At 43.8% G+C, this 124,731-nt stretch overlaps 1 protein-coding gene across 1 annotated transcript; it reads right to left on the bottom strand.

The window, feature by feature from the left end:
* Nucleotides 1-7,565: 7,565 nt before the first annotated feature.
* ELOVL6 (ELOVL fatty acid elongase 6) lies at nucleotides 7,566-79,944 on the bottom strand. The gene is made up of 4 exons (XM_035111833.3): nucleotides 79,591-79,944; nucleotides 24,717-24,848; nucleotides 20,722-20,873; nucleotides 7,566-16,941 (listed from the first exon to the last, which is right to left on the bottom strand). Exons 1-4 carry the CDS (start codon nucleotides 79,677-79,679, stop codon nucleotides 16,517-16,519), a joined length of 798 nt encoding a protein of 265 aa, XP_034967724.1. The 5' UTR covers nucleotides 79,680-79,944; the 3' UTR covers nucleotides 7,566-16,516.
* Nucleotides 79,945-124,731: the final 44,787 nt, after the last annotated feature.

The raw sequence follows: 124,731 nt of genomic DNA, 5'->3' as shown, positions 1-124,731 counted from the left end.
TGTTTTTTGAAGCCACGTGGATCAAATGTTGGGCCCAATGAAGCTGCATTCGGACAGCAATTTATTCTGTTTCCCTGACATTTCCTTCCCTGATAATCTCATCATGTTATATTATCTTTCACTACTGCTTTATTTTACTAGTTTTCCAGAAGTTTGGTACACATTTTCATGTTACTTGCTTCCAGAAAATAATCGGTTTCCAACCCCACTAATCTGGAAAAGTGTGGGAATTTCTGCTCAATAGCAGGTATTTTCTGCTATTCTTTCTGTGCTATTCAATGTCATTTCCTCTCCCATTTGTAAAACCAACAGTGGCTTCAGGTGCATAGCTGCCAAGTTATCCCTTTTTTACAGGGATTTTCCCTTATGCTGAATAGGCTTCCTCACGAGAAAAGCGAAAACTTGGCAGCTATGTTCAGGTGTCTTCTTTTTGCAAAAACTGACCCTTAATATCAGATCCTGATTTATGTTTTTGAAGTCCTCAAATTCCTGTTTAATTTCTTTTTTCAAAGTTCTATACTATAGTTTTATGCTATTTTTTATTTTCATTGTATTGTTTTTTATATTGTACAGTATTTAGGGATTTTTACAAAGATGCTAAGCAGCTTATACATGCTTTTAAGTAAACAAATAAAAAAAATAAGAGTGACTATTTCAGCAAATGAGAACAGCATTCTTCTGCTCCTTGTGGTACATTGAATGGTCACATCCACGACATAGATTTAAAGCACTCGTATGCCATTTCAATAGTTATGGAGAATCTATGAACTACATTTTGTCAAGGGTGCTGGGCATTGCAGATCTGTGAGATTTGCACTCTTAACAAACTATAGTTCCCAGGTGTCTTCCGGGGAAGCCATGACTGTAAAATCAGTACAGTGAAGATAATCCATTCTGAAGGTGCCTTCGTAGGTCAAAAATTTCGGAAGTCGAAAAAGCAGCTTCCCCTTAAAGAAACCCCAAACAAATGGAAACGGAAACATTCACAAGTCGAGTAAACCGCATTTAAAAACGCCGCGGTTTCCCTTCGGAGGTTGAAAAAATCGTAAGCGTGCAACCGTTTTTGCCGCTCGTAACTCGAACAATACAGAAGTCGAGTACTTCGTAAGTTGAGGTACCACTTAATATGACTGCTTTAAATCTATGGTGTTGATGTCATCCAAGTTCCATCATACTGGGAAATAGCTTCTCCTTACATGAACCAACCTGGACCCCGTGGTCATCATCCGAGCTCCTTCTTTGTGTGCCCCCTCCACAAGAGGTCTGGAGGCTGGCAACATGAGACCAGGCCTTTTCTGTGGTGGCTCCTTGTTTGCAGAATGGTTTCCCCAGAGAGGCTCGCCTGGTGCCCTCTTTACATATATTTAGATGCCAGGCAAAAGCATTCCTCATCTCCCAGGGCTTTGGCTGATTGAACAACCTGTGGCCGTTTCAATGTTTTTGGGGTGGTTTTTTTTTGTCATGATGTTATGTATCTTGTGATTTTATTTTCTGGTTTCATGTTGTAAACTGCCCTGTGATCTTCAGGTGGAGGGTGGTATATAAATTTAATCAAATAAAAATGAAGAATTGAAAGGGGAAAGCATGCACAGGTCCTAGTATAAAACCTAAATATTTCTTGCTGGCAAGTGGCCAACTACCAGATCTGACTGCAGCAAATGTGATGAATTGGGAAGAACCCCAGCACCAAGTGTAAAGTTATTTTCTCTCTCCAGGCGTATTATTACTTTCACCCATTTTAAATTTATCCAGTTGAAATGATCAGCATAAAGCTATGGACAGAATGAGGAAGTATATGCAGTTCTGCAGTTAAGTAATAACAGACTGTGGGCTGATGGTGCTAACATCTCTACCCTTTTAAAATGGTAGTATGTATTACTCCACCTACTTCACTATTTGGTAACCCAGCCTTGCTGCATTTCAGGATCCCCCCTGCTCATTCTCCCCCAAAGTTGTACTTTGACAGCACCATTGGGTATATGTCTAATCTTCACATAAGAGTAATTTGTCTTTCCATTTGTCATTAAAAAGGTAAAGGTAAAGCACCCCTGACAGTTAAATCCAGTCGCAGACGACTCTGGGGTTGCGGCGCTCATCTTGCTTACAGGCTGAGGGAGCCGGCATTTGTCTGCAGACAGTTTTTCTGGGTCATGTCGCCAGCATGACTGAGCCGCTTCTGGCGCAACGGAACACCGACACCAGAGCAGCACACGGAAACACTGTCTACCTTCCCACCGGAGTGGTACCTACGGTATTTATCTACTTGCACTTTGGGGCGTGCTTTCGAACTGCTAGGTTGGCAGGAGCTGGGACAAAGCGACGGGAGCTCACCGGCGACCTTCTGATCGGCAAGCCCAAGAGGCTCAGTGGTTTAGACCACAGCACCACCCGCGTCCCTTCCATTTGTCATTAGAGATAAATAAATGGCAAAGGAAGCAGTGAACTGAATGAGAGCACCCTGCGCATCCCCAGGAGGACTGTCATCTTAGATGAATATTACAGTAAATGTTGCAGCAAAAGAAATCTTGGTGGAAGATTTCTGTATCTCTTATGCTGACCTCAAAATAAAGGCTGTGAGGCACTTAATGTGACTTTGAGATTCTTCACTTGGAACATTCATGACAGAGAATACTCGGGGCCAAGTTAAGCATGCAGAAAGAGCACTTTGTTCAGGTCTTCTTTGACACTCTGTTTATTTTTTATAACATTTTATTAAATTCTCCAAAAATAGCAGCTAAAGCATCACCAACAAATTTTTAAAACCATAATTTTGATTGACTTCCCTCCCCTTCTTGGTTTCATTGTTTAATACTCATTCACACACGACCTTAAAACCTTATAACTTAATATTTCAATTTTAACCTTCTTCACCTTATTACAAGTGACTTTTAGGTCTTCTTTGACACACTAGACCCCACATGAGAGTTCATGCATCTGAATGCCCCCTCTTTTACGAACATCAGAGAATCCTGACAAAAATGGAAAAGCTAGCAGAAATTGCTAGCTGATCATCTGATCACTGCAGATGGTGACAGCAGCCACGAAATTAAAAGACGCCTGCTTCTTGGGAGAAAAGCAATGACAAACCTAGACAGCATCTTAAAAAGCAGAGACATCACTTTGCCGACAAAGGTCCGTATAGTTAAAGCTATGGTTTTCCCAGTAGTGATGTATGGAAGTGAGAGCTGGACCATCAAGAAGGCTGATCGCCGAAGAATTGATGCTTTTGAATTATGGTGCTGGAGGAGACTCTTGAGAGTCCCATGGACTGCAAGAAGATCAATCCTATCCATTCTTGAGGAAGCAAAATAAAAAAATTCCTTCAGTAGCACCTTAAAGACCAACTAAGTTTATATTTTGGTATGAGCTTTCGTGTGCATGCACACTTCTTCAGATACACTAGAAACAGAAGTGTCAGACCCTATATATATACAGAGGGTGGTGGGGGTGGGTGGGAATGGGTGGTGGGCTGATGGGAGTGGTAAACCTGGAGATGGCTGTTAATGGCTGCTAATGGCTGTTAATGGCATTCTTGAGGAAATCAGCCCTGAGTGCTCCCTGGAAGGACAGATCGTGAAGCTGAGGCTCCAATACTTTGGCCACCTCATGAGAAGAGAAGAACCCTTGGAAAAGACCCTGATGTTGGGAAAGATTGAGGGCACAAGGAGAAGGGGATGACAGAGGACAAGATGGTTGGACAGTGTTCTCGAAGCTACGAACATGAGTTTGACCAAACTGCGGGAGGCAGTGGAAGACAGGAGTGCCTGGCGTGCTATGGTCCATGGGGTCACGAAGAGTCGGACACAACTAATCGACTAAACAACAACAGCAGAAATTGCTGCAGTTCAATTGTTTGTCTGCAATCAGGAATGGAAATCAGTCAACAAAATGCAATCAGTATTCATGTTCACATTGGGTTTTTTTAAAGTCTGCAAAGGATAACCAACAAATTGCTCTTTTAAATAGTTTTAATGTTTCCTTTACATTGAAATGAAGTTACATTACCGACAGAGTTATGTAGCTTAAGAAACTTACGAGAAATAACAGACAGTGAGATGAATATCATAGAATTTGATGGAATGTGAACTGTAGTGGAATAGAAACAGGGCTGATTATGACAAAAAGTGGCGGGAACAGAAATTGTTGCTTACTTACACCCCTACCTTGTGTAAAACACTAACCAAAATCATCCCTGCATGTGGGAAACTAGAATGTCAGGGAAATACTTCGTGGATTGTATGACATTTATGTCTTAAAACAAGAGAGACCTTCAAGAAAGTGTCTCTTTCTCAGCCTAACCAACCTCGCAGGTTTTTTGCTTGGGTAAAAAAATAAGTGGAAAGGAACTGCACATGTCACCTTGAGCTCCTGGGAAGAAGGGTGAGATGTAAGTGTATTACATAAAAATGCATATATTTGGAGAATCACAAAACTTTTGACAATGCCAATGCACAAATTTATGACCTGAGGGCATGAAAAGCTGTGAATTCCTGGTTACAGGAAAATGTGCATTTTGAAGTTATGATTTCAGACATTTTTTGGCAGGGCACACTGCCAGGCCCTATGGAAGTGGCTCCCTCATTTGGCTTGCTCTTTGTCATTCTTTAAATCCCTCATACACTTAATGTAAAATGTAAAGAGTGTATCCATTTCCCTCTGTCAAAGACGATTGGAGGGTACACACTTGATGTGTTAGCCAAATGGAGATCTTTTCAACATGATTTCCATTTTTCTTATATGAATAATGTAACTGTTAAATGCTGTCAAAAAGCAGCATTCATAAGCTTTTAAAGTATATTCATATGCTTGTTCACCTGCATTTCGATAATGGTTGTAGGGATCTGGAAAAGGTTGTGTGGTCTATAGGCCTGTTTGATTTTTCATGGTTCCATCAGCCTAGAATCTAGGGTCCAGATCATGGAGACCAGGAACAGATTAATTATTGGATAATGAAGGGGCAATTCACCTGTAATTCTGCCTGACTCTGAACAGAAAGCAATTGAAGGCAGAGGAAAGTATTCTTTCTGAAGGAGAAAGCTGCTTATTAAAGGTACAGTAGCCCTGAAACACCTTGTTAATGTTTTTCCTGTCCACATTTGAATTGTTTTTTAAGTGGAAAGGAAATCCACAAGTTGGATCTGAGAAAGGAAGAGTGAACAACACAGAAAACAGTGGAACTCAATGTGTTGGATAGAGTGCTGGATTTATGTATAAGCTAAACAAGCTTAGGGCCCCACTCTCTTGGGGGGCCCCAAAAAAATTAAAGGAAAAAATTGCAATTACTTTGATAAAATACAATTTGTTGTTGACAAAGGATAGCTGGACATATAAAGGGCCCCATTACCTTCCTCCTCATCAAACCTAAATCCAGCCCTGGTTGGATAGCATCTAGGCTCCCTGTATAAATGTGAGTGATTGAAGGTGTCAGTTTCAAGACAAAATAGCTAGTGTGCAAGCAACCATCAACAGGGAGAGCAGATGAGGAATGGGAAGCTGTGGGGAAAAGGTCCAGGATGCAGGGGGTCTAAAAGGAAATGGACAGGGCCGTCTTAAACGCCCCTGCCGCTGTGGTGTGCCGGATCTCTCCGGCGCCCTCCCGCCCCGTTTCCCAGCGTGGTGGGCGGGTGGGCGCAGCGGCGGGCGGGCGGGCAGGCACAGCGCTATCTCTCTGGCGCCCTCCCGCCCATTTCCCAGCACGGTGGGTGGGTGGGCGCCGCACGCAGCGCGGCGGACCGGCGGATTGGCCGGCCAGCGGGCGGGCGCAGCTCGCGACGCCTTTCTGGCGGGCCGGCGCCATGGTGCCCTGCGCCACCGGGGGTCTACCTAGAGCCGGGCCTGGAAATGGAGCTCACCTGGGATAGCAGAGTAGAAAACAGATTGAGCAGTTGTGAAGATGAGTGGAAGATGCAGGACCAGAGGGAAAGGCTGACAAAGGAGTTGGGGAAGGGGGACAATAGGAAGGTTGGAAATAAAATGACATGCAGAAGGGACAGAAAGGAAGAAAAATGAGAGGAACTTGTACACTGGAAACTCCAGATCAGGAAACACATTGCAACATAGTTAACATACATGCTGTGTGAGAGTATAAACTAGCCCAATGAGATAGCTAGCCAGTCACTTATTTACAGAACATCAGAGCATGAATAGAGCACATGGAGCTGCAGAATGCAATGTGCTGAACATGCTGACCCAACCATGGTCCTCTGCTGCTGTTGCAGGGACTGGGAGTGAACCAGTATGAGCTCAGCTCAGCTCAAGGCTTTTTGATTTGTAGAAATCCCCCAAAGGCCCTATTTGTATGCACACAGGATGCAAGAGGACTCAGTAATCTTTCCTTTCTTAAGAATACTTCTATGAAAATTCACATCCAACTTTGCTCTCTTACTGTCATAGTATGCTACAGATGTAGCCCCATAAAAGCAGCTATGAATCACCAAATGAGATAGAGCTGCCTGCCACACACCTTTTGCTTTCATAACAAACACATCCAGCTGGAGAGACTTGCTGGCTGCAAATGAATAGGGATAATAAATGCTCAGTTCTCTTCCAACCCATAAAAAGAAAATCTTTCAGCAGAGGGCAGCACAGCTATTAATCTTTATTTATTTATCAAATATGCTGCTCAGCTCTAGCAATTAGTCCAATTTCCTCAGTTAATGGGGTAAACATCATTGACTGGTGATCTCAGTTTATCAAAAAGGTTGGCGAGTAGAGGGAATAGCTAGCGGGACACTGAGCAATGAAAGGCTTTAAGTGTTCCCCCTGTTTATGCATAACATGCCCTGTTTCCAGCATTCAGTGTCTGTGACAACATTAATAACCATTTTATCAAAAGCAAAAAAAGTGCTGTGCTTTGTATATATAAAATGCAATTAAAAGATACCCTGAATACTCAAGTTGGATCAATATTTTGCAGAAAACTGCAAGGTTTTTAGCTGGGGCAATTAGAATAAGATCTATTATTTGATTATTGATGTAAACCTCCAAAATGTATTTTGTATAGTTATGTTTTTGCCTCTATCTTCAGTAAATTTTATTTTATTGCTCTGGCTAGTGGCTAATGCAAATAAAGATGGTTGAAAGATATGAAGGCCTCCAGAGTTTCGTATCACTCCCTCAGCTCCCATTGAACGCACAAATCATGAAGGGGCACAGGAAAGGATGTATTTAGTGTCCAAGCCATGAGCCTACATGAGAGTAAAAGCATCAGGGCACCAGTGTCCATTGCTATAAACAGCAGAAAAAGTCCAAGACAATTGAGACCAGGGGAAGTTAATGATGCTCTCCAATTTATTTATTTGCACTCTTAGCAACCATATGCATAAACACATCCATTCTTACACGATGGAATATCGATAGATAGGCAATGTTGCTTTTTTCCAGGGACCGTCTCAGGTTTACAGGAACCGTCCCGGTTTCTGATTTGTTCCCAGAATGTCCTGCTTTTCCATAGGACGTCCCTATTTTCATCGGAGGAATGTTGGGATGTCACTAGTTTCACTGGAGAAATGTTGGAGGGTATGGGATAGATAGGTGGATATCATAAGAAGACGCAGAAACGTGTGCTATTTTAAACCAAAAATCAACATTTTATTTAGAATATCCATATACCAAAAATAAAATTAAAATCAAAAATTTCCTTTGTGTAGTGAAATATCAATATTTTGAAAATGGTAAAATAAAGCTGTTCCTAGTCATTATCTCATAGATATTTTACAGAACTACTTGAATCTGAATGTACATCTAGCTCAAGCGTTAAGACACTTAAGAGCCTAAAGCACTGAACGGCTTTGGAGAAAGCAGACGAGTGAGTGAGAACAAGAAGGCTTACATGTGGCAACCCACATAACAAATAGAACAGCCTTTGCCAGCCCTGCACGCTCCTGATGTTTTGGATGACATCAACAGTGCAAAACATGTGGATGGCACCAGGTTGGCAAAGGCTGATGTAGAGCATTGCAGGGAGGACAAGGTGTCAATGGCTCCATATTTGATACATGGGAAGAACGACTCCAGACAAAATTAAACACTTGGGATACTGGTGGCATCTCATGCCTGGAAATGGGACAGAATGTCTCAGTCCAGTCATCAGCAGAACTATGGTGGTGCTCCATACAGCACCTCAACAGCTCAGCTGCAGCTCAGAGAGACTCTGTGGCCCAAGTTTGGGAAGCGGCAAATGTTGCTGTATGGAATCACAAGTGAGAGGAGATCCTTTCATCTCTTCCCAGTTGCCCATGGATAACTTTAGTTTGCTTTGGTACAAAATATTATCTGTGCTGCAATAGCTAAAGCTGATCCAAAGGGCTGGTAGGAAGTAGCCTCCCTCAGCAGAGCTGATGGAATTAAGCTGAGACATAGAGCTTTTGCCGATTCTGCTAGGTGATTTAAATTGCTTTAGCAAGGAACACAACATACTACTGTTTTGACAACAGAATCAAATATACATACATGGACTTTGCAACTTTGAGAGTTGGTCTGCAAAAGCAAAGCGTTCAACAACATGACTTGGCTTCCTGTAAATCTCTCAGATGGATTTAATTGTGGAATTGGAAATCAAAAAACAATTACTAGCGTTTTTATTTTAATGCCCTGGGTGTTGTTGCTTTTTTGAACCTTTGAAATGCAATGTGTCTATTTTTTTAAAACATCACAGCAACCTATTACAGCACAACCAAGCATGTCTACTCAGAAGTATATCCCATTGAATTCAATGGGACTTCCTCCTAGGTGTGCATATAGCATTGCAGCCTGCTGCTGAGTTTGCTGGACTTTGTACTGACTATTTCATGCACCCATAACTAGACTCAGGGATACTGTTTTATCTGGTTGTGCTTTATCACCTGTGACACCTATGGCCCTGGCTGAAGAGACACCCCCAAGATTATTGGGCATGTTGATCAAGTTCAAGGGGGCACTGGTAAGAACTGTGCAGCATATCAGCATCCAGATGTGCTTCAACATCAGCTTCCTGTGCGGAAGTGGATAGCCCTTGATAGATTGGGGCAACCTTCTATAACAAAAAGGGGTGGGGAGAAATGGAGCTGCAGTCTTAATTATGCTATGAAAACAAGCAGCAAATTGCCTTAAAAGGTCTACCTCTAATGCTTCTTTTTCATGACTGGGTCACACCTTTTACCCCAAATTTCCAAATGGTGAATACTTCTAATAATTGCACCCAGTAGACAGAAAGGTCTGAGGTTGCTTACGAACTAGAGCACCAGGCTTGAGCATTCTTTATGACGTGGCTACTACTCATGGTGAGAGAAGAAATGTGCATCAAATGAAAATAATGGGTAAAATTGGCATTAGTGGACATTCACTGAGGTAAGACTGTGACTCAATGGTAGAGGGCATAGATTCAATGTCAGCAAGTCAGCTTTTTCGTACATGGCCAAGGGCCTTTACAAGCCAGAGGTCTTTTCATTTTAAAGGAATGAATAGAAGGTGCTAGGAATGACCTCTGTCCAAGACTCTGGAGAGATATTGACAGAGTAGACAACATCGACAACCAGACCTTGTAAAAATGAAGAGAAACTTGGCTTGTTTACAGATCCGTAGCCTTATCCATCTGAGTGTTAGCGCTTTTCCAAGGGTCAAACTAAGTGTGATGGCTGTATTGTTTAAACTGGGACTGCTCCAATTTTGTTAAAAATGACTGGTTTTAACAGCAAAAGGGGCAAGTAAGTGAAGCGCTTACTCCCTGAATCCATCTCCCTGAGCTCTTTTTGCCCAGCTGAGTTTTGGTATCGGAGCTAGAAGAAAGGTAAGTCTCACACAGAGTTTGCTCTTCCCATCCACGTGTCCCCATTGCTACTAAAATCAGACAGCACCACATCCTTCTAATTGCAGTAAATGGAACTGATGCCATCTCATCTAGTTTTCCCCTAAAGCAGTCTTGCTAACAGAAAGAACAACTGGACATTTCTTCTTAGGGTCGCTGGCTCACAATTCAGGGATGCATTTATTTTAGAGGGCATGTATCCATTGCTACAAGTAATCCCCCTGGTACAAGGGGCTGAGCACCTTCACAACTCACTCAACCCAATGAGATTTGAGCAGTAGCACAAGTAGCGCTGGGCATAAGAAACTCTTCCCCAGGCCACAGCGAAGTAAAGTGCGCAGCTGAAATATTACTGTTTCTATACACTAATAATAAACTCCCCTTCTCTGAGCATGGAGCCTTATGCAGCCAAGGTGGCACCATCCATGCACATGAGTGAGTTATCAGCACATTTTGAGAAAGCCCATGATTTGCAGGATGAGAGAGAGCGGGTGGGGGAATGAAGGAAAGGAAAAAACAGCCCAATGTGGGCTGAGCATGCCCAGAGGCCATAGAATGCTGGCTGGAATGTTGAACAGGAGCACTCTACACTTCTGTTGTAGGTCACATTGGTACCTCCTATGACCAAAAGCTAGGGAAATAGTCTCTAAATATGTTTTTCCCCATTGTATGTTTTTGAGTCTTCATTTGGTTTTCTGCGCCTGATTTAAGTGTGATGATATAGGCGTGTGAAACACTTATGTCCCCAGGATGCCATAAAACCTGCAGTCACGGTTAAAGAGTTCCAAGCCACAATCAGTCACAGCTTTCCTCCAGTTAATAGCTCACGGATGCAGGTGTCATGCGTATAGAGACTGCTGCACTAGTTTAAAGAACCCTTTAAATGTAACACCAGGCAGAATGGAATCCTGTGCAGCTAAATGCTTTATACATACCAAAAGTGGCTTATGTAAATTGGGTTCCAGCCACAAGAGATGGGAAGGAAGGACCCAGATTCTGGATTTCTGACCAAAGTAAAGCAAAGAGAAGTGTCAGCCATAGCTTCAAGCCATTTACTACTTTGGAGATTTTGGCTTGAACCAAGTCTCTTTACTGAAATCAGTATTTGAGATATCTATTTCAATATCAGTTATAAAAATACTGCTTCATACATACTTGTGTTGCATAACATTAAAAAAAATAGCTGGGAAGTTTATTTTACTTGCATTCAGCTACAATTTCTTACTTTCAAAATATATGGAAAATTTTAAGAAATGCTTCACGTCCTTTGGCATTCCAGATGTTGGTGAACTACAACTCCCATTAGCCCTAGTAAGGATGACCGCAGGCCAGGGATGATGGGAGTTGTAGTTCAGCATCTTCTGGAAGATATCTGCACTAAATCAATGGAATGGTCCTCAAATTATTCTAAAGTGGGAAAACAAGTGGAGGCAGGCACACCTAAGTAACCATCATTCATGACAAAGTGTCACAGATGTCAGGACTGACTGACTCATGAGTAGGTGTGCTGGAGCCTTTTGCAGTTTTGTCTTGCGAGCTATGTATGCCATGCTACAGAAAAGAACACTTCACACATGCTTTGTTCCACCACCCACCATATTGCTGAGTCTGAGAGACAAATCCTACCCACTTTTAAACATGCATTTTAAATGGAAATTTCCAGTTAAAGAGCCTGACTATTGTTCACTTGTGCCACAATTTCCATACTTAAGAGGTACCTATTTGTATAAGCAATGACCAAAAACTCAAGATGAATGGAAATAATGAGAGCATATGCTGTGCATATGTTGCTCCAGATGTTGCATTGGCTGGCAGTGTTTTCAGGTAATTTGGGTTCTTAAGGTGCAGAGATCATTCACTTTTACATTGCATATCTGAATCAAGAGATAAACATGTGGGAAAGCTCTCCTATTCATAATGTTGTGCAGTCCCAGAACAGTTAAAACAATAGGCACTACACATTAGAAGCTGGTTAATGAATCTATCCTAGAGTATACTAATTAAGATCAATGGAAAAGTCCCTTGTTTCAGTAGGTCTTCTCTGAGCATTTCTTAGTTGGTTAGCGAAGACCCTTTCCCCTTATGGAGATTCAATGATTGAGGTACCATTGGTTTCTGAAGGGCTTTTCAGAATTACTTTGAGTCTCATCATTCAAACTCATGACTGAGTAATCCTTCTGAATTCAATGCAATACTGACCCAAAAGTGGTGGACAGGATGGACCTATTAATAATTGTTTTCATAGATTTTGAGAAGAAAACTAAAGGAGGTGTAAAGTGTCCATTTGTCTCAAAATACTACACATATCACCATAAGAAAATGGGCACAATCAAGTTAAAATTAAGCATTTTTTAAGAACCATTGGTTTCAATGGGAAAGTTAGCTTATCTTTACATTTTCACATTTCAAATAATGGGATATAACAGTGCAATCCTAATGGGACATAACAGTACAATATACACATCTACTCAGAAGCAAGCACCGTTAAATTCAATGGCACTTACATCCAAGTAATAATTTCTTAGAATTATTTCCTCTGTAAACATCCTATACTCTTTTTTTTGTCAATAGCTTGCTTGTTTCTTGTGATGTTTATTTGGGTTTTCAATCACAAAAAGTCTGAATAACTAAATGCAATAGCAACAAGAAGAATAGTTATCACTGTTTAATCATGGTAGAAGAATTGAAGCATTTTTCACAAGTGATATTAAGAATATCTTTCTTCACCTCTAAACTTTTAAAGTCTAAAGTGTCATTGCCATTAATGCAAGAGTGTAAGTGGAAGAAAAACACATTGCAGAGCAATCCTATATCTGCCCACTCAGAAGTAAGCCCCACTCATTTCAATAGGACTTACTCCCAGGTGAACATGTCCAGGATTTTAACCTCCGTGTATGCTGCGATTACTGTTGTTTGTTCCTTTGCTTTATAGAGAAAAGAAACTATAATGCAGTATTGGCTTCCCTTGTGAAATACCTTTTCATTTATTTCAAGATAAGATCTGTGGGAGCGTTGATTCACTGGATCAGTCAGCACAACAGGAGGAACAAGAGTCACAAAAAATGAATGGCACCATTGAAAGTTACTACTGCTGTCCAATAATTTTGTTATTCTATAATAACTGGTTTTGGTTTACTTCAAATATTGGAAACTGGGGATAAATACTTAAGCAGAAAAGGCTCATTGTGGAATAGAATCTATTCCCAAAACTGTAAAATAACATTATTAATTTTTTATACATTTTAATTGATATTTCCATTTATACAGGAGTCTATAATTTAAGATCATGTCATATGTTTCACTGAACATAACAATTTGCTTAAGGAGGGGGGTTTGTACCATATAACAATGTCAGAACATTAATAACTTAAATGACACAGACAGAAACTTCCCCCGCCATTTTTCACAGTTATGATTAAACTCCAGAGAGCTTTCCAATTTCCTTGTCTTAAAACACTGTTCATATAATATAGAATGCAGCAGTTTTTCTACACAAGGTGAAACACTAAAAGCCCTTGTTATGTCTAACAGAATATTACATCGGCTTTTTGTCATGAATGGTGGACAGCACAGTTGAAGCAAAAATAAGGGAAAATATTACTTGGTATTGTACAGTCTCAAATTAAAGCAGGGAAGTTGAGAATATTTTGCATTAGCTGGGGAGGGTGGAGATTCAGCCCCCACCCAGGTTTTTATTTTTGGACAGCTCACATATGTGTTATGGTTGTAGTTATAGGCATGTATGATTTTTCTATGTAGAACAGCAGTTCTTAATTGGTTCTGCTAGTTCTTCTAATTGTTGAGTTAAAACTACCAAACTGATACAATTGAGAATACTATGTTAACACAGTTATAACATCAAGTTTACACACTTGTTTCTTTGAAGTACTAGGAACGTTTACACATTTTATTTGGCTTTGTAAGGACTGAAATCTTACAGATAATACAATCTACTTTTCCTTGTAGAAAATATGGCTCTTTTCAGCTAATTCTCTGAGGTTGTCCTTTTATCTGCAGCTGACTGAAGAACCAGATGTCTTTTTAAGCGACCAAAGATGCTACAGTATATTTTTCTACAGATTTCATTTTTTTTAAAAAAATTAAGAATAGTTGTCTCTGGACATTAGAGTTAATTTGTTGCAGCACAATTACTGCATTTAGGCTTTCAATCCTTTCCCATTTAAAACTTGCCGTGTGATGACGCCAAGCGTATGCCTTTTACTGTAGTATCTCCAAGTGACCAGATGAGGGCACTTTAAACATCTTTGCATTGCTTGTGAGGCAAATGCAGAAGCACAGTGTTACCTAAATTCACATATAATCCTGTAGAACACTATTAAGGTTGCAGATATCTATTCTTCAAAGTTCATAAAAATATAAAATATGTACCATACCACAGGGTTGTTTCCCCCCCCCTGAAGTTTCCATCCAGCACTAACAACACCCCCTCTAAAGATATTTAGTTTTTCATTTGTCTTTGCACCTGTCACTCCAACTGCATTTACCGACTGCTGTAATTTCAGGGCTGTTCTGTGTTTATAGCAGCTGCTGTTCTCATCTGCCCATGATGGCTCATTGCTTGCTCATGGTTCTTGGGTTTTTTGATTTATTTGCAAGGAGCAGAACCGGATGTTTTGCATGTGTCTCCTCAAAAAAAAAAAAATTAAAAAAAAAATCACAATTTTTCTTTTATGAAAACGACTTTGCAGATCATGTGGTGGGAACCACCATGGGCAGCAGTAGAATCAAAATGGAAGCTGCCACGATCAGGATATTTTAAAGTACCATTTCCTGTTCCAAAGACCAGTCCCACCATAATGTTTTGCATTCGCAAGATGGCTTTTGGAACAATTCCTGTGGGTGGGTGCACACAGGACCAGCTCAATATACTCTGCTGCCTGAGGTGAACCAGAAAATGGCACCCTCAGGAATTAGAGTTTGTTAAGGGTCCTGGGATAGGCAATGTTAGGTTGATGGAGGCAGGATCAGCTGCCCCCCCCCCCCCCGAGCCTGCTGTCCTGAAGCAATTGCCTCACCTCGCCTCATGGGCCCTGTGTGCTTAGGGAAGCGTCCCATCAGAATCTATTCGGCTTCTCGAAAGAGACTGCATGGAATAGGTCTGTCTTTAGGGTGGCCGTTTACACAGCACCAAAAAGAAAAAGAAAAGAAATCACCCCCCCACCCCACCCCAACCCAAAAGGCAAACAAGAGGGCACAGTTAGCATAAAATCTGCATGTTCTTTTTATAAAAATAGGTGCCAATTTGGAAATGATGGCTGCAATTTAAAGAGAAATATAATACTTCTCACTCTAGTGAGAATGGCAATCCGTGCTGGCTGTGGACGGGCAACCTCAAAACTCCTTCTTTCCCTTGTTATGGTTCTTAATCTTTAACCTGTGCCTGAGGAGTCCCTGGAATCAACTTTGGGCAAGTGGCATTGGTGATGTATTCCCAACAAAATGCACCCACAGCAACCACACTCAGAGCCATCCTGTGTTGAGAACTGGACTTCAGAAAAATAAATTATATACTGTACTATGACTCTCAAACCCTTCTCAGCAGTATTTTGTAGGGCACGTTGCGGACTGGCCAACTCTGCCTTTTCTTAGCTCCTTGATTCCTTTTCCCTGCTCTCCTTTATTACTAGCCCCAAGCATATTTAATTATAACTGACTGTATATTAAACTGCTCTTCTGTACGCATTGCTTTTGACCAGACAATGCACTGGAACACATTCTCTCTGATACTGCATCTCAACAGTATTTAATTCTCAAATCAATATCTCATACCAGGTCTTCTCACAGCATAATACACAGTATTAAAAACAAAACAGAAACCCAACCAATTCCTCTCCATTTATTACTTCAATTGAGCTTAAATGGCTGTCTATAGCAGGCACTCAAGATTAACCTTTCATTTTCACATTGAAGCTTTTAGGGTTCAACTCTTTCGAGGAGAAAACTTTTAACTTTGCAAAAATCTGGTATTGTTGGGGGTCAGAGCTCAGTGGGAGAGAAGATACTTTGCATGCAGATAATGGCAGGTTTGGTCCTGGGACTCTTTTGAGTTTTTGTTTTTATTTTTTAAATGGCTGTCAGGTTGCAGAACATCTGCCTGAGACCTTGCAAAGCAGCTGCCAGTCAGAGGTGACACAATGGGGCTAGATGCAGCTCTGACAGGTCAAAGTCCTATGTTCATATGACACAGAATTGTGTGTTTCCTCTGCTCAAATCTTGTTCAAGTTTTGTATTTTAAAAACAACAAGTTAGAAAGTATATATAAATAATTAGTTTGCTTTTTTAAAAAATAAAAGTCATCTATGGTCAGGGAAACCATTTATTTTTACCATTTTATTTTGCAAAATCATTATCTTCTTTTGCTTCCCCCCCCCCCTTCTTAAAAAAAAAGTGTGGTTGGTTTGTTTGTTTTTTAAGAGCAGTAAGATGCAAGAAGGAAGATGCCTTACAGCAGCCTTTTGAGATGCAAGATCATCCAGTGAGTCCTCACCGTGACAGGATCATAAACTTACTGGTTTTGAACAAACTTAGCTGTCCCTTAGCTGCTGGGTTTTAGTTGCACCATATATAAATGTTTCCTTCTTGTGCCATTTCTGTCCCCCACCCCACTCTCTCTTTCTCTCTCCCCCTCTTTGTGTTTGCCATTTTGCGGATGACCTGAGCAGCTGCTGCTTTCTCTCTCTCTCTCTCTCTCTCTCTCTCTCCTTTCTAGCTTTACTCGGCCTTCCTTGTTTTTCTGGTGTTGCTAACATATGCGTCAAAGAAGAAATGGCAGAAGAGCACAAAGTAGCTGAGGTACATAAGAGAACACCAGACGATGTTGGAAAGGTGTGAGTGGCACTGGCCTTGCTGCATCCAGGCGAAGACCAGGTAGTTGATGATGCAGCCCACAAACATCTGCGTGATCTGCGATAGGGTGATGAACATGGCAAACTTCCGGGACACTCTGAAGCCAGCAGCCCGCAAGGCGTAGTAAGTGTACATGAGCGCATGCACTCCATAGTTCATGGTCATAAACCAGCCGCCACCAGCTACCATGTCCTTGTAAGAGTACCAAGAGTAAAGCAGTACAGTAATATGGTGGTACCAATGGAGGAAGATGAGCTTCTGTTTCCTAAGAACAATAAATATTGTATCTCCTAGGGGGGGAGGAAAAAAAAGAAACAGAAGAAAAATGTTAGATCCCTGAAGCGCACTTGTGAATTAGCTGGCGCTCCTAGCCACGGAGGTCACCTGGCCCTCTAATAACAAAGATGCAACCAGGACTATGTACCTGCCCATTTAGACATTTACCTGCCCATCCAAAAGAGGTATGGAAACCACAAAGCTTCAATCTTCCCACCAGGATTCAAGCTCGGTTTATTGGCCCTTATCCAGTCCATTAATGATTCTGCAAAGTTTTTTTTGCAGGTAAAGTCGCTCAGATTTGGGAAGAGGTAGACTCCACCGTGGGAGCAGGGCCAGGGCAAGGGAATGCTAAAGTCCTGTCTAGTCAAACTGAGTGGGATCAATTTCAATCTGTTACCCCCGAGGATGTGGACAGGCTGCTTGGACGAGTGAAACCGACCACCTGTCTCCTTGCCCATCCTGGCTTATAAAAGCTAGCCGGGAAGGGCTGGGCAATGGACTTTGCAGGGTGGTGAATGCTTCTCTCTGTGAGGGAGCCTTCCCACACCTGCTGAAAGAGGTGGTTATTAAACCGCTTCTTAAAAAAACCATATTTAGATGCGGCCAACATGGCCAACTATCGCCCAGTCTCAAATCTTCCATTCTTGGGCAAGGTGATTGAGCGAGTGGTTGCTGAACAACTCCAGGCATGCCTGGAAGAAGCGGACCATTTGGATCCCTTCCAGTTGGGATTCAGGCCTCATCATGGGACTGAAACTGCCTTGGTTGCACTGGTCGATGATCTCTGGTGGGCTAGGGACAAAGGTGAGAGCTGTTTCCTAGTTCTGCTGGAACTCTCAGCGGCTATTGACACCATCCTTCTGGACCGTCTAGAGGGGTTGGGAGCTGGGGGCACTGTCATACAGTGGTTCCGCTCCTTCCTCCTGGGCCGTGTTCAGAAAGTGGTGGTGGGGGGAAATGAGTGCTCAGACCCCTGGGCTCTCACTTGTGGGGTGCCTCAGGGTTCTGTCCTCTCCCCGTGCTTTTTAACATCTATATGCAGCCGCTAGGAGAGATCATCAGGGGGTTTGGGCTGGGTGTTCATCAGTATGCGGATGATACCCAGCTCTACCTCTCTTTCAAATCAGAACCAGTGAAAGCGGTGAAGGTCCTGTGTGAGTGTCTGGAGGTGGTTGGAGGTTGGATGGCAGCTAATAGATTGAGGTTGAATCCTGACAAGACAGAAGTACTGTTTGTGGGGGACAGGAGGCGGGCAGGTGTGGGGGACTCCCTGGTCCTGAATGGGGTAACTGTGCCCCTGAAGGACCAGGTACGCAGCCTGGGAGTCATTTTGGACTCACAGCTGTCCATGGAGGCGCAGGTTAATTCTGTATCCAGGGCAGCTGTTTATCAGCTCCATCTGATACACAGGCTGAGACCCTGCCTGCCTGCGGACTGTCTCGCCAGAGTGGTGCATGCTCTAGTTATCTCTTGCTTGGACTACTGCAATGCACAATATTTAGGGCTACCTTTGAAGGTGACCCAGAAACTACAATTAATCCAGAATGTGGCACTAGACTGGTGACTGGGAGCAACCACCAAGACCACATAACACCGGTCTTGAAAGACCTGCATTGGCTCCCAGTACGTTTCCGAGCACAATTCAAAGTGTTGGTGCTGACCTTTAAAGCCCTAAATGGCCTCGGTCCAGTATACCTGAAGGAGCGTCTCCACCTCCATCGCTCTGCCTGGACACTGAGGTCCAGTGCCGAGGGCCTTCTGGCAGTTCCCTCGCTGCGAGAAGCCAAGTTACAGGGAACCAGGCAGAGGGCCTTCTCGGTAGTGGCACCCGCCCTGTGGAACACCCTCCCACCAGATGTCAAAAAGAAAAATAACTACCAGACTTTTAGAGAACATCTGAAACCCTGTTTAGGGAAGCTTTTAATCTTTAAGAAATTAGTGTATTCTAAATATTTCTGTTGGAAGCTGTCCAGAGTGGCTGGGGAAACTTAATAAATAAATAAATTATTATTATTATTATTATTATTATTATTATTATTATTATTATGGCCCTGGTCCAGAATTTGCACCGCCTCTTCTGATTCAGATGTTATAGAGCAGGGATGTCCAACTTCCAAGAGACTGTGATCTACTCCCACTAAAAAAAACTTGCAGTGATCTACCCATTGTATTGACCAAAGTCGTTGAGCTTTTTGACGATCAACCAGGATCAACCAGGGATGCCCCGCGATCGACCTGTCATATTGAAAAAATACAACTTTCGAGCGGCCTGGCCCCCAAATGGCAACTAGACATTCCATTTTGGCAACTGTAATTCTGGTTTAAGGAAACATTTGGTGCCTAGCTTATATATACGAGTTTCTAACACTGCCCCATTTCCATAAGCAACTGCAGGACGAGTATAGATAACTCACAATAGGTTTTCACACATTCCCAGTGCTTTTTTTCTGGGGGGACGCAGGGGTACGCATACCCCTAAACATTTTGTGAATCTAAGTTTGGCCTCATTGAGGGGCAGTATTTCAATATGAGTAGGGAAATGAGAGTACCCCATAAGGTTTTTTAAGAAAAAAGCGCTGCACATTCCCAACAGCAGTCTGAAGGGTACAAAGTGGTACCATTCTAAATGATGTGAAGCAGGTCTGGCTCTGGCCAGTGCTTAGATCAAAGACCACTTGGGAAACACAAGAGGAAAGTAAGGCAGGATACACAATAAAATTAATATGAAGGATATCTCCTTCTGGCTGATGCTGAAAACCAGCAATGCACTGAAACAGCATATTCTTAATAGTCATCATTACCGGTATTTTGTTGGGTCGGAAGCCCTGTGAGGTTTCCTGAGAAACAAGCTGTGGAATGTCTGCCAAATCACTGCTTCCTATTTCCAATTAGAATCTGCCTAAGAAGCTTCAGGATAAGCAAACATAGATGTGTAAATGCTGGTGAGGAAACTGCTTAGACACATCATCATAAACTAAGTGAAGAAGGGAGACTAGGTCTGGCCATTATTTCTAGGTGAGGAATTTGTTAGACCATCCTGTTGCCGGGCATACGAGCAGGCAGTCATATATATATCACTGATTTCCGTTTATTGTTTTTTCCTGTTCTGTTGGCCCTTGAGAAATTTGAACCTTGAGAAGATTGTGTTGGTTATATACAATATTTTGATAGGAGTAGTAGTACTGCAGAATGAACAATATAAGACCGTATCTGTGTTAGGTAGCCTCTGTGCCACCAATGGGTTAAGTTTTTTTGGCTGCATTGGCCATTCACTGGGTTGATGAATGGTCACTTTGTGTGGTTGCTAAAATGCTACTTTCTTGCTCTTGGAAGATAGTTGAGGAACAGCAGCAGATATAGAACCCATGAGCCTTAATAATCCAAACAGTATGAGTTAAGGACAACTATTGCATCTGGAATTTTGAGAGTTTTTTTTGTTTGTCGTGAACATGTTCTTCATCTTCATCTTATTTGTATTTGTTATTTTTTTCACAAATGTGAACCAGAATGACTTAACTATATTCCAATTTTGCTCCACTGAAGAAAACTCATTTGAGACCACAAATACAAGTGGTTGTACGGTGATTAATATATTGACTGAATGCGAAAATTTAAAGGCATTTTTCGAGCACTATTATTAAGCAATCAAACAAGCACCTTTTTCAAGCACATCAAGGGGACTTACAAATATACCATAAAACAAGAGAACTGCTAAGGAGCAATTCTGTCACACCTTTGTCCTTTTGTTCCAAATGTAGCCCATGAAGTGAAAAAGGAGAGAAGGCACTCACCTAGTTCTGGTGCCTTGCTTAGCACAAATGCATAAGCCCAGAATTTGCTGACAGGTCCATTGTAAAAACTCTGGTCACAAACTGACTGCTTCAGTCCTTTGGTCATCAAAATGTACACCATATAAGCACCCGTTCGAACAGCACCAAATATACTTCATGACCATAAAGAGAAAACAAAGAGCAGTCGGTTATCATCAGAAAGTAGAAGACAAAATCCTTAGAGAGACCAGATATAGTTATTGAGTGCAAGAAGCAGGAAGTACCTTCATTGCCCCAATCCTGCCCATCTACTCCAGCAACTTGTTCTTAGAGCAGCCAACCAGATGCTCATGTGAAGATTGCACCCTTTCTGAATACTCGAATAAAATGTTCCCACAGAAGAATTTAGTTAAGGATGCTGCTATTAAACACATTTATTGGAAACATCTTCCTTTGATTTTGTTGGACTCCAACTTCCATCAGTCCCAGCCAGCATGGACAGTGGTTATTCTCCAACATAGAGTTTATCATACAGTTAGCTCAGCTGGTAAAGCATGGGACTCTTAATCTCAGGGTCCTGGGTGAAAGATTCCTGCATTGCAGGGGGTTGGACGATGATGACCATTGTGACCCCTTCCAACTTTATGATTCTATGTTGGAGTTCAAGGCTACTCCTTTACAGACAGTGGATACTTCCTCCGTGTCTCCTGTGTGAGAGACACTGCATCTAGTTGGGAGGATGATTGGTGAGTCAATACAGTTTAGCCCAGGGACCTCCCAGATGTTGCTGGACTCTTAACTCCCATCAGTGCCAGTCAACAATGGCCAGTGGTCCAAGATGATGGAAGTTGGAGTCTAACAACATCTGGATGTCCATAGGCTCCCTATCCCTGCCTTAGAGCAACAGAACTCTTGAAATAAATAAGAAACACCATATCATCTCCATAGCATTTCACATCTAGTTTCCAAGTAACGCCCTAGAATTAATCAATGCATTGCTACAGAAGACAGAGTGTCCTTGCTTTTGCAAGATTCCTTTATTTTGAAATTACTCATCCGCTCAAATGCATTTGTGGGTAAATCCAGCACTTACAAATAAATACTGTATATCAAAGCTTCTATAATTATGCCAAAGTCTGCCGAAGGCCTTGCAGAGACTGGGGCATAACCAATAAATTATTTTATTAAGAAAATATCTTAGTTCCGCCACATTCACAGTTAACAAGACTGGACAGCTTTCGGGTTTTATATGCAAAGGCAATACTCACTTTTTAGCTACTGTAAAACTCTGTTTGGCAAGAGATCTCATTGGAATTAAGGAAGCCACTTAATAATCTTTAGGATGGCACAGGAGGGATTCATAAGCATGGTATAACACTGAAATAATCCTTAATGAATACTTCAGGGATGTAGCCCTGTGAAGTTACTGGGGTCGGTGGGAGAGGGCTAGGCTCCAAACAGAATCTGAAAATACTGCAGTAATCTGGAGATTTGAACAGTAATCCGAAAAGGCAGAATACCCGTTTCTAGAGGATACTCTTTAAGGTTCTTACAAGATCAAAGGTATCCAGTTGTTATAGCAACTAGAATACTTAGCCCTGAAAAGTATGTATCTATGTGCCTGTTGAAAATTATCTTGAGCAAACAATGAAAAAAGTAAGAAAGCCGTGAGGCAAATAAATGAACTCAATAAGGCTAAACTATAAAATAGTTTAAGTAGATTATAAAATGGCACGGAAAGTTTCAGATGGCTGGAAGGAAAAGCTGAGTTATAATAAATCGGTGAAAAGAAATTATAATAAATCAGTGAAAAGAAAAGGTTTTCAATTCTAAGCTGTTTTAAACTAGTTTTTTTAATTTTGTATTTCAAATTGTGGCTAAATAAATAAATAAATAAATAAATAAAGGGAGGGCATTTCAAAGTGCCACTACATTAAATCTCTGATTCTTGTACCCTGCACAGCATAGCAATCCATTGGGTGTATACGTTATATATATGATTTTTTTGGTATCCTGGTCCCAAGATGTGTAGGGTTTTGCATACCAGTGCTATCACCCTGAATTTAGCCTACAGCTAACTGGCACACCAGGGCACTGGGAGAAATTAAAATGGCAGACTATTATTATTATTATTATTATTATTATTATTATTATTATTTAAATTTGTCAGTTGCCTTTATCACAAGGCAACCCAAAGCAATTTGTAACAAACAAATCCCACATACCGTGTTTCTCCAAAAATAAGACACAGTCTTATTTTTATTTTTCCTAAAAAACACCCACACTATGGCTTATTTTCAGGGGATGTCTTATTTTTTCCTCCTCCTCCTGCCGCGGCTGGCATTGCTGCTGTGCCTATCACTATGTCTTATTTTCGGGGTATGGCTTATATTCCTTGAATGCTTTAAAATCCCGCTATGGCTTATTTTATGACTACGTCTTAAAATAGGGGAAACAGGGTAAAGGTAAAGGTAAAGGTAAAGGGACCCCTGACCATTAGGTCCAGTCGTGACCGACTCTGGGGTTGCGCGCTCATCTCGCATTATTGGCCGAGGGAGCCGGCGTATAGCTTCCAGGTCATGTGGCCAGCATGACAAAGCCGCTTCTGGCAAACCAGAGCAGCACATGGAAACGCTGTTTACCTTCCCGCTGTAGCGGTTCCTATTTATCTACTTGCATTTTGACGTGCTTTCGAACTGCTAGGTTGGCAGGAGCTGGGACCAAGCAACGGGAGCTCACCCCGTCACAGGGATTCGAACCGCTGACCTTCTGATCAGCAAGCCCTAGGCTCAGTGGTTTAGCCCACAGCGCCACGAGGAAAGAGAAATACATGAAAAACATCCCACCCACTTCTAAAAGGCCACATATAATTAAAGGTCGACAGCCTGGCTATAGAGGAATGCTTTAGCTTATATTAAAGGCGGGGGGGGGGGCTAGATCAGGCATCAGCGGTGGTAACAACTATGGCTGCATGCTGATGTCAGGCCTGCTTGAAAGTTACACTGTTCTTTTAAATCATACTTTATTGCAACAGCCATCATTAGGTTCCATGCAGAAAGAATGCTTCTTCAGGATGTGAAATCTAGACTCTTGCCACATGGGGGTGCTTTCACCATGTGGGAAACATATTTGCATGCCTTTCATTTATTTCAATCCAGCCTTTGCAACGCCTGTTCCCGGTGTAGGTACCAACTGAATGCCGACGTTTGCAATATTAGGGCAGCTGGCAGTAGCACGGTGCAATTTTCTCGTTCATACACTTCGCCTAGCCTTGTGGTTGTTGTCTTCCTTCCTGTCGCAATGCTTGTAGTGTGTTGGAGAAAGCGGTTAAGAAACCAGAAGTAATTAAAGCAGCTTCCCCTCCCCTGCCCCCCAAGGCCAGATTCAGGGCTGTTAAGGTGGCTCCTTCACACAGGCCGCTGAACTGAGGGGGCGCAGAATGGAAGGCGAGGGGGAGTGAGCTCACTGCCTGGACCTCCTCCCTCCTGTCAAAATTCCCAACCGCAGAGGCTGCTGGGTTACAGATTTAGCTTTTCTAAGAACTGACAGCTTCTAGAGCTATCATAGTACCTGGTTTGTGTTGCCTGCTACTAAGGACTAACTCAGCAGAAGTCAAGTGGGAGTGCATCATGACTAAACTCATGTCAAGTAGGTCTGTGACCTGGGTCCAAGTCACAGGAAGGCATGAATAAAAGGGAGGGGGGAGAAAAAAATGGGGGTGGAGGTGGTAAATTTTATCCTTGCTCAGGGTGCCATATGACCAAAGTCCACCCTGGCCCCAACCTGGTGCCCTTTACCTTGTGAAATGCCTTGAGACCTGTGGGTATAGGGTGGTATATAAATTTAATAAATAATAATAATGTAGTTAAACTGCATCTCTCACCATCACTGACCATTGGGCCATGGTGTCCAGGGGAGTGGTCAGCTAAAACATATGGAGGATATCAGTTTGGGGAATGCTGCATTATAGGATATTGATTAAGTAAGGAGCATTCTTGTCACATTCCTCAACTTACCTGAAGACTGCCAGGCACAGAGACCAGAGCACAAGTGGTTTCCTCAGTTCAAATTTTGCTCTTTTGTTCATTAGATGTCGACCACCAAATATAAAGGCAGCATAAAGAGCTGAAAACAGGAAAGATTTTTTCCTGGAGGGGGAAACACAAAACCAAAAGATATTCAGTGAGCATTTTAGCTGCAGACAGTAATTGTCCCACATTTACAGATCATCAAGGTTGAAACTACAGTATCTTACAGTTTCTATAAGACCTATTAAACTCAATCAGAGTTACTAATGATTAGACCTGCATAGGACTGCCCTGTTGGTTGGGGAAATGCTGATAAACTTTGAGCAGTTTGCCACCAGAGCATTCGCCACAGATTTCCTGTGTAGACTTAAGAAGCATTCACAATGTTCTCAGTTTGAAAAACAAACAAACCCCATAGTTTCTTGGTCTGACTTAGTTATGTATTTATTTCAACAATTTATATGCTGCTTCACATCACAATCTGTTGAATAAGGGTACAAAAAGATACAACAGAGATCTCTACATCTTAATCTGACCAATATTTCTCATACACAATAGAAATACACATATAGATAAATCTGCCTGTTTTAGTTGCAGAAGGGTTTTTCTTTTCCTTTTAAATTTTTTTAAAAACAACTACAATCCAGATCACACAGGCTGTACAAGTGTGCCTCAAGAGCTGCATGTAACCAACAGGCCATATGTTGTCCAAATCTGCTCTCCTGAGTTATTTTCCATCAAAGACTTGCAGTCATCATACACAGCCTGAACCAAAATCTAGTGAAAGCAATTCACTAACACAAAGGCCAACCCACAACCTGAAATTTAATGGATTTAAGTTTATTTATAATATATTGCACTTATATGCCACCCTTCTGCCAAGTCAACCGAAGGCAGTTTACAATTTAAAATACATTAGAATAAAAATATATTCTCTCACAAGCTTCAGGAGCTGGTGGCTATTAGCTCCCTCCTGCCTTGCTGTTCTTCACTCCTGCCTTCCCTCAGGGCACTGCAGCTAGCAGAGTCACATCTCAAAAGTTCCCTTCACATGTTTCTAAAGCAACATATATCATGCAGATTCAGGACGAAAAGCCAAGCCCAGCTTTGTTTTCCCTCCAGGAAAACAGGTTTGTATCCTGAACACAGCTAGACACAGTGTTTTGTGAACTGCCCTGAGACCTCCAGGTATAGGGAGGTATATAAATTCTAATAATAATAATAATAATAATAATAATAATAATAATAATAATAGCAGCTAGGGCTGGAGGAAAGGAGTAAGGTAACTTCTGCCTGAAACCCAGGAAAGCTACTGCTAGTCAGTGTAGGCTAGGGATAAAAAACCCTTTTCAGCCCAAGGGTCAATCTTCTAGGGACGACATACCAGTGGTGGGCAGGACCAGAGCAAAAACAGGTGAAGCAATGAATGTTGATTTTACCTTTCTATAGCAGATTAGTTTCTGCACAGACATCCCTCTCTATCCTCCATCCAGGCAAGCTAGCAAGGGGCATTAGTAGAGTTCAAGAACACATTTCAGCCAGGCAAAAACTCTCAAGGAGGGCATGAAGCAGAGCAGCAGATGTGCCTAAAGAGGGAGGGTGGCCTGGAGAAAGCATCAAGGGCCAGATAGACAGGATTGAAGGGCCACTGACCCTGAGATTCTCCTCCTCTAGTGTGGGTAATACTGATTAAAATGGGCCAACAGTCTGGCTCGGCATAACACAGCTCCCTGTGTTCAAATGCTTTATCGCTGAGCTGCCATCCTTCCCCAGCTGCTTTTCCACCAGTGGGATGTGGGAGGTACAAGCGTAGCTGTCAAGTTTTCCCTTTTCTCGTGAGGAAGCCTATTCAGCATAACGGAATTTCCCTTTAAAAAAGGGAAAACTTGACAGCTATGGGTACAAGTCCCTCCCCCATATTCTCCTCTCCACAGCTGAGACAAAACACCATCTTGTCCAGCATAGTCCACAGAGCTACATTTCCCAGAGTGCCCTGGGAAGAGGGATTGATTGTTAAGCTACTCTAGGAACTGGGGTTGGGGGCATAGCTGCCAAGTTTTCCCTTTTCTCGCGAGGAAGCCTATTCAGCATAAGGGAAAATCCCTTTAAAAAAGGGATAACTTGGCAGCTATGGTTGGGGGACGGGGTGCAAAGTTGGGGAGGCTTGTTCCGGATCCCACTTTCCTCTCAACCTGCTATCAACCTGCAGTTCATTCTCCCTTCCCATTCCGGTCGAGCCACTGAATAATAATAAAAAAATCACCTTGTTGGAATCTTTGCCACAAATTCCAATTTTTTCCCCAATTCCCACCCCCCCCCAAATTTCTTAATTTACTGTAGTATCACCATAAAAAAGCCACTCTAGGAGCTGTAGCTCTGCAAGAGGAATAAGGATCTTCTAACAACTCTTGGTACCCTTGATAAACTACAGTTCCCAGAATTCCTTGGGGGAAGCCAGGGCTATCTAAGTGCTATAAGGGTGCTTCAGACATATGGTAAGGCCATGGCCAAGGGCTAATTTGTAGTTCAAACTCAAAGCAAAGAATTGGGAGGGTTGGCAGGGGGTGACAAGATGGGATGGAGTATGACGTTCCAGGCTGCTGCCTTTCTCTTTTGACTGCACCCAGGGAATGATTGCTTCCCACACAGTTGGCTCTCTGCTGGTCTGTTTTCTTTTAGCCTCACAAGGTATCTCTTGTGTCTGCCATTGCAAGATGGTAGGCTGTTGGTGGGTGCCACAATGCTGAGGTTTAGTTGATGCTTACATTTCTCCAGGGAAGCCAATTAAAAGCAGTCAGATTTGTTTATAGCCAATCAGTGGCATCCTCTGGGCCCGTGGGCAGAGTAAAACTACCTACAGGTCATATTTAAATTTAAAATTACAGGACAGACTCAAATCCTTTCATGTAGCTAAATAGCTCTTTGACTCTTTATCTCTGTTGTGAATGTATATCAAGCAGAATAAAATTACAAAACCATTTCTACCCTGTTGCAATAGAACTTACATCAGTGCAATATAATAGACTGGAGAAACCTGACCTTTCTCCCAGTTCTTTGATTTTTTTCTATAGGCACAATGTAGTTATTTAACAGAAAATGGCACCCAAATTACCCCTATTACTTTGTGTTCAAGCTGTATTAAGTAGGTCAGCATCTATAATTATATCTTAGGTCACTTCACAACTTTTTAATTAGCTCCTTATTTCTGACTTTTAAAGGTCATACATTCTACATTATCTGCCTGTCTACATTATCTACAGAAGGCGTTATTGCTGGGGATCAGTAAAATGAATGTTTTGCTTCCCTGGCAAGATATCTAAACAGCAGACCCTACAAATGGGCCACTGAGGCCTAAAATCTGTGGGGAAATGACATTATGGAACAAAGGAGCGATGGCGTTCAAAGAGCAAAAGAAACACAAACAGTTATGGTGAATACAGAAGACCACATCGAAGTGTGGATGTCTAGTGGTCGGTAATCCAGTCATCCACAATGTCATTCACAGGTGAGGAGAGCAGGGAAAGAATAGCAGCCAATAGAATTCATGGGGTAGCAGAGCCTGAAATCCCATTTGGCTCAGGTGTAAACCCTGCACGCGAGTTGGGCAGGCTGGGAGGAGCATGCAAAACTCTACCCTGGCATCATCCTCAATGGGCAGTGGGAGCTTGCAGATGCTCCCACATACCTGGATAGCTCAGCTGGTTACAGCATGGTGCTGATATCTCAAAGGTTATAGGTTTGATCCCTGTATGAGACAACTGCATATCCCTGCATTGTACGATTTAGAACCCCAATTATGCAGGGCATTAAATCATGCAGGGAACTTCTATGAGTAGAGGAGACTCCTCACTCCCTGCAGGGAACGTCTCCGCTTGTCTCTACTCACCCTTCTTGTGTGTAAGGATTATGTGCAAACAACACCCAAGTAGAGTTGAAGAACAATAGGGAAATGTGGTAAAAATCAACCCATCAGGAAGACTGCTTTTTCTGAGTCATGAACCACAGAAAAGCAAAAAAGCAAGAGGGAAAAGAATGGCCTAAAATGAAAGAGGAGGACTAAAAGCAGGAAAAATGAAAAGAAAACAAGAAAAGAGTGATACTACAGTACAGATAAACACAGGGTCTTTATGCTTTATGCTGTGCCATCAGTGTGCATTCATGGAGTACAAAACCACAGATCCCCGCCCTCTTACAAACTAACACGTGAGACAGGCGAAACAACAGATGGAAGGGAGGGATACAGCCATAATGTCTCATTTATAGTCTTCATAAAATACTGAGAAAATTTATGGGCCCACCACTCTACTAATCTCATAGAACAGTCTTCCCCAAAACCCCACCAACTGATGTTGGATTCCAGCTCCCATCAGCCCCAACCAATACAGTCAATGGTAAGGGAAGATGGGAGTTGTAGTCCAGTTATTATCTAGAGGCCACCAGCTTGGAGAAGGATGCCGTAACATATAGCACTGGTACCAAAAACCACTAGACCAGGCACTGGCTGTGGTCAGTGTCATGCTAAACCATTGTTTAGCATTACATGCATAAGCATGAGTGAGCCATGTGCTCCTCCTCCCCTCTCTTCTCCTCCCACTCTGAAGCCAGGATGAGGCCTTCAAAGATATTTATTTCCATTTTGTCTGAATCTTGGTTTCTTCTGTTATCCAGACCGGGGATTGCAGTTTATAACAAAATCTGATTAGTTTAAGAAGCCAGGCTCATCGCTGATACTGACCTTAAAGAGCAAATTAATGGAAAGCAAAAATTTATGGAAATGTGTCAACATTTATGGGAATTTGCCAGAGATGTACCATTTTCTTCCCTGAAATAAAATATTTGGCTACCACGTGCTAAATAATGCGTTTCAGTGGACTACCAACATTGGTTTATATTTTCTATTCAAGTATATTTTGTTTGAATGAACAGATGGTCCCAGCCACATAACAGAAACATAGAAATATTTTTACATTATATTTGGAAGATTGTGGGTTGCTTCAAATATAAGCATCCAATAGTTGATGTGAATCTCCATTGAACTCAAGTAAGGGAATTCCAGGCTCAGCCCATCTGAGCTGTATATATTAGAAACCACACAACATCCATTGTGATGGCTTCCCTTTGAAATCCCTTCTGTGCCTTTCTCCACAGTGGACTGACAACACAGCAACAGATTGTAACAGACAGCAAAGCCATCTCATTTACCTCCCTGCTCCATCCACAGATTGATTAGCTCATAGTGAGCTGGACAACATCAGACAAATGCTTGGAGCTGGCTGTACTCCAGCAGTCTTGCATCAAAGTCCTGTCTTCTCTGTAACAGGGGGGAATCCAGCTGTGCATATTTTCTATGGTCAAAATGGGACCTTGTGTATTTTGGTTCTGTGGTCCTTGAGAGGTGGACACCTACAGAAAAGGACTGCAGAGCCAGAAGGAGGGCACCTATGGTCCACCAGAACAAACATTGGGGGAAGGCTCCCAGGAAGGCAGGGAAGGATTAAACAGGCAAAGAGGGTTGGGGGATCTTGGGGGGGGGGTTCCAGTCAGCTGGCTTTAAAAGCTCTGACCCCACCCAGGGAGAGAGAGGGGGAAGAGGAGAAAAGAGAATTGAAAAGAGGCAGCAGAGGAATAAGAGAAACAGGAATTCCAGATCTGGGGGAGGTGTTGAAGGCAGAGGCCCTGCTAGCAAAGTCCACATTTGGAGCCCCAAAGTCCTCCACTATCCAGAGGGCTGCTGAAAATTCCTACTATGGATTTCTTACATTTATGTCTCCTCCTTTCCCCCAAAGAACTCAAGTGTCAGGGACTGGCTGGATGAGGAGTTGTGGAAGTTGCTTGACCAAGAGACCCCCCCAGGGAAAGCACAGAAGGTTAGGGTTTGGATCCTGACTCCTGATGGTAGGAAACCAGCCACACCCCAGAGGAGGGGAAGAGCTGGGAAGTACTGGAGGCTGGGAGATTGAAGGATGATGAAGACAATCTGCAAGCCACCTCCCCCCTGCTCCCAGAACAAGGTGTCTATTGCATGTTAAAGAGCAGAGAGCCAGGCAGAAAAAGGGAGGGTCTCTTGGGGCTCGCCGTAGGCAGAGGGAGAGGCATAGGAATAGGAAGTGAACACAGAGGAATAGGAAGTGAAGGGGCAGTTACAAGCAGCCCGAGCAACTGCTTCATCTAGACAGGAGCAACCCTTAGAAGTCTTTGTGTGTTCTCTGTTCTGCTTTCTTAATAAAGAAACTAACTGTAAGTTAGCCCGTGTTTCTTTGTCTTTCTCTGATCTGTGAACGCCCTGTTCTCCTTGCCGGCTCCCTGACATCAAGTGATGTACATGGTTTTCTCCCTCCCCATTTAAATTCACAACAGCCCTGTAAGATAGGTTAGGCAAAGAGACAGTGTCTGTCTCTAGAGCACTGAACACTATATCTCTCTGTGTGTGGTGCGAACTCTCTTTCTGCCCTCAGAAAGGATGGTTCAATGCTTGCTATGGTCCTGGGAGAAGGTAAAATGTAAGATGAAATTCACCCAACCAGAACACAGCAGAAAATTTTACTAACCATGGTCAAAGATGTACAGAATTTAAATGTGAGTTTCCTATTCATCATCTTCCCTAACCAAAAACATTCAAACTTCCTGGCTGAGATTCATTGCCCACTTCTACCCTAAATCATGCACATATTCCAGGTAGATCTCAAGTTGACCAGATTTATTTTAATACTGTGTTTAAACTGGGTGAAGGGGGTATTGGGGAGAAAGGAGAAATATACTTGTTGTTGTTTAATTGCAATCTCATCAACCAGCCACCACCAGCTATTACCAAATGTTGAATTATCCTTGCAGACATAAGCAAAACCAAAGGTATAAAAGTATGACATTTCCCATTTTATCATTGTTGTTGTTTTGTAGCTACATCAGAAGCAATGTATTTTCAGTGGGAGTTTCTACCTCACCTACCACTGTTCCAGCAATACAGCAAACATTAAGTTATGTTGCTACTCGAATCTCCTAACACCACAAACATGTCAAAAACTGTAATTCCATAAATGTAATAGCTTTCAGTACAACAGGGAGCTACATTAATCCATGCCTAGATGAATTAGTTAGGAAACATATAACATATTTTGTACAAACATCGTGCTAAAGTCAGCAATTGTCAAGGCAAGTCAATTTTTTATGTCTGTCTATAAGGATTTCTGAACTTTGTTGACCAAGGGAAAATTATGGGCAAAGACTAAGATGATAAAATTAGAAATTAACAAGACATCCTCCATACAGTCATGTGAACTGTAGTCCGCCTCCTGGAACCATTAATTTTCATTGAACAGAAAGCATAGCTGTTCATGGGGGAAGGGAAGGGGGTAGTTGCCCCAGATGAACCATAAACTCCAGATTCTCAGCTTTCATTTAAAAAGAAAGTAAGGGTAAAGTTACACTAGAACAGGCATAGGCAAACTCGGCCCTCCAGAAGTTTTGGGACTACAATTTCCACCATCCCTGACCACTGGTCCTGTTAGCTAGGGATGATGGGAGTTGTAGTCCCAAAACATCTGGAGGGCCGAGTTTGCCTATGCCTGCACTAAGGTAAAGGTAAAGGGACCCCTGACCATTAGGTCCAGTCGTGACTCTGGGGTTGCGCGCTCATCTCGCATTATTGGCCGAGGGAGCCGGCGTACAGCTTCCAGGTCATGTGGCCAGCATGACAAAGCTGCTTCTGGCAAACCAGAGCAGCACATGGAAACGCTGTTTACCTTCCCGCTGTATCGGTTCCTATTTATCTACATGCACTTTGACATGCTTTCGAACTGCTAGGTTGGCAGGAGCTGGGACCAAGCAACGGGAGATCACCCCGTCACAGGGATTCGAACCGCCGACCTTCTGATCGGCAAACCCTAGGCTCTGTGGTTTAACCCACAGCGCCACCTGCACTAGAAGCTTAAAATGCAGCAAAGTCACTCCCCCTGATAAATTGCACGCAACATTTGCAAGGGGTTGTTCACATTGGAGAGTGACTATATTCACCTGATGCATGACCTTCTTGCCCATGGTACCTCCCTGAAACTCCTAATCATTAGGAAATTCTCCAAAATATGGACTGATGGGCCTCCACACATCCAGAATTTCGTGGACATAGCTGGAATGTCCAGAAAAAGTCAGACGTATGGCGACTCATAATACACTTTTGAGTCTGGATTTTCACTTTCTGAAATATGGCAACCCTGTATTAAACTGTAATCTGCTCTTGTATGTCCATCTGCACCTGCACAATCAATCATTTTATTTGCATGTCACGTTTCCAAAATAAAACCATGCTCAAGGCAGCTTACAACATTTTAAAAAAATAGGTAAAGGTAAAGGGACCTCTGACCATTAGGTCCAGTCGTGACTGACTCTGGGGTTGTGGCACTCATCTTGCTTTATTGGCCAAGGGAGCTGGCATACAGTTTCCAGGTCATGTGGCCAGCATGACAAAGCTGCTTCCTCAACCCAATATTCTGTTCATCAGCCTCAGCTTGTGTAGCTGGAGTCAATCAGGCCTAAATATACAAAATGAGGACAAGCTAGGTCTATAACAAGCTGGATAAGTTCTGATCTTTCTTCTAAGGCCCACAAAGAGCTTGATAAAACTTCTTTCTCTTCTCTTCTTCTTTTATTCTGCCTGCCAATGTGGGGAACCCAAAACTTTGGGGTTTAGCTGAAACCTTTTGCCAGGCCAGAAGATATTGCTCGTGAGCAGCAATTGGTTCAGTAGCACGTTGCACAGGTCCAGGCAAAAGGGAGCAAATGGGAAGCCAAAATGGCCTACAACATACTGCTTCAGAAATAAGACAGTAATGTTGTAAGACAAGCCTTGAAACAGAAGCCTCTGGGGAATACGGTTAAGGCGGAACTTACAAAAAAAAAAAAACCCTGCAGAAAAGAGCAATGTTGGAGGGGAAGACAATGTCACCTAGAATGAGGTCAGTGAAGGTGCCTAAGGCAAGACTAATAAATATCTTTGCTTCTCGACTCTTCTTAATAGAGACTTTCACCAAGATGGCTTTATCTTGTTAAGAAAGATTAATAGCAGTAGAAGACTCTTCCATAGGGGGCTAAACCCACCTATAACTTCTCACCCCATAGTTAAATTGGTAGAGCATGAGACTCTTAATGTCTGGGTTGTAAGTTAAATAAGAAGAGTCTCTATATCTTAAATAATAGCCAACATAAACATTGCAGCCTGTGCAAAACAGCCTGTGCTTCAAAAGTAGATGAATTCCGGCACTGAAAATAATGCATTATATTTTCAGAAGCATTTTATCATTTTTCCTACTTTTCTTTGTCAGATAAGGCCCTGGGTTCAAATCTCCATTCAGCCATGAAGCTCACTGGGTGATTTTGAGCGAGTCACCAACTCTCTGCCTTACCTAACTCACAGGGTTCTTGTGAGGACAAAATGGGGAGGAGAACTAGGTATGCCATCTCGAGCTCCTTGGAGGAAATATAGGTTATAAATGTAATAAAACAGACAGTCGGACAGACAGAAAGACAAACAATAAAAATTGTGATTGTTTGAATTGTTTATACTTTTGTGTTGTTAGCTGCATTGAATTCTACTGTAGAAGAAAAGGAAGATGTAACAAAAATTAAATAAATAGCTATGTAGCACAGAAACCTGAGCATAAATGTAAGACGTTATTTTGGATCTCAGAAATCCACTATGGTAAAAAAGAAAAAAACGAAACCAACCAGCTTCAGGAGCAGAAGTTATGAGAAAAATTACCTTTAATTATCCTGCACAAAGTTACAACTTCCAACACCCTTAACAAATTATAGTTTCTGGGATTCTTTGGGGGAAGTCATGTGCTTTAAATGTATGGTGTGAATACAGCCATGGTTGTAAATTTTGCAGTGCAAATGGATTGCAATGCAATGCATTCTGCAATGCAGAAAAACAGGACAAAAACAAATAGACAGGTCAATGTCTTTTTAATTATTGATCCTACATTATAAATATCTTAAGTATGTAGATAAATAAATAAATATATAAACTGGTGAATGTGCAAATGATGTAAACATAATATTTTCCTTTAAACAACCAGTAAAATTTATATTTATAAATATCAAGTGCATAAATAGTTGATTAGAGAGTCAAAAACTTAGTTATAACCGCTAAAAGAGGGCTTAACAGTAACCAAGTTACTAATTAATTCGCTTTACTTAAAAATCAGTTTATTCCAATGCCTGATACTCATAATTCTTTATTGATATATTGTGGGACAAAATTCCATCTGTTCATAAAGTTCATAAAGTATTGACATGTCATATACATCAATGTTACTTTTTAATGTTACCCAAAATTGGCCCATAATTATCCTGCCTTAGAATAAAAGTTTTCATCATTTTGTTAGGCCCTAATCCTGATTACCCTGTCAGAGGAGTTCTATTCACACAAGGCTTCCTTGCCCCTTCTCCAACTGTGGCCTTCTGAAATCCTGTTTTTAATGGTCAGGCTTAGGGGCCTCTAGAATGGATTGCCAGGGCTGCAACAGGAGAAAAATTGTAGATTTGGGGGTGGGAGAAACCCAACTTGTATGGAATTGGCTTTCTACTCACAGAACAAGCCACTTGCATTGGCAACACTATATTTTGTTAATGGTGGACTTCTATTTATTTCTTTAAAAGAATGTTGTTTACTGTGTTTGAATATATTTTAGCAACGTTTGTATTTTCTGGTTCTCTTCCAATGAATTAATAATGTTAATATTTTGTACTGGGAACTGGGCCTTGTGCATTTTAGTGCTGACCTTTGGTTTTAAGTAAATAAATGACTGACTGAATTAACAGTTCATTTTTATTGTTCAATCAATACTAAAAATTTTTAAGGGAAAGTAAGCATATAACTAGTTATTAGCTTCAGAGAAGAGCTTGTGAGGTCAAATGCCCCTGCTGTACTAATTGTATCACATAATATGCCTTAAAAAGGAAGATATTGATGAATCTGTACATTTTACTTAGGCATGTAATTTCATGGGCATTGTGACAAGATGCCATTATTGCATGATTCCCAGCTGCAATGATTATTTAAAAACAATTCCTTGACCTTTAAAGAGTGTTACATTTTTAAAATTGTTTTTATTTCTTTGTAGCTATCCTGGAAATAAGCTTTTGAATTCTCCAAAAATTTTCATCAGGCTAAATCAGGTGTGAGGAACCTTTGGCTCTTCAAATGTTGCTGTATATCTGACATCATCCCTGGGCATTGACTACGCTTACTCAGGCTGATGGGAGTTGTAGCTCAACATCTGGAGGGCCACAGGTTGTCCACACCTGGGCTAGATGAACAGAGTAAGGGAGGCATGGGAAAAGCCTCATTTGAATGTTTGCTAGCTCCTTCCATATTCCATCTTGGAATGCAACTATTATAAATGAACAAATGCTGTTGTCATGGCTCCAACATTTAACCAACACCCCCCCCCAACCTCGGCCCCCGGTCCTATCCCTTTATCATCAAGCCTGGTGACATTTTGGTTAATCTAATTAAAGTATTGTCCAAATATGGATTCTGGAATTTTCTTCATGGGGAAGCAATGCTACCGTTTACATTTTGTGTATAAATACAGCAATACTAAAATAATGTAATTTCTAGTGTGGCTGTTGTGAAGTTAGGAAGGAATGAAGTAAATTCATTACACCACATTATTCTTTAGTCCTTTTTGGGTGTAAACCCAAATCTCTTCACGTGTAAACAAAAACATGAGGGGGATCTGAGGCACACTGCCATACCACAACCCATCACTTTCACACCATTTACAGTTCTCCACAAGTTTTTAGGGTGAAAGTCTGAAGTGTGTGTGGGGGGACCCTGCACTTAGCAAGTCTCCCAGAGAGATCTATAACCAGGGGCATATGAAGGGGTGGGGGTGGGGGTGCGGCCCACACCGGGTGCCATCCTTGAGGGGGGATGACAAAGTGGCACACCGTGGGGGGGGGGCGGCGCTTACTGCAGGGCCTGGCCTGCAGCGTGCCAAAGCCACGCAACTCTGCCGATGCTGTGGCTTGGGGCCCTGTGCTGCGCTGCCTGAAATGGCAGCATGGGGCTTGGGTCCGCCAGGCGGACTCCGTGGGCAGCTTGCCGCGCCACCCTCCCTGGTCGGATCGCCCCCCGGGTGCCGGAGCAGCTAGCTACGCCCTTGTCTGTAACCTTGTTTGTACTCATTATCTCCATTTCAAAACCAGTGGCAAAATGTGAATACAGTGGTACCTTGAGTTAACAAACGCCTCAGGTTACAAACACTTCAGGTTACAAACTCTGCTAACCTGGAAGAGTTACCTCGAGTTGAGAACTTTGCCCCAGGATGAGAATGGAAATCGTGTGCCGGTGGCGCAGTGGCAGCAAGAGGCCCTATTAGCGAAAGCACGCCTCTAGTTAAGAACAGTTTCAGGTTAAGAACGGACCTCTGTAATGAATTAAGTTCGTAACTAGAGGTACCACTGTACCTTGTCAGCTACTCAGTTACCAGTTCTAATTAATGGTACTAGCCTTTAAAAAAATGTCCAAGAAACTGCCAAATGGCATGATGACCAAGAACAATGATTGTGGAAGACAACCAGAAGAACAATGCTGGGATAGTGTGTGCAACCACTGGCCCACAAGCTTCAAACAGCATAAAATGTCAGCGTAACCCTTGGTGAACTCTGCAGCATGTACTCCTTCACACTCAGAAAGCTTGTGATGAGTAGAGCAGCCTCTTAAAAACTATTTTAAAAAAAGCATGTTTAATTTATTTCAAGAAAAACTGGAAAGGGGTGCAATGATTCTGGAACCCACAAATCCCCAGGATCTGAAAACATGGTTCTAAGCATAAATGACCATGTAGAACTCTGGAGATGGGGAAATCCTATGAGGTATGATGGCCTGCTTTCTGCATGCTGGACTGCAGGTATGATGTTGCAGCAAGTTAAGTTAAATTCGTGGTTAAACTATCAAAGGTGCAGTGTCCATTCTCATAGCACCCCTCTGCAGGAAACACCTGAGTTAACTTGGATGCTTTAGCTAATGCATGAATGAATGCCTGTAGTAGAAAAGTACATATGGAAAGTACAAAGAAGGCGCATGTCTTGGACAACCAGGATGGCAAAAACTACCCAGTCACTGCTCAGTCTCAACTGTGAAACCTGTTGCAAGGGGAAATCGCTGCTGATTTTTGTACACGTTTACATTGGACTATATGAGATTTTTCTTTGGTTGTCTACACGAACTCACCAAGCCTGGAGCCCAGGACAGAGAGCCAAAGACACGCGGAGGAAGAAGCAAGGATGGCTCTGCTGTGTTGTCTCCACCACTGTGAACATGAAGAGCAAAGAGGACCTTGGATGTCTGAGAAGACCTGATCCATGAATGTTCTCTGCTCCTGGAGTAAAAAAATCCAATCTGCCTAACCCAGAGAGACAGTGATCTACATGAGAGGTAGTATAGTTTGCTTTGTATGTGCTTTTATTAGCTTCTCATTGCTAAATGCGTTATGCTAATGTGCTTAAACAAACTGATTAATTCGTGAACTCTTGACCTAGTCTGTTCAGCTGAACCTAAAGGAGGCTGTGGCTACTGTAATTGGCTTACAGACAGCAACACAGATCTACAGAACTGGAGTAGCCTGTAGGGTTCCAGGACACTGTTGAAACAACAAAAACAACACAGAGTGGGCCCATCTAGGGCAGAGTTAAGCCCCCCAGGATAGTTGCAGACAGTCTGAGCCAATAGGCAATTTGAGTCATGGGAACTGAAAAACAACAAGCACATTTGCACTAATAGGAGAAGGCAGTGATTGGTTGTTGCTTGCTATATTATTTGTTGCATATAAAATCTAAACCTTTAGACCTTGAACTTGCTTTCTGACCTGTCAAAATCCACCTCTCATTCGGAATGAAAGGAACAAAAAAGGGCAATTATCCCAAACTAGGGAAGGTGTAGTCAAGGTATGCCCTCTGGATGTTGTTGACCTACAACTGCCATCATCCCTTGCTCATCCAACAACATCTGTAGGGCATGACGTTGGCTACTGATGCACTAGGCTAACTTAAACTTTTCTGATTATGTTTGTGGTGCACCTTCCCCAAGCTGGTGTCCTCCAGCTGTTTGGGAATACAACTCCCACCAGCTCCTCCAGCACTGGCTAATGGGAATTGAAGTTCAAAACAGCTGGAGGGCACTAGGCTGAGGAAGAGTGACCTAAACGGAAAACAAGAAAGGAAAGGCTGCAAAAAGAAAGGTGTTGTAGCAACATGGAATGTAGCAACAATCCTACGCACCAAGCTACAAGATTTGGCAGAAAAGAAAAAGCCAGCTTCAGATGGCAGAAAGCCAACTCATTCAAGTTCATAATATAGACACCAACATTTTGGCATGCTTCTAAAAAAATGGAAGGAAGTGGTGTAAGGGTTATAGTTCAAAGACAGAGTGTCTTGTTAACATGCAAAAAGTTCCAGATACAATCTTCAGCAACTCCCATGTAGGTCTGGGAATGGCCCTATTTCAAATTCCAGAGTACTGCTGCCAGTCAGTGTAGACAGTACAGTGGTACCTTGGTTCTCAAACTTAATCTGTTCCGGATGTCCGTTCCAAACCAAAGCGTTCCAAAACCAAGGCATGTTTTCCCATAGAAAGTAATGCAAAATGGATTAATCCATTCCAAACTTTTAAAAACAACCCCTAAAACAGCAATTTAACATGAATTTTACTATCTAACGAGACCATTGATCCATAAAATGAAAGCAATAAACAATGTACTGCAGTCACACAATCAATCAATCAGTAGCTGAACTGAGTTCTACACAGTCACAAAAACCAAACAAAAAAGCCACAAAAACAAAAATGCAAAATAAATAGCAAAAACAGACAGACCTCGGTGTAACACTCAAAACAGAAGTGTGGCACTCAAATCAGAAGTGTAACACTCAAAACAGAGCACATTCAACTTCAGAAAAAAAAAGTTTACAAATCAGAACACTTACTTCCGGGTTTGCAGTGTTTGGGTTCCAAGTTGTTTGAGTACCAAGGCATTTAAGAACCAAGGTACCACTTTACTGAACTATGTGGGCCAATGGTATGATTTAGTGCAAGGCAGCTTCCTATGTAAACATTTACACATGGGGGGGGGGGGAGTCAAGCACTTCCTTGAACCCTGGAGCAATGAGAATATATAATAGGGGAAAACCCTGTACAACTACATAGCACAAATGACCTCCTTAATCACATCCTGTGCTGCAAAGTCCAGGAAGGGCATGTCCAGGAAGGCCTACGAAAGCTTGTGTTGTGGTAAAATCATTAGTCTTTCAGGTGCCACAGGGCTCTCTGTTGTTTCTGAAGCAACAGACCAGCACAGCTACGTTGTCATGTGCGGTTATTACCACAAGTCCCCAAATCACCTTGAAATGAGCCACAACTGGAGGACAAAATCAGGACTCATGCAGACTTGTACTGAACCTGTTTCGCCTCTGCAAGTCCAAAATCCCTCCAAGGCCTTGACACAGGATTCATCCGAATATGACACACACCCCTGCATTTTAGTTTCCACTCCAAAATAAGTATTCAACTGCATTTGAATAGCAAGTTTAATGACAAACAGTTTACAAGAACTACTTCCACCTTCCCCAACTTGGTGCTCTCCAGATATTTCAAACGTAAATAAGAATGGCCAGAATTCAATAGTTCTTGCCCTGACAGTTAGGTGTGGCTTATCCTTCAGGGTGAAGCATTGATGCAACTCATTGCTTCCCTCATCCCACTTACAATTTCTTCCCAGCAACAGAAAGTTTCCTAAGTCATGTTCCCACAGCTGTGAAGGATTAACATGCCCTTGTGCCTAGATGAAGAAAGGTAAAAGCGAGTAAGGTGATATTTAAGCTCCATTTTTTAAATAAATAAAAAAACGCAGAAAAATTGCCACTCTTTAACAAAGACTGCAATTTATACCCTAGAAGTGAAGCTGAAATGTTTGTGGCTGTGCAGAGATGCAATTAAGCAGAGGTGCAATTGAGGTACAAAATATAAAGCTGTTTGAATTATTATGATGTAACTCAGGTGGCACTGTGGGTTAAACCACAGAGCCTAGGGTTTGCCGATCAGAAGGTTGGCGGTTCGAATCCCTGCGACGGAGTGAGCTCCCATTGCTCGGTCCCAGCTCCTGCCAACTTAGCAGTTCGAAAGCACGTCAAAGTGCAAGAAGATAAATGCGTACCGCTACAGCGGGAAGGTAAACAGCGTTTCCGTGTGTTGCTCTGGTTCGCCAGAAGCGGCTTTGTCATGCTGGCCACATGACCTGGAAGCTGTACACTGGCTCCCTTGGCCAATAGCGCGTGATGAGCGCCGCAACCCCAGAGTTGGTCATGACTGGACCTAATGGTCAGGGGTCTCTTTACCTTTACCTTTTTAACTCAGCTCACAGACAATTATTTTCAACTGAGGGCAAGAGTGCTGTTAGATGAGAGTAGTGGCCCTTATAGTGGCAACTCTGGTGGTACTGGGCTGCAGTGGCTGGGCATTTCTCTGGTGCAGATCCTCCCTCTTTATAGGCATTATTGCCCTTGATCTCAAGGCTGAGAGAAGGTTGGTGCACCTGGTTGCTCCTGGCAGCCTCAAGCTCATGATAAAAAGGTTGTCTGCAATGTGTTTTACAAAGAAGCTTAAGTAGCATCTGTAAGTGAATTATCCAGAGAACTTGTTTAGCTGATGTGAGGGGCAAGGGGTATCGCGAAGCCCCTCCCCTCCTGAGTTCCAGCCCAGCCCAGAGCACGACTGAGAGCAGGGAGAGCTCCAGCTCCAGTGGGGAAACAGGAAGTGGGATCCAAGGCTCTGGCAGGGTAGAAGAGCCAGCGTCCCAGGTGGGACAGGAAGGAGGAAAGAGGGGGGCAGACCCATCCCCCCAACTCCGGAACTTCGCAGAAAGCGTCGGGGGAAGAGGATGGGGCTCCCCAAGTTGTTATGCTGGCGCAAGACGCGCCAAAAGCCATTCGGAGGTTCTGATGAAAGCTGAAAAGATGTGTCTCTGTAAATAGCTCTACTTTTAGCACTGTAAATACGCAGCACCAATAAAAAGATAAAATGCAGAGCGGTGGAGAGTCGTTACTCTGAAGTAGTCCCATCCGACCACTGTGACAGCTGAGCATGAAGAACCCTAACCATATGCTCAAATGGGCTGCAGTGGATAAAGTATATGACCCGGCCACAGATTTGTTCAGTTCATGATTTTCATGTTTGCTTTATTTTGAATATGTCCCATTTTTTCCCCATGGGAATGGGTTAGGTCTGCACAATTTATTTCAAGACTTGGGTGTTAACTACAGGTTGGAAGGTTTGGAGGCTGGCTATGTAATCTCTCTCATCTGATGTCCCCAGTTACTCTTAGTATAAAAATGTGTCCTCTAGTAAGGTATAATATTCTATCTGAATGTAGCAGGGAAGTCTCTGGGCAATGTACCGTTCAGTAATCACAAAAGTCTACAGAAAGAAAATTAAAGGAACTATTCATTCACCCTTAGGTCAGGTCACTCTAGGTCATGACTGCATGTACATACACATGGCTTTACATATACAGTTCACATTCGTCTCCAAATATATTTAGCTGCAACCCAACCTCACAGAGCTTTTTCTGTATGTTTGTGTATTTACACGCATCGAGGTGAGGTGGAAAATGTGCAAGTTAACAGTCCAAACCTAGAGGGTTGCTACAGGAACACAGAAACTTGGATGACTGAACAATTAGTTGTCAGCCCTGCAGGCAATGTAGAATGAGTTTTTGGAGTTATCGCATCAATGAGCTCTTCATACTGCAGCAGAGCTGTGTCATACTCAGTTCTGCCCTATCCTGACTTAGCTTACTTCCTATCTCCTTAGCATCACTTGGGCCACTTCAATGAGCTTGGAGGATCTGGCCAAGAAAACTGGGGTGGTTCCACTGCTTCCTGAGAAGTTTATCTACCCCGCTTATGCATACACATGGGGCTGGCTGCTGCAGAGGTGGCCTCGAATTTCTGAAACACATTTTGTGGAGGCCTGCAGAGCAGTGGTGGAGTATTTGCTTTGCATAAAGAAGATCTCGGTTCCAGTCCCTGGCAGCTCCAGGTAGGGCTGGGTGAGACCCCTGCCTGAATCTCTGCAAAGCTACTGCTACTCAGTGTAGACAATACTGAGCTGGGTGGACTGAGAGTCTGATTTGGTATGAGGCAGCTTCCTATATGCACATGTTTGTAGATATGATAGGGGCCAAAAAGAGTGATGGCAATTTCTTCTCGTTATCTGTCTGTCCAACCACCTTCCCCTGCGACCATTTCCCCCTTCAACAAGCCACCCAGAAATGATCCTACAGATGACTCTCAACTTATGTGGGGGCTACATTCAAGGGATAGTGCATAAAGACAAAATTGCATAAAGACAAAACACATTGGGTGCAATGGCAGGTGGGGTTGCCAAAGCCTTCCCCGCCCCGGACGCCAACCCCCTTTCCATTTATTTTTGCCAAGCATATAAATTTGAATGCACACAAGTTATATGTGTTTGAGTTGTGTGTTATAGGCAACAACTGACTTACACATGTCTGATGTGTGATTGCACATGTGCTGAACCCAGAAGTGACCAAAAACGTCACTAAAATGTCGCTAAAAGGGAGGAATGCTTTATGTGGGCCCCGCTGATGCACCTGGGGGTCCAGAACATAACCCCCATAGAAGGGGATTCATAGAAGGCATGATTGTTGTTCTGGTGGAGTGCTGCCACCTGGCACTCAACAGCCTCATTCTAGTGTGAATGTGACACCACACACACACACACATCTTAGCTCTTTGCCATGCAGTTAATCCCAAATTGTCTTTTGCTCTCTTATACACTGTAAAATTGCATTTGTTTGATTGTCATTTAGTGCCTGATCTGTGATTGTAACAACAAAGATTGATTGAATTAAAAAACCTCACACACACATTTTTAAAAAACAGAAACAGTAGCTTTTCAAGTAAAGCTGTTGCAAAAAATCCATAACTTCCTCCATCTCTGAGGATGTATTGCTTTTTCAGAGCCCCATCCCAAAGACTACTCAAAGTTCCATGAAAAATTTAACAGTGGATCTTCTGGGCAGGTTCTAGTTTATATACCACTATATCAAAGAATATTATGTTACAGACAGGGGAACCCTGCATTTCCAATTCTGTTCTGCTTAAACTACCGGTATGCAACAAGTAAAATGGTGCTAGCCAAACAGCATTAAGGGATATCTCCAAAGTATTGAGTATGCTCTCAGGGGAGACTGATGCTCATTTTGTTCATTGGAAATCACAGCGACTCAGCTCCTATTACCTGTGTAGGCCAAGTGCCAGGGATGTGCCTAGTTGTAAAAGAGATACTATTCAGTTTCTCTCTAAATAGTCTCCAGAAGGGACCAATCCATTGAGGGATTACCTCAATGGATTGGTATTCATGCATCTTTTGAGATTGCGAGGTTATAAAAAGTTTGCACCATCATAACTGCTTCAGTGTTCCAGCAGTTTGATTTTTCCTACGTCAGAACTGGCTCACCCAAGTCAGATATTGAACAGAATCTGCATTCAGATGATATGGTAAGCCACAAACTATGGTTTGTTGCGAAGGAGCAGCATGCCCAGTGCATACTGATGATTCACTCCTGCTGCCCCCCCCCTCTTCTAGCGTGAGCAGAAGCAGCACACCACAAACCCTATCTCATCAGTGCAATCAAATCAGAGCTTAAAGTTTGTGGTTTGTTCAGGGATGTAAACCACGAGTCATGGTTCAGACACCTCGGTAAGCAGGAATAAGCACACACTAAAGGTAAAGGTAAAGGTACCCCTGACCGTTGGTCCAGTCGCAGACAACCCTGGAGCACACTGCTTATTCATGGCAAGCCATGGTTTATGGCCTACCAGATGGATAGCAAACATGGTACCCTTCAGATATTGATGGATAACAACTGCAACCAGCCCCAACCAGACTTGCCAAAGGACAGGTATGATGAGAGTTGGAGTCTAACAACAGCCACATTGGCCACCTCTGGCTTACTGTGTCATCCAAATCCAGCCTAAGAGTGATTCACATTATCATAGTGGATCTTTCATCTGCGCTGGCGTAGATTTCACTCGAGGAAGTGCAAATGATGAAAAATCTCTTAACTCACGTCTCCTGTTTTAATTGCTGTACCCCCCATTTTTTAATTATGGGTATTTGTATTTTATTTTTTAAATGGGTTATTTTACTGTTTTAATTATAGGTGTTTATTTCTTATCTCCAATGCTCTTTGCTGTGATGAGGCATTTTGGGGTGAGGTGCCACCAGCATGCTGATGATACTCAGCTCTATTTCTCCATAACCTCTGAATCTGGAGAGGCTTTGGAAACCCTCATCCTGACCCCCCACCTACCCACAAACTGCTTCAGGAACAGATCCAGGAGGGGTTAAGTGGGCCTTGGCCCTCAAGCAGTACAGGGCAAATCAGTATAATTGGTTGGGCGTCATAGGATGGATAGGGGATCCATGAACAGCCTTAGTCGCAAATATTTGGTTACAGTAACTACTTTCCCCACACCCTTAGTTTTCTGAGGGACCGAATGGTGTGTCAAACAAAACAAAACCTATCTTTTTATGGATACAGTAGCAAATGGACCAGGATGTAATGTTACTGTCCCGTTTCTGATACAGTTATCCCATTTGCAACAGTGTCATTTCCCATCCTACCCAAATTAAATTTGCTCTCTCAGCGAACAGCAGCTTTGTTATTAGTAAAAGGCAAGCGAGACACAACGCAGTCAGTGTGCACATCAGTCTGCATTAACCCTTGCCAACCTGGTACCCTCCAGATGTTTCAAAATACAAGTTCAATCAAACCCAGCCAGTATGTGGATTGATGCCTGCAAACCTTCCTCCTCCAATTTACTGGAAAAAGCAAAAATCAGGCTGTCTTGTATAAAATGTATACCCCTGCCATCAAGCATTGGCCTACTACACTTTCTCAGGCCCTCATGATTAACCTTTCCCTCTCTCACTCTTTCTTTAAATTAAGCTGTGAGTAAAATAAAAAAATTTTTTATTGTGACTTTGGACCAGAAGCTGCTCCTCATTACATTTCAGCAAAGTGTCCAGCAAAATGAGTTGATTTTGTGTGGGCCACCCTGGTGTTACTACTGAATCGTGGTGCTTCCAATTTTCCGGGGTGCTTTTTTTATAAAAGGAGGAAGCTTCATCTAATGACACCAACTGGAAGGAGTGCTGAACACATGGGAGAGATAGACTCCTCTACCACCTTGCAAGGGTGGGGTGTCTGGGTGGTCTTGGAATCATGACTCAGCATCTGTTTCCTGTCCATCACATTTCTGATTCAGTCCTGCTTAAGGCTTGCAAGAAGTATTGACAGATCTAGAATAATGCTATGCAGCTTCAGATATTATAATAAATTGGTGAAAGGGGAAGCAGAAGCAATTTGGCCTTATGTTTAAGTCTCCGATGTTAAAGGAGGGATTTCAGAGCTGCCCTGGGGGCCGGATCCGGCCCAATCGCCTTCTCAATCTGGCCTGCGGGTGGTCCGGGAATCAGCGTGTTTTTACATGAGTTAGAATGTGTCCTTTTATTTAAAATGCACCTCTGGGTTATTTGTGGGGCCTGCCTGGTGTTTTTACATGAGTAGAAGATGTGCTTTTATTTAAAATCCATCTCTGGGTTATTTGTGGGGCATAGGAATTTCTTCATTTTTTCCCCTTCAAAATATAGTCTGACCCTCCACAAGGTTTGAGGGACAGTGGACTGGCCCCCTGCTGAAAAAGTTTGCTGGCCCCTGCATAATACAGTCCATGCATCTTACTGTGCGGAAAACACACACACACTCATTTTTCTCTGCTCCAGAGAAGCGGACACGGAGCAATGGATTCAAGCTACAAGAAAGAAGATTCCACCTAAACATTAGGAAGAACTTCCTGACAGTAAGAGCTGTTTGACAGTGGAACTTGCTGCCAAGGAGTGTGGTGGAGTCTCCTTCTTTGGAGGTCTTTAAGTGGAGGCTTGACAGCCATCTGTCAGGAATGCTTTGATGGTGTTTCCTGCTTGGCAGGGGGTTGGACTGGATGGCCCTTGTGGTCTCTTCCAACTCTATGATTCTATATGTTCCACAGACAATATGACATAAATTTAATTTGTGCTTTCTCTCCTGCATCTATAGAACATCTGAAAATGCCCTTTGCTGTGAACAACAGTAAGGATAATGTGATATGGACTCTGTAATATGTTGCAAATGCTAACATGGGGTGAAATGAAGCAAGGTCTAGCTGTGTTATATCTGCACACACATTTCTGATGATTTCTTTAAATGATTGCATTAAAAGCAATTCAAATCTGGCACTCTATATTTAAAACACACTTCCAGCCCAATGTTTAAATGAGTCTTGTCTCTTTCATGAACTACAATGAGCTTTTGTTTTTGAAATTAGTCGCTCTTTGCTTTTTAAAAAAGGTAACATTTACCCAATGAGAGAGAATTTATTTTGCAGGACAAAATCAGCCTCTTCTGCTACTAACAGATGCACTTCAGTGTAATTAGTTTCATGACTATTAATGAAATAAATCATTTGAGCTTCTGCCACTCAAATGTTAATGAGGGGGACTGAACAGTGGCTTTGTAATGGGATCTAGATCCATTTACCTCTGGTTCATTAGTTCAAATCTGTCCACTGTCTACAGTGACCATGGGTCACTTTTGCCCGAAGGATATTTAAGCTGTGCAATTCAGCTATTGTTGTCAGCACTCCAAGCATCATGATCTTGGCCAAATCAATGTCCTCCTCTAAAGACGCCATGCCAAGTCCACTGCACACTTTATTATTTCATTTAACATTTTGTTGTGGCAGCTAACAGGGCTCTCCCATTCATTTGCTGACCGGGCCCAAACCTGCTAAGCTTCAGCAAGGTGGCTGTATCATGTGTGTCTCCAGACCATGCACAAATTATTCAAGCACAGCAATTCACAGCAAGTAAACTTAAAGTAATTTACATGAAACAGTAGGCCTACTGTACTTTCAATATAATGTATATCCCTTCTAGTCTTTTGTACAATTCATCTAAGATTCCCCAGTGTGCTTTCCCGCTCCTCCAGTGTAGACATCCCATTGTAGGGATACTGCTTTTGCCAATCACTTGATCTGCAAAACTTTGTACCTCGGAAAATACTATTCATGGTTGCACTTTTGAAACTTGGCCCACAATTCCTACTCGTGTAGAACAATCTTGTGCATGTTTATTTGGGAGTAATTCCCTCTAGGTTCAAGCAGAGCTTCTTCCAAAGTAAATGCATAAAGAATTACAGACTGAGAAATATGCATTTCATTTAAAAATAAAAGGAAATGGCCTTCTTTTAAAAAATGCTATATTCATAGCATTTGGGAGTGTTGCACTGGAGGCTGACAAGTGATCTCAAAGCAACCAGTTTATACCAACTTGAATGACAATTGTCATCTAAAATTGCAGTCGCCCCTTGGCTAGCTGCTCTTTCAAACATTAAATCAACTGTGCTTCTTGATACTTCTCACAGGTCTCGGAACATTCTCACTCACTAGTTATAACAGATGGATATGTTCCGGTCATTCCTAAGACAGGGATACCCAATGGATGCCCTTCAGATATTGTATGAACTCCAACTCCCATCATCTTTGAATATTGGTCATTGTGACAGGGGCTGATGGAGTCAAATAACATCTAGAGGGCACAATGTTGGTGACCCCTGTCCTAGAATGAACAAAGATCTATGCTAATCGATGCATCTTCCTCTTTACACAGGTGATGCCATCTATTAATCATTTATCTATTATGTAAATCTGTGGCCCTTTCATCTTTGCATGCCAACAATTTTCTTCTGAAAGTTGAGAAGGAAGCACAATAGAAGCCAGAACTTGAGAATACCTTCCAATAGCATTCCTGAAATAACCGTGGAGAGAGAGAATAATGAGTCTTCTCTTGACTATAGCTTCTCTAATACAAAGTAAGCAGCTTAAGAAGGCTTAGCTCATCTCTGCTTACCTAACTGCATATTTTCCTTCCATGACAAGGTAACATAAACTATTCTTCCCAAGACAATACAGTCAAACACACATCCATCCTGTGCAAGAAGAGCACGCACCTGCTCTGCCCCTTCATATCATAGCAAGGCATGCTGCCAATCATTACCACTGTGGCGCTCTCATCCAAAGAGAGAGTCTTCATTCTGAGAAACAGCAAAGCATGTTGGTGGTTTGAGTGCTGGCAGTATTTTTACAACTGTTTCTCTATTTTGCCTGCCTTTCGGTGAAAAATCATCAAGCACAGATGCTGCGTCCAACTTCCTGGAGGCTGGCACCACTTCAGGAAGTGGCAATTGGCACTGCTGTGTTTACACAGGATCAGCGTGGATTGGAGAAGCACCCCCTCTACAAAGAGCATGAGGTCACTTTGCTGAGCAGAGCAATCTGAATGTGGGTGAGCTAGAAAGGAGACTGAAATAGAGCAGCACTTTGACGTCCTCCTGCACAAAGTATTCCCTGGAAAATGTTAGGAATAATAATGTTGTCAGCTTAGCTACCCATTGCCTGCTAAATTATGTATTCGGACTAGTTAACCTCATGAACAGGACATCTGTTGTTTTAAGACTAGTTGTGTGTGCGCACACACACACAAACACAAAATGCACACACCCGTAAACAGACATAGCCCTACAGATCAGATGCTGTGTATATTTCAGTGATTCTGGCTCTCTGAGGCCTGCAACACAGTAAAATGCTACAGATCTTCCTTAACTGCCTGGAAGGAATGATCCGATTCTTCAAAAGAGGGGTGTGCTGGCAGTTAGCAGAGGAGGTTAGTTGAGACAGAACTGGAACAGCAGAAGCAATTTTGAAGTGCTTGTGAATAAGTATCCCATATTTCTAATGTAAAGAGTTCCCTTTGCTCTTGAAATCCACACCCAGATTGCCAACACACTACAACCTGATTCATCTGAACAGCTTGGGAGAGATGCAAAGTATACAGATAATGAGAAGTTTGAATAACTAGGAGTGTCATTTGTTTTAAATTCTACCTAGCCTTTTTCACCCACAGTATTTTGTGTGTTTGTTCATTCCCACAGAGCTGTATGGGACACTGCCTACCTTGAGGAATTACTGTACTGACATTTTTTTAATCAGTGCTATATATTATGCTGGGTATCATGAATAAAAATAAAAATTATAGTTGACAGGATTTGTTTTGCTTCTCTCGTTCACCAAAATAAGTGTCAGATTATCTTCTAGACACAAAAGATGATGCTTGGGGAAAGTGTTTGGTAGCTATGTAAATATGCACAATCTGATTTTAGAATCATAAAATCATAGCATAGCAGAGTTGGAAGGGGCCACAAGGGGCATCTAGTCCAACCCCAGCAATGCAGGAATCTGTGGTCCAACATGGGGCTCAAAACCATGACCCTGAGATTAAGAGTCTCATGCTCTACCAAATAGTGTTGCTGTGTAAACCAACACAGTTGTGCAAGTCATGCATTTAATTAAAATTTCTGTTGTTGTTGGGTGTTGCTTTTTTTTTTAAGTCACAAATGAGTGGGGAGAGATGAAACTCACATATTAACTCTGGGGACCAGTGCATCAGAGATCCAGTTTCTTTAATTTACATCCTCATGTGGACAGCTGTATATGTGTGCAAAGTTATTATTACGACTGATTATAAATGTATGCCATACCTTTATCCAAAAGTGTATAAAGAGGCTTACACAAAACCAACATGGCACAAAATGCAACCTAAAAACAGAACAAACTGAACACACATAAAAAGCAGCAGTTTTAAAAGCGATGGCTCACATAATCCAAACATTGGAAGCCATGAGATAGCACTTGCCTCCACTCCTTTTGCTCAAATCCTCTTGCTAGTCTGAATCAGTGTTCCCCCTGAAACAAGCTAGCATCTGAGGCTGTGCTCACAGTCAGCCTCACTGGCATTACCTGTGGTTGTCACCAGTACCATTGTTCTTCCCTGCTCCACTAACAGGTTGCATCAATTCCTCCACAGTTGCAAACAAGAAGGGAGCTTAGCAGCTGCAGTCAACATGCTTTTGCATAGCTGCTGGCCCAGTGGATCCCCCACCTCTTCCACAAAAAGACAATCCAATCCCCAAACAACAAAAATTTAGATTGTAAATATGTGCAGAGCTCTAGGCATTACTTGGCCTTTCCTCCCCTAGTATATATTACTGTTCAGACTGCTTTTCATTCAGCCATCCTTTTAGGCACTGGCATGAATGTGAAAACAACACTGACCTTTATCTAAAGAGCATCCGTTGGTTGCATAGATAGGTAGCCATGTTCATCGAAATAAGTAAAAAAATTAAACAATTGTCCATTAGCACCTGAGAGACCAACTAAGTTTGTTCTAAAGGGACGCAGGTGGCACTGTGGGTTTAAACCACAGAGCCTAGGGCTTGCTGATCAGAAGGTCGGTGGTTCGAATCCCCGCAATGGGGTGAGCTCCCGTTGCTCGGTCCCAGCTCCTGCCAACCTAGCAGTTCGAAAGCACGTCAAAGTGCAAGTAGATAAATAGGGACTGCTCCGGCGGGAAGATAAACAGTGTTTCCGTGTGCTGCTCTGGTTCGGCAGAAGCGGCTTAGTCATGCTGGCCACATGACCTGGAAGCTTTATGCCGGCTCCCTCAGCCAGTAAAGCAAGATGAGCGCCACAACCCCAGAGTCGGTCACGACTGGACCTAATGTTCAGGGGCCCCTTTACCTTAAGTTTGTTCTGGGTATAAGCTTTCGTGTGCATGCACATGTTCATGATACAGCAAGTTTTAGCGCATATGCAGCTTACATACACACATCACTTCACAGGGGAAACCGTGAAGCCAGCCAATGCTCCCCTTTGCAGATTATGGTGAGCGGGGGAAGGTTTTCCACCCCAATATGTGGACCATAATCAGAAGGATGAGGCATGAACCAGAAACTAATTCCAGGGCCAGCCCAACCAGTAAGCAAGGGGAGGCAGTTGTCTCAGGCAGCAGATATTGGAGCTTGGGGAGCGGTGATGGGGTGTTTGGAGGACTGAGTGGCAGGTGCCATATGATCTGCCCTGCACCTCCTACCTTAACTTGCTGCCCTGCCCTCAGATGTGGTGGCCATTGGTGTTTCATTTTGATCACTGTACGTGTCATGCAGCCAATACTTTAAAGTAAAAGCCCACAACCTTATGAGTCACACAGTTCTCAACTGTGCAGGCTGCAGTGCCAGCAATTTCCATACTTATCAGCTATGTTGCTGACTATCACCACCTGCAAACAGAAAACTCCCAGCCCTTCCCCATCCAGGCAGATCCAGGCATGCTATATAGCTCAGTAGTCCACACGCACTGTATGCAGAAGATTCTGGCTTTAATTCCCTGCATCTCCAGGTAGGGCTAAGAAATTCTAGAGAGCTGCTGTCAGCCAGTGTCAAAATCATTGAGCTTGATGGGCCAGTGGTCCCTGACTCTGCATAAAGCAGTTGGTTACATTCCTATCTGCATACTTGTGCAAGGCAGCCCTGGGCGCTCCTGTGCAATCGGAATGTGGCGTGTTATTTGTGCATTTCCTTTTCTTCTTTCATTTGTTTTTACCACCTGCCATCTTCTCCCCCTTTATTTACCTTTTTAACTTAAGTCGAGAAAAGTAACATCCAGTTCAAATGGAGAAGCTGCCACAGGAAGGCTGTTTTAATTGCTTTCCCCGGGGCAGTTCTCTTCGTGTGGCACATTTGACCAGAGGCACCAATTACAGAAAGGTGGGGGACCTCAGGCCTCTTGCTTGCCTGGATGGAGGTTAAATAGGGTTATAGGGGTGTAGAGAGACAAAGGTAACATTTCTATTCACTGTTCCACCCCATGTTCAAAATTCACCTGGCACATTTTGTACCTGGATAACGGCCATGTGCCACAAAGAGAGAGTGCCTGATGTCTCCACCATCTGGAGGTGCATGCCTGGGGATCCTTGGATCTTGACTGTTTTCACACACTAGTAACACAACCCAAGGGTTCTGGCTATAGGGGGCAGAAGGGGCTTAGGCCCCCTCAATATTTTGAGGCAGGGGGCTAAGCCCCCACCAGAATTGAGGGGGCCACCATCCCCTGCTGCCCCTGGGCATGCACCAAGCAAAAGTGGGAGGCTTGGAGGACAATTTTTGCCCTCTGCGTCCCCCGCCATGGTTGCCAGAGGTGCCCACACGTCCAGACAGACGTGGCCCAACGGGGGGTGGGACGTAGCACATTTGATGTCATGCATGTGCGACAGCTCCCCTCCAGGGTTGGGCCCAACTTGGCACACCTGACATATCCTGTAGAATTCAATTTTATCTGCACAATCAGAAAGCATTTCAGGAACCAAAACATTGTATTGAAAAATACAATGTTTGAGCTGTCTGGCCCCCAAATGGCAACTAGGCATTCCATTTTGGTGACCATAAGCCTGGTTAAAGGAGCCATTTGGCACCTGGCTTATATCTGATCTTGCTGTTCAAGGTCCAATATACTTTTCTCTACTCATGCCAGTATCTGTACCATAGGCATACATATTGAGCAACAGCTATTATTCGCTAGTATGTAACAACAATTATATAGCCCAGCGAGCTACCCTTGAAACACCACAGGGTGGAACTGGCAACCATTCCTGCAGTTGACTTCCCCTTCTTCCTATGCAACAAGTTGGCCGGTGGACTGCGGTGTTCCTTCTCATTAAAAGATTTTGTTGTGTACATTGTGTACATTGAAGTACACCATGGACAAAATAATTCCTACTATAATGCTGCTGAGTTGGATTCCAAGAACTGATGATGCAGTAAGTAATGTTATGAATTTCTATATGAATTCTGTTAATCAGTAAAGACATTCATTACTGATGAAGACTCTGCTGTGATTTCAGTAATTACATTTACCCAATCTTGTGTAGATTGAGATCACGATGTAGATCAAGATGTAGCTCTTAACATGCATTAACATGTACAATTCTTCTAGCATGGGTGTGATGCTTCTTTCCTCCTGTGGAAACAAGAGCACATGTGCAGAGAGATCCTTACAAACTCAACCGTTTCTACCTGCCCTGCTCAGTGTATACACTTGGGCAGGTGTGTAGCCACCGTAGTAAGGCAATTTTTGGAAATAAGGAATCTGTGTAACATTTTGGAAATAAGAAATACTCCTCTAGCTCTCTCCTTCTAGCACAATCAAATTGTGTGAGTCCCAGAGTAGGGAAGGATCATATCCAAAGTGGGCTTGTTGCTGTTATTTTGCAACAAACAATAGAAAGTCCAAAGAAATCATATTTCTGCTTCATGCAGGGGACATATTGAGATCCTGTTTGGAAGAAGAGAATGCCTTAGTGCAGACAATTCATCACACAATACAAGAAGCAATATATTTCTCCCTAGGGATGCCACAAAACACATCTTTCAAGTCTCTTGGCCAATCACACAGTTCAAAACTGACACCACAGCATCCTTGGATGCTTCTTCAGCATCACAAATTTTCAAACTATTTTATTCTTTAAATGCTGTAACCTCAGACTAAACTCTGCTCTCCCAGCAAAAAGCAAACAGAAAATTGCAACTCATTCTGGTCAGGCAAGCCAAATAGATTTGCCTTGTTTGGGTGCAGTAATTTTTATTTTTTACATCAGTTAGTTTCTAATTTAATTCTTGAATTACAAATCATATACACATTCCTCAAATGTTCCATTATGTAGTGGGGCAAATGATACCGGTAGCAGTTAGTTGTAGGAAGCACAGCCCCTCAAATCATTATTCCTTATCAGTTGTTGTTGTTTAGTCGTTTAGTCGTGTCCGACTCTTCGTGACCCCATGGACCATAGCACGCCAGGCACTCCTGTCTTGCACTGCCTCCCGTAGTTTGGTCAAACTCATGTTCGTAGCTTCGAGGACACTGTCCAACCATCTTGTCCTCTGTCGTCCCCTTCTCCTAGTGCCCTCAATCTTTCCCAACATCAGAGTCTTTTCCAAGGATTCTTCTCTTCTCATGAGGTGGCCAAAGTATTCCTTATCAGTATTTGAGGTGAAATACAGCTGCAACCAGGGTGCAGCTGTATGGGACCCAGGTGGTGCTGTGGGTTAAACCACTGAGCCTAGGGCTTGCTGATCAGAAGGTCGGCGGTTCGAATCCCTGTGACGGGGTGAGCTCCCGTTGCTTGGTCCCAGCTTCTGCCAACCTAGCAGTTCGAAAGCACGTCAAAATGCAAGTAGATAAATAGGAACCGCTACAGCGGGAAGGTAAACGGCGTTTCCATGTGCTGCTCTGGTTTGACGGAAGCGGCTTTGTCATGCTGGCCACATGACCTGGAAGCTATACGCTGGCTCCCTCGGCCAATAATGCGAGATGAGCGCCCAACCCCAGAGTCGGTCACGACTGGACCTAATGGTCAGGGGTCCCTTTAACTTTAACTTTACAGCTGCAAAAACCCTGTCTTGTTGCAGCCCTCTCTCCAGCTACCCCTTCCATGTTTGTGCCAATAGGACATTATAGTACTGAGAAATCTCATGTGACTCTGCCACACCATAGGGTGCTAATGTAGTTCTTTGATCACTCATCATCGGATGCCGAAGGAGTCAGACAACACTACCTGAGATGCGTTCCTGCCTCTCACCCAGGGGGAAGTTTTAAAAGACATTCAAGGCCTTAATGCTTTTTATAGGCAACCACCTGCTCAAGAACATTCTCCAAGAAGCGGAGATTGGCAACACCCCAGGAATTACTTAAGATTTTCTGAATCTAGGGAGGATTTCTTTAGGAGCAGTTTTACCACTGCCTCCTTCAAGCAGACAGGGACCAGCCCCTCTCACAATGAGGCATCACCTCCATGGCCCAGCTAGCTGTCCCGTACCTTCTACTTTTCATTAGCCAAGATGGGCAAGGGTCCTAAGAGCAAGTGGTCAAAATGAGCACACTAAGCATCTTGTCTATGTCCTCCAGCCTTACCAATTGTATTCTTGATCACACAGAAGAAGGGAATGGATCTTGGCCACTGCAACTGAATGCTGTTCGGCACCCGCTTATGAAAGATTCCTTTCCTTTGCATTGTGCTAGACAGCTACATTCTGAATAATTCATTCTGCCACAGCAGCAAAGCCTACACTGTATAAGCAAAATACAAGTGTAGGGGAGCTCATTTGCCTAAGAACTCAAAGTTTCATCTTACCTTATGGCACAGTGCCAGGTATATACCCAGAACATTTGTTTTGCTTTTTTATGATAGAACTAGGATGCAAAAATGTGCTCTCGTCCAGTTTACAGTTCCTAGAACAATTTAAGTTCCTCCCCCTTTCAATTTCTGGATGACATCTGATGTAGAAAATAAATGGAAGTGATGTCAACTGATGTTCTCCCTGCCTTAAAATAGGTGGCATGGAATATGTTTTTCTCACAACAAAAATGCAAATCCAGAAAATGGGGCAGGTCTATTTTCTTGTAAGAAACTCTCTTTTTTCTTTTGCCTTTTCCATGACTAATTGCATGCCATGCTTTACATCTGAAGCCAGTGCAAGTGTGTAGGATGGTTGGAAGTTAGAAGTGTGTACAAGAACTTCCAGGAAAGTGCCCCCACAAACCAGGTGCTGCTCAGAAACAGTCCTATATCAAATAGTGCCAAAGTGAGAAGCATGACTTCTTCCCATATCAGAAGGGATCATAACTCAGGGAGCCCATGCCTTCAATTGCAAAAGGTCCTAATTTCAATCTCAGGTGATATGGAAGATCTGAACTATGAGCTGCCAGCCAGGGTAGACAAAACTTGCGTTGTCCTGCTTTTGCTAATCTATAGTGTAGGAGTGCTCCTCCTCATGGCAATATTGCAGCAGCATTAGGAAAGTATCACAAAACAACTAGTAAAGCAGAATAATGTGTCTGTTATAAATCTACCGCTAATCCTCTACTATTGCATCAATGACATGTTGCAGAATACACCTGCAGAACAACAACATCTGGAGCAGCTCAAGGAGTGAAACATGACTTAGTTGCAATTTAAATGGGGGGGGAATCTACACTGGTTGTGCCAATCTTCTGTCCCCTAAAATCTGTGGGTGTGGGTGTGTTAGGAGGAGCTACAAGTGTCATTGCACTTTTCACTCATTATCTGCTTCCTATTCACAGCTGATTTATTACAGTACTTCAGTTCCAGATGGGCACCATCGAGCTGTAATCTTACCCAGTCAGGGATCCATTGTAAAACCATGTTTTACAACCTTTCTCCAGCCTTTAGAAGGTTCTACTCTACTCTACCCAGGAGTGCCTGGCATGCTATGGTCCATGGGGTCACGAAGAGTCGGACACGACTAAATGACTAAACAACAACAACAACTCTACCCACCAAAGGAGGGGCAGTGAAGCAGTTGCTTCAAGCTTGGATTTGGTCACAGACAGATGGAAAGAGATAATAGTTTGTAGGTGTTAGCTGGGATGGTAGAGGAGCTCTGGCAGAGTTATGCGGTTCATCCAGGGACACTGATGCAAGATCCGTACTGTAGGAGTTATTTGGTTACCAAGTTGCTCTCCCATATTTGTAATTAAACAATGAACATTTTAATTAAACATTACACATATGCCATTAATCTCAAGTGCTCTCTTACCCAAATAAAAGTTACAGAATTATTATTATTATTATTATTATTATTATTATTATTATTATTGCTATTATTATTATTATTATTATTATTATTATTATTATTATTATCTATTTGATTTACAGGTAGGTGGCCGTGTTGGTCTGCCATAGTCAAAACAAAATAAAAAAATTCATTCCAGTAGCACCTTAGAGACCAACTAAGTTTTTCATTGGTATGAGCTTTCGTGTGCATGCACACTTCTTCAGATACATTTGATTTCTTTACCACCCTTCATCATAAAGTCTCAGGGCAGTTCACAGACTAAAATATAGGATTAAAACAAGTAAATAATTAAACAAAACAGCAAAACAATAGCCCCTCGTTCCTACAGACACATATTTGAAAGGCTGTAGAATATTAATGGGACATGGGTGGCGCTGTGGGTCATGGAAGGCCTTCTTCCCAGATTTTCTAGTTGCTTCCATTTCTATGAGACAAATGAAAATTCTATTTTCATAACATGCTGTGATGTGGCTGTGGTTAGCATCAACTTTGTATTTATGAAGCACATCCCCAGTATTATTAATTGATTAATTGCATACAGCTAACCACTGGTGAGGGACACGGGTGGAGCTGTGGGTTGAACCACAGAGCCTAGGGCTTGCCAATCAGAAGTTCGGCGGTTCGAATCCCCGCGACGGGGCGAGCTCCTCTTGCTCGGTCCCAGCTCCTGCCAACCTAGCAGTTCCAAAGCACGTCAAAGTGCAAGTAGATAAATAGGTACAGCGGGAAGGTAAACGGCGTTTCCGTGTGCTGCTCTGGTTCGCCAGAAGCGGCTTTGTCATGCTGGCCACATGACCTGGAAGCTGTACACTGGCTCCGTCGGCCTATAGAGTGAGATGAGCGCCGCAACCCCAGAGTCGGTCAAGACTGGACCTAATGGTCAGGGGTCCCTTTACCTTTACCTTAGAATATTAATCAGCCAAAAGCCTGGTTGAAAAGGAATGTTTTTGGCTGGTGCCTAAAAATATATAATGAAGGTGGGGAGAGCATTCCACAAACAAGAAGCAACCACAGAGAAGGCCCGTTTTCATGTTGCCACCCTCACATGGAGGTAGAGGAGGCACACAAAGAAGGGCACCAGATGATAAACAGAGTCTGGGACAGTTTATATGGGTAGAGGCAGTCTTTGAGGTATTGTGGTCTTGAGCCATTTAAGGCTTTATAGGTCAGAAACTGCACTTTGAATTGAGCCTGGAGGCTAACTAGCAGCCAGTGCAGTCCGGCCAGGATATGCTCAAATATTGCACTCGTGTCTTGCTTGTGGGCTTCTGATAGGTCTCTGGCTGACTATGGAGGGAACAGAATGCTGGACTAAATGGGTCTTAGTCTGGTCCATCAGGGATCTCGTGTTCTCAACCTGTAGCACAACCCTGAACTTCTTGGGACCGTAGGGTATGTGTAGCAAAGGCCTTGATAGTAGTTCCCCATTTATGGAATTCCCTCCAGCCTGAGGTGTCTCCCTCCTTCATCATTAACATTCAGGAAGAATTTTAAAACATTCCAATTCTCCCTGGCATTTGCCATCTGAAATATACTGCCCTGGCAATCTTGGAATTATTAGCTGTGACTGTTTTTAAGCACTTTAAAAATTGTATTGTTTTGCTGTTGAGTTGTTTTCTGCTCTGGGCTACTTTGAGAGAAAAGGCAGACTAGAAATTTAAAAATAAACAAATAGCAGTGCTCTAAGTCTCCCATCTCTCTTGCACCCTGTTAGCTAATATCGTCAGGCAACTCACAGGAAACACCTTATCTCTGCAACTCTACTAGGTCTTCCTAATGTAAATGAAATCAGTTTCACCTGGTTGGCTGAGGCAAGGAAGAACAGCTGTGTGCTCACATCTCTGTCTCACAGCCTGGTGTAAGAAAGATGAAAATGAATAAAGCTCCGTTCTTTTACATATCAAAGCCTACACTGTGCATTTCTACAGAAGAGTCTTCAGAGGAGGTGGGGGTTGGGGATGCCTTTCACAACCATCTCTTCAATGCACTGCAACGTGATTGCCTGGAGAATGGCACTGACAAGCAAAACTGCAGTTCTCTAAAAATGGAAGAACAAATTACCAGAATGTAACTTAAGCTCAAGGGGCCATAGTCGGAATGAATCAACCTAGTTGCTCAAAGGTTCGCCATGGGGACTGTGAGGTGTACTTCCTACACACTCACCAGAAAAGAGCTTAATGCCCATAGGGCCATTTTGTGGCTGGGACCCTCAGAAAAACTACAGACATCAACATCGCACCATTAACAGGCATCGAAACACTGGACTGATCTGCTGAACTGAGATCGATGCAGACTTAACAGCAAAAGTACACCCTGCCTTGTTTTTCCTATAATGCCCTCAAGCCTACTACTCCAGTAAACGAAGACCGATTAACACTTTGGAATCCCTATGCCAGAGCCAAAAAATGCTCAGTTTTTACTCAGGAATCTTATACAGGGATGGAGTTGAAGGAAGGGGGTGAACTGTAGTCATCACCTTACTCCTCATAGCAGCAGCAACACATCAGATGGCATTTAGCAGCATCTACAAAGCACCTCTCACGGAGGATCCCGAGACTGATATGGTGTTATAATAAAACCCTTTTAAATGAAGAAGTGATTTGCCCAAAGTTTTATATGAGCCCTGCGACATTAAGCCTATCAGATTCTCAGGAACAGCTGATTGCAAAGCAGGCTTGCACAACCTGTGACTAACCATTTATGGAAGCTCACCAGAAGCTTGCAAGATGTTCGGCCCCATGGAGCCTTCAAGATGGCATTTCTCAGGGTTTGATTTTATACCTCATGCTATTTACATGAAGCTGCTGGGTCTCATCTACAGTTTTTTTGGTGTACCTTGTCAGCAATATGCTGATGACACACAGCTCTACCTTTGGTTATCTATTGCTGTTGCCTGATGCTCACGTGGTCTGGGGGGGGGGAGTGGTGCAATGCCTCCCACCAGATTTGGTTGGTGGCACAGCTGCGCCCCTATATCTGGACAAGGATAGCCTAGCTTCTGTCATCTATGCTCTAGTAAAAAAAAATTATATGTAGGGCTGCCTCTGAAGATGGTTCAGAAACTTTAGCTGGTGCAGAATTGATTCAGTGGCCAGATTGCTGACTGGGGCAAGATGGTTTGAGCATATAAATGCCAATCCTGGCCCAACTGCACTGACTACCAGTTCATCTCTAGGCCCAAGTCAAAGTGCTGGTTTTGTCCTATAAATCCTTAAATGTCTCAGGACCACAATACCTCAAGGACCACCTCTCCCCATAGGAACTGACAATTGGACCTTATGATCCTCATCTGAGGCCCTTTTTCATGTGACCTTTCCACAATAGGTCTGGAGGGAGGTAACACACAAACTGGCATTTTCTGCAGTGGCTCCCCATTTGTGAAATGCTCTCCCCTGGGAGGATCACCTGGTGCCTTCATTGCATATCTTGAGGTGCTAGGCAAAAACATTCCTCTTCTGCACAGAAATGGAAGACGCAGGATATACCAACGGTGGAAGAGTGGCAGATGAAATTGTTAGACTATATGGACCTGGCTGATCTGACCGAGAGGCTTCACGACCAGGGAGAAAAGAAGGCGGAAGAAGATTGGAAGAGTTTTAAAGTTTATCTGAAAAATATAATATTGTGATTGATTAGTAAGATATGCAGTTTGAACTATAGTAGAAGTTGTAGCTTAGGAAAAGGTTTAGAGATAAAGGAAAAGATGAAACGATAATGAACAATGGTTAGTATAATTAAGAATTTGTGAATTATAAGATAAGACAATTGGTTTATGAAATAGAATTGCTAAATAGGATTAGTATTGAATCGCAGCAGTGAGGATTCGAGGAGGTCATAGCACAATAAGTAGAACAGATATCAAGACCAATGAAAGTTTTGTTTTTTGTTTTTTAAATTGTATGTTGTTATTGTTACACTTTGTTGTAATTGTGTTATATTTTGTTTTATGTTTTATAAAAATAATTAACAATTTTGAAGGGAAAAAAAACATTCCTCTTCTCCCATCCATGACCTTTTAAACTGTGGCTGGGTAGGGCTATTGTTTTGTTTTGTCATTAAGTTTTGTATTTCTCTATTTTTCTACTCTAAACAGCCCCATGATCCTTGGATGAAGGGCAGTGTATAAATTCAACATACCTCAAAAAACTGGGAAAACTTATTGACTTGAGTATAAGCCGAGGGTGGGAAATGCAGCAGCTACTGGTAAATTTCAAAAATAAAAACAAATACCTTCCTATGCCTTTCCCAGCTGTCAGCAGCGGGGTGGGGGGTGGGAGAAGCGGTGAGGAAGGGATTCTCCCTCCCTGCCGCCTCGCACAGAGCAGGCATAGGACGGGGGTTCGGAGAGTTGCAGCACAGTGCTTCTATGAACCCCCGGTCCTGTGCCTTTCGCCGCCGCCCGCCTCACTTGAGTGGGTGGCTTTTACAGCACATTTCTTTGTGCTGAAAATGTAGGCTTATACTCGAGTATATACAGTATTTGTCAAGAGCATTTATACGGCAAGCATAGTAACAATAAGTAGACGAAATCCTTCCGAGCATTTGGGGAGGGCAGTGTTTAGTAGGCAGAGGGTGAGGAACTTTAATATTTGAGGCCATTTGAGTCTGGCTTCAAGGAACACACAAAGCATTTTAATGGGCATATTGACAACTCTTACCAGAGTGTGCATGCAGGACAAACAGGAGCATCCTGGGATTCAATGCCTAGTGCACTGTCAGAGCTAATTGCGCTTTAAAATAGTAGCAGAGGCAGTAGTTAGATTACAGCTGCTGAGCACCACCACACAAGTAAAGATAACATCAAATTATGCCAGGGGTGGAGGAGCAGTGCAACCGTGCCTCAGCAGATTGCCTTAATCTGTTCGATTGACAAGCATTTCTGACGATTAAGATCAATGTGTGCAATCAGACTTCTATCCGGCTCTGCTGGATGAGACAATACATCAGCTTCCCTATTAAGACCTCCTCTTCTGCAGCAGGATCTATTTGTTTCAATAATACTTTAAGCAAGGCTGAACTGCAGTTTTCTTTGCAATCTCTGAGGCCAGAGCAAAATCTACATGCCATTTCAACAGAGCATTGCCGCAACTATAAGTTTATAGAGTGCATGTAGCTTCTGGGATGGGAAAGGGAGCTGTGTGGGACTTCTGGGAACCATTTGCCAATGACAAGCATTGGGAAACAGAGGCCTAGCACAATGACTTCATTAAAAGATTTGCAACAGCAGTCTAAGAACACATATGTAGGAGTACATTGATTATAATGGGTACCATGTCATGATTGTGAAACTGAATGCTAATTATTTGCCTGTCTCCACCTTTGCCATCTGCAGGCAATTTGAGCTGGCACAATGTATTGCCAGCTCAAAATGTATGAAACCGGTATCACGATCTGAACATCATACCAGTCTCAGAAAATTAAACAATATATCGCCCAGCTCTATTAGGAATGGCATACAAATGCATCATTTTGATTATCCTCTGTCTTAGGGTGTCCCGGTTTTTCTAGGAAGACTCCTGAGCTTTCACAAACTATCTGACAAACACAAGGGCAACAGGTGATGCTTTGCCTATCACTGCACCTTCGTGAGAAAATCCTGAAAAAATTCAGCTTATAAACACAGCTGGTGAAAGGCACAGGAGTCCAGGAATAAAAAAAAGGAGGTGGGGAAATGGAAGCAACAATCAAACTCTGTATTTACACAATCTTAAAACTCTGAAAACAATGGAATTTTTCCCTGTGGGAGTTTCACTGATATAGGTTTACTCCTCTTATGTAAATATAAGCAATGTATAACCAGATAAGCTATGGACACACCAAGTTAAAAAAATGCATAGTGGTGGGTGTGCCAGAAACCAACAACACAACCCTTTAATGATAGCAAAATGTCCTATACTGCAATGAGATGTTCTGTCCTAAGTACTTGGTGGCTCACAACCTTTGACCTGAGTTAGTTTATAGGCTGGAGCTTTTACTTTTCGATTCTGGGCCTTGCTATTTATTTTGGTGCTGGATACAGTACAGTATTTTGATTTTATTACTTGATCCATTTAACTTTCTGCATCTTGTTGCAAATTACAGAGTTCATGACCCTGTGGGATTTGTAGAATCTCAGAGTTGGAAGATTTCCTACTTCCTGCTCAATGCAGGAAACCCAGAGTTTGAGCATCACCAGTGGTTAAAGGTAAAGGTAAAGGGACCCCTGACCATTAGGTCCAGTCGTGACCGACTCTGGGGTTGTGGTGTTATTGGCCGAGGGAGCCAGTGTACAGCTTCCAGGTCATGTGGCCAGCATGACAAAGCCGCTTCTGGCGAACCAGAGCACATGGAAACACTGTTTACCTTCCCGCCAGAGCGGTACCTATTTATCTACTTGCACTTTGACGTGCTTTCGAACTTCTAGGTTGGCAGGAGGTGGGACCGAGGCAACGGGAGCTCACCCCGTCGCGGGGATTCGAACCGGCAACCTTCTGATTGGCAAGCCCTAGGCTCTGTGGTTTAACCCACAGCGCCGCCCGTGTCCCTCACCGGTGGTTAGCTGTATGCAATTAATCAATTAATAATACTGGGGATGTGCTTCATAAATACAAAGTTGATGCTAACCACAGCCACATCACAGCAAGTTATGAAAATAGAATTTTCATTTGTCTCATAGAAATGGAAGCAACTAGAAAATCTGGGCAGAAGGCCTTCCATGTCCCACTGGGATTCAACAAGTTGTAACAGCCATTGCTAACCCGGTGTCCTCCAAATGTTTTGGCCTATAACTCCCATCAACCCTAGCCAGCTGTGCTAGCTGGTTGAGCTGATGGGAGCTCAAAACATCTGGAGAGCGCCAAGGCTGACACAACATAAGGGAAAATTCATGATACGCAAATCATAACTATCACCTCTAAGCGTGTTCCCTATAGGAAAAGCATTTTGCTTGATTGACATATACAATAACACAAAAGCTAATTGGAAGTAGGTTCAAGGCAAGCCAAACCAAACCAAAAGTACTCCTTTGCTCAAAACGAGATTAGTTTATGAGATGCATTGCCACAAGCTGCAATAGCCATTGACTTCTAAACAATTAAGCAGATTCATGTATGCCCTCCTTCCCTCTCACAAGTCAATTTTCTCCACCATTTTCAGGCTTCTCTAACTATAATTTGTTGTGACATTTGTAAAAGGTTAAAATCTTTAGTTTTTAGATTATTTTTAGCTGGCTAGCTGTTTTTCTTCCTATTAATTTTACTGCATTACTGGTTATGTTTTATGTTGCACCTGGAGATTTTAAATTTTCTTATACACTGCCTTGAAATTCATTTTTGGATACAGGACAGTTTAGACATTGTTAAAATGTCTAAACTGTGCTATGGTCCATGGGGTCACGAAGAGTCGGACATGACTAAACGACTAAACAACAACAAAAAATAAATTGGACAGCTGTGGTTAGCACTTGCCTCCAAACTATGGTTTGGGTTTAGCACTCACCATAGATTGCTTGATTTGAATGTCATAGCAAAGTACTGATCTTCAACTGGTGGGTGAGGATCACTAGTAAGTCATGGCCTGATCCAAGGTGGGTCACAACAAGAGCACCGCCACCATGCAAATATATGGGGAAAGATTAAGAATGGGTCCCCAAATGCATGTTTGGGTTCAAAGTCAGTCCTGGGTCAGAAAAGGTTGAAGATACTGTACCTGGTTTAGAGGAAATCTGAAATTGGAAGAAATCAGTATGTGCAAGAAGAGAAGGGGAGGGGAGGGGAGGAAAAGCTCAAACAGACAACATATCCAACATATTTCCAGTCCTCTAAACAGTGATCTGAGCAGACAATTGAGCCACTTTTGTCCAAAAATAAGTGTCAGAAAATAGGCTAAGTGATGAATCTGAGTGAAGAGTTCTGTGGGTGTCCTGTTCCCTGCCTATCTCTACTCTTGTTCACCCTGTATGTTACAATAGTTCTACTCTGGAAGCAATAGTAAGTCTTCTGGTCCTGAGAATTGAGTTGCAATTACAAATGACTGTAAGCAGCTATTGCCATAAAATTGGCAAGTTACAGAAGGCAAGTCAACTGAATGTTACATGCTGCTCATCTTGCAGTGCTCTCCACTCTGGGGCAGGGTGGCAGCAGATGGTGACATGTTTCTTTTATAGATATTTAATTATTGTTTTAATTTTATATGTATTCCTTCCCAGGAACCTTTTGGGGAAGTGAAAGTAACAAATCTACAAATAAACAAGCACATTGAGCAAACCTTATTATAAAAGATGATGTAACTTAGGCTGGCATAATGGCGCTGTGGTCTAAACCAATGAGCCTAGGGCTTGCCGATCAGAAAGTTCACGGTTCAAATCCTTGTGACAGGGTGAGCTCCCGTTGTTCGGTCCCTGCTCCTGCCAACCTAGCAGTTCGAAAGCACATCAAAGTGCAAGTAGATAAGTAGGTACTGCTCCGGTGGGAAGGTAAACGGCATTTCCGTGTGCTGCTCTGGTTCGCCAGAAGCGGCTCAGTCATGCTGGCCACATGACCCGGAAGCTGTCTGCGGACAAATGCTAGCTCCCTCAGCCTATAGAGTAGGCATGTCAAACCTGCGGCCCTCCAGATGTTTTGGACTACAATTCCCATCTTCCCCAACCACTGGTCCTGCTAGCTAGGGATCATGGGAGTTGTAGGCCAAAACATCTGGAGGGCCGCAGGTTTGACATGCCTGCTATAGAGCGAGATGAGCACCACAACCTCAGAGTCGTCCGCGACTGGACCTAATGGTCAGGGGCACTTTTACCTTAAGTTAGCAAAACTCCATTCAGGAGCATTTGGGAGGAGCTACTGTTGACTGAGCATACAGGTGAGTGTGGGCCCAATTGTTGAGGATCAGGCCCTGGATCACATTGCTGAGCTGAATAGGATTTCGCCTTTGACACACCTCCAGAACACCTCTTTTTGGGATTAACCTCAACATAAGTTCCACTGGCTGAGGCCTGGCTGAACCAGGGTGAGGGAATTCCACTAACATAGCCCTGGCTGAGTTCAAGATCCATTGAATCCAAACTTTCTCATCCTGGAAGGGCTTGGGCTTGGATTTGGCTGATAATGATCAAAATTAGAGCCCCCTGGAAGTTGCCCTACTTTGTATCCAAGATTGGCTGTCACCAACTGCACAATCAAAGCAAAAATGGCTTTTTCACATAACATAAATTGTTGCAACTCTTTGTATGGAGAGTTGGAAAGATTTGACATTTCTGCTATTGATTCTAGTAAGCTGAGTAAAAGGGAGTAAAAAGAGAGAGATTGCTCTGTTGTACAGAGAAAAATAAATGCAAATAATATCTCTTTAGTTTCATTTTTTTCCATCTGCGCACATAAAAACAAGAACATTCCTTTTTAATGTTTCTATTTCTTTTTCATACACCATTTTCCTGTTACAATACTCAAAAAATTTAAGCCAGATTTTTTTCTTGCTAGGACTACTTGGTTTACAAACTGCTACAGGGGAAGAGCTTACATGCCTGTTTATAAAGAGCACTATAAACTTAGCCTAGGCTTTTGAATCAAATGTGTTTTGTTTTTGTTTTTAAAACACAGCCTCTTTTAAAACAAAATCTATTGGCTGTTGTTGTGGAACAAGCTTTCCTAGAAAACACATTTGTAGTACACTTATTTAAAGCAAGTTTTCACATCACTTTGTATAGAGAATTGTTCGTCACAATAACTCTAATCTTGTTAACAGTGTGTGTGTGTGTGTGTGTGTGTGAGAGAGAGAGAGAGAGAGAGAGAGAGAGAGAGAGAGAGAGAGAGAGAAAGAAGAGGAAACTGTAGACAGTTTCAAAGCTCTAACAAATATACCAATCCAAATACAATGGAGTCTTTAAAAATACAGCTTTACAGGGCAAAACTGTACTGAATGCTTCATGGATGTTCTGAGAAGAGAAGAGTCAAGTTTTGATGGCATTTCAAGCCAACCCCCTCCCCTTCTGATGACATAACCTCACTCAATTCTCTCTGAGCGGTCAGCACAGAATTCCTGAGTTCCTATTGGTGTGCCCTGCATCAGCAGACATCAGAAGACAAATATTACTGGATGGACCATTACAAGGGAGGTAACTGTCATTTACTGCTGATTGCCTAAAGCTGACAGTCTGTACAAATGAAAGAAAAAGTGGGGTGTTGTTGCTTGCTCAGTGGTTTGCTTGGTGTTTCTTTTTTTCAAAGAAAACAAACTAATTTTACAGTCACTGACCAATTTTTGATACTTCTACAGCTGTTTTGTCTGAATAGCAGCTTCAGAATCTATTTTACAGACCCTTTCAACTATGGTGGTGTTAAGTTTATTGCATGCAAACTCTGTGTAACTCATCTTTTGCAAGGAGTGCAATCGGATCAACTGCATGACTGAACTTTGGGGTATAATTATATACCTCCTTAGAGAAGATGGTTGTTCTGCACAGGAATTTGCTCTGCTGAATGTTTAATTAAAGACTGCAAAGGAAAAATCTGAGGTGTCCTGTGTACAGTGGTACCTCGGGTTAAGCACTTAATTCATTCCAGAGGTCTGTTCTTAACCTGAAACTGATCTTAACCTGAGGTACCACTTTAGCTAATGGGGCCTCCTGTTGCTGCCACGCCGCTGGAGCACCGTTTCTGTTCTCATCCTGAAGCAAAGTTCTTAACCCGAGGTACTATTTCTGGGTTAGCGGAGTTTGTAACCTGAAGCGTTTGTAACCCGAGGTACCACTGTACTTGTGCTAAAGGTAAAGGTAAAGGGCCCCTGACCATCAGGTCCAGTCGTGTCCGACTCTGGGGTTGCGGCGCTCATCTCGCTCTATAGGCCGAGGGAGCCAGCGTTTGTCCGCAGACAGCTTCCGGATCATGTGGCCAGCATGACAAAGCTGCTTCTGGCGAACCAGAGCAGCGCACGGAAACGCCGTTTACCTTCCCGCCGGAGCGGTCCCTATTTATCTACTTGCACTTTGATGTGCTTTCGAACTGCTAGGTGGGCAGGAGCTGGGACCGAGCAACGGGAGCTCACCCCGTTGCAGGGATTTGAACCGCCAACCTTCTGATCAGCAAGCCCTAGACTCTGTGGTTTAACCACAGCGCCACCTGGGTCCCTAACTTGTGCTAGCAATGTCAAAACATAATTCCAGTGTGCCTAAAGGACCTCTATTGAAGAAGCCCTTCTTGAATCCCACCATACTGGATAACTATCAAACCATCTCCAACATCCCATTTTTGGGCAAGGTACAGGAGCGTATGGTGGCATGTCAGCTCCAAGAGTTTCTGGAGCAGATGGATTATCTAGATCAGGGTTTCGCAAACTTGGGTCTTCAGGTCAAGTAAAGAGTGTCAAAAACATGGAGGAGGAAGTGTGAGGTAGTGATTGACCCTGCAATTCTAGCCAATTATATTTGTGCAGCAACCAGGTGTTGTGAAAAGAGAAAGTAGATAAGGTCGTTGGCTGCAGGTTTGGAATCTGGGAGGAAAGGAGGTGCTGCGGAAAGTGGGGAAAAGGACAGACCATGCAATAGCACTGAATACCAGCCTCCGCAAGTGGACAGATGCTCCTTTCCCCTTCTCACAACCAGTGCCATTCCACCTTTCTGAATTGATAGCAACAGATGCAACAGATGATAGATCAGGCCAATGGCCCATCTAGTCTAGCCTCCTGTTCTCACACTGGCTGCTAAGATGGCTGTGGGAAACCAGGGAGCAAAAACATGAGCACAAGAGCATTCTCCCCTCCCATGGTTTCCAGCAACTGGTATTTGGAAGCATTGCTGCCTCCAACTGTGGAGGGAGAGCATAGCCATCATGGCTAGTAGCCATTGAAAGCCCTCTCCTCCATGAATTTGTCTAGTCCTTTTCTAAAGCCATCCAAGTTGGTGGCCATCATTGCCACCTGGGGGAGCACGTTCCATAGATAATACAGTGGACCCTCCGTATACGAATTAAATTCGTTCCAGGGGTCCGTCCGCAACCTGAAAAGTGCGTAGGCAGAGGCGCCGCTTCTGCGCATGTGCATGGTGCGCAGAGCGCTTCTGCATATGTGCACATGGGGAGGGGGAGAATTGGAAGATTCTGGAAGAGGACATGGAACCCTAAACTTGAGCACTCCACACTGCAAAACTTTGTCTCAGGTCTCATGTGTATAAACCTCACTGGGATCACAAGCATGTTGCTTTCAGAAGGGAGCGTATAAACAAAATACTGGTAAATAGGATTATGTTCTGATGCTGTTGTTTTTCAAAATGCATCTGGGAAAGTTCCACATTTTTGAAAAGGCTGTGTGTTTGAGCTCATTTCTATCCTCTGACTCCACTGAACATCATCAACAGGAGCTACTTCCAATTGGTAAAATAAGATTAGTAATTTTTATGTATCTTTTTATTCTGGGGGGAACCAATTCTTACCTTCATCCTAAAGTCCCAGGGTGGACTGCAACAGAAAATTCTATTGTGAAAACAGATAACACCATTACAATTATAAAACAAGTATGGCCTCATTTCCATGGGAGGCAGTGATGGCCAGTAATGTGGGTGACTTTGATATAGGATCAGACAAATTCATAGGACCGGGATATCAATGGCCACTGGATACAATAGCTATGCTCTGCTGTCACAGTTGGAGACAGCAATACTTCTGAACCCCCGTTGCTGGAAATCATGGTAGAAGAGAGTGTTCTTGTGCTCCGGTCCTGCTTGCTGGTTTCCCTCAGGCAATGGGTTGTCCACTGAGAACAAGATGTTAGACTACAAGGGCCATTGACCTGGTCCAGCGGGCTCTTCTTATGCTATTATGAAGTCTACCTGAAACTTTGGCTTAATTTCAGCCAAGAACTGGAAATCCCATGTATTACCAACAGTTGATGACTGGCAGATGAAGATGATGGAGTTTATGGAACTGGCTGAGATGACCGGAAGAATCCGCAACCGGGGAGAAGAAGCGACAGAAGAAGAATGGAAAGATTTTAAGCTATATTTTAAAAAATATGCAAAAGTTACATATTAAGATCAGAAATAGGAAAAAAACTGTGGAATGTATGAATATGTTAAGTAGAAAGGAGTGAAATAAGTTTAGAAAATGTTATTAAAATGTATTAGAAATTGCTAAAATTTAATCTAGTAAAGAACCGCAGTAGATGGGAGCCCGAGGGGGTCCCCATATATAATGTGAAGGAAAAAGGAATAAGTAATTCGGATTTCTGTGTTTATTTTTTCTTTTTATTGTTGTTATTGTAGTGTCTGTTTTTATTCTTTGTTGTGTTACTCTTTGTTGTGATTATTTAAAAAAAAATATTTAAAAAAATATTTTTTTAAAAAAGAAACTTTGGCCTAATTTCAAAAGATGACCTCAATAAGATCAATAGTGTGTTATGGAATGTTTGGCTCCATCAAACATTTTGTAACACGCTATTGACCTTATTAAAGTCATCTTTTGAAATTAATCCAGAATCTGTTTGATCTTATTGAACCTCTACTTAAGCAGGATTAATGGCATGCTAACATATTTGTGTTGGTTATACAATGGCAATATGCAATCCACTGTGGCTTTAATGTGGTTTTCATTCCAGGTAGGGCTGGAAAAGACCCATCCAAAACCTGGGAGTAACCTTTCTGCAGTGCTCAGTGTAAACACCACTGAGGAAGATGGACCCGTTTCTTGTGCACCCTCCTCAATCTTTCCAGAATTTTCAATGAATTTAGTAAACATCTCCTGAGTCTCGGTTCCATTCCATTTTCTACCCCATCCTAAAGCATTATGAAATTAAGCTTAAGGGTTTGCTTCACTGGGGCCCTTTAACACAGTACACAGAGTCACACAGTTGATACAGACTTGCAGCTGATCTAATACCTGAAACTGGAAGGAATCAGTGTAAAAGCACTAAGTTCACCCATGAGGCAAAACAGTGAGAGCTTGCTATTATTGAGATCCCAGCAGGTAAACGTCTGCAGCGAATTAAGATACCCAAGGGATTTCGTAATGAGGGTTGTGGTTTCTTCTTTATTAATACACAACACCACATTCTGCATTTTCCCTGTTCGCAGAGAGTTCCAGAAACAATAAGAAATTAATCCTCTTCGAGGTAAATGTTATCCTCATCTTACAGCTGGAGAAACAGAGGCAGTTGTATGATCCCTTCAAGGTCACTCAAAAAAGATGCACATCAGAGCCTAGCTGAGAATACAGACTTATACAGTGGTACCATATGTGCATAGCTGCCAAGTTTTCCCTTTTCTCGTGAGGAAGCCTATTCAGCATAAGGGAAAATCCCTTAAAAAAGGGATAACTTGGCAGCTATGCATATGTGGCGATTAGCCCAGAGCCAGGTGATTAGCCCAGAGCCAAGTAAGAGTTAAATTTTGTGCCAGTTAGAACCCAAAGGGGCAGGCTCAGCCAGGGTATAAAAAGCCCCTCCCTGTGGAGTTGGCATTCCTATGGGATTCTACTTACTTTTTTTTTTTTACATACGAATGTGCGTTTGGAACGCATTAAATTCGTAAGTAGAGGTACCACTGTAGTTAGCAGACAGGATAACCAGTTATTGTGAAACTTGTTGTGTTCATTAATTAGCTGTTTTAGCGGTAGTAGGCTGGTAACTTTATAGCAGTAATAGGTCCTCTATTATAAGTTTGTTAAACACTGTTTATTATCCAGCAACCACAAGCCTTTGTACACAATAAAGCAACTTGTTTATTCACATCATCCTCGTCTGTGGTAAATAAAATGAGCAGGTACCAGTTAGCAGTCTGGTGAGCTGCAGCTGAGGTACCATTTGTCATTGGTGTAGTACTCATAGACCATGAAACGTCCGGGGGTGCTGCACAGGTCCGCAGGGACTGTGACACCTTGGTTCTCAAACAGCTTGGCTCCTGAACAAATCTGCTCCCGAACGCCACAAACGTGGAAGTAAGTGTTCCGGTTTGCAAACTTTTTTCGGAAGCCAAACGTCCGACGCAGCTTCCACTTGAGTGCAGGAAGCTCCTGCAGTCAAGTGGAAGCTGCACCTTGGTTTTCAAACCGTTTCGGGAGTCGAATGGACTCCCAGAACAGATTAAGTTCGACAAGCAAAGTACCACTGTAAATCAAAGTGTCCCTGTAGTTGGCTTATTTATTTCATAAAACCTATACATCACTTTATTATAAAAATACGGTAACCTCAAAGTGATTTACAAAAAGAGTTTACCTGCTGAGTCACTTTTGTACTGAGTAATAGTTCTACGTTAATAATCTTCGAATGCAACATGTATTGCCCAATCATTGTAATACTCTAAAGTAATCTACTTCATTTAGCTTAAAAAATATTTGGCTGTTAAATTTTTTTAATAGTGTAACCTAGCTATTAAAAATAATTGCTTAGTATTAGAACCAGAGGCATACCTAGGGTTCCTTGTGCCCTTGGCAAGGAACTGTATCAGAGTCGTGTCGTCCCCCCCCCCCAAACAAAAAATTCACTTTACCACAACAGCCACACCAGAAATTGCTACATGTTACAGAACCCAAGTACTGAAGAGTCCAAGGTGAGAACAAAGCGAGGAGGAGGAGGGAGGGGAAGCATGCCTTTGTGCTAATGCCTTTGTGCAAGAAGGACAAGAAGCTTCTCCTGCATTTTATCTCACCACAATGCCGCACACATATATCTCACACTCCATAGTATCCCACAGTCTACCTTCACACTCTCACTCGCTAGATCATCACCTTGTCGTGGTGAGTGGGCTTGCACGTTCCTATGACCCTTGTGAGCGAAGCTGCTGGGAGTCTTGTACTCCTAGCAGGGTCACCCAAGGCGGTAAGGTCAAAGGGGAGGAGCTAGACAAAGAATGACCCAAGAAGTCCTCAATGGCAGAATAGGCGGATGATAACAAGTGATATGTTGCAACAGCTGTGAAGGTGGCTGAAGGCTGCAGCAGAAAAGAATCTACTGGTCATTGTGATACCCATGCCATTGGAATAGAGCCTTACTGTGAAGACTGTGGGTTGGTCAGTGCGACTGATCTACACAAATAAAACCAATTCACACACAGGCGTCTTCCAAAAACCCATCCCAAATGGACTCACTGTTAAAACCATGTTTACTCGACTTACTCGACTACGAGTGATCGACAAAGAACAAGACAACACAAAGAAGAAGACACTGCCTTGCCATTTCTCCTACTGCTCAGCTATCAGCTCTTGCCTAAACTTACCACCTTACACAGGTAACTTAAAGACAGATTTCTGGCAGCTGGTTGTCCCTATCCTTAGGTATGCCTCTGATCAGAAGTAAGTACATACCATGTTGCAAATCAATATCAATAAGATTTACTATGAAACACACACCATAAGTAGTTGAAAGATACCTGGTGTAATTCTTTAACTGAACCTGCACACACCCTGAGTTTGACTGTAGTACACCTAAGGAAATGCCTAGGAAGCAAGCACAAGCTCATTACAATGTAAGCAATCACTAAAGATTAGCAGCAAACATCATCTGACAATAAGCATCAGTATCACATATAATTATTGCACAAGTCTGAAATGTTTCATTTTCCCTTTTAGTGAAGTTCAACATATATTGCTCCCAGCCCTACAAAGCTCCAAGAAACTTACTGGAGGCATCATAAACTATCTGTATCAAAACCAGACAATTTTCAACTTTTCAAGGCTACCCTTCCTCATAGGAGACAGAAGAAGCATCCACACATCTCTTCTTTTGTATTAAAGTTAAAGATAAAGGGACCCCTGACCATTAGGTCCAGTCATGGATGACTCTGGGGTTCCAGCGCGCTTCTCGCTTTACTGGCCGAGGGAGCCGGCGTACAGCTTCCGGGTCATGTGGCCAGCATGACAAAGCTGCTTCTGGAGAACCAGAGTAGCACACGGAAATGCTGTTTACCTATTTATCTACTTGCACTTTGACGTGCTTTCGAACTGCTAGGTTGGTAGGAGCAGGGACCGAGCAACGGGAGCTCACCCCGTCGCGGGGATTCAAACTGCCGACCTTCTCATTGGCAAGCCCTAGGCTCTGTGGTTTAACCCACAGTGCCACCCACATCCCAGTGGGTGCCTTCTCTGCACCAGCTATGGACTTGAGTCTATCAAGGGGTATACTGTTCCATCTAGAACATGATATACTCTATATCCTAATTCCCAGTTCAGCTCTCCTATTGACCAGAAATATGTTTTGACTGATAGTATCAAAAACCAGGACTACACTCCCCCTAATCCTGTTGGGATTTCAGTTCTCATCAGCCCCAGCCATCATGGTCAGAAATTATAGGAGTTGCAATCCAGCCACATCTGGAGAACCACAGCTTCCCCACCCCTGCCCTAGTCAATTCCCTGTGAAGGTCACCCACCAAGGTGACCAAGGCAGTTTCAGTTCTAAAACCAGGCCTCAACTCAGATTACAAATAATCCCAATAATCAGTTTTCACCAAGGAAGCCTGGAGATGAGTCATTGCCACTCATTGGAGCACTTTGCTATGAAATTAAAAAATGAGAGACTGGCTTAGAATTGTCTAAAGTGGCAAGGTCCACTGAGGTCTTACTACTGCTTACTTTAAAGTAGATGGTGCTGTACCTTCTGCAAAAGGTAAGATTTAACCAATCTTGCCATCTTGCTCCTCTAGTGGCTTTCACCAGCCAGGATGGACAAGGTCAACAGTAACATGTTTGGTCTCAAAGCTCCAACTTGTCCACATCCACAGGTTGAAGAAACTGAAATGTGCCCATCAGAATATGTCAAGCTGGTATCAAGGGTGCATACATTGCCTATGCTTTAAATGCAGAGTGGAGTTGGAGCAGATATGGGCAACTTTATCAGCAAAGTGTTGGGTTTTTAAAAATAATTGCTCACAGCGGGTTTTCAAAAGTTCGTTAGCTCCAGGTGAAATAAGGCTCTAACCACTGGAAAAAGCTCTGCTGGCTGGCACTGTACTGATGGTCACAAAATCTGGGCAAGACAATACATTTAGATAGGTGGGGGAAATTATGGAATGTTGACATAAATTTCACAGCTTATTTGATGAGAGAAAATAAAATGAAAGCGTGTTATCATTGGTACCTCACCCCAGTAAAATTGGCAAAGATCTATAAAGAATATTCAAACCTTTGTTGGAGATGTAATGGGGAGGTGGGAACAATGCACCATATGTAGTGGGGGTGTTAGGTGATTAAACAATTTTGGACCAAGATACATGAAGAGTTGAAAAGAATATTTAAGAGCACAATTCTCAAAAAGCCAGAAGCATATCTGTTAGGCTTAATAACCAACGATATCCCAAAAGCTTGTGTTTGATGTGTCAAAAATATTCATCCATTTATTTATTATTATTATTATTATTATTATTATTAATGCATTTATGTCCTCCTGCCTTTCTACAAAAGTACACAAGGCAGCATAGGCAAAAATCCATGTCATACCAGCACAATCCCAAAGATTACCTGAAATACAAATCAAACTACCATCACCCTAAGGCCTAAGCCCTCTTCAGTCACTTCAGTAAACCAAAGAGCAGGAGCACTTGCAGGCAGGAGAGGGTGCTTGAGGTACTGGGAATGAATCCCCAGCCACAACTTCATCCTCCAGAGCAGTCAGGAATCCATCAGTGTCTGCAGACAGACCATTTTAATTGGCCCTTCGCCCCTGCAGAGGTTAGGCATCTCAGGAAGCCTAGATGCTAACAGTTAAGGATCTGTCCATGACAATGGTGTAATTGTCATCCCCAGATCACCACCATCCTATCCCAGATGGACCACATCAAACATGTGTGACATCACATGATCAACTGTGACAGGCCCGTGGTGGAAGAACCCTCTAGCAACAGACAGTGGGAAAAAGAGATGTGTTTCCCCCTTTCTCAGCTTTTTTTTAGTGAGCGGTGCTGCTGAAGAAAAGTAATGGAGCAAAGAAATCTAAGGATCAGGTGTTTTTTTTCAGGGTTGGGGGTGAGAAGAGAACGTATAGAAGGGCCAAGCCTTACACCAACATTTATCATCCTAGTGCCCTCCAAATAGACTACAACTCCCATCATGTTGAAGCCACATTCATGCCATGCATTTAAAGCACTATGATAACATTTAAAGTATTTTAAGGCTTTCCCCAAAGAATTCTGGGAGCTGTAGTTTGTTAAGGGTGCTGAGGGTTGTTTGGAGACCCACATTCCCCTCCCACAGCTAGTTCCCAGAGTGGTTATTACAATAAGTCAATATTCACAGGGAGCACTGGGAACTCCTTGTGAGCAGAATAGGCAGTTTTGTAAGGGGAGAAGGCATCTCTTAACAATTGAGTACCGGTGACAAACTACAGCTCCCAGAAAATTTTGGGGGACCCATGCTTTTTTAGAGCAGTATTATAACACTTTAATTGTATGGAAAGCTCAGTTGGTTAGAGCAGGGTGCTGATAACACCAAAGTTGCATGTTCAATCCCTGTCAGGGACACCTGCATATTCCTGCATTGCAGGGGGTTGGAAGATGATCCTCAGGGTCCCTTCCAACTCTATGATTCTATGAATTTGGCCTGGGACTGATGGGAGCTGTAGTCCAAAACATATTGAGGGCACCAGGTTGCCACACTACTTGAAAGTGAGAGGGCCACAGCTCACACAACAAATGTTTGCTGGCTAAAAGAAGTAACGGTACAAAAGTTGACTAAAAGTCAAAAGTTTGCACAGAGGAGGACAGGGGGCGAGACAGGGAGAATATTTAAGCTGCCAGACAAAGAGTATCTCTTTTTTTGGCATGTCTCTTTGGCAGCGGTTTGACCTGCAGCAATCATCAGGTGATCAGGTCTGGCTCTATCCCCCCCCCCAAAGTCTCACCTGATGACTGCTGCAGGTCAAACCTCCGAGAAATGGGGCCAATAATGAAACATGCAAACAAACAAATCTAGACACTTGGCAACCTCGTCTGAGGAGAGTTTCAAATCGATCGTCTGGCAGATCTGTGCCAGGTGTGGAAAGGAGCATAGCATGCCAACCTGATCAGCACACAGACTGGCCACCTCACCCCACCAGGGATGACTACCTCGTGGCACCGTTATGCAACAGTGCCCTTGTTGGCTCTTGGAGGGCCCAGACACTTCACCCCACCGATCTGTTGACCTCCCTCATGTGGCTGCTTCTGCAGTTCAGGTGAGGACAGGCGAATGCTGCGTGGCGACCGAGAGAAAGGGAGAGGGGTGGAGAGATTTTGCACGCGGGGCACGCCAGGGCGAATCTGCTACCTGGCAAGCGCGCTCGCCGATCGCCAGCTTGCAGGCTTGCCAAAGCAGCAGGCCCGGCCTACTTAAGGGAGGAAGAAGGGGCGGAGCGGGATGGCAGATTTAAACCTGAGAGAGCGTGAACTGGCTAGGGGCAGAGGCACGTGTTTATGTCTGGAAGGATGGCGGCTCCCCGCAGGTCGCAGCGGCAGAAGCAGGCCGGGCGGACGAGAGGAGACACACACACACGATCAGCTCCATCCTTCTCCCTCCATGCAGGGAAAAGGGGCTGCCTTCTCCACCCATCTCCTTCCAACGCGAAATTTCTAAGACAACAGATGCCAGGGCCCAGGGCTCAACCTAACCCGGCCCCTCCCCTCCCTTCCCACGGTGTGCCGGCGGCCTGGGTCACTCCGTGGGAGCGCGCTCTGCTCATGCGCAGAGGAATTGGCCACTCTCCGCCTTGATTTGCATGGTCCTGGCGTTTCAAAAATAGGTTCAGGGACCGAGTCCGGGCTCAGAATTAAGCCCTGTCCGCGCAGCGGCTCCTATGGCGTCACCTCATTTCCCCTCTCTGTCTCCCCACTGATTCGCCCACAACGGCATGTGCTTGTTTGAGGAAAGGCGCGCGCGCATACAGACACAGTCTCGCTGCCCGGCTTAGGCTAGATCCGGGGGGGTGCTACGAGCGCCTCTGTCTGGAAAGATTCCCCCCTCCATTTTCCTCCCTCCGATGCGCACCATCATCCTCAAAATGGAAAAAAAAGGGGATGCATTTTTCAGTCCTCCTCTTGGGGTGGCACGTCAAAGTTTACTCTCCTTTGGAGAAGGCTGTCAGGATCAAAAGCACTTTTAAGTCAAGGGCATTCCATCCGAGATTTTTATTGTAGCAAGAGATCTCGATGGAGATCGGATTTGGGATCGCGGCAGCGGGGAGGGAGAAACCGCCATAAAATAAAAAAGCACCTGACGAGTCTAGCCTAAAGTCTAGCTGTGAGCAGAAACTCCCTCCTACGACAGAGTCAGAGAAGATGCAGGTCACTTCGTTAGCGGCAAATGTGTATAATTTAACATTTGCCCCTCTCCCCTTCTTACTATTGCTTTACCTGAATGCTGAATGTGACCAGCCTTACTACTTCTCGACTCCCAAGTTCCCAGCCCCTCCCTGCCTTCCAGGCAACCAGCGGCAGGAAGAGGAACCCCTCCTCTCATCCTCTCCAAACCCATCACAGAAATCTACCCCGGGCTTAGATGCACGGCTATAACGCGAAGGCAAAAGTGACCCCAGCCCCACCAGGAGATGCTGGGAGCGGTGGCTTCTTTATCAGCAACGAGGCGAGGAGGCTTTTTAAATGTTTGCATGGATCGAAACAACCCTGTATTCACCTCCTACACACATACAAAAGGGGGGGAGAGGAAACATGCATGGTGAGGGGTGGGGGGAGGTAAAGGACCCCGAGTAAAATTAGGAGTCACAACTGAAGAGAGGGTGCGAATTAAAGATGCATGGGGCGCAATGGGTGAAACAGAGCGAGGGCCTAATGCAAAACGGTGGTGCTGGAGAAGCAGATGGTTTCTAAGGACGAGGAACAATGTGGGAGATGTGCTCTATTATATAATATATATATATAGTAAAGGCATCCAAATAAACAACAAGGAGCCTGTCTCCCCCAGAAGACAGTGGTGTTCTTGTTCCAGCCCGGGAAGGTTCCCAACACTAGACCCATTCACGGAAAGCGTTACCTACACGCGATGCGCGCCGACCCACACGCCAATAATGCATTCTGTGGCGCGCGCGCGCCCCGGACGCACAGAGGCGTCTTGGGCACATTGGGCGATCTGCATTCTCTCCCCTCCGCCACCGCTCGCCCCGCTCCCTCCCTCCTTCGCTTGTAATCCTTGCCAAAGCAGGAGGGAGGGGGAGAGAGAGAGCATCTCCCGGAGACGCACACGCTTTGCTCCCAGCCAGAGAGCACCGGCTCGCCCGGAGCTCCCGCCGCCGCCGCCGCCGCCGCCACCACCACCACTCACCAGTTCTCTTGCATCCATTGAATCGCTTCATTCTCGTTGAACTGCTTCTCGAATTCGTATTCTTGCAGAGTCAACACTGACATGTTCATTGGAACGATCTTGGAGGGGAAGCTTCCTTACGCCTGGCTGACAATACAAGGTCTGCGAAAGGCCCCCCTTTCCCCCCCGCTCAGAGTCTCGTCAGGTATCACCACCACACGGCCTCATCCACCACCTTCTCCTTTTCTTCTTCGCCCCTCTTTCTTTCTCTCAGCTATATCCTTGTTGTAGCATTGCTTTTATCCTCTTCCTATAACCTCCTCTCGTGTCTGGAGATCTCTCCTCCTCTCTGCTTCTGCAATCCTCCCTGGGCGGAAAGGGAGCCGCGGCGGTCTTAGTGCCCAACACTCGATAAGAGCCTCCCCAAGTCCATTCATTCCTGTTGGCTTTCCTAACTAGGCAAGCTTCCAAGTGTGGGTAGAAAAGAAATGGGTGGGGGGAGGTGAGGCGGGGCTTGAGCAGTGCGAAGGTTTTGCTTTCCTAACCATGCTCTCCTGACACATGCCAGCGATTCCCACGCTTCCATACCGTGAAAGATCTTCTCTGCTCACTGTTTGCACATCAGAAAACACCTTCAACCTGGCCTTCAAACCTTGGCTGCAACACACTTTTTAGGGATATGTGTTAAACTTGTATTTCCTCTCCAAGCCTTCCTTGATTCCTATCATTCCATAACTTGATTAAAATGTTGCTTTGTCGCACTGCCTTGTGGGACACCTTCAGGAGAAGAAAAGGCTAAGGAGTAAACCCTACACAAATCCGGAGTGGAGTCCGTAAGACAGTTGGATGGCACCTTGGAAGGATGCCCTCCTTCCAGCAACTCCTGCAGCCAAGCTGGTGACAAACATATTACTCTGCTTCCGTTTGGACCACATCAGTGAGGCTGAGAGGGGAGTCTTGTTGTCTGGGCAGCCCAGGACCTCCACGCACACTGCTCAGGCTTGCAGCCCAGGGAGGTCACTTTGGTGCTGCTAACACAGCGGTTCAGCTTCACCCCTGGAGGTGCACTCCATTGTTTCTTGAGATGGAGGGATACCAACAAGTAAGAATGCACCAGTGCCAGGAAGAACCAAGTGAGCAAGATCTATTTGGGGAATAGACCTGAGTAAGAGTTTCTGTGGAATATCTTCCTTCGGTGTCACTGGCATTGTTACAGGTGCCACATAATACCCCTGGCCAGGGCAGGCCCACTCTTGAGGCAAGGTGAGGCAACTGCCTCAGGCGGCAGGATCCACAGGGGCAGCAGATCCAGCCTCCAGGTAATGGATTGCCCTCTGCTGCTACTGTAGTGGCAGTGACAGCAGTGGCACTCTCCTTAGAGGCCAGATCTGCCCCCTCCTCAGCAGCCCCCCTCTATAAGGGCCTCACAGCCAATAGGAGGCATTGCCAGTCTCCTCCCACACTTAGGGGTCTCCTGGGCTCTGCACCCATCCTTTCCCCTCCCTTTCCTTCTACCATCAGCTGGGGTTCATTTGATTCGCGCCCCCTTTGTTCCCAGTGTAGATCTTTATCCCTGGCTTGATCTTGCTGTGTAGATCTTTACTCAACCCTCCTTCCCTGGTGAGATTGGGGCATTTTGTGGTTTGCCTCACAAGTCAAAATAATAATAATAATAGCCCTGCTCATGGCATTCGTAAAGAAAATATTTTGGCGTGGCGGCACCCATACTTTGGAGAACCCTGCCTATTGACATCAGGCAGGTCCATCCACTTTACTCTTTCTGGTGACTGTTACAAAAAAAATCTGTTTATGCAAGTCTATCCAGACATGTGGTTATGCTGACATGTATTTTAATCTGGTTTTTAGCAAAAACAAAAACCACATTATTTTCGGAGGTTTTTAATCATTGTTTTTAACTATGTTTTACTGATAATTTCATTGTTTTATTCTTTTTGTTAACCACTTTGAGGGTTGTTGTTGCTTTTTAACAATCAATCAGTATCTAAATTTTGTGAAAAATAAATAAAATCCTTGTCATTTGTATTCTTCCTCACTGCCCTATACAAATGCAGTAGGGACTCATTTTATTTTGTCTTTTCTTTTCTTTTTTTAAAACGATGTAAGCATACAGCTTGGGTCAAGCCTACTCTGTTATGGGGAAAGGATGAAGGGGGAATACCCAGAATGAACAAAAAAAGACCCACAGTTTCCCCTTATTTCCTCCATATGTTCCGCACTGCATTCACAGCAAATAATGTCTAGGGAGCTACATAAGGAGATCCCAGCTGGATCAGACCAGTGGCATATCTAGTCCAGCATCCTGTTATCACAGCGGCCCACCAGCTGCCACTCTGCTCGCCTTTGATTCTTAGCAACTGGCATTCACAGTCGTAATGCCTCTGAAAGTGGAGGAGAACATAGATAGACATCATGCCTAGTAGATGCTGGTAGCCTTATGCTCCACAAATTTGCACTACACCACAGCCAGTGTGGTGCAGTGGTTAAGAGCGGTAGACTTGTAATCTGGTGAACCAGGTTTGTGTCTCTGCTCCTCCACATGCAGCTGCTGGGAGACCTTGGGCTAGTCACACTTCTTTGAAATCTCTCAGGCCCCACTCACCTCACAGAGTGTTTGTTGTGGGGGAGGAAGGGAAAGAAGAATGTTAGCCACTGTGAGACTACTTCGGGTAGTGATAAAGCCGGATATCAAATCCAAACTCTTCTTTCTCCTCCTCCTCCTCCTCCTCCTCCTCCTCCTCCTCCTCCTCCTCCTCCTCCTCCTCCTCCTCTCTTCTTCTTCTTCTTCTTCTTCTTCTTCTTCTTCTTCTTCTTCTTCTTCTTCTTCTTCTTCTTCTTCTTCTTCTTCTTCTTCTTCTTCAAGCCATCCAAGCAATGATTCTTCAACATCAACTTCGTTGGACTGGTCATGTTGTGCGAATGCCTGATGATCGTCTTCCAAAGCAACTACACTATTCCGAATTTAAAAATGGAAAGCGAAGTGCAGGTGGTCAGCAAAAGAGGGTTAAAGACTGTCCCAAGGCAAATCTTTAAAAAATGAAGTATAAACCCTGACAACTGGAAACACTGGCCTGCGAGCGCTCCAGTTGGAGAACAACCTTTACCAAAGGTGTCATACCAAAGGTGTCATGGGCTTTGAAGACACTCAAACTCAGGACACAAGGGAGAAACGCGCTAAGAGGAAGGCATGCTCGGCAAATCCACACCGTGATCAACTCCTGCCCGGAAACCAATGTCCCCACTGTGGAAGGACGTGTGGATCCAGAATTGGCCTCTACAGTCACTTACAAACTCATTGTTAAAACCGTGTTTATGGAAGACAATCTTACTCGGCTACAAGTGATCGCCAAAGAAGAAGACATCACTACATCTTGTTTAATCAGGTATCTGCACATTTTACTAGGGAACCACTGAACTCAAGTTTGCATCTGAGTAATCATGCTCAGTTTCCAAGCTGCACCAAGTGCCTACAATTGCATCTTTTCCTATCTAGAAAAAGATTGTGTCTTGTTAGTTTGTTTCCGTCATCAGTACTAGGTGAGAATCGCCAGTCCGCAGACACTAGCCAACCTTTAGAACATTTTAAGCAATGTTCTGTTAGCCATTTTTTTCAGAGCATGCTTATAACACTTATCAGGCATGGGCGTAGGCAGGGGGGCAGGGGGCAGCTGCCCCCCCAGAAGCAAAAAATTAACGTATTTTACAGACCATAACCAGCACTTTCCCCCTCCAAAAACTGAAGTGGAAAGGGCTTTGCTTTAGCGAGAGCAGCTCGGTCTCTGCTTGCTGGGGGCGGGGGTGGGAACACAGCTGTAACAAAAACACATCAAATAAATAAAGCAAAGTGGCTACCAGTAGTTAAGCAGTTAAGACAATGGAGCACATAATCCCTTTCAGGCAAGATTTGATAGCTCATCATTTCACCCTACTGTTCTTCAGTGGGAGTTGTTAATGAGCATTCAGGGATCACATTAAGAGTTCTATTGGCGATTTCATGAGGGTGCAGAGGATTCAGTTTGACTAAGGTGGCTCTGCAAGGCTAAAAGGAAGTGAATAAGAAAGGGGGGTCTGTAGCTTTGATAGACACAGTGATGTTTATAAAAAGCAGTGGTGTTCCAGTCTGCCCCTCCTCCAGCATCTGTATACTGTAAATCAGGGGTGGCCACCTCCCAAGAGACTCTGATCTACTCACAGAGTTAAAAACTGGGAGTGATCTACCCCCTTTTGGGGGGTTCAGGTCAAAGCTGTTGAGTTTTTTTAAGGAAGGGAAGCCCTGTTTTTTGGGGTTTAGGTCAAACTTGTTGAGCTTCTTTTAGGAGGCAGGGAGGCCCATTTTTGTTTAGGGCTTCAGGTCATAGCTCAGCTTTTTCTTAGAGAGGAGGAAAATTTTGGGTGAGCTTTTTTTGGGGGTGCCAGTGATCTAGCAGTAATCTACCACAGACATCCAGTGATCTACTGGTAGATCACAATCTACCTGTTGGACGTGCCTGCTGTAAATCAAGCAGAGAGAAAGCTGCTTACAAGGCTCCTGTACAGGCGTACCGGTATCTTCCTCTTGCTGCAGAGTTCCAGCATCACAGCGTCACCCAGAGGCACCCACAAATATGAATTATCCCTCTCTCTATTTCTTCCTTCCTTCCCTCCCTCTCCCATCCTTAATAAAATACTGGGGGGGGGCAGATAAGCCCCACACAAAAAGCCCATCAACATGGGGGGATGACTCTTTCAAATACGGTATTTACCAGTAATTGGGGGGGGGGAGGCACCTAGGCCTCTAGGGGTTGACTGCTATGCCTAGGAGTAGGACAATTCAAGAAAGCAGAATGATGCATATGTTATGGTAATATATCAATAGAGTCATAGAATTGTCGTCAGAAGGGACCACAAGGGTCATCTAGTCCAACCCCCTGCAATGCAGGAATTTTTTCCTAAGGTGGGGCTTGAACCCACGACATGGTTGAAATACGGTATTATGCTGATATGCAGCAATACCTTGGAGCCGTCGTGACTGCGGCCGTGCCTTGCCTCGCCCTCGCCCTCGCCCGCCCTGCCACCCCCTCACGCCTGCCCGACCCTCCCATCTTCTCCAGCCAAGCAGGGTAGCCGCCGCCGTTGCCAGCCCCAGAAGCACAAGGTGGCCACTGCCGCCGCTGCCACAATGTTGTCGGGCCCGCTGGCCCTGTAGCCCCACCCACGTTCCCACTTCGTGGCCCCTCCCCTCCCGTGCCTTGGCCCTGCCCCTGAACGACCATGGCTCCCCCCCCCAGTTTTGATCCTGGGTACGCCCCTGTTATCAGGAATCTGTTAATTGGTTCTCCAGTTCCAATCAGTCCGCCCGTTATTACACACACACACACAAAAAAAAGGTGGATTAGAAACATTGTTCCAACTTCACAAAGGCTAATCTAAAGAAAGTCTGTGCGTGGGATTCCATTTCAGTTACCTTAACTGTGTGAAATAAAGAGTTGGATCTGAATAACCCCAGGGAGGATCCTAGCATGGGGGGAGATGCAATTGGGACCCCAAGAAGCGTCTGAGCTCAGAGAGGGTGCAAGTATTTACAGGGAATAGAGATCTGGATCTAGGGAAGGGACCAAGCAGGTTGGCAGAGGAGTGTACTATGGCACTAGACACCCCATACCTCCTGTTGTGGAACTGCTCCTCAGTGCCTCCTGCCAATGAGGAGAGTAAATTGGATGCTGAGCTGGCACATGTCCTGCCTCCATCTCCAAAGACATGGGGACCCCAGCACCAATGCAAACAAACTTTGTAAGCTCAACTCACTTGAAGGAGTGTCCATCTGCTTGCCCAGTCCCAGGACTCTAGCTTCTTGCCACACTAAGTGCTCTCCGCCTGCCCTGCCCTTCAAAAAGGAAGGTACAGGGGGTATGTTGCTTGTTGGATAAATACGGTATCTTAGCTTGAGTTAGGGATTTGCCCAGCATGTGAAGACAGACTCTGGAGGATTGAGTGGATGAGACCAATAGCGGGCCCAGTTGTCAAGAAGGTGGTTGCTGCTGTAGAAGGAAGTGAAGGGTGGATGGGGCTCATCAATCTGGGAACGTAGTCTAGGAGAAGGAAAAATCTGACCCATAACCCCTGCTGCTTTGCAGGATATCTTTGGGAGAAGAAAAGGCTAAGGAGTAAAGCCTTCACAAGGGTGGAGTTCCTAAGGTGGTTGCATGGCATCTTGTACACCTCCTTCTGGCAACTCTTGTAGCCAAGCTGGTGCCAGATGTATTGTTCTGCTTTCCTTTGGACCACAATGTGGGTTGTAAATAGGTACAGTCAACTCACAACAGTTCCTAGAGTGTCTACAACATGGAGGACCACATGGAGGAACACCTGACCAGGTCCACACATGCAAATGAGATGGGAAAGGTGGCAGATAAATTCACTGGCCAGAATAGCTGCCAAGTTTTCCCTTTTCTCGCGAGGAAGCCTATTCAGCATAATGGAAAATCCCTGAAAAAAAGGGATAACTTGGCAGCTATGCTGGCCAGTAGCCATTTTCCCTCTCTTGGACCACACACTTCAAGCAAGCAACATCTTAGTGAGGAGAATCTCTCTAGGCCTCCAGCCAAGAGAGAGCGGAAATGGAGTCTCACTTCATATAAGTCAGGCATCCCCAAACTGTGGCCCTCCAGATGTTTTGGCCTACAACTCCCATGATCCCTAGCTAACAGGACCAGTGGTCAGGGATGATGGGAATTGTAGTCCAAAACATCTGGAGGGCCGAAGTTTGGGGATGCCTGATATAAGTGAACTTCACATGTATATACCGGTACTACTTTTATCTAAGCTAGTCTACCTCTTGAGTTGTGCTGTATCTCAAGAAGCTTGCAAGTAAACTCTTTTTATACTTTTAACAGAGCACTGTGTTGTGTCTTTTCTTTTAAGAGGGATAAAGGGGAAAATCCAGGAAATATATTTTATTCTAGAGGTTTAAGCAAACCTGTGCAAACCGTTTTCTGCTGTGCATTGAAAGGGAATGTTACTCTGCTAAGTTTGGAGCTTGTTAACACAAGCTGGGAGAGGATATATCTATATATATAAAAATGTAAAAATCGTGAAATTCCGTTCGACACTTTTCTCCGTAACCGCTTGACCGATCGTCCTGGAATTTTGACACAACGATCCAGGCCACTCCTAGAGCATTGTTGGGGGCAAAAATCCCTCAAATCGCACACCTGCCCAGGTGCAGACCTGCTTTTCCACCAAGTCAAACAGCGCCCTCAAGTGGCGTAGTACCCTCCTCCACCCCCTCCCTTCCCAAGAAATCTAAGCCACACCCACAAACCAAATGACATCATCATCAACCAAGCAACTGAAATACACCAAGGCAGCCATTTATTCTAGGCCTTTGTTTTAGGCCCCTGACAGGTTGCCAGGCCTCCACTAGGCCCAGGGAGGGGGATAACCCACAGCAACACACTTGGGGGCACGGCAAGGGGTTTTAATTTACCATTTAGCACCACTACCCCCCCAAAAAACCACCAAAGAACCAACATTGCCAAGTGGAGGTCGGGGCCTGCCTGGGGGGGGGGGGTTGCCACAGACCGCAGCATGGCCTTCGATTTATGTAGGCCCCTGCACAGCAAGGGGTTTTACTTTACCATTTAGCAACACTACCCCCACCCAAAAAAAAAACCCACCAAAGAACCAACATTGCCAAGTGGAAGTCGGGGCCTGCCTGGGGGGGGGGGGTTTGCCACAAACCGCAGCACGGCCTTCGATTTATGTAGGCCCCTGCACGGCAAGGGGTTTTACTTTACCATTTAGCAACACTACCCCACCCCAAAAAACCCCACCAAAGAACCAACATTGCCAAATGGAGGTCGGGGCCTGCCTGGGGGGGGGGTTGCCACAGACCGCAGCACGGCCTTCGATTTATGTAGACCCCTGTACGGCAAGGGGTTCTTACTTTACAATTTAGCACCACTACCCCCCAAAAATCCACAAGACAAAAATAAATATGACTTATTTTATGGGTATGTCTTATTTTAGGAGAAACAACTGATTGTAAGCCTCTGTGTCTTTTTTAAAAACAACAACAACAACCATTCACTTTCTCTCCCCAGTTTAAGCCCTCAGATATTTGCAGTGCACCCCCCCCCACCCCATTTACAATTCCCTACCTTCCCCTTGCCACTTCCTGGGTTTTTTTATGGAACTGAACAACTCGGGTACTTCATAACGCACCTTCTGTTGCCAGGCCCTTGCAGGGCCAGACAAAGGCCCGGCCCAGGTAGATAAGATAATGTGTCCCTATTTTTAACCCTTTTGTTACTTTTTTCATTTTACTGATTGTGAATATACTGACCAAGGCCCGCTTTGGATTCGGAGGCCCGCGCCAAGTGGCCCATATGATCCCCCTCCTTCTGTCTGGGCCTGTCTGTTGCTACAGGGCTGTGGGGCTTCGCTATTTCCCCCCACCTCCCCGGGTTGGGATTCTTTAAGTAGTTCTCTGGGTCCCAGGGCACATCATCACCCCAGATCCTTAATCTAAACATATAGAAATGTTCACGATGCTTGTGCAGGGGCCAATGTATGGAGATACAGGGGGGAGGGGACAACAGAGGGCTCAGACAAAAGTAAATACTGGGAAATGGAACCCAGAAACTGACAGCTCCTTCTCCAAGGATGGGGGCCAATGTAGGAAGATACCAGGGGTAGGGGCCAACACTCCCCAGGAACAACAGAGGGTTCAGACAAAAGTGCATGCTGGGAAATAGAACCCAGAACCTAACATTTCCTTTTCGAGGGTGGGGGCCAAGGTATGGAGATACAGGGGGGAGGGGCCAACACTCCCCAGGGACAACAGAGGGAAGGGTATCCTACGGAAAAACAGGGATGAGCCGGGGTGGAGGGAGGAGGGGCAGGATACGTCATGGATCGTGACAGGGTGGGTGGGTGGGTGGGAATCACAGGAAAGAACCACAGCAACGCGTGGCCGGGTCAGCTAGTTTAATAATATTTCCTCATCCACATTCCTGAACATTCCCACACACAACAGTGAGGCCGAGAGGAGGTTCTTGTCATCTGGGCAGCCCAGGACCTCCACCAGCACTGCCCCAGCTGCTACCCAGGGAGGTCACCATGGTGCTGCTAACACTGCAGTATGACCATTGTCTCTCAAGACAGATGGATGCCAACAACAGCAACATGTATCTTTACCTTTATGCACCTGCTGAATCTTGTCACCTGTCCCTTGCCTATGTACCCATCTGATTTTTGAATTAAAGACTTCAGCAGAAACCAAACAAGGCATTTTGAGTTCTTCATCCAGCAATGAGGGCTAAGACAGTGTGTGGGTGGTTCCCATGTGTACCTTATGTTCTGGCAGTTAGATGTATATCCAGTTTTGAGGGATAATACACTCCAACTGAAGAATCAGGTTCATAATCTGGGAGTACTCCTGGATTCCAACTTGTCAATGGAGTCTCAAATGACCTTTGTGGGTAGGAGTGCTTATCCCCAGCTTAGGCTGGTTTTCCAGTTATTGCCATTCTGGGTCAGGGATAGCTTGGCTCCAGTTGTTCATGCTCTCGTGACCTTCCACTTGGACTACTGCTACGTATGTAGCCTACGTGGGGCTGCCCTTGAAGATTGTCTGGAGGCTGCTGCTTGTGGGCAACCCTGTGACACCAGTTCTGAAAGCAATGCCCTGTCTTCCAGTGAACTACTGGGCCAATTCAAGGTGCTAGTACTAGCATATAAAACCCTAAATGGCTTAGGACCCAAGTACCCAAAAGAGCACCTTTCCCAACCACCTTGGGCCCTGTGTTTAGCAAGTGAGGCTCGTTGGTGCTGCTGCTACAAGGGGTTGCACAGTTGGCAGGGCCTCAGTTGAGAAGGCCTCAGTGGTGGATCCCTGGTTGTGGAACGTGTGAGTTGCCTAGTGAGGTGCACCTGTCTCCATCATTATTATCAGGATACATTTGAAAACATCCTGTTTATTCAGGCATTTGATGGCTGAATAGCACTGTTCCTAGCATAAATATTGGTGTTTTCTTCATATTTCTTTAAGTATGTTCAACGTAAACTGATTTGACATCTGACTCTTAGTGTGATAAACTTTTGTTCCTTCTGATTTGTTTTCACCACAAATGATAATAGGATTACTGTACTGGGTATAGCTGAAACATGTATTAAATATGTGTGGGCTGGGGCTGATGAGAATTGTCGCTCAAAACATCTGGACTACACCTAGTTGGGAAAGGCTCTAATCCACTTGTCCTGGTTTCATTTGTTGTTTTTTTCATGTTCTGTTCTGCCTTCCAGTTTCTGCAACCAGAGGACATGGACAAGATTCTTGTAGGGGTGAGAGCCACAACTACCGTAGCACTCTTGATCTTTATCCATTCCTGGATTAGATTTGCTAGAAGAAGACTAAGCAACTGGACCAGGAGTGTAGTAAATGCCTAACAACGGAGAATGTGGTTCACATAAACCTGGTGAGGACTATGGTCAGATAACATTGTTTCTCTTTAAAAAGCCCTCATATGATTTGACTAATCCTATTAACTTTAGACAAATGGTCTACTTCAGGAATATATTGGAACATATTGTGGCAACCCAGCTCCAGAGATTCTTGAAGGAGGATATTTTGATCCTTTTCTGTCACTTTTGATTTGGTTTCGAGACACAGATAACCTTGGTTGACTGGTTCTGTGCTGGGATATAGAGAAAGGACCGTGAACCTGGATCTCAAGTGACAATGCTGGCTCCAGGAATACCCCCAAATGATAAACCTGCCCCTTCCAGGGGAGTGCAACCCTGTCTACAACAGGCCATCTTCTCACCTCCTGGATTCAAGAACTTGGAACACATAACACCTCTGTCTATTGGGATTCAATTTCAATTTCCTGGTCCACATCCAGCCCATCACTGCCACCAAACACCTGTAAGCCAGATTCAGATGGAACAGAGGGGATAGATGGAGCTGGGTGTCATCTGCATATTGGTGACATTCCTGATGACTTCCCAGAGGCTTCATATACAAGTTAAATAGCATGTGGGAGAAGATGGAAAGCTCTTGTGGCTTTGAACAGTGACTTCTCATAACAACTTTATGGAAATGGCCCTGGAGCTAAGAGGAACCACTGAAATGCAGTGTCTACAAACTCCTTGAGCTGCACCAGAAGGATAATGGTTAATGTATTGAAAGCCACCAAGAGGTCAAGAAGAATGAGCGGGGCTGCACTGCCCCCATCTCTCTCCCAGTAAATATCATCAACCAGGGCAACCAAGGCAGTTCCAGTGCCATGACCAGGCCTGAAGCCAGACTGAAATGGATTTAGATATATTCAGTCTCTTCCAAGCATTCCTGAAGCTGGACTGCCACCAACCTCTTAAGCACCTTGGTTTCTGTATGTGGGTCCCCAATGCACATCTTGTAACAACTAGAAGACATGCATTCAGTGTTATAGGAACATGTCTGTGGAATTCCCTCCTGAGATCAGACAAGCACTCTGCTTGCTGAATTTCAGGCACATGGCACAGACATTTTAAGGTAATGCTCCAGCTTAGGTTTGGTTTTATGACGAACATTTATTGTTTTCTTCTCTACATGGTTTATTTTTATATACAATGCTTAGAAAGGCTAATGATTATGCAGTATAAATGCCTTAAATAAATAACAATGGACAGTGATTTAATTTTTACATGTCCATGTACACAAACAGTCTACCCTCCTTTTGGCCTTCCCTCTTTTGAAAGTTAGGTATTTTAATTGATGTCAATGGGAGAGCAAAAGAACAACCCCATGCCCAACTTCCTTGGAGTAAGCCCCATTGACCTCAATATGGGATTTGCCTTTGAATAGCTATGCAGAATACTCAGGTGTAAATTTACTCCCAGCTAATGGATTCAAATTGCACCCTAGTCACTTATTTTTTTTAAATTACATTTACATCCTATTTTTCGTCAAAGGAGCTTAAGGTGATGTGCATAGTTCTCTGACACTCTGACACTCTAACCACTACACCACACTGACTGTCAGCAATTCAGCGAGGCAACCAAGTTTATCGTTACAATTTCTTCCTTAGAGGTAACTGAGGAGAGCTTTCACAGCTAGGTTCGAGGAATGCATTTTCCTTCCCTAGATAAGACGAAATCTTAGCAAACTACACTTTGCGAGCTTTAAGACCCAGGAGTGCCCTCGTGGTCTGCAGTTGGCGAAGCCGACAGGTTTCCTAGAGGACTGTCACAATGGACTGCACCACCGAGAGCTGGCAAGGGGTGTGTGTGTGTGGGGGGGGGAGAGATAGAAACACAGAGAGACTTTTAAAACATTATCAAATATGAAGGATATGCGATGCACTGAACCGCAGTGCCGAAACATAAGTGTGGAAGAGATTTTTTTTTATTTTTTATTTTAAATAATCCGCTGCAGGGGGACCGATTTAGTTCAGGGGCGCGCGCCGAACTCAAGCAACCGGTTTCGAGGCATTTATAAACCGGCGAGAGAAGTTGGGCGGTCCAGCTTCCCCCTCACCTTTGTCTCACTTCGAACGAGCCCAGGGTCTAGATTGTTCTGCAAACTGGCGGTATGAATGAAATGACGTCACGCCCAGCCGAATGCCCGCGAAAGAGCCAGAGCGCGGAGCAGAGGGAGAGCAGCGCGGCGGAGGGGACGCTTCGCCATTACGCCGGACACGGGCTGTAGGCGTGTCCTTTGCCAATCATCCGATGTGCGGCGCGGCTTAAATTATATCTTTTTTTGCAGGTGAGCCGCGCTTGGTAACCACCAGCTGAACAACAACAACAACATTCCAGTGGGATAGATTCATAGCTATCAAGGTTTCCCTTTTCTCGCGAGGAAGCCTATTCAGCATAAGGGAATTTCCCTTATAAAAGGGAGAACTTGACAGCTATGGATAGATTTCCAAAAGCGTTTGCATTTTAGTCTTGCAGCTTTAACTACTTATCCTTACTAGCCACTCATCCACCCCCGAGGAAAATCGCTTTAAAGGACCCTGACACATGTACATCATACTTCTGCCAACCTAATCAGCTCATGGAGCTGACAAAGGGCCGGCAACTGTGGTCTGCCGCGATTAGCAGGCGATGGTGCTTTCCCTTCATGACATGCAAAGCTTCACCTGTTGATTTATGCATAGCAAATCCATGTCAAACTGAAAGAGCACAGACCTGGCTGGCTAGGTTTCTTTTCTGGCCGATAGCCAGCCCTGTCTCGCCCTATCATGGGCAAGATGTTTCAACTCACTTTGGTGATCAGCTAATGTTAGTACTGTATTGTGTGTTGTTTTTTGTGTGGGGTAGGCTATATGCATGAGCCCCCTTCAGGTTGGATTCAATTCTTGGAATAGAGAGGCTAGTTTCCTGGTGAGGTAATAGCCCTCTATGTACAGGCCATTAAGATAACAAAGGAAGTGGCTCTAAGACAGATAAGAAAGGGTGTCTCCCTCCCACCTTGCTGATAGAAAGACAAAGGACAGAGTGGAGTTATGTGAGCTAGAAGCTGGAAGCATGCAGGCTGGGCTGCTGGGAGACACAGCTATGCCCGATTTCTGTTGGAATCCAAGGCTGTGGCCATGGGAGAAGCAAGACCTTCTTGGGGTGTTAGTGCTGTGAAACGATCCATCATAGGCTCAGGTTGTATATATGTGTATATAGACCAAATACCATAAAGACACCACAGTCTCCGCTGTCCCTCATGCTGAAGGGTGCAAGCGCCTGGAACCTCTGGAATCTCACACTGCTTTGAGATTGGGCTGGCATGCAACAGTATTACTTTCTCATTACAAGTGTGCAGCTTCCATTGGCTAAGGCTGCAAATCCTCAAACCAGTTGAACGAGATTGCGTGGTTTTAAGCCAGTTTCCTAAGTGCAGCTGAACCACTGTAGATCCTATCATTCCAGTTTAACTAGTATGTTAAATGTAGTTTACTGTTGCATTTCAGTCACTTCAAGCTTTCTTTGGCACAATAACGGCCTGACCCAAAACATTATTATTAGTATTAGCATTATTAATTTATTTATATTGTATATTGCCTTTCCGCCTCATAGGACTTATGGTGGCTTACAGATAAAAACAAGAATCGCTTTAACCCCCGCCCCCCCAAAAAATCATTATTGTGTTTTTATCTTGCAAACCACTCTGTGATCTTTGGATGAAGGTCGGTATTGAAATTTTAATAATAATAATAATAATAATAATAATAATAATAATAATAATAATATAGTTTGATTTGCTGTAAGGCAAATCTAGACTGTTTTTGTGATGTTCCAGGCAACCAACACATCTGATCTGTGCATAAAGCATGCTTTGAACTGGTAGAACCTGCTTCCCCTTAAGCAAAATTTTCAGGCGTCATTTACAGCAGTGATGACAATATGGCAAGTGCAATTTCCAGAGCTAAGCATCTCCAGTTTTACATGTGTCTCTAGACTCTTACCTACATGCCTGAACAAGTAGTTAAGGAATATCAGACCAATCATAATGAAAACTGGGCCTTTGAGCATTCTCAGCGTCCTTTCTCTCTCTCCAACATTGGGTAAAGACAATCAGCTTTAGCTTGGGGGAGCTGCTCAAGATACAAAGCTTGGATGTCCAGGCAGAGTTAAAGTGTCATTCTCTCCTGTCCCGGGCTGGTCTCACTATGTTCACTATGCAGTCAAACTATGTTCTCAGCAACAGTGAATCAGCTTTCCTGAAATTTAGCTTGCCCACAGCTCTCAGCATCCTTAGCAAACCACAGTTCCCAGGATTCTTTAGGGGAAGACATGACAGTCAAAAGTGGCATGAGACTACTTTCAGTGTATAGTGCAGATAGGGCCTGAAACAGAAAATGCTTTAGGAATCTCTAGCATTTACAAGTACAGTGGTACCTTGGTTCTCGAACTTAATCCCATTCTGGAGTCTGTTAGACTCCCGAAACCATTCAAAAACCAAGGCACAACTTCCTATTGGCTGCAGGAGCTTCCTGCAGTCAAGTGGAAGCTGTGTCGGATGTTCGGCTTCCAAAAAACGTTTGCAAACCAGTCCACTTAGTTCTGGGTTTGCGGCATGCAGGAGCTACCAACATAAGTCTGACCAAACTGCGGGAGGCAGTGCAGTTTGAATGACCGACCTATGTTAACCTCCAGAATATGTGCACATCCTTTAAGATAAGATAAGATATAAGATATCTTTATTGTCATTGTCCCCTTGCGGGAACAACGAAATTACTCGGTTGCTACACTCAGTCCTCCGTGATTAGGTCTTGGGGTACCCCTATTAGTTGGCTTCTTAAAGACCCAGAAAAGGGAAGGCACACACAACAGTACACATCAAGGTTAGGAATCCCTACCCAAAGGCTGCACACTGCACCCCATTTGTACTACACACATATTCACTCCCCCTATGGTAGGGAAAAGGAAGTTCTACTAGAGTCCCTTGGACTGCAAGAAGATCAAACCTATCCACTCTTAAGGAAAACAGCCCTGAGTGCTCACTGGAAGGACAGATCCTGAAGCTGAGGCTCCAATACTTTGGCCACCTCATGAGAAGAGAAGACTCCCTGGAAAAGACCCTGATGTTGGGAAAGATGGAGGGCACTAGGAGAAGGGGATGACAGAGGACGAGATGGTTGGACAGTGTTTCTTGAAGCTATGAACATGAGTCTGACCATACTGCGGGAGGCAGTGGAAGACAGAAGTGCCTGGCGTGCTCTGGTCCATGGGGTCATGAAAAGTCAGACACGACTAAACAACAACAACAACTAAAGATAAAGGTAAAGGCCCCCTGGACGGTTAAGTCCAGTTAAAGGCGACTATGGGGTGCGGCACTCATCTTGCTTTCAGGTCGAGGGAGCACACGGAAACGCCCTTTACCTTCCCGCTGCAGCAGTACCTATTTATCTACTTGCACTGGCCTGCTTTCAAACTGCTAGGCTGGGACATAACAACAGGAACTCACCCCATCGTAGGGATTCAAACCGCCAACCTTCTGATTGGGAAGCCCAAGAGGCTCAGTGGTTTAGACCACAGCGCCAGCCGCATCATGGAAGTTCTACTAACATTTATCAATACCCATCCTCTCCATTATCCTATGTGGTGGGGCAGGGGCAGGACCCCCCCCATTCTCTCATTTTACAATTCTCTCTCTCTCTCTCTCTCTCTCTCTCTCTCTCTCTCTCTCTCTCTCTCTCATAATTCAAAGAGCATTGACATCTAATTATAAGGAAAAGAATATTTGAAAAAAATAGGCAGACTAGGTAAATATTGGGTGAGGAAGATAAATGGGGGGAAAGACTAGTTAAAGGTACTGCCATATGAATTAATACTTTGCAGGGGCAATTCTTAAGATACGTCGTAAAGGTCCACCCAATATCCACATAATCCTCAGGCTCTGTAGTTCCCTGCAGCACATGCTGATGACAAGTAAGTTTTTCCATGACTGCAGTACACTCCATATGCTGCTCCATCTGCTTCTCCTTCTGTTGCATGTGCTATAAATCAAGGCTGATCTTCGTAAGCCTGGTGGGAAAGAAGCACTCGGTGCACCTGGTAGTTTCACAAGGGCCTTCAGGAACTCATAACTCACCAGCGTTCACCAGGGCCTTTTCAGTTGTGGCTCCCTGTTTATGGAATGGTCTCCCCAGTGAGCTTCAATTGGAGCCATCACAAACATCTGCTAAAACCTTTACTATTTCCCCAGGCATTTGCTAGACTATGATGATGTTGACTTTTATTGAGCTGTTGCTACCAAAGCTTTTGCTGCTACTTTATTGAGGGTCACACATGGATTCTTTTAAATTAACAGTTACCGGTATATGTTTTGTTATAAAGTATTTTATCCTCAAACAACCCTGTGTGGTAGGGCAGGCTGAGAGTGACCGATATGCTACACTGTGAGCTTCATGGTCAAGCGAGGACTACAACCCTGGTTTCTCTCAGGGCCTAGTCCGACATTAACCACTACATCACACTGGTTTAAAGGCAAAGTTACCTAATCTGCACTTTCGGAAACAAAATGTGCACTTGCAGTGCAGTTTTCCAGCCAGGTAATGTCTATAAAAATGCATATATTAGCAAAAATAAATGCATGTTAGTTGGAAACATTATTTGCAAATATATGTATATCAAGGGGAAAAAATATTGCATAGATAGAGGTGTATCTTAGGAGAAAGTTGCACTAAAATGCTGGTGTATTTTCTTCAGATCTTGCAGTTTGTTTTTTAAAGCAGCTGTGGGTTAAGCCACAGAGCCTAGGGCTAGCCGATCAGAAGATCAGCGGTTCGAATCCCCGCGATGGGGTGAGCTCCCGTTGCTCGGTCCCAGCTCCTGCCAACCTAGCAGTTCGAAAGCACGTCAAAGTGCAAGTAGATAAATAGGTAAGGGAAGGTAAACGGTGTTTCCGTGTGCTGCTCTGGTTCGCCAGAAGCGGCTTTGTCATGCTGGTCACATGACCTGGAAGCTGTACTCCGGCTACCTCGACCAATAACGTGAGATGAGCACCGCAACCCCAGAGTCGGTCACGACTGAACCTAATGGTCAGGGGTCCCTTTACCTTTACCTTTTTAATGTATAAACCTGGATAACTGACCTCAAGAAGGAAAAAGGAGAAACTGAAAGAAACAGAAACGGACAGAGCTGCCCATTCCTGCACACAACCCAGCAGCCCTTGAATCTGCATCTGACAGACACAGTGTCTGTGCCAGACCTCAGCATTGCTGGGCACACGCCAAGTTCCCAACAGGGAGCCCATGCACTGCCGCTTGTCCTCCTTGCCGCTGCTGCCTGTTCACTTGCCCTTTCAAGGGTGAGTGAGCAATGAATGAGAGGAACATGGAGGAGAAGTGCAAATGTAAACGCATTGCTGAAATGAGCAATCGGCTGGCTGTCCCTTCTTAAGAGCGGAAGGGAGGAGAAAGGTATGAGGACAAAACTTTTTTGCTGCTGTTCTCTTTGTTCATGCGCTGTATTAATTCTGGAGAAAGTGATGAATAGCAGGCAAAAAGCTGTTCCTCCACTTTGAGGCACCTGCTTTGGCACTAGGCAGCGCTGAAGCACAGATTCATTAGTTCTGCTGCACCATCTGGAAGCTGTAGAGAGTAGAACATAAAAGGAAATTCTGGTCAGGTACTGCTTTCTACATTTCAAATAAATCCATACAATTCACTGCCAGGAGAGCAAAACCCAGAGCTGTGACTTTTCGATGCATGTGACCCTAGCCCTCTTCAGAAGGATCTGCCAATTTTGGCTCCTCGCACTTTCTCCTTTTAATTCAGTTTTGATTGCTACAAACATGTCTGCAACACATTTGCAACTGTGTCTACAGTTTAGCGTGCAGGCAAAAATATTCCTCTTCTCCTAAACCTTTGGCTAATTAAACAATCTGGCTTTTTAAACTGCGTGTGAGTATTGTTTTTGTTTGTTATTATGCTCTGTATTTTTGTGTTTTTATATTGTAAACTGCCCCGTGATCTTCGGATGAAGGGTGGTATAGGAATTTAATAAGGAATACTAAGAAATAATAAATGTGCCCATGTTTATATGCAATTCTGCCTAATGTGCACTTTTTTGGGGGGTAATGTTTTGTTGCCAATACTGGGAACAGTCATCAGGCGATTTGGGGTCAAGTGCCAACAATGTGCTGATGACACCCAGCTCCGTTTTCCTGTTTCCTGTTTCCTGTCTGGAGGTGTATGGACTGGGTGTGGGCAAACAAATGGAAGATGAATCCAGATTAGATGGAGGTGCCATGGGTGGTTGCTGCACTTCCCTTGTCTGTTAATGAAGAACCACAGTGACCTATCCAGTTCCAAAACTAGGCCTGAACCCAGATTATCAATATCTGCAAGTGAGCCACCATAATCTTTTTCCAATACCTTTGCCAGGAAAAGAGTATTTGCAACTGGACAGTGTTGTTATAGACCAACAGATTCAGGGTAGCAGGGATGACGTGTCCCATTTTGTTGATTGAGGTGAAATGAGAAGTACTGCTCTGCTCTTCCAAAATGGACAGATTCTTCCATCCCTGTATTTCATGCAACACAGCTATTTTATCTGCTAACAATGGTGTTGCAATGTTCTAGTATTGCATCATGTTTTTTATATAGGGCTGGCAGTGACACCACACATGTTTACCCCACCGTATTCAATGGGACTTTCTCCCAGGTAAGTGTGTATAGACGGCAACCATTCTGCCTAAGTACTTCGGGTGAAAGATTCCTTCGGCTTTCAAACAATACCCTTTATTAAGATGTGCAAAAAGATTCACAAGGGTTTTGACAGAAACTGAGATAGAGATGGGGCATTTTATATTTCCCAAGTGCTGTGAAAATTAAAAATTATGCTGTTGTGTTTTCAGTTTATTGATGTAATCTGACATTCTCATTTAAACAGAATTGTGCTTTATTTACCATGTAGGTCCACCACATGTAGGGGAAAAACAACCTCCATTTAGTTTAGTTTACATTTGCCAGTGTATCTGATGAAGTGTGCATGCACACAAAAGCTCATACCAAAATAAAAACTTAGTTGGTCTTTAAGGTGCTACTGAAGGAATTTTTTTTTTATTTTGTTTCGACTCAGACCAACACGGCTACCTACCTGTAACCTCCATTTAGGTGAGTGATATTCTGCCAAGCAAGTGCATTTTATCAGAAATCACTACATATAGATTGGAAACAGAAGAAAATACTTCCTCGATATGTGCTGATGCTCTCTCAAGATGCATTGATCACTGGACAGTCATATAACACACTATCACAACTGACCTACCAAAGTATTTGTTCATTTCAAACCAACAGGAATCTGAGTGTTACACGAGTCAACTGCAGTTGTGGCTAGTTCTATGAATCACATTTTTCACTCCTTTGAAAACACCTCAGAGCATTCAGGCCAAATATCAAAGCTAGGATCACCCAAGTGAATAGAAGCTTGTCATGGAGATGATATGTGTGGATCCAGGAAGAGTAGCTCATTGTGCTGGGTCAGTCAGTGCAATTATCAAATTAGCCGACTACGGTATGTATGCATGGTTTGGCAGAAGAATGAAAACCACACAATTTTACTTGTGGGGAACATCACAGATTTGTTTTTAAGGCTTGCCTTTTCTTTCCCCTGGACAGCCTTACGCTAGTAAGGTTGCCATCTTGTAGGGCAAATTGGATAGCAAATACTGTCATGTGACAAAAGTTTTTAAGAGCAGAAGCAATAAGGCAGTGGGGCCTACAAAGCCTACACCAGGCATCCCCAAACTGCGGCCCTCCAGATGTTTTGGCCTACAACCCCCATGATACCTAGCTAACAGGACCAGTGGTCAGGGGTGATGGGAATTGTAGTCCAAAACATCTGGAGGGCCAAAGTTTGGGGATGTCTGGCCTACACAATCATTCAAGCCTGCTAGACCAAGTTTCCTATGCTGAGATATCTGCAACCCTTTGGATTAGAACTAATCTGACTTAAACTTTTGATCATAATTCCTTTGTAAGTATGAGGATTAGGATATGATCTATTCTGCGTGAACAATTATTATCTTAATAGCTGTTTGTCAGGGACAGACTTTTGTAACATGGCATCTTGAGCAAGGACAAAAATTGGCGCCTTGTGTGTGGAAATTGCTTGAACACTAAACGTGTATAGGTGGCTGAGCTTAACCTCCCATGAACTTGGATGCATCTCCTTCCCTGAACATGAGGCGCTCAAACAAAGGTCTGAATGTGGTAAGGAGCCTCTTTGATACCGCAGGGTTTCTGGTTGCACCGAAGTTCCTAACTAGATCCAGATTGAATGCAATTAGAAACCCCCTTTAGAAACATTGATCAGAGCAAGAAAGTCTGAGCAGATGGGAGCTGTGGGATGGGGCTTGCATGCACACCATCATCCTCTGCAAACATCAGGGATTGAACTCAAGAGGGCGAGGTGGCGGAGGAATGGTGGAGATCACTCCCTCCCCTTCTCCTGACTTTGCAGGAGAAGAGGGAGACAGCTTTGATTTACAGCAGGGCTTTGAGGAGTTTGAGGAAAGTCACAGCTCAGAGAGAGAGAAACAGAAAAGTTGGGAAGTGTTAGAAGAAGGGGGGGTGGATTGCAGCAGGGTAGCTAGATGACACGTTGTCACTGAAAAGTATTTCTGATCCCCCTTCTCCCAGAATGTGGCGTTCGTTAAGAGTACAGGAACAAAGGACTCAAAGACATTTGACCACGAGTGGCCACTGTAAGGGAAGATGCTGTTGCTAGGAAGGAGGAGCCCTGTTTGGAGCAAGGCCATTGCTGAGGCTGGTTGTGTTCAGTAAAACTCATTTAAAAAGAACTCTACCTTGTTTTCTCTGCTCTTGCTGCAATCAGGGGTGGAATAGCTTTCCCTTGACAGAGCCTTGACATTAACCCTCATGCCTTCAGGCAAATGTTTACCTGTGAGGTAAGTTAGGCTGAGAGACTGTGACTGAGACTGTGACCCAGTGAGCTTCATGGATGAGTGGTGATTTGAACCCTGGTTTCCCAGATCCTAGTCCAGAGCTCTAAGCACTACACCGAAAGGGCTTTGTTGTTGTTTAGTCGTTTAGTCGTGTCCGACTCTTCGTGACCCCATGGACCAGAGCACGCCAGGCACTCCTGTCTTGCACTGCCTCCCGCAGTTTGGTCAGACTCATGTTGGTAGCTTCGAGAACACTGTCCAACCATCTCGTCCTCTGTCGTCCCCTTCTCCTAGTGCCCTCCATCTTTCCCAATATCAAGGTCTTTTCCAGGGAGTCTTCTCATCTCATGAGGTAGCCAAAGTATTGGAGCCTCAGCTTCACGATCTGTCCTTCCAGTGAGCACTCAGGGCTGATTTCCTTAAGAATGGATAGGTTTGATCTTCTTGCAGTCCATGGGACTCTCAAGAGTCTCCTCCAGCATCAAAAGCATCAATTCTTTGGCGATCAACCTTCTTTATGGTCCAGCTCTCACTTCCATACATCACTACTGGGAAAACCATAGCTTTAACTATATGGACCTTTTTTGGCAAGGTAATGTCTCTGCTTTTTAAGATGCTGTCTACGTTTGTCATTGCTTTTCTCCCAAGAAGCAGGCATCTTTTAATTTCATGACTGCTGTCACCATCTGCAGTGATCATGGAACCCAAGAAAGTAAAATCTCTCACTGCCTCTATTTCTAAAGTTTACCCTTTATGGAGCTACAATTCCCAGCAACCTTGACATACTGCAGTTCCCAGGATTCTTTAGGAGGGGAAAAGGGGAGACTCGGAAAATTAGAATATCGTCAAAAGTGCATTTATTTCAGTAATGCAACTTATTATTTTTTCTTTTTCTCTTAATTTTTACAAATGCTTTCTTTTGGAAATTCCACAGTAATAAAACAAATAGTTACAATAATACAAAAATAAACATCGCTATTACATTTCATTAATTCCATTCCATTTATAATTGACCCGCCTAACGACAAATAATTACAATTACAAGAAATAAAGGCTTGACATATCTTGCTTTGCATGTCATGCATCTATCTCATATATTGGTTTCACCTTTTAAGTTGCATTACTGAAATAAATGCATTTTTCGACGATATTCTAATTTTCTGAGTTTCACCTGTATGCTTTAAATGTGCTTTAAATGTAAAGTGTGTACACAACCATAAACCCTATGTAGATCCTGTGCCACTATTTCTTAAACATTTTTGGTCATCTCCCCTAACTCCCATTTTCTAAAATAAAAACAGAAAGACTCCCACTAGGTGCTAGTACGGTACCTAGAAAAGAATACAAGGATCAAAGAAGGTAAAAAGAGATCCACCCCAATGACTCTGCTAGAATAGACCAAGTCCTGGAAATGTTCTCTACATTTCGTTGTCCTGAATCCTATAGCAGGAACACCTTCATTGTGCTACACCATTCTTTTAGGAAACAAGTAAGTAAGTAAGTAAGTAAGTAAGTAAGTAAGTAAGTAAGTAAAACTTTATTTATTTGTGTGGCCTACAGGCCATTGCAACAAAGGATTCATATTACATATCCTGGTAAAAAAAGAAAGAAAGCTATATATAACAATAAAATGTGCTGCCTCGGGATTCAGCATAACACAATTAAAATGAAACAGGTGAGATCTTAATTATATGTTCACACAGGAGGCGCTATTGTCCTTCAGCTGGCGGCCCTCAGTCTCATGGCCCTCTCAGTAAATCTGGCTACCTTCTCTGTTGTCTGGGCAGTCTGGTCTGCCAGGAGGAAAAACAGTATATCCTCGGATGGGCGGCCTGAAATGGCGGATATCAGCGGTGTGATGATTTCATCCCTGAGGACAGGAGTACATGTGATACAGTCTCCACACTGCCAACTCCGCAGGGACATAGTTGATTCTGGTATGGTGTTTTTGAGAATCGACTTTCAAGGACGGCGGAGGGTAGCATGTCCAGTCTGGCCAGCGTGAAGGCTCGTCTGTATTTTGGGATGGTTAGATTGGACAGGTATGGTGACCGGAAGTCCATGTAGGAAGGCGGAAGATGGATATACCATGCGCTAAATTTCTTAATAATGGCCATATTGTTTTGTTGTTCAATGTTCTTCAGGTGCTGGTATGTGAGGCTTTTTGCCTTGGATGGGCCCATTATAAGTAAATGCTGTGCGTGCAGGCCACATGAAATGAGTTTTTGGTGCACAGCCTTTGCCCATGCGCCTTTGTGTACATCCCGTGTGACTAGAGGCAATAACCCAGGTGGATTTAGATTTAGATGGAGCCAGTATTTAAGTGTTCTTTGCCAAGTCCGTGTTTCGACAGATAAAAGGTTGGCTTCGAGGCGTAAAGCCGCATTTGGTGCGCATGATGGAACAGCAAAAATCTGTCTTAGAAATTTTGACTGGACTGTTTCAAGAGTACTACACTGATTCCCCGTCCATATTGGAGCCCCATAAAGTAATTGCGCCAGAGGTTTTGCTTGGAATACCTCAAGAGCTGCTGGGATGTACCTGCCTTCCTTCATGTAAAAGAATCGCGACAAAACCTTAGAGCTTTGGGATGCTTTTTCACTGGCGTATTTTTGGTGTGCCACCCACGAGCCTGTTGACTGAAAGACAATTCCCAGGTATTTGAAGGTCTTGACCTGGTCTATTATCTGACCGTCCATTACCCATCTGTGTGGTCTGTGTCTCCTGGCGAACACCATAACCTTAGTTTTCTGGCAGTTCACCACCAATTGTTCTCTCCTGCAGTAAGCCGAGAATTCCCTCAACAATCTTTTAAGGCCAATTTTGGTTCGTGAGAGGAGGACCGCGTCGTCCGCGTACAGTAGTGCCGAAATTGGTTTTTCAGCCAATTTGGGGGCGTGGAACTCCGGGCCTGTTAGACAGTTAATCATGTCATTGATGTATAAATTAAATAGGGCTGGGGCTAGGATGCAGCCTTGTTTGACCCCTTTGGTGGATGAAATGGGACCAATGAGTTGCCCGTTGAGTGAAGTTCTTACAAAAAGCTTGGTGTCCTTGTAAATACAGCTTATCAAGAACAATAGTCTTTTATCAATGTTGGTTGTATTCAGTTTGGTCCAAAGTCTGGCTCGAGAAATTGAGTCGAAAGCAGCCTTCAGGTCTATGAAGGCTGCATATAGCACCCCGCGTGTTTCTTTAGCATACTTATCAATGAGATGTGATAGTACAAAGCAGTGATCTATAGTCGATCTGCCCTGTCTAAACCCGGCTTGCTCCTCCGCCAAAATTGCCTCCGATTCCATCCAGCTGGTTAGTTTAGTATAGAGGTGTTTGGCATATAGCTTGCTGGGTATTGGGAGGAGACTAATAGGCTTGTAACTTGCCGGGTCTGACGTGGGTCCTTTCTTGTAGATGGGGATAATTATTGCCTCTGCCCAGCAGTCAGGGATTGTGCCTGTAGAATCGATGTGAGAAAACATGGTTGCCAATAGGGGGGCCCACCAGCCCAGATTTGCCTTCAAAAGTTCTGCGGGTATATAGTCTATTCCCGGGGCTTTGTTGTTCTTAAGTTGCCCGATTAGTTTCCCTACCTCCTCTGCAGAGACTGGGGGCCAAGGTGGTAAACTCCCCTGGGTGAGCACCTATCTCTTTATGTTGGAATTCCTCATCTTGAAACAGAGTTTGAAAGTATCTGATCCACTCCTGTGGTTCGACCGTACATAAAGGCCCATAGCGCTCCTGATCCAGGAGGCCCGAGATGGTACCCCAGAAATAACCTGTGTCTCTCTCGTTCAAAGCCTTTAGTAAACAACCCCATGCAATTCTCTCGGCTTCTTGCTTTTTTCCCTCTTTAATGTTTGTTTGTAATTTCGTCTTAAGGTGACGTATGCTGTAAATAGAGAGGGTGCTCCGGTGTTTCTGTATTTGTGGTATGTTAGTCTCAGAAGTTTCCTTGCTTTTCTACACTCCGCGTCGAACCACCTCTCTGAGTCTTTTGCCCGCTTTGTCGCAATTTTAAGGATTTCTGATGTTAGAAAGCTTTTCAGCCTCTCTAAAAGCTCTTTAAATAGGTCCATGGCCAAACTCGCTACATTAGCTGATGCGATGGCCGAATAGATAGTCTTCACTTCTTCCGAGAGAAGAAGGTGGGTTAACTCAATATTGAGAATGGGAGTCCATTTTATTCTTCTAGGTGCAGGTTGATCCAGATTGGCGATGGGGATGAAAAATGGGTTAGCCTTGGATTTGTTTGGAGATAGGCCATCTGATACTAAGGTTAGTGGTAGGTGGTCACTCTCGGTGTTATGCTCCACCTGGAACTTCGACACAAGGTTGTAGACAAAACTTGATATCAATATATAATCGATAACGCTTCCACCCACCTTTGCGAAGTGGGTATATTCCCCTGGGCGGTCCCCGGCTTGGTTGCCGTTTAGTATTGTCAATTCCCTTCTTTTTGCAGCCTGGGCTAAGCATAGCCCCGAATAGTTGTATCTGCTGTCTCTGGAGAGTCGTGTGGGGCCTATGACTATTGTACTTCCAGGGTCCTGAATCTGATTGTATTGTCTGTATAGGTTGTGATCATCTGTTCCCATGTGTGCGTTAAAGTCCCCACCGATTATGATTGGAGTGGATGGATAGGAGGATTCAAGGGGCTCTAGAAACGCTTCCAGCTCTTCCCAATTAGCTTTAACTATGGATTTTTTATTACAGGGGGGCAGATAAACATTTACCAGCAATAGTGCTTCTTTCCTGAGATTAAGTAAAACAGCCGTCGCTAGTGAGTTGCAGCTTGATAGGACTGTTAAAGAGTGTTCTAGCTCTGTGGAGACAAGACTGGCTAAGCCTCCACTTGGCCTGCCTCCCCTTAGGGATGGCGTGGCGAGCAGAGAATGGCAGGAATATCCGTTGAGCAGGATGGGATCAATGTACCAGGTCTCCTGCAGAAGGATGATGTCGTATTGCTTGAGAAGTGTTATGAAATGTTGGTTATTTTTCTTTGCTTGCCATCCTGCAATATTCCAGGACATCAGCTTTAAGTCCCGACGTCTCCGTGATATCAGATCGTCGATTCCACACTGTCCAACAGTCCTTTTTTGTATAAAAATATGCTCCCATTGGATCTATTAGTAGGCATCTGCTTCAAGGGAGAGTGGTATGCCTTTACTCTTGATGTGGGGTTTGCAGTTGCGGGAGTAGCCATTTCATTGGTGGAGAGCTTGAGATAGCCAATCCATGCTGCCTGATTTACTTCTGCCTTTCCATAGGCCAGCGGGGGCTGCTCTTGGTGTTCCGCATCTACACATTTAAAGGAGCCTCCCGTCGTCCTCTTGTCCACTAAGCACTTAGGGGAAACGGGCCATATATGTGGGCCCTCCGTCATCTCTCCATGGTCCTCCTTTCTAGCCAGCCTTTTCTCAGCGTGTCCAGTCTTCTCAGGATTTCAGTTTGGGCTGGCAGCTGTAGTGTCCAAAATCGATTTATTAAAGCGTCCTCTTCTGCAGAGACAGAGTCTTCTCTGGCACATGGATGTACTAGGCTCTCCGGGGAGGCAATGACTTCCTTCTTTAATTTTGGTGCGTCATGTTCGGCATGCTCCCGCTTTTGCACTTGGCTCCTGGTATGCTGCTTGTGTGCTCTTCCTTTTTGTTCCTCTACTCCTGTCCTCCTTTCTGTCTTCGCTGCCAATAAGGAGGTTGGTGGGGCTCTGTTTTTGAAGATTCTTAGTAATTCTATTCTTTTCGTTTTGAACAGATTCCTTGTTCTCAGGATAAAGTTGACCAAGTTGTGATCAGTAAATGTGATCAGGGCTCATACCGATTGTCCGTCTTGATATAGATATTCTATATCGGCAAGGTCAGCTGCTTTCACTACCCCCGGTAGAATGCCATTTATGACAGTCAGCAGATGTTTCACACGGTCTATCCCTATGCAGGGGCCTGGTGGTTTAGGGTAGTTCGCGAATACGATCTTTTTTGGGTTTAGGACCAGATTCCAGCCATTCTTGGTGCGTGGGGCTGGTGGTTCTGATGATACAAGCCCGGCGATGTTAGGTGCCCCTAATTCGCTTCTGTTCGCAACTAAAGCGGGAGCTCTAAGTAAGCTCGAGTCGCGAGTGTCTGTGGGTAAATTTATTTCTTTAGTTAGACTGGGGGGGCACAGGAGAGAGGCGTCCATGGGAGAAGTGCTTTCATTGAGTGTACTCGGGGATTTATTCTCACACCCAGAGTCACTTTTGATCTTTGTCGAGCCTTCTTTCTTAGCTTGTACTTTGGGGTTTTTTTATTGCAGGTAGGGGGGGGATGATAGCAGGTTAAAGAGTTTCTGCCACTGTTTTTTGCTGATGTGTTGTGTTCTTCTAGACTGCTTTATGTTTTTAATATTTTTGCTTTTCTTCATCTTCATCTTAGGTCTTCTCTTGCTTGGTTTGACATTACATAATGTGTGGGTTCTGGCTTCTGCGTCGGGGACGAGGTCTGGAGCTCTGTCTATCTGTTTGAAATTATCCACAAGTGTCAGGAGTAACCCATTTGTTATTGCTAAGAAGTTTGTAATGTTGAGAAGGTCTGTGCATATCTGTTGTATCTGGTTCTGCAACTGGTCACCCTGCTCTTCTGTATTATCAACATTCACTATGGGCCAAAGTCCTTGGGGTCCTTGGTGGTTTACCCTGGGTTTTTGCGGTGATCTTGGGGGTTTGGAGTCCATAATGTTGAGCAAGCTAGTCGCCGTGTTATTCTCGGCTAGAGCGAGTTCCTGCGCCAGGCTCATAGAATAGTTTGTGCTTTCATGTTCAGTTTGTAGGTATTTACGTTGGATTGACCAATCCAGCACTGCGGGGTGGCTTCTATTAGGGATAGCTCATTCTGGGCTCCCTTATCCCCTTCTTTGTGGGAAAAATAGTTAGTGATTTTACTTTGCCTCCTTCGGGGCCCCTTCACCTCCTTCTCATCCTGAGGCAATGTTAGCACAATTCCCAAATCCTTACAGTGCTTTCTGGTGAATACCATCTTGGATAAAGAGCAGGGGGTGGAAGGCAGAAAGTAAATAGTTAACAACAGTTGCTGGGGTCTCTTTAATTCAGAGATTCGCACAGTTGTAGCTGAGTAGGGAGTAGGGCTACGCCCTTGCTTCCACTTTGTTCCCCAAGCTGGGATGTATATATGCTTAAGTCGCAGTACTGATGGTTATCTTGTTAAGACCAAAATGACTCTCCACCCGTTTACACCATCCAGCCGGCTTTCTCACCTTTAGGAAACAAGTGCCGCAATCTAGCAAGGGAGGTGTGCAAGCAGAAGAAAGTTTCTGTCTACAGAACTGGCATGTTTTCAGCAGCACATCCGGCACTCATACACAGCACAGCATTTATCTAGATTCCTTTGAACTAGCTGGGAATTTGATGTAGCAGGGAATTTGTTTTTCCATCTGGGGCTTATAGTTGTTCTGCATGACTAGGTGCCCATAACTGGAGCTGGATGAGGGCCAAAATGCCTAGTTTGTACAAATTTCTGGCTGGGCATAGGGTAAATGCTGCAAGTGAGAGATGTGCTAAACTCATATGAAACAAGCATTAGTGCATGATAGACCATTGGTGCAGAAAAACCATCTATCTCGCCGTCCTTTCATGTCAATTTATGCAAGAACTTTTGGTTTCTATTATAAAATCCATCTATGATTGTGGACTAAGTAAAATCTGCTTATGAAAAATTTAATTTGCAGTTTAGAGCTTGATAACTTTCTGCACCTCATGACGCCACATGATTAATCACCCAATAAAAAATATTAATGGGGAGTGTAATGGTGAATGAAGAATGATAGGCAGATCTTGATCTCAGTTATAATGGTATAAACTAAAGCCAGCCACATTCCATTCTCCTTTAGGGTTTGAGGCCATTGTTAGTGGTAGCAAAATTCCTAAAATCCCGTATAAAAGGGGTGATACCTTCACTATCTCTCAGAAAGTGAAGGTATCACCCCTTTTATACAGGATCTCAGAAATAAGAATTACATAGCTAAAGTGGTAATCTAGCAATCCTGCATGATGCGAGGTTTATTAAAGATACTTTGGTTTAGCCTTACATTTATTTATATTTATAAACTACTCTGTCACCCAAAAAGTCCTTGAAGTGACTGTTTTAAAAGTACCAGAGGCTGCTTAACATGCATTCAAAAGAAGCGCCAAAGCAAGTTTAATAATTTTTGCATTTTCAGATATAGAAGATAAAAGTTGTCCCCAGAGGGCAAATGAATGGAGACCTCTCTCCCTCCCTCGCCTGGCTGGTAGTTAGAAGGGCAAAAACCAGAGCAGAGTTTTGTGTGAGTTACAAGCTAGAAGCAAGCAAAAGCTAGAGAGAGAGAGAGCCACACTTAGTTTCTGCTTGAATCCAAAACTGTGGCTATGGGAGAAGTAAGACCTACTTGGCTGGTGTGGCACATATGCTGTTGTTGAGGCAATCCTGACATATATGCAATAGTGGCTTTGCTGGACAGGCCTCATAACAGAGCATACCATGAGGGGCTAGATTTCAGGTCGTCTGATCAGTCATGTTTTTTCTGCTTAGACCCATATAGGAGGGACCTTTTCTTTGCCATAGTGTACTTTTGGATTAGGATTGGCTGAGTGGTAAAGATTGCTGATTGGCCAGAGAACAACAGATTGACAGAAATGTTTGCAGAGCTTCTGCGAGTTCAAATAGAAGTATAAAATGGGGACAGGAAAGAGTGAGTGGTTTTGAGATTTTAGAATAGAACAGAATAGAATAGAATAGTAATTTATTCGCCAAGTACTTACATACTTGGAATTTGCTTTGGCTACTTTTACAATAGGGACCCAGGTGGCGCTGTGGTTAAACCACTTAGCCTAGGGCTTGCTGATCAGAAGGTCGGCAGTTCGAATCCCTGTGACGGGGTGAGCTCCCGTTGCTTGGTCCCAGCTCCTGCCAACCTAGCAGTTCAAAAGCACGTCAAAATGCAAGTAGATAAATAGGAACCGCTACAGCGGAAAGGTAAACGGCGTTTCCATGTGCTGCTCTGGTTTGCCAGAAGCGGCTTTGTCATGCTGGCCACATGACCTGGAAGCTATACGCCGGCTCTCTCGGCCAATAATGCAAGATGAGCGCGCAACCCCAGAGTCGGTCACGACTGGACCTAATGGTCAGGGGTCCCTTTACCTTTACTTTTACAATGTAAACGTACTTTATACAAAATATCTGTTAAATATCTGCGTGAGGATCGGAGTGTGCAGAACACTATTTCAAGCAAAGAGGAGCCACTCCGACTGCGCCTGGAGTTTTTGCCTTCTGTCCCTGTAGTGACTTCAGAACAGGTTGAGGTGGTTGTTGGTGCCTCTGGCGCTGAGTAAATGGCACTGGTTGATAATGCTTGACTTTGCTATAAAACTGATTCAGGTCATTTCCCAATTTTTGACACTCTGGAGCAGAAGAATATGTTCTCTTATATCCAGTAAAAGAAGATGTTCTCTTATATTCAGAAATGTTCTGTAAATTCTTCCAAAGAGTAGCCGGGACCCTGTTTGAGAACTGAGTCTGAATCATAGGTTCGTTTTGCCACTACAGTGGTACCTCTACTTATGAATAACTCTACTTACGAATGTTTCTACTTACGAATGGAGCTCCGTCCGCCATCTTGAATGTGGTTTAGATAGGATTTTTTCTACTTACAAATTTTTAGATAGGGTTGTTTCTACCTACAAATTTTTTCTCCCAATGCATTCCTATGGGATTCGGCTTACAATTTTTTTCGACTTACAAATGTGCGTTCGGAATGCATTAAATTAGTAAGTAGAGGTACCACTGTATAATCTCCATCGTCAGTGCATTCCTAGCTTGGTTGTACAGATTTCTGTCTCCTTTCCTCGAGCCCTCCTCTTTAGCATATCGAGGTTTCCTTGAGTTTTCTTGATTAATAAGGTGCACATCACCCATTTTATTGTCAAGTGTGTGAGGGTATTAAAAAGAATGCCTGTAATTCCCATTGGGATGGCTGTGCTCCAGTAACCCTAATGGGCCCATCTTTACCAAGAAAACAGTGCTAGCTTGAATCACTAGTTTAACGCCATGTGGACACCAGCCCTTCTGAGCTTCAAAAGTACTTATTTAGTAACAAATCCAGCTGCATACATTTCCACAGCTAATGCTAGGTTTTCTATCCCCATAGTTCCAGACTGAGGAGGAAGGAAATAGAACTAACAAGACAATTACCTAAATCCATTGTTCACTTTATAGAGATGCATTGCTTCAACAATTAGCACAAGCAAATTCTAACTGGAGCAGAAATTAATCACATTTTTCCATCAGTGTGCACATTTTTGCCCTAGAAACTTTGAACTCTTTGACATTTTTATGCTCTAAAGCATAGCATATATCAGCTTGCAAATGCGGTCAGATAGATAATTGAGGGGGTTGTAGACAGGATTTTGTTATGGGGGCACGCCTTTTGTTGGGGGGGGGGCAGAACCTCAGTTTGCTATAAATTTATATTGAATTTTATTGATTTGGGGGAGCAGCTGCTGCCCCTGCCTCCCCTTGGCTACATCCATGTTTGTTACTATGTTATATATTTTTGTGTTTTTATACTGTAAACTGCCCTGTGATCTTCAGATGAAGAACAGTATAGTAATAGTAGTAGTAGTAGTAGTAATAATAAAATAATAATAATAATAATAATAATAATAATAATAATAATGCTATAGACAGAGATATAGACTTGTGAAGAGACCATATGGGTAAAAATTGTAGGAGAAAGGAACAGTGACCTTACTGTGAGGGTCTGCTATAGACCGCCAAGCCAGACTGAAGACTTGGTTGATGCCTTACTGGAGGAGATTACCAAACATTCAAAAAGGAGAGTTACAGGTAGATAGCCGTGTTGGTCTGAGTCAAAGCAAAATAGAAAAATTCCTTCAGTAGCACCTTAAAGACCAACTAAGTTTTTATTTTGGTATGAGCTTTCGTGTGCATGCACACTTCTTCAGATATTCATGCACACGAAAGCTCATACCAAAATAAAAACTTAGTTGGTCTTTAAGGTCTTTAAGGTCTTTAAGGTGCTACTGAAGGAATTTTTCTATTTTGCTTCAAAAAGGAGAGAAATAGTAATCATGTGGGACTTCAACTTCCCCAGTATCTGTTGGGACTCAAACTCTGCCAAGAGTGTAAGGTCTGACAAATTCCTCCATTGCATTGCTGACCATTTCATTTCCCAGAAGGTGGAAGAACCAACAAGGGGATCATCTATCTTCTTGGACCTGGTCCTCACCAATAGGGAGGTACTGTTTGATGAAGTGGAAGTGCTCAGAAACTTGGGAGGAAGTGACCATGTTCCCCTGGGTTTCAGGATACAGAGGCAAGGGAAAACTGAGTGTAGTTGGACATGCACTCTGGACTTTTTCTTAAAGGCCAATTTCGAAAAGCTGAAGGAGCTACTGAATGTGATCCCATGGTCAGTAATACTCAATGAGAAGGGAGTCGAAGAAGGATGGAAGTTTCTAAAAGGAGAAATGTTGAAGGCCCAAATGCAGACAATACCAAGAAGAAAGAAAAGTGAGAGTCATTTAAGGAAAGCGGTGTGGCTGCATAAGGAGCTTACAGATGAGCTGAGAGTTAAGAAGGGCATGTATAAGAAATGGAAGAAAAGGGAAATCACAAAGGAGAAGAATACATGAGTAGCCAACAATTGCTCAGAATGAGCTCAGGCTTGCAAGAGGGGTTAATAATAATAATAATAATAATAATAATAATAATAATAATAAAAGGTTTCTTTGGCTAAGTCTGAAGTAAGAGGAAGAACAAGCAAGTGGTAGGTCCTCTGCATGGGGAACACGAAGAAATGCTATTGGGTGACAGAGAAAAGGCGGAACTACTCAACCCCTACTTTGCCTCTGTCTTCACCAAAAAGAAAGCGATGCCCAATCTGCTGATAACAGAATAAATGATATAAGGAGGGATCTGTATCCCAATATAGGAAAAGATGTAGTAAGGTAACACCTAGCTACTTTAAATGGATTCAAATCTCCAGGGCCTGATGAGCTGCATCCAAGGATACTAAAGGAGCTTGCTTATGTAATTTCAGAGCCTTTGTCTATTATCTTTGAGAATTCTTGGAGAACAGGTGAGGACCCTACAGACAGGAGGTGGGCAAATGTTGTCCCCATCTTTAAAAGGGGGGGGGACCTGGGTAACTACTGATCTGTGAGCTTGACATTGATACCAGGGAAGGTGCTAGAACAGATTATTCAACAGTCGGTCTGTGAGCATTTAGAAAAGGATGGTGTGATAACTATAACCCAGCATGGGTTTCTCAAAAATAAGTCATGCCTGACCAATTTGATTTCTTTTTTTGGTGGAATTACAAACTTGGTGGATCAGGGAAATGCTGTGAACATAGTGTATCTTGATTTCAGTAAGGGTTTTAGCAGAGTCCCCCATGATATTCTCCCATGGAAACTGGTAAAATGTGGGTTGAATGAGGTAACTGTTAGGTAGATTTGTAGCTGGTTGACTGATTGAACCCAAAGAGTTCCTCATCATCCTGGAAAAAGTGAAAAGTGGGGTGCCACAGGATTCTGTCCTGGGCCCATTGTTGTTTAACATATTTATAAATGACTTGGATGAAGGAATTGAGGGGATGCTCATCAAATTTGCAGATGAAACCAAACTCTAAGATTCTATGAAATCTCTTGAGGCTGAAGAAGTTGCCTACTCATGCTTTAAGTTACTTATTTTAAGCATCCTGCCGTGCTCACAGTTTTAGCAGCCAAAGGGTTATTTCTGCTCCTAGAGTCCTTTATGTTTCATAAGGGTGATAGTTAATGATATGTCAGCCTGTGAGAGTGAAAAGTCTAAAGCTGCTATTGCGTGGCCAGGTGGAGACCCTCCGACTCCAGGTGACCCCCAGGAGGAATAATGACTCATGACAACATGTTATGGGATTAAAATTGGCCACAACTTTATTAAACTTTCAGATATACCTCAGAGACCTTGGCTTAGGCATTGGGTGTTTATCCCTCCCAGCCCCAGTCTGGGGAACATATGGGTTATCCATACTGTGTGGGGATTGGGCTGGCTCTGGAGAACATCTGTTCAAGCAGAGTGCCCGCCCCCCATTTTGCTGCAATGCAGGGGAGAGCACCGACAACCTAATGGCGTATGGCCAGTGACTCCCTTCCAAACAATCCCTTTAATGGGGAACCCTGGGACCGCCGCTGCAGGGGGGGGCATGGGTCACTGCTTCACCCCCTCCATTTAGGGAAGATAGACTAAAGGATCCTGCCCAAGGCCTGAAACCGCCACCCGAGACCGGAAAAATCATGGACTCACCGCCAAGACTACCTACACCTGAAAAAGATCTTCGCAGTCCGGCAACCATTCTCAAAGGCCATGCCTAATGTCGCCCAACCATTTTCGCCACGGTGGAGCACAACCGCAACTGGTGGGGCATGGAACGCAAGTTCTTGACACAACCATGGAAGCAGGGCACGGAACGCAAGTTCTTGAAGCAACCATGGAAGCAGACCACGGAACACAAGTTCTTGATGCAACCATGGGAGTAGGGCATCCCAGCACATTCCACGGCGACCAAACCAAGTGGTGAGGATCTTGGATGTAGGCCCAGATGCTCACCGGATGGGCCCGTGGTGGCCTGTACAGCTGCCCAATGTACTATGCTAAGCTGTGGCTGAAGATCCATACATGTTTGGGAGTCATGCCTGAAAGAAAGGATTACATAAGTTTTGTCAGCACTTGCTGATTGTGCCTAATGTAGCCCTTATAGGCAGTGGAATGCCACCGACCCAAACCAAAGTAGTTTATTGCATTAGCCATATGTACAAACAAACAGGCAACTGTCGCACAGCAATAAAATATAGCAAATACAATTAGAACATTAAATATAAAATCCAGGTGAATGCGACTGATTAGGTAAAAGCGAAAGCAAGGCGTGTTGGCTAAAAGTTTAACAGGAGTTTACATAGGACTGGGGCTGGGCAAGTTAGCCAAGAAAGCAGCCCTGAGTTTAAGGGCCTGTAGAATGTAGATAGCTACATCACGTGAAACCAGGGGGTTGGCGTCCATCAGTAAGTACTTCATGCAATCGATGTCCCATGCGATGGTCATCGGGATTAAAGGGAGAAGCCTGGATCTTGCAGAATCATATAGAGGACAGTAAAAGAAAAGGTGTATATAGTCCTCAATCTTTCCCTCATTGCATGGGCAGAGTCGGAGGTTCAGTGGTGTGTTGGAAAAAATGCCATGTAAGAATGCTGTAGGTATAATGTGGAATGATGTATTTTAAATGAGAGCAACAGCTTAATAGCATTCTGCAGAAAATTGACCAAACCAAGCAGATTATATAAAAAGGACAAAATGCTGCCTTACAGTAGCTAATGCCCTTGTTACTTTCCCTTTAAGACACGGACCTTATTGCAATTTATAAGTGGACTACTCCTTTCATCACATTCCACGGATTTTCCACGTTTCCTTAAATCCTCAGTCTATAAGTGGTCTAACTAAATCTCCTCCCTCCCTCCAACTGCTCTTAGAGCAATTCACTGTTCAACCACAGCTCTACAATCTCCAGAGCCAATTGAAACAATGTGCCTCCTTTGTTTTTTCCTAATAATTAACATAGTGATAATAATTTATTAGTAGTAGAAATATTAATTTTCCAATAATTAACGTATAATATATTTTATTCTAAACAGTATCTCTTAATCCATAGACTTTACACTGGGTAGACTTTACACTGATGCTTTTATAACTATAAAGGAGAGTGCAGAAACAGAATTTCACACAAGCTGGCTCTGGATCAAAATATTTAAGTTACTGTGATTAACAAATGATGTCCTAAATACTTCTCCCAATAGTTCCCCAACATCTGCCAATCTTCCACCCTGCCTAGAGAAAAGCTCTTGCATCAAAGGGAGGGACCAACTTGTCCCATTTGTGTTAAGGTGTCCATCCAACATTTTTTAAATATCACTTGGCAATCAGAGAAGGCAACTTACTGTAGCAACCGCCCTCATTAAAAATGGAAGGGAGGCAATGCGATGGGATTTTTGAGTGGTTTTAAAGCTTAAATGCTCCCTGTCAGAACACTTGAGAGGTCTGTTGTAATCTCTATGTGGTAACGTTTCTTAATAACCAACAACAACATATGGCAATTATTTGAAATTAGAGTTCGTTACTACTTATCCTCTACCTAGGGGATCAAAATAAGGACGTCATTGGTCTTAAACTACTAGGAAAACACTCCCAGCTCCCTGTGCCGTATGCATAATTATCTCTCCATGGGGCAGAAGTTGTGAGCATGTCAACGAGCTCCTGGCTCTCTGAGAATGTTTGTGCCCTTGAGGCCAAGGTGGCAGAACTAGAAGTGTTAGAAAGGAAAAGTGAGTGGTGGATGTGATAGCTGGATATCTTTCCCACAATGACAGCTCCTCTGCTGTCAGGGAGAATGAAGGTCTTCAGAAAGGATAACATCACTTTCTATTCCCTTAGAAGGCACCCATTCCTTGGCGGTTGATAGTGTATCCTCACATGCCGAGGATACCTTTCTAGTGGGTAGTGGGGTCATAGTAGGGGGGCTACCTTTGAAGGTGACCCGGAAACTGCAATTAATCCAGAATGCGGCAGCTAAACTAGTGACTGGGAGTGGCCGCCAGGACCACATAACACCGGTCCTGAGAGATCTACACTGGCTCCCAGTACGTTTCCGAGCACAGTTCAAAGTGTTGGTACTGACCTTTAAAGCTCTAAATGACCTCGGTCCTGTATACCTGAAGGAGCGTCTCCACCCCCATCATTCAGCCCGGACACTGAGATCCAGCACCGAGGGCCTTCTGGCGGTTCCCTCATTGCGAGAGGTTGATGTTGCAGGGAACCAGACAGAGGGCCTTATTGGTAGTGGCACCCGCCCTGTGGAACGCCCTCCCAGCAGATGTCAAGACAATAAGCAATTATTTTACTTTTAAAAGACAACTGAAGGCGGCCCTGTTTAGGGAAGTTTTTAATGTTTGATGCTGTACTGTTTTCAATATTCAGTTGGAAGCCGCCCAGAGTGGCTGGGGAAACCCAGCCAGATGGGCGGGGTATAAATAAATTATTATTATTATTATTATTATTATTATTATTATTTATTATAGTAGTGGGCAATTAAATTGTAGGTATGTGGTAGGCATACAGACTACAGGGTGAACTGCCTGCCTGGCATGACGGTTGTGGCTGTTGTTCATTACCTAGGTAAGCTGGTAGATAAGATAAGATAAGATATCTTTATTGTCATTGTCCCCTTGCGGGAACAACGAAATTACTCGGTTGCTACATCCACTCAGATAAAGCATTCCGCATAATCCAAAATTACAAAAAGCTAATTAAAAACAGTAAATATACTACAAAATAACAAGTAAAATAAGATGACTTCAAAGTCCGGGCTTTCCCCGTAATGCTGGGGAGGTGGGAAGCAAAAAAACTCTGGGCAATCCTTCACCGAAAAAGCTCAACAACTCTGGGCAATCCACCCACCCACTCCACACACGCTCCTTCTCCCTCCAATGACAATGTTTATTTATACTGGGAGAGTAGATCGCAGTCTGTTGGGAGCTGGGTATGCCTGGTATACAGTAGAAGAACTACTGAGGTGCTGAATGATTCTGCAAGGCCACCTAGTGGGAAAGATGGAGAATATTATGCACAGAACACCTGTTCAAATGGCTGCACATATAAAGTGCATTATAATGTGTAGCAGGTACGGTGGTTTCTTCCCCATAGTCCCTCTGTCTGTGAGTCCTTCAGGACAACCAATGAGAGCCGTGGAAATTCCTGGGAGTACCTGAGAGAAAAGCCAAGAATCGGAATACACGAGAAACCTAAGCAGGCATCACATAAGTTGGCATTAAAGTACTCATATTTACACTTCTATGACTTTTACCTTTCCCCTACTTTTCTTAAAGCTCTATTTTATTTCAACAGTTTATATATACCACTTAACAACATAGCTTTTAAGCTGTGTATAATGAGGCTACAAAAGAGACACAAAAGATCGGCTAACATTAAGGAGAAAGTCAGAAGTAGAAGGATGCAATGAGTCTCACTAGGGAAAGATGTGGGTTTCTTTGGCTTTGCTCATATACAACAACCAGCATTTTAAGTGAACTTACATAATATTCAGTTGTAGAACTGTTCCATCTAGAAGTAGAAAAAGAGATGGACGCAATCTATAAATACCTAAACTGTAGACCAGGTAATAACCTAGATGCTCCTGCACAAGCCATCCAAAGCTGGAGAAAAATGCACATCACAGCTGAATATCAAGAGCATACATCAAGGAAAATTGTTAGCTCACAGAATCGGAGCTGAACAATTCATTATATCCATTGAGAGAGAGAGAAAAGCTGTTAAGTGGAAATCTCGCTTTGACAGCAAAGGTGCTAAAATTACAGCAAGAATCTAAGGGTTTCTACAGGAACGTCTTCCTTCTGAATGATGACAGCTCAGCCCTTTAATTGTGGGGGAAGTTTCTCCAGTGTGCACTACTGCAGCTGAGAACCCAGGATCTTCCCTGTTATTCAAAGTGGCTCCCTCCTTAGAGCGATGAAAGCTGCCATTTGTCTAAAAGCTTATTCTGGAAGGCAAATCACACCTATCAGTTAGACTGGATATTGAGTATGAAATGCACAAAATTCTGCTCATCCAGAACACCACATGTGTGCACTTTACTAAGGCTTTTCAATGTGTGCCTTTTTACCTCTCCTTACAGTTTAGCAGTCCATACGCTGATTCAATCGCAGTGCAAAAAAGGCACCAAGGGGCTGTGTTGTTCATTAACGTACATGCCCACTAATGCTCGTTGCTAGTCTGTAAGAAATAAGATGGAAACTTACAAGGGTGGCAGGTTCCACATGTGCCAACTGGAAGTCAGTTTTAGAAATTCTCTCGATTAAAATTGGAAGGGAGGTAGACCTTCCAAGGTAAGAGGGAGGCGGAGTCACTGCCTCTCAGCCTAACCTACCTCGGAGGGTTGTTGTGGGAATTAAATGAAGAAAGAGGAGAACCACGTGTGCTTCCTTGAGCTCCTGGAGAAAAAGATGGGCTGTAAATGCAATAATAAAGAAACAAATAGATTTCCAGAAGTGGCTTTTTGCATCATGTGAAAGCTCAAATATTATTTGGAACTTTAGGGGAAAGTCATGGAAACAGAATAAACTGTCATGTAAATTCAGTCTAGATGTGTCAATTCAGCAGGCCCTTCTTATATTCTCATATGGAGTCGGGGGGGGGGGATCTGACCGAAAGGAGCAAGCCCAAGAAGACTGGTTGTATTAGCATTTCCGCACTGTTTGCCTCTTATTTGTTCTGGGTTATTTCTTTTAGAATTGAACAGACTGTATGCAGCTGCAATATTTTCCTGTATTTAATCTTCACTAGGGGAAAAAAAGAACACAATTTTCTGTATGTTTCTGATCATTGTGATCATCTCCACTTCTCACATCATATTGCAGCAGCTGTTAGGAAGGCAGAAGGTTGAGTCATACCCCCAGAGAATGCACTCCCGTTCCTTTTGTCAGTTCTAGTTAATGGGACTATTTCCTTCCATGCCAAAATTTCAAAAGTCCCTCGTTAACGGTGAGTCAGAAAAGGGAAATAAAAGAAAGAAAGAAATTGGACTTGATTTCCTCATATTTCATCTGAAGTTGTGCATCTGCTGGCACTAATGGGATTCACAGGGCAACATCTTCTCCGACGACACATTAGAAGCCATTTGCAAATCTCTAGGTCTGGGGTAGAAATGGATGGATTCATCAAATTCAGTTTCTCATTTTTCCAGCCTTAAAATTCAGTTCACTCCAAGTATGCACCAGTTGGTGGTTTGTTTGTTCTTTAAGTCCTCAAGAAAATTCACTAGTATTTTTGTGTACACATTTATGTATGATTTTGACATATACATACATATACCGTACATATACATATATATGTGCATGCAATGATTGTTCCTTAACATAATGCATTTTTGTTTGCTATTTTCAACCATATTTGCATTTCTGTGCACATTTTCCTCAATAGATGCATCTTTGTACACATTTACGGCTGGAGAACTGCATCACAAAATGCCAAGAAGTGTGGTTTTTAAAGGATAGGGCTGTTTTGGTTAGTGCCTTGTTTTGAGAAGTGTGAATTAGGTAGGTGAACGGAACCAATTTTCTCCTAGTTTGAGAAGTGCACATTTGGGGAGTTCATACTAAAATGTGAATGTAACAATTTTCTCCCCCATCCCTAGAGGAAGCGGGGGACCTACTCAGGGATGAGGGACACTCAGCTCCTGAAACCTGGAGCTGGCAGTGGTAAGCATGCCATTAGCAATATCTTTTCCTGTCCTCTCATTTATTCTCTTTTCTCTTTCAGTTTGGAGAACAAGTTCTGTAAAACTTGAAATGCAGCTCAAGGCACTGTGATCTTATGATCGACACTGTGTTGTGGATCCTGTTAGGTCCCCCACCACCACCTTAAATAAGTGCATACAATTATTGGAAAATTAGAGGCGGAGAGTAATTATTATTTACTTATTCATTATCTTTCTAGACCTACCTTTCATTGGCCAGGAGGGTGATTTACAGTACAGTCATACCTCGGAAGTAGAACGCCTTGCGACTCAAACGTTTTGGCTCCCAAACGTCACAAACCCGGAAGTGAGTATTCCGGTTTGCGAACGTTCTCCGGAACCTGAATGTCCGACGCAGGTTCCATGGGTTCCCAATCGGAAGCCGTGTCTTGGTTTCTGAACATTTTAGAAGTCGAACAGACTTCCGGAAAAGATTCCATTCGACTTCCAAGGTACAACTGTATTCATATTAAAGCAGCAGCAACAACAACAACAAAATATCTATCTATCTATCTATCTATCTATCTATCTATCTATCTATCTATCATCTATCTATCTATAAATGTTCCCACTGTGTGCGCGGATGTAACACCCTTCCTCTGTAACCGCTGAATCAAATTGCATCAAATTAGGACAAAGCATACCTTGCCCATCAGGGAGGGATCTGGCATAATTTCCCCCCCAAAAAGCACACCTTTCATACCTAAAATAATGATTAAACACAAAAAGTGGCGCCCAAATTACACATCACCAGCAGAAGCTCTGAAGACTCTAGCAGCATCCAATAGAAAGGCAGATCGCACGCTGTCACCAGCAAAAGCTCTGCAGGGCGGTGCCAAATAATGATGTCATCAACCGAGCAACTGAAACCACCAAGGCAGCCATTACCAGACAACCCACAGAGCCAAGGAATGGAGATACAGGGCGGAGGCCTTGGCTCGCATTTAAATACACCAAGGTGGCCCATTACCAGACACCCCACAGAGGCAGGCCAGGGCCAAGGAATGGAGATACAGGGCAGAGGCCTCAGCTCGCATTTAAATACTAGCCCAAACCGAGCCCGACAGACTAGGCCTCGCCTCTACTTTAAAGCCTACAAACTAGGCCTCGGCTCTACTTTAGAGACTAGGCCTCGGCTCTACTTTACAGCCTACAGACTAGGCCTTGGCTCTCCTTCACAGACGAAGCCTCGGCTCTACTTTACAGCCTACTGACCAGGCCTCGGCTCCACTTTACAGACTAGGCCTCAGCTCTACAGCCTACAAACTAGGCCTCTACTCTACTTTAAATACTATCCCGAGTGGAGCCCTGGGGGGAGGGTGGGGGGAGGAGGGGCCCGAATAGGTAATGGGCTGATGTAGGGTAGGGGGAGCCACAGGGTGGGGGGAGGGGGGACGGGATACCTCATGGGTCACTACAGGATGGGCGTAATCACAGGGATGAGACACAACAACGGGGGGGGGACATAGTCCAGGGGGGAATGGACACATCCTCCCCCTTTCCTGGGAAACAAGGACCCTGAGTCAGGCACAGCAAACAATCATAAGAAAACAAAAATAATTAAAACAACAAATCCAAGGACAAAGTTCATACATCTGGAAAAGCATATTACATCAAAACACCAACCAAAAACAAGTTATGCAACCATTACCATTCAAAACACAAATGACATCCATACTCCCCCCCCAAAAAAACCCCCACAGCAACACGTGGCCGGGTCAGCTAGTTAATACCGTAATAAAAACAAAGAGAGCTTTCCATTTCCATGTGCAACTTCCATAAATCGTGGATCAGTGGATTTTCCTACATCATGGTGGTATAGCTGATTGTTTCTCTTACCACCACTTTGTTTCAAGGCTGTGTTCATTGTCTTTGTTACCACTGGCAACGGCGACCATTTCAAACTCTGGCTGGGATCATGGGAAGGTTCCCTATTGTCTCAACTCATTTATTCTTCCAAGCCTTCACTGGTGATTAAAACAGGTTTATTCTTAATTTGTATGCTCTGAATTTACTTTAAATCATGGTATAGATGTTGGTTTTATTGTGATCTTAACATGACACTGCTCATTGCCACTTTCTGATTTTTAAACCCACAGCGGCTAAAAGATAGTGAAAAATAAAACAATTTGAGCAAATTGCTATAAAGAAGGTTTCTAGGATTCTTTTTTCTTTTTCTTTTTCTTTTAAAAAGCAAATAAGGTTTGGCCTTGCCATGACCCGAAGAAAGTGTTTAAGTGATGAGATAAAGCATTCGTTTGTTATATCCGAATTTTGATTGGGGGTGTCCTTAACAGCTAGAGGACAAATGCTCTTCTGTGTTCACGCAGATGACAATTCTTCTATTCATCTCCTTGCCCTGCCCCTCCCCCACCCTGTAACATGCCACCCTTCACTTATCACTTGGAAACCACCAAGCCCTTGCATAAAGCCAAGCATGGGTGGCCCTAAGTATGAATACTTTCACTGATCAGGGAACTGTTGACTCTTCCAAGCCTTTGCTGGGTCAATGGTCTGAGAAATGGAGCTTTCAGAGTCAGTTCTATGAGGATCAAAGGCATTAAGCGGAAGAAAAAATGCCAACAAGAGGATCTACGGGTGGCTAAAGTCCCTTCAGGTATTATTAACCTGCAAACATATGGGAGGCAGAACCCACTTCCTCCATCACTAATCATGCCATGTTTCAGCAGCGAGCCCTGAACATACTTACCAGCCTTGCTGTGATCAGGAACCATGATTGCACTGAGTTCCTGGCCACAACAAACCAAGAAGGCTTTGGAAATGGTGAATGATCGGCTCCCTAACTCTCTCTCCCTTTTAGGATTGGCCTATAACTTCCTCTGGATTCAGCCCTGTATGTCTACATCAGGCTCACCTCCATGTTGGTCCATCCAGATGTTTTAGAATACAAATCCCAGCAGATGAGGAGTTGTAGTCCCAGCCATCCAGAAGGCACCAATTTGGGGGAGGCAGGTCTGCAGTGTTTCAGAGGGATGCAACTTTAAAAAAGAAAAGAAAAAAATTGGAAGCAGACAGATGAACTAAACAAGCCTTTGGTTTGACACAGCATGGTAATTCTTACAAGGTCTTATAACTTACTAGGCAATGGATTCCTGTCAAACGGTCTCTGCACACTGTGTGAAAGTGTATGATTGTTCATTTGTGCAGCTCTTCTATTGTGTACAGAGACTATACACTTGTTGAGTGACATGTGACCACCCCCAGCTTGTAGACAAAGTTAAATGTCTGCAGATCACAGACTTCTGCTTGTCCCATGCCTAGAAAGCAGGGGTCTGATTGGTTTTTCTCTTGACCCATGCTTTCCTCAGGAAAACCTGCTCTTTAGTATTAAATTTGAGCAAATGATAATCTGGGGAAAACTCGATTGACGTTTGTTCCGATTCAGCAGTAAAGATTGAGGTTTCCTGGGAGAAGGCAGCAGGGCAATGTCTGGATGAACCCTCTGTTTTAGCTTTAGAAAATTCAAGAAATTAATAACTCATTAAGGTAAAGGGACCCCTGACCATTAGGTCCAGTCGTGACCGACTCTGGGGTTGTGCGCTCATCTCGCATTATTGGCCGAGGGAGCCGGCGTGCAGCTTCCAGGTCATGTGGCCAGCATGACAAAGCCGCTTCTGGCGAACCAGAGCAGCACATGGAAACGCCGTTTACCTTCCTATTTATCTACTTGCATTTTTTGACGTGCTTTCGAACTGCTAGGTTGGCAGGAGCTGGGACCGAGCAACGGGAGCTCACCCCGTCACAGGGATTCGAACCGCCGAACTTCTGATCAGCAAGCCCTAGGCTCAGTGGTTTAACCCACAGCGCCACCTGGGTCTCATTACTGGCCCAAAATATACACAGTGTGATTTATTCATCCCACATTTTCATCTTTATTCATTTTCTAGTACTCCATAATTACACACAGTCAAGATCGCCTAATAAAACAGCTTTTCACTCCAATGGGCACTTTCCCCCGACAGACAATGTCTAAACAAATTAGCAACTTTATTTCTCTCTCCTTGATTTTATACATATATATATTTATATTGAAGAAGATTGTTTTTGTTGGTACAAAAGCCGTTGAATGGATTCAGAATTGCAAAGAGCTAAGGAGACTGAAAAGTGGGGGGGGGGGAAATGCATGCGCAGGTGCAAGACCCTTCAATTGAAATATATCTGTGATTTTCTTTCAGACTTGACAGATGCACCGGGGAGATCTTTAAACAGCATTATTTGTAACTGCTGGGGAATCAATATAACTACCCATATAGCAAGCTTGACTGAGCTGTCAGCTAAGAGTATTCCACTCTTGATTTATTCTGAAGGATTTTATGCTTCTACAAATTGACAAAGATGTGAGTTGTTCATGTCATCGG

The sequence above is a fragment of the Zootoca vivipara genome, chromosome Z1 (assembly GCF_965207765.1).
Source record: "Zootoca vivipara chromosome Z1, rZooViv2.hap1.1, whole genome shotgun sequence".
Taxonomy (NCBI): domain Eukaryota; kingdom Metazoa; phylum Chordata; class Lepidosauria; order Squamata; family Lacertidae; genus Zootoca; species Zootoca vivipara.
This window is presented reverse-complemented; position numbering and strand designations above follow the sequence as displayed.

What these genes read in the sequence shown, in the direction of transcription:
- ELOVL6 (XM_035111833.3), bottom strand. Translation starts at nt 79,679, where the DNA reads ATGAACATGTCAGTGTTGACTCTGCAAGAATACGAATTCGAGAAGCAG. An exon ending in CTGTGCCTGGCAGTCTTCAG is followed by an intron (nt 20,874 to 24,716) that starts GTAAGTTGAGGA and finishes ATGGTCATGAAG; the next exon opens with TATATTTGGTGCTGTTCGAA. An exon ending in AAGCAAGGCACCAGAACTAG is followed by an intron (nt 16,942 to 20,721) that starts GTGAGTGCCTTC and finishes CTCCCCCCCTAG; the next exon opens with GAGATACAATATTTATTGTT.